The 144,179-nt window shown below is 40.6% G+C and overlaps 1 protein-coding gene across 1 annotated transcript; it reads left to right on the top strand.

Moving 5' to 3' along the window:
- Positions 1-18,164: 18,164 nt before the first annotated feature.
- On the top strand, positions 18,165-116,493 carry LOC126412514 (uncharacterized). The gene is made up of 6 exons (XM_050082143.1): positions 18,165-18,353; positions 73,177-73,282; positions 86,060-86,244; positions 87,124-87,234; positions 94,101-94,285; positions 116,218-116,493. The coding sequence occupies exons 1-6, from the start codon at positions 18,171-18,173 to the stop codon at positions 116,333-116,335; spliced, it is 888 nt and encodes a 295-aa protein (XP_049938100.1). The 5' UTR covers positions 18,165-18,170; the 3' UTR covers positions 116,336-116,493.
- Positions 116,494-144,179: the final 27,686 nt, after the last annotated feature.

Raw genomic sequence — 144,179 nt, forward strand, 5'->3', positions numbered from 1 at the left:
TTTGCATCATTATTCTGTCAGATATTATTCACAAAATCATTACCCTTCGCAAGGGTCACATACAAGAACTTCGAAAACCACGCAGTATGTTCAGCCGATTTGTTGTTTGTCTCTTCTGAATATTTCAACCCTCCTCCACAATGGAAACACACGTTTTCATATCAGTCACCGGTATAAAAGAATCGAGCTTCGCTTAGTTTGTCAGGACGTTGCTTAAAAGTTTGAAAGATTATAGCCTTGCATTGGATGTCCTGTATTTAGGGTAAGCTAATATACTCCACATGACATGTTGAACTGCATAATGATGTTGATTCACGAGATGAGTGTGGGAGTATCTACATTCTACATAGGTTACAAGTATCGTGCAAAAGAAGTAGTTTGACTTGCTACAGATACGACTTCACAAAAACAACGCTACTGCAGTGCATGTATTGTTCAGAAGTACACTGCAATGTTCCTTTGTTCATGTATAGATGTCCAAAGGAACGGGCACTGTGGCGATATAGCTGTCATGAAATACATGAAATGTATTCACAGCTGTTAATATGGAAAACTATCAGCTGCATAATGGAAAGATGACAATGAAAATTTTGTGTTGGACCAGGACTTGAACCAGGATTTCTTGCTTATCGTGAGTCGTCACCTTACCATTTTTTTTTTGTTATAATTTTGTTCGGTATTTGCCGTTTCGTTTGTTCTGGATGGATGTCATATCACATCCGTTCAAGTTGTACGTTGATTCCTTTACTCAGTTTTTTTTTATTACAGAGGACTATCGGCCCTCTGGCCGAGCACATAGAGCTACCGTGCCGGCATTGTAAGGCTATTCTAGTACGCTTCACGGGCGGACCCAAGCTCCCACATGTCGACAACCATGAGTATACAACCTGCACTCGTACATTCATTATGTACTTGCTGAAACAACATTGTGTCATAATTCTGAACGACACAGGCATTGCAATATCGTATTTATTCGCCAACATCTGGTAAGTGACTTTCAATTAAAAAATGTCCCCCCTGCGCAGGAATATACATAGTGGATGGACAAGTGGAGGTTGTAAACACACGATTGATGACATATAGAAGTTTGGGGCTGGACGTGAATGTGTTCAGATACCCTAATGATCGCACTCGCTACTTCAGTACACAACTAAAACTGAGACGACATAGAGAAGATTATAGCCGGCACGGTAGCTCAGCGTCTTTGGTCAGAAGCCTGGTTGTCCTCTGTAATAAAAAAAAAAAAACAGAGCGAAAAGAACAACGACGGATTTGAATGAGTGTCATGTGACGCTCGCCCCGTCTAAATGCAAAGAAAGAAATGGTAATAATGCGACCTCCCGCAGTAAGCAGGATATCGAGGTTCGAGTCCCAGTCCGGCACAAATTCTCATTGTTGTCATTCCATTATACAGATGATGTTGTTGTTCACATTCGTAACTGTGAATACGTTTCATGAATTTCACAGATCCCGCCCCCCCCCTCCCCCCCCGTATCCTCAGGCATTCCCTATGTTACGAAGCGACCTGCTTTCAAAGCTCTCTCTCTCTCTCTCTCTCTCTCTATATATATATATATATATATATATATATATATATATATATATATATATATATATATATATATACGAGGTTTGTCCGGAAAATACGTATAAAAGTTGAAAAATAACTTTATTTTACAATTATTCAGGTATTACAATATGGTCTCCTTCAAAGTAACCGCCCTGAGACGCGATACACTTCTGCCAACGCCGTGTCCACTGTCGATAACATTGCTGAAAGTCTTCAGTTGTGATGTTGTTCAGTTGCCGTGTCGTTTCCGCCTTGATGGCTTCTACATCTCCCAAGCGCCGCCCCCGAAGCACCATTTTGCATTTCGGGAACATGAAGAAACCACACGGGGCTAAATCGGGTGAAAAAGGCGGGTGGTCTGTCACGGTGATTGAGCTTCTGGCCAAAAACTCGCGCACAACGAGCGACGTGTGAGCGCGCGCATTGTCGTGATGAAGGATCCACCTGCCCCCTTTTGCCAACTCCGGTCGAACTCGGGCCACACGAGCTCTGAGACGTGTCAGTACTTCAACGTAAAAATTTCCGTTCACTCTCTGGCCGGGAGGGACAAATTCCTTGTGAACAATGCCCTTAGAATCAAAGAAAACAATCAACATTTTCTTCACATTGGACCTTGATTTTCGCGACTTTTTTGCTCTCGGTTCTCCTGCTAGTTTCCATTCCTTGCTTTGAGATTTGAGCTCCACATCGAATTCGTAAAACCAGGACTGGTCTTCAGTGATGACTCGGTTGAGAAAGTCGCCTCGTTCCTCTGCTTCCAACCAATCCTCAGAGCACTCAACCCTCTTTGCTTTCTGTTCTGGCGTCAAGAGCTTCGGTACGATTGTCGCACACAATTTCTTCATTTCAAGTTTTTGTGTCAGGATTTCGTAAACGATTGTTGTGGGGATTGACAGCTCGTCAGCAATCATTCTGACTGTCAATCTACGGTCTTTAAGAACACAAGCCCGAATTCGTTCAACATTTGCTTCGGAACTCGATGTCGACGGGCGTCCTGGGCGAGGGTCATCGTTCACTTCTTCTCAGCCATCCCGGAACCTTTTTAACCACTTTTTCACGGTTGGTTCCTTCAGAGAATTGTCTCCGTAAACCTGTTTCAAACATTCAAAAATCTCACAGCCATTCTTGCCTAGCTTTGCAAGAAACTTGATGTTGACGCCCTGTCCTGGATGTAGCACGTGGTGGATATACCTTTGAGTTGTATCACACACTTTCCCTGCACTAGCTCCCCCCCCCCCCCCCCCCCCCGCTCCCCTCCCCACCAGACCCCACCCACCCTGGGAAACCGATGCACCCACATACATAACAATAACGCATTTGCGCTAGGTATTTAACGTTACAAGCAAATTTAGTGTGACTCACTAAACTCAGCTGGCGGCTACACGGGTAGCGGAGGCTGTGTGGCGTGGACTGGGCGGTTTTTTAGGTTAGAAGGCCTCGGGAAAGTACAGAGTGGGCTGCAATCTCAAAGGGTGCATGGCAAATACAGGACGTGCTTGGATCAAGGAACAGTCGGAATTGTAGTTGTAAATTGTTGTAGTTGTGCTGGGAAAGTCCCTGAGCTTCAAGCGCTAATAGAAAGCACAGAAGCTGAAATCGTTATAGACACAGAAAGCTGGCTAAAGCCTGAAATAAGTTCTGCAGAAATTTTTACGAAGTCTCAGACGGTGTTCAGGAAAGATAGATTAGGCAGAATTGGTGGTGGAGTGTTTGTGTCTGTCAGTAGTGGTTTATCTTGTAGTGAAGTCGAAGTAGATACTCCGTGCGAATTGGTATGGGTGGAGGTTACACTTAACAGCCGAACTAAGTTAATAATTGGCTCCTTCTGCCGACCCCCAGACTCCGATGATATAGTTGCGGAACAGTTAAGAGAAAATTTGAATCTCGTAACAAATAAATACCCCACTCATACGGTTATAGTTGGTGGGGACTTCAACCTTCCCTCGATATGTTGGCAAAAATACTTGTTCAAAACCGATGGTAGGCAGAAAACATCTTCCGAGATTGTCCTAAATGCTTTCTCCGAAAATTATTTCGAGCAGTTAGTCCACGAACCCACGCGAATTGTAAATGGTTGCGAAAACACACTTGACCTCTTAGCCACAAACAATCCAGAGCTGATATAGAGCATCATGACTGATACAGGGATTAGTGATCACAAGGTCGTTGTAGCTAGGCTCAATACCGTTTCTTCCAAATCCACCAGAAACAAGCGCAAAATAATTTTATTTAAAAAAGCGGATAAAGTGTCACTAGAAGCCTTCCTAAGAGACAATCTCCGTTCCTTCCGAACTGACTTTGCAAATGTAGACGAGATGTGGCTCAAATTCAAAGATATAGTAGCAACAGCAATTGAGAGATTCATACCTCATAAATTGGTAAGAGATGGAACTGATCCCGCGTGGTACACAAAACAGGTCCGAACTCTGTTGCAGAGGCAACGGAAAAAGCATGCGAAGTTCAGAAGAACGCGAAATCCCGAAGATTGGCTAAAATTTACAGACGCGCGAAATTTGGCACAGACTTCAATGCGAGATGCCTTTAATAGGTTCCACAACGAAACATTGTCTCGAAATTTGGTAGAAAATCCTAAGAAATTCTGGTCGTATGTAAAGTACACAAGCGGCAAGACGCAGTGAATACCTTCGCTGCGCAGTGCCGATGGTACTGTTACCGACGACTGTGCCGCTAAAGCGGGGTTATTGAACGCAGTTTTCCGAAATTCCTTCACCAGGGAAGATGAATGGAATATTCCAGAATTTGAAACACGAACAGCTGCTAGGATGAGTTTCTTAGAAGTAGATACCTTAGGGGTTTCGAAGCAACTCAAATCGGTTGATACGGGCAAGTCTTCAGGTCCAGATTGTATACCGATTAGGTTTCTTTCAGATTACGCTGATACAATAGCTCCCTACTTAGCACTCATATACAGCCGCTCGCTCACTGATAGATCTGTACCTACAGATTGGAAAATTGCGCAGGTCGCACCAGTGTTTAAGAAGGGTAGTAGGAGTAATCCATCTAACTACAGACCTATATCATTGATGTCGGTTTGCAGTAGGGTTTTGGAGCATATACTGTATTCAAACATTATGAATCACCTCGAAGGGAACGATCTATTGATACGTAATCAGCATGGTTTCAGAAAACATTGTTCTTGTGCAACGCACGAAGTAATGGCCGCTATCGACAGGGGATCTCAAGTTGATTCCGTATTTCTAGATTTCCGGAAAGCTTTTGACACCGTTCCTCACAAGCGACTTCTAATCAAGCTGCGGGCCTATGGGGTATCGTCTCAGTTGTGCGACTGGATTCGTGATTTCCTGTCAGGAAGGTCGCAGTTCGTAGTAATAGACGGCAAATCATCGAGTAAAACTGAAGTGATATCAGATGTTCCCCAGGGAAGCATCCTGGGACCTCTGCTGTTCCTGATCTATATAAATGACCTGGGTGACAATCTGAGCAGTTTTCTTAGGTTGTTCGCAGATGATGCTGTAATTTACCGTCTAGTAAGGTCATACGAAGACCAGTATCAGTTGCAAAGCGATTTAGAAAGATTGCTGTATGGTGTGGCAGGTGGCAGTTGACGCTAAATAACGAAAAGTGTGAGGTGATCCACATGAGTTCCAAAAGAAATCCGTTGGAATTCGATTACTCGATAAATAGTACAATTCTCAAGGCTGTTAATTCAACTAAGTACCTGGGTGTTAAAATTACGAACAACTTCAGTTGGAAAGACCACATAGATAATATTGTGGGGAAGGCGAGCCAAAGGTTGCGTTTCATTGGCAGGACACTTAGAAGATGCAACAAGTCCACTAAAGAGACAGCTTACACTACACTCGTTCGTCCTCTGTTAGAATATTGCTGCGCGGTGTGGGATCCTTACCAGGTGGGATTGACGGAGTACATCGAGAGGGTGCAAAAAAGGGCAGTTCGTTTTGTATTATCACGTAGTAGGGGAGAGAGTGTGGCAGATATGATACGCGAATTGGGATGGAAGTCATTACAGCAAAGACGTTTTTCGTCGCGGCGAGATCTATTTTGTTGAGCCCAACCTACATAGGAAGGAATGATCATCAATGTAAAATAAGAGAAATCAGAGCTCGAACAGAAAGGTTTAGGTGTTCGTTTTTCCCGCGCGCTGTTCGGGAGTGGAATGGTAGAGAGATAGTATGATTGTGGTTCGACGAACCCTCTGCCAAGCACTTAAATGTGAATTGCAGAGTAGTCATGTAGATGTAGATGTAGTGTACGTGACCAGAAGTGACGTCATGGTCACATGAGCAGTATCGGCATCTTGGACCTTTAGAGTAGCCTATATATAAAGGGAGCTTTGACAGCAGGTCGCTCTGTAACATAGTGGATGTCTGAGGGTGTTGGGGAGGTGAAATTGTATCTGTGGTGGGTCGAACTGTTTCTTTTGTGCAATACTTGTAACGTGTGCAGGGTGGAGATACTCTCGTATACATCTCTTGAATCAGCGTCGTTATGCAGTTCAGCATGTGATGTGCGGGAGATTAGGTTAGCTCGCCCTAAATATAGAACTTAACGATGCGAGGCTGGCATCTTCCAAAGGTTGGCCCTTAGCTTTTAAGCCACGTCCTGGCTAACTAAGTGAGCTGAACTCTTCTGCACTGGTGACAGAGATGAAACCGTGTGTGGTCAGTTTGGAGGAGGGTTCAAACGAACAACCCATGGGTTGAACACGCTCTGTGATTTTCCAAGTTCTTGTTTGTGCTTCTTGCTAAGGGCAAGAGTGTGTGTGTAACATCTGTCAGAATACAGATGCAAAAAGTACTTCAAAGGATGCAACTAATATTAAACCTACATGAAACCTTCTGAAAGCAGCAACAGAACACCAAGCAGTGGCATCTCCTAATTTGTATCTTAAGACGTTGGAAAACAAAAAAATTCTCTATTATGCTTTACACATTAGCCCTCTTTTTGTGAAAATCAGAGGAAACTCATTTGTGAGGCCAAATGACGTTAAATGCTGGGAAGCTCCCAGTGCTATGTCGGTAAGCGCAATACTTGTTCCCGAGTCATGACTCAGCGTAGGTCACGGAAGGGAGGACATGTTTATAACTAAATTAAATGGACGCGGTGGTGTTTCGATTCTTGGAGGCATGTATAAAGAACAATGAGTTTAACTAAGAAATCCATATGTCAGGCCCTTTTAATGCCGTAATGCAGATCGTCACTGTATAATTAATAAAATAAAACAAAGAAAACGGTTTCCAGGAGAGTTGAACATACAGGATGGGCTCTATATGTATCGAGGACATACTCTCAGAACAAATAAATAAATAAAATGAAATAAATGCATAGAAACAACCAAATCCTTATAGACAACAAATTTCGCAACACTGGAACGCAAGATTATTGTTCTTAGGTCTAAACTTATGCCTACAGTAAGACTACAAAAATTAATTATGTTTGGTGGGAGACAACAATAATGTGTGGACATCGATGCTCTCTCTCTCTTTCTCTTACGATAAATAAATATTGAAAACAGTTGAACTCCCAAAAAATTATTATTTAAAAAATATAATTTTACGTAACTGAGAGAATTATTTAAATGAACTGAGGACATTGCTGTGAAGCTTTTTGGTGAATGTGAATTGTCAGCTCTACAATCAAGCCAAAATACGATATAACACATGTCAGCAGTCTTCTTAGTCAGGTGAAGGCGACGCAGCGAGGGAGGAACCTGCAGCAACTGTACCGCGGCGTGTAACGAGATGTCGACGATGAGTGTGCGAATGGGTGCTGCTAAGTGTCGTATTCTTCCTACAGCAACAGCTAAGTACACAGCTCTCAGGATTGGCTATAACGAACATCGGCTGGTCAGTTGGCGTCGCTATTGGGCCGCCCACCATCTTTTCATTGGAAGTGCCATTGTGAGCGTGTGTCCATCTCCGCAGTTGAAGTGAACGTCACCAGAATTTTATTTTGATGCTGGATACCACATCGACTACAGAATGTGTGTCACCTTGTCCAGTGGGTGTGTTGACTGCAGGGGTGGACGGACAAACCAAGGCTGTATAGTGGTGCCATGTGTGTCCCATAGCTAGCGGCATATAAAACATACACTCCTGGAAATTGAAATAAGAACACCGTGAATTCATTGTCCCAGGAAGGGGAAACTTTATTGACACATTCCTGGGGTCAGATACATCACATGATCACACTGACAGAACCACAGGCACATAGACACAGGCAACAGAGCATGCACAATGTCGGCACTAGTACAGTGTATATCCACCTTTCGCAGCAATGCAGGCTGTTATTCTCCCATGGAGACGATCGTAGAGATGCTGGATGTAGTCCTGTGGAACGGCTTGCCATGCCATTTCCACCTGGCGCCTCAGTTGGACCAGCGTTCGTGCTGGACGTGCAGACCGCGTGAGACGACGCTTCATCTAGTCCCAAACATGCTCAATGGGGGACAGATCCGGAGATCTTGCTGGCCAGGGTAGTTGACTTACACCTTCTAGAGCACGTTGGGTGGCACGGGATACATGCGGACGTGCATTGTCCTGTTGGAACAGCAAGTTCCCTTGCCGGTCTAGGAATGGTAGAACGATGGGTTCGATGACGGTTTGGATGTACCGTGCACTATTCAGTGTCCCCTCGACGATCACCAGTGGTGTACGGCCAGTGTAGGAGATCGCTCCCCACACCATGATGCCGGGTGTTGGCCCTGTGTGCCTCCGTCGTATGCAGTCCTGATTGTGGCGCTCACCTGCACGGCGCCAAACACGCATACGACCAACATTGGCACCAAGGCAGAAGCGACTCTCATCGCTGAAGACGACACGTCTCCATTCGTCCCTCCATTCACGCCTGTCGCGACACCACTGGAGGCGGGCTGCACGATGTTGGGGCGTGAGCGGAAGACGGCCTAACGGTGTGCGGGACCGTAGCCCAGCTTCATGGAGACGGTTGCGAATGGTCCTTGCCGATACCCCAGGAGCAACAGTGTCCCTAATTTGCTGGGAAGTGGCGGTGCGGTCCCCTACGGCACTGCGTAGGATCCTTCGGTCTTGGCGTGCATCCGTGCGTCGCTGCGGTCCGGTCCCAGGTCGACGGGCACGTGCACCTTCCGCCGACCACTGGCGACAACATCGATGTACTGTGGAGACCTCACGCCCCACGTGTTGAGCAATTCGGCGGTACGTCCACCCGGCCTCCCGCATGCCCACTATACGCCCTCGCTCAAAGTCCGTCAACTGCACATACGGTTCATGTCCACGCTGTCGTGGCATGCTACCAGTGTTAAAGACTGCGATGGAGCTCCGTATGCCACGGCAAACTGGCTGACACTGACGGCGGCGGTGCACAAATGCTGCGCAGCTAGCGCCATTCGACGGCCAACACCGCGGTTCCTGGTGTGTCCGCTGTGCCGTGCGTGTGATCATTGCTTGTACAGCCCTCTCGCAGTGTCCGGAGCAAGTATGGTGGGTCTGACACACCGGTGTCAATGTGTTCTTTTTTCCATTTCCAGCAGTGTATATGTGGAGGTCTTACAGTGTTCGTAATAATTTTGAAATATTATCAATGAAGAAGAATTAAACCAAAAAAGTCGATGTAATTTTAACAGCTAAAATAAATGAAGAAACCAAAAGCACTGAAGAAGTCTAAATAACGTTATTTGAGTCCGCAGCTCGTGGTCGTGTGGTAGCGTTCTCGCTTCCCGCGCCCGGGTTCCCGGGTTCGATTGCCGGCGGGGTCAGGGATTTTCTCTGCCTCGTGATGACTGGGTGTTGTGTGATGTCCTTAGGTTAGTTAGGTTTAAGTAGTTCTAAGTTCTAGGGGACTGATGACCATAGATGTTAAGTCCCGTAGTGCTCAGAGCCATTTGAACCATTTTTTTTAACATTATTTGAACTCAAAATCCATCCATCATTCCTTCTGCATAAATTTCTTAGGTGCTGCTTCACGGAAGCTGGATTTGTCCTCACATAAGTTGGCAAATAATTATTTCTCGTTGGATATAAGACTTAAGTTATTCATCCGGTTCTGCGTTTGAGAAGATTGGCAGTGGGTGTGTACCCTCTTCACTGATGAGAATGATCTCTCGACAGATGATGCTGTGGAAGGAATTGTTGGGACAATCAATACTCATTTGTATATTTCTGTAAATTCACTCATTAAATTAATCTCCAATAGATAATTTACAATCTGAATTGGTGTTTTGTCGAACTCTTCGTTAGAAACATACCATACACGAAGTTCGTTCTGGAGATTGAAAACACTGCCATAAATTTTGTTCACTTTATACAATAACTCGCTGGACAATTCTCTCTTTTTTCAATGCATTTATCCAATTAAGATACTCCAGCTTTCCAAACTCTGCAAATCTAATCTTTAATTGATTGTTGATGTTATCAATAATTTCGTAATAAATTCACCTGAAATTACAATGAAATGAACACCCTTAGCTGCTTACAGGCATTGACACACGTCAACGGGGACAGATGAAAATGTGTGCCCCAACCGGGATTCGAAGCCGGGATCTCTTGCTTACATGTCAGGCGCTCTATCCATCTGAGCCACCGAGGACACAGAGGATAGCGCGACTGCAGGAATTTATCTCTGGCACGCCTCCCGCGAAACCCACATTCTCAACGTATTGTCCCGCACTACATTCGTAGTGCCCCCGCCCATTATACTCATTACTCGCGGCGCGTTGCCGATTCCCGTGAGTGTTCGAGCACTGTTTGTGCATTCGCACAGAAGTAGAAGATGGTCAAGTGGCCGGTGAGCCTTAACTATATATATACTAAGATGGTATCTGTTCTTTCGGACATGTCCGGAAGAACAGATACCATCTTAGTATAAATTCACCTGAAATTAGCTTGCTGTGCTTCAATGTTCAGTTTTCTCTTTTTTATTTGAATCACCTCATTTTCCACAGTTAACATACGAGGAACACACTGCTTCGAAATTCTTTCTTTCCTTTTGCATTTCCTTTTGAAATTCTGTAATATCGTAGTGGCATACAAAATGTGAATGCTTTTGGATTGAAATCTACTAAACGAAACATCTGAATGAACAAGTAAGTTGGATAAAACCTATATTAGAAATATGTTCTGGAAATCCTTCAGGAAGCTACAAAATCCATTTGTGGTCATTGCAATAACATGGCCAAACTTTCTACTTTCATTAACATATTCTAAGAACATTATCAATGCTCCTCTGTTTTCGTAGACTGTATGGATAAGTCTAGAGATGGACAATGATGGTAGTCTTCGGGACATGAACGTTGAAATCTCATGTAACCTCTTAGAAGAACGAGGAAAAATGTAGGCAGTGATTAAGGACCACAAAAAATGCCTTGAGGTCCTTCGTACATTCTTATGATTTTTGAAGTACCAGGTTCATTACATGAGAATAGTAGTGCATAAACAGAGCCGCAGGATCTTTTTCCAAAACTTTACTTTGGGGTCCATCGAGGTGGCTATTCATGATAGCAGCGTCATCATAGGTTCGGGCAATTAGTTTATCCCTACAGTTATATTGTTCCATTATCGTCCACTACTTTTTTCTGTGAAACTGAAACATAACTGAACGCAATTAATAACTGTGATTTTTATTGCTTCCATCTGGTGTTTGATGAAGCATAATAGCCACAAAATCCGTATTTTTAATTTGGTTACGGATTTCATCTCTCAAAACATCAACTACTGCATTTATTAAATAATTTTGAATGCTTGTCTATGTGCCATGGAAAACCGTAGACGTTACTAAATAATCTTTGAGTGAAGGATGAAACTAAACATTTTCAAGAAGAATTTCCATGTAATTTCAAGAAATTCCACGTAATTTCCTTTGTTCGTACATTGTAAATTTTCATCATGTCCTCGAAAGGGTAGTTTCTGTTCCGCTAAATAGCAAACAACGTTAATTAATCTGTTCAGAATTACCCTGTTCTTTCTTACTTTCTCATTGTGCAGTTCTAATTCTACCCTTCGTTGAGAGGGTCAGATCTAAGAGGGGGTGCAATAAAAAAGTGGAAAGATGAAATTCCGGCTCATCACATTTTGCAGTGTTAAGATTTAAATCAGAATGCCCTTGATTATTCCAAATAGATTTCTTTGTAGCAAATAACAGACAGGTCCAATAACGAAATCCCTCGAAACTTGTCTGATAACTCGTACAACTCCTTACGAAAATGATTCGCAGATCCCTTTCCAGTGAAACAATATTTTGCCTGTACACGCGTTGATACTGTCAAGTTAGGTCATGGTCTGCCGTTGTCAATAACTTGTTTCTTCTCTGTGTAAGGTAGTAATGGAAAAGGACTGAGTAATAGGTTTTGCAGAGTTTTTCACAAGGTGTATCAAAACTACAGCAATCTACACGTACGCAAGAAACACAAGACGTACACAACACAACGTCCTGGCTGCGGAGTGGGCAACCAGTGGACGGAGCTAACGCATACGCAGGGATATAGCGGCGAAGCCGTGCTAACGTCTTAGCTCATGTTTTAGCGTGTAGCACACTGCCAGGGGCTTTGCAGGCGATGGACAGCTGAGTTGAAGTGTTATCCAGCAAAATCACAGACATAGCTCGTAGTGTTGCGGTGGCGTTCTCGCATCTCGCGCACGGCTTCTCGGGTTCGATTCCCAGCAGCGTCATGAATTTTCCCTGCCTCATGATAACTGGGTATTGTGTGTTCTTCATCATCATTGACTCGCAAGTCGATAAAGTGGCGTCAAATAAATAGGACTTGTAATACGGCGGTCGAACTTCCCGTCATGGGGCCTCCCGGCCAACAATGCTATACGATCATTTCATTTCACAGACGTAATGTACTTTATACTAGATAAGAATAATATCATAATTTCTTAAGTTTATTCAGACGTTGACGCACGAACCTCACACCTACAGGAGACGCCACGGAAGCAAATACCAGTTAATGGTACAAATGGAACAAAAGCCTTCAGTACGTCGTAAGATCAGTAATAATGGTGATCGTGGCATGTGGTCATTACGACCGTGTCAATAAAGATGTCGAGTTACAGTACCAAAGAAAACAAGTTCGCGTCCAGCTGCATGCTTTCTTTTGTCGCCTTTTGTAACATATTGTGGGACCAACAACCACATTGTATTCGTCTTTGTGCTAAGCTAACACACCATATTTGTTGAATTACGTATTACGAAAATACGCAGTTTCAGTGATACACCACATTATAGATCTCTCCAAAACGCGTCATTTTTAGTACGATTTGATCTACAAAAGTGAAGGGAAATGCACGTAAACGTGAGAGGTGTGGAGGTAGTGCACTGAGCAGTAAATTGAAGTTAGAGCTTGGCATTCGACTATTTAGTTTGACATTTTTTGCTGTCATCTCATTACAAGGAGGAAATTTGAGAGCAGCAACTGGCGACATTTACGATGTGACTGTTTTGCATTTCAGTAGCTGCTATATATGAGGTAGCGTCTGATGTCTGCAGAGACATATGCGAAGCAATTCAAAGATTTTATGAAAGTAACTTATATATCAAGAAGACAAGGTCAATAAAATATGATTAATCAAATGTGAAACAGACATACAACCCAACACATAGGTTACATGATAAAATCTGTTGTATACTTTTGTGAGGCGGCGGCCTGTTTCAGGCCTTTCTCCTCACGTTTTATCCTATTTGCATAGTGAATTTGCATAGGAGACTCTCTTGCTTCATTTACTTTCTGAGTCAGTTTTACTTGTCGACATTCCAACTGTATTGCGTGTTGTTTACATGAGTGGCTAGGAGGTAGCTTTTGGAAATGTAGGTAACCCAAGCCTCTAACATTTCGTTCTTGCAGTAGTTTCTTACATTAAATCGATGTGGTCTTGCCCAGGGAATCTCCTTTTCGCTGGGACAGAAACAGGAGAGCGGCCGGGCATTTAAAGTGCAGTTTCCCACGCTGATGTACCACATGCGCAGTCGGATGAGTCTTTGCAGGGATTATCCTTTGTCTAACAATAAGTTTCTGCGAACAATGAGTGGAGAAATGGAAGAATGGTGTCCTCAACAGCTAAACGGGAAACCAGTGGTGGAAGGGGTGAGAACCTAGTTAGTAATTTCGGCTACGGTCCTCAGATGTCCACATGCTGTTATGCTGCTGTGTGTCATCTCCAGGCACGTTTCATCAAGCAAAATATATAGTCACTAGTGTGCCTGAAATTTTCCGGACTTTTCCCTTCCCATGGGAACGGTGTGGGAGCCCAACGAATTTCCAACAAACAAGCCTGGACGTGGGAACGGAGCGACACTCATCTCCCATTTCCATATAAACGTATCTCATTGGCAGATAAATTTTAACTTCATGGTGGAAGCTAGGGAACGGACTTACACATTCCTGGTTGGAAGAGCACTTAGGCCTTTTCTGGGACTGGCTAGAAAACACCTAATAGTGCTTTCCGAAGTATGAAAGAAGGCTACCATAAACTGGGAGGCACTCATAGTCGTGTTAGGATTCGTACGGATATTCTCATTCGAAGTTCTGCTTGCTGGTGCTACCCTGGACTCTGCGCTCGTATGTGTTTTTCTTGACTTTAGCCCTCTGCCAAGTCTTCGATGTTTCACTTTGAACTTACGTGCGTCCGCGAGTGATTATGAGATACGCGATTCGCAACCTCATCGCATCGGCTCGGCCTAGCGACGGTTTGGTTAGTAGCGGTCGCAGTTTAGCGCAACCCGACCTTTGGGCAACAATCTCTCTGGCAGTCACGGTAAATAGCATTTGCAGTGCACACTCCAGACTTCGGATATCGCGATGTATTGAGGGAAGATAAGTTAATTCCTGATTTCCATTTTTTTAGCCTCCCTAACTTGATCAACGCGCTTCACAGCCCGGTGTGCAAGTTTTTATGCAATCTAATTCTAGCTGCAAAGGTAATTTTTATCGTAATCACTCACGTTTGTTTCGCTCTCGAGTTAACTCATTGAAGCTCTCCTGCCAAGTGATGTTTCTGATTCTTCCTTTGTTCATTAATGTTATATGTGTTCATTAATGTTATATGCTCTACTCGTGCTCATACCTTTTTTGGGCAATTGTAAGGTTTTTCAATCATAGTTGAAAGCATGATTCGTGTCCTTTATGCCATCATGCTGGTGGCGACCCTAACAAACATTCTTTTTTTTATCATTGTTCAATTTTAATTATGTAAGTTCATCCTCAATTTGCTTTATAACTTGGACATTTGTATCTTATGTGTAATTTTTACCTACTATTTGAATAAATATTATTTTACTAGATCAAACTCTTATCATTCAGACACCATCAAAGTAAATTATTCAACTGAAATTCCTGAGTCCTCCAACCATAAGCAATAGGCGAGGCCCCTGATGAATTCAGAAACTATCGAAATAACGCTTTCCGATGTGCGCGGCAGCTGATTTTTCAAGTAGCCTATTAGCTTCATGGGGGCTATCTACCATTTTATATGACCTGGGGTAACAGATTCAACATCAGTCTAAACTGCATACCCATGGAGCAAGAGTTCGTGCTGTGGCGATACCTGGTCATGACATCAAATAAAGTGAACATTTTTATTCGCTGAAATATTTGTGAATATACCCAAAGAGGCGTGCGTAAAAAAAAGGAACTAAAATTAATTTCAGAATATTGTCGATAAGTTCGGCATAGAAATTGTTTAACAATAAAGACACTATTTGTTCTGTGTTTTCAGAAATTTTATTTTTTAATTATTTTACACGACAAAGAATTCGCTATTATGGTTCTGTTGCTCTGAAATGCGGACAACGGTCGGCCATTGAACATTGTACGTCTGTAATAATTTAAAAGTGTTAAAATATATAACAGAAAGAGCTATTATGTTTCATTAAAGTAACAGTCCTTTATCGTGCAGGAAGTTGTAACTTTTTAAATTTTCAGTGACTGTAGCAGCGTGGGAAGATCGCGCCAATGAAAGTCATTATTGGCCGCCATTACCGGCAGTAACATCTCTTTTAATATTTTCACAGCTTCTCTCAGACATAAACGCCTGAGCGTGTAAAATAGTTTTCTTTGACAGGCTTAATGTGAATATATTAGTAACTTTAAAGCATTTGCAGTATTTATCGTAACTTGTGGACTATCAGTTCTGTGATTCACATAAGCTGCTTCACGGGATCGATTACCATTTCGCCGGCCGCGGTGGTCTAGCGGTTCTAGGCGCGCAGTCGGAAACCGCGCGGCTGCTACGGTCGCAGGTTCGAATCCTGCCTCGGGCATGGATGTGTGTGATGTCCTTAGGTTAGTTAGGTTTAAGTAGTACTAAGTTCTAGGGGACTGATGACCACAGATGTTACGTCCCATAGTGCTCAGAGCCATTTTTTGATTACCATTTCAAAAACAATATTTTTAAGTAAGAAATAATAAATAATTTAGGTTTCCTTCCGAAGAGACAACATTTCGCCACGCGACATCTACGAATAACAACATTTCCCATGCTTAAGTTTATCAAAGATATCCTGAGCGTTTAGCTTTTCGATACATCACGCAAACGTTTTATGTGTAATATTTTAAGGTGCTTCACATCCGTAACAAGGCTGTGCGCCGTTATTTAAAACAGAAGTTATTTTAATTAAAGAATCATGCAGATTTCAGTATATCGTCGCCCTTTTGTAACTGGAATTCTATCGTTTCCTGTAGAATATATTTCACTACAGTACTTTTCAGTATAATCCCCCCCCCCCCCCCCCTTAAGATAGACGCCAGAAAATCAGTACATTTTAGCACCAGTACAGTGTCCACAGCACACCAGTTTCTGACAGTTTGTAAACTACTTTTATTTCTCTTCAAAAATCTGTAACATAACAGTGACATATTAGCCCTATTATTACAGATAGCATGAACGTACGAAACAAGAATGATCAGGTCATTCGCTTTTTTTTAGTTGTAATCACCATAATAGATTCATATTCTCGGGGAAATTTGATTTGCTTTTCCTTCTTAAGAAAAGCTTGTGGTTATATACTTCGTTTCTGCCTAATGCAAGCATCTATAACGATATATATGGTCTTCCTGACATCCCCAACTGGACTAAATTGCTGCGAGCGAAATATTGAGAAGCTGTTTCTGCGATTTCCGGAGATCACTCTCGCAAGGGACAAGGTGCTCGCGGTGTCAGTGCCAAGCTTAGCTTAGGCTGCAGTCACTGTGGCACAGTGGATTCCGCCGATTACCGACATCGGCCGAAGACGGCAGATCTTTTCAAATCAGTACGCTACTACGTGCGTGGACACATTGTAGCCGATTTCATCGTCCGAACTTCGACACTTCGTTCGGACAACAATCGATGAAATTCAAATCAGTTTATTTTCTTCAGTCAAATCGACCGACGTTCTTACACAGTAAGTATGCACTGTGAGAAGCTGACAAGTTTATCACAAGAAAGAGTGAGTTTGTGGCATCCTGAGGATGAAAAATATCATAATCAGGATATAGTTCGGAATCTATGGACTGAAATCGCAGGGTTATTGGGAACCACAAATACGCAAAATCTAAGTAATTATAGCCCCAAAAATAATTCGTTCAAGTGAGAAGCGTGGCGCACCGCTCTAGTTAATGTGGTGTATCTTCTTTGGGCTGTAGTAGGTGCGCAATAGCTGTCTACAGATTATTACTTCTGCTTCTTAGCGTTTTAATACCAGTGAAGTAGTGTCTGTTATACGAAGTGATTTGCATACATGGTGTTTGTGTTTCCACATTTCAGTGCTTCAGATGTTCTGAGTATCTTATTCTAAATTTTATGCTTGTCTTCCATACGTTGTGGAATGGCAGTGAAGGTTAATTGAAGTACATCTGCACAATTTCAAATAAATACAGCAAAACCTTGCTTTTCAAAGGACATCATGAATCGTCTCGAATATGTAACGGAACTCTATGCGCTACAGTCCGGAACCGCGCGACCGCTACGGTCGCAGGTTGGAATCCTGCCTCGGGCATGGATGTGTGCGATGTCCTTAGGTTAGTTAGGTTTAAGTAGTTCTAAGTTCTAGGGGACTGATGACCTCAGCTGTTAAGTCCTATAGTGCTCAGAACCATTTGAACCATTTTTGTAATGCAACGTTTCTCCCTTAATCTCATGCATTCGAAATTCCGATAACTGAGGGCAGAGTGTACGCTACTTGTCACTTCATTTTCGAGACAGATGTAGCAAAGTAAGGTGCATTCGGTGTCTTGTTAATAGCAAAAACTCGGATGCAAAAGCAGCAATGTAGCGCTCTTCTCCAACCACAGAGGTGTCGTGGTACCCATACCACCCATGGACGCTAGACCCTAACCTAATTTTTACAGAAAATGGATTCTAACCTAATCCAACCTAATGTCCTAGATACCGCCAGAAACTGGCGTAAGGGATCGGATGTACTGTCGGCCGATGACAGCGGACGACCTCTGGTGACAGCGTCCAGCAACTGTAATCGGAGCCACTGTAAACTCAGCCGTACTCGAAATGCGCTGTTGGACACGTACACGTCATTTTGACGTCACTTCCGGGTCTCCGGAGTCTCGCAAGCTCTGAGGTCATGTCTGTTTGTTTGCTGGTGCGCCGTGGCTGATGTTCAGTAGCTCTCCGACAGTCGGCCAGTGAAGATGGTGGCAACTGAGTCCAGGGCAGCGTTCTGCGTGGCGACGGCGCTGCTATTGCTGATGCAGATGGTGGACGCGGCAGAGTTCGCCAGGCAGGGCTACAGCAGACGGCGCGGAATCAAGATACCGCGCATCGCCACCACGTCGACGACGAACACCCAGGCTCCAGAACACCCGCCAATGCAGGTATGCAAGCGCTAAAGGCCGCGCCCATCAGTATATGCGTTGACCAGTCAGAAAATTATGACCACCGACCTATTATCGATACAAACCGGTCCAGGCGATAGCAGCGTCACCTTCCGCGTAATGAGTGCCACTGAGATACACGTACGATGCATGTAATACACTACTGGCCATTAAAATTGCTACACCAAGAAGAAATGCAGATGACAAACGTATTCATTGGACAAATATATTATACTAGAACTGACATGTGACTACATTTTCACGCAATTTGGTTGCATAGATCCTGACAAATCAGTACCCAGAACAACCACCTCTGGCCGTAATAACGCCCTTGATACGTCTGGGCATTGAGTCAAACAGAGCTTGGTTGGCGTGTACAGGTACAGCTGCCCATGCAGCTTCAACACAATACCACAGTTAATCAAGAGTAGTGACTGGTGTATTGTGACGAGCCAGTTGCTCTGCCACCATTGACCAGACGTTTTCAATTGGTGAGATATCTAGAGTATGTGCTGGCCAAGGCAGCAGTCGATCATTTTCTGTATCCAGAAAGGCCCGTACATGACCTGCAACATGCGGTCGTGTATTATCCTGCTGCAATGTAGGGTTTCGCAGTGATCGAATGAAGGGTAGAGCCACGGATCGTAAAACATCTGAAATGCATCGTCCACTGTTCAAAGTGTCGTCAATGCGAACAAGAGATGACCGAGACTTGTAACCAATGGCACGGCATAATAACAAGCCGGGTGATACGCCAGTATGGCGATGACTAATACAGGCTTCCAATGTGCGTTCACCGCGATGTCGCCAAACACGGATGCGACCATCACGATGCTGTAAACAGAACCTAGATTCATCTGAAAAAATGACGTTTTGGCATTCGTGCACCCAGGTTCGTCGTTGAGTACACCACCGCAGGCGCACCTGTCTGTGATGCAGCGTCAAGGCTAACCGCAGCCATGGTCTCCGAGCTGATAGTCCATGCTACTGCAAACGTCGTCGAACTGTTCGTGCACATGGTCGTTGTCTTGCAAACGTCCCCATTTGTTGACTCGGGGATCGAGACGTGGCTGCACGATCCGTTACAGTCGTGCGGACAAAATGCCTGTCATCTCGACTGCTAGTGATACGAGGCCGTTGGGATCCAGCACGGCGTTCCGTATTACCCTCCTGAACCCAACGATTCCATATTCTGCTAACAGTCACTGGATCTCGACCAACGCGAGCAGGAATGTCGCGATACGATAAATCGCAACCGCGATAGTCTACAATCCCACCTTTATCAAAGTCGGAAACGTGATGGTACGCATTTCTCTTCCTTACACGAGGTATCACAACAACGTTTCTCCATGCAACGCCGGTCAACTGCTGTTTGTGTATGAGAAATCGGTTGGAAACTTTCCTCGTGTCAGCACGTTGTAGGTTTACAGGTGTGTCTGAACACACAGTGCACCTAACACTCCTAACGACGGGCCTGCGGCGCCGGTGACTCACGCATGTGCCTATGTTGACACCACGACATATCGGTAACTACGACTGAATGGGAACGTGGCCATCGGCACTGGATGTTGGCGCAGTGGTGGAGCGTTGCATGGTATGATTAATCCCGATACCTTCTTCGTCGTGCCACGGGACGGGGCGAATCCGTCGTCTTCTAGGGGAACAGCTGCTTGACACCTGTTCTGCGGGATGGAGACAAACCGGCGGCGTCTCCTTTATGCTCTGTGGAACCATCAAGTGGCCAGCCATGGGATCAGCGGAGCTCGTGCAAGGCACCATGACGGCCAAGGAGATCGCGCTTTGGTTGCAGACCACGTACACCCCTTCATGGCGATCATGTTTCCCGACGGTAGTGGCATTTTTCAACAAGATAGTGCTTTCTGTCACAAGGCAAGGAGTGTGATGGAGTGGTTCGAGGAACACATTGACGAGTTCCAGTTGATATGCTGCCCCCCCCCCCCCCCCACCCAGCCCCAAACTCGAGGGATCTGAGCCCGATCGAACACATTTGGGATGGAACTGAAAGTGGTGTCGGAGCTCATTGTCCCCCTTCCAGAAATGTACAGGAATTGAGTGACTTGTGTGTTCAGATGTGGTGCCGACTCCCTCCAGCGACCTACTAAGGCCTCACTGCTTCCATACCGCGACGCTGCTGTTACCGCGCCAAAGGTGGACATACCGTTGTTAGGAGTGTATTTTCTGCTCCATTTCCACTCGATTGCTGCATTCGAAAGCGGCGCTTCGACAGATGCGGTTACTGTCGTGGTTATCGTTCACGCTTTTCGGTTAGGCCTACGTCCTTCACGTTTACAGCTGTTTACATTACGCTGGCCCCCTCCCTCTAAAGTCTTAGTTGTGGTGACGGAGAGGCCTGTTAACTCAAGGTCTAGGCTAGGCTGAAATGGGACATAAAACACGAGTGGATAAAAATTCTATGTCGAGTCCGTAAATTTTCTTTACTGATTGTCTGTGTCGGCTATTGCCCTTTTCGGCTCATTACCAACCCATCTTCAGATCTAAAAGTACACAAAATTGTGCATAAAAATGTTCAATAAAAATACCTTCAGCACTCGAATTTCCATTTGCAACACATACAAATCTAAAATGTGACATTCATTACACAACCTCGTATTTTTAGAGTTATGTCGCCCTACTTAAATAAAAAATCCTATAGGCATAACGGGAAAATATTAAAACGTGACACAATAGAAATGGAAAATTATGTGGTGAGTAATATAATGTACCTTACCCAAAGTGGAAATCTTAGTTGCTTAATTAAACTGACAACGTTAATCACCAGCACATTTCTAATAAATAAATACTCAAATCACTGAAAAGTGATAATTTTGTTGATGAGTTGGCAAAGCCGACAAATGTGACTTTGAAGTGAAGATTGTGCTAGCGGATTGATCTATAGTGTAAGATGTCAAATTACGCTCTGACATTTATAGAAGGTATTTAAAATCTGTGCATACAAATACTAAAAAATTTACTTATATTTTCATACATGTTTCATTTTGCTGACTTAAAACGTTGTCAGTGGTAGAATTTTTGTCACATTTCCGCTTACTTCCGGAAGTGTCGTCTGTCTGCATATTTTCTAAGTATTTCTGCTTTTGTCAAGGCTGTTTTTGGTAAATATCACGTACGCCAGCACTACAAATTTCATGATACTCTTGTACTACAAAATATAGCGCCAATGGTGTTTACGTTCTCCTTGCTAAACGTATGTCTGTGTGTTTAGTCTTGCCAACTTAATAGCTAGTTTTTGGCCACTATAATCACGCAAATGAAGAAATCACTGTGACATGTTTACCTCAGCTGTCGCTTTAAAAACTGAACCGCAACACAAATTTAGAAAGGCTGTATTACACATACGCAAATCTCAGAGTATTTTGGTGCGTCTTATGTAGATACACCGTACGTAAACGATGAAAATTTGCAAGATTGGAGGAGAGCTATGTAGCTCCTATCTTCATAAGTTGTTTCGAGAGCGTGTGTTGAACTTGACTTGAGAAAGTAGTGACAGTTTAGGCAGATTCATTTACAAAAGCACTGTTTCATGAATCTTTCATGCGGAAACAGACAGGGTAATTTGGGAAAACTCTTGTAATCGATATAATTATATCGAAGGTTCTCGAGATATCGATTGTAAGAATCACAAATAATGTGCGGCGAAGCGAGCGGCTTTCCCAATACGAGATGAAGGTAGTATCTTGTGTTAATATCGAAAGACAATAATAATTGCGTAGGTCTGATATATTTAAAGTAGACATGGCTTTTATAATGTTCGAGTATTTTTAATTATTTTTACAAAGTATCCGAGCGGTCTAAGACGCTGCAGTCATGGACTGTGCGGTTGGTCCCGGCGGAGGTTCGAGTCCTCCCTCGGGCATGGGTGTGTGTATTTGTCTTTAGGATAATTTAGGTTAAGTAGTGTGTAAGCTTAGGGACTGATGACCTTAGCAGTTAAGTCCCATAAGATTTCACACACCTTTGAACATTTTTTTACAAAGTACGGCGGCATAATTAACTCCGGCCGGCCGGAGTTGCCGAGCGGTTCTAGGCGCTACAGTCTGGAACCGCGCGACCGCTACAGTCGCGGGTTCGAATCCTGCCTCGGGCATGGATGTGTGTGATGTCCTTAGGTTAGTTAGGTTTAAGTAGTTCTAAGTTCTAGGGACTGATGACCTCAGATGTTAAGTCCCATAGTGCTCAGAGCCATTTGAACGAACTCCGAAAGACAAGCACTTGTGCATTTGTAATAAACTTCTATACTCCATACGTACAATGAAGACCACGCGGCTCTCTATCACGCAGTCTTTATTTCCAGTGATCAATGTTTCAGATGATTCTGTAGGTGGCGGAGTGAAGGTAAGTGGGTCAGTTTTTACTGACAAAAGAAATAATACATCCGTAGGAGAAGCAATACTGTAAATATGATTACTGATCGTTTCAGTGGCAGCAATTACAGCTGTGCTATAAGGTTCCTGCCTAACCGCTTCCTCGTAAATCATGGCATACTGCTGCAACTGAAAATCATATTTACATAGTTTTGCTTCTGCTCTTAATTTGCTATTACTTTTGACTAAAACTGATCCACTTACCCTCAGTCATCCACCCACTTATCCCTATGATTTAATTTAAAAAAATAACAAAATCATCCGAAAAGTTTATCATTTGTAATGGAGATTGCTAGGAAGCTATACACAAAATCCATATCATTCATCTTTTCTCGCTGTAGTTGTCATCGCTGTGAAATCGATATCTGGCTCCGTGACAGCCGCCTCTTCGATATAATTTTTTATTCTATGTTCAAAATGTTTCAAATGGCTCTGAGCACTATGGGACTTAACTTCTGAGGTCATCAGTCCCCTAGAACTTAGAACTACTTAAACCTAACTAACTTCAGGACATCACACACATCCATGCCCGAGGTAGGATTCGAACCTGCGACCTTACCGGTCGCGCGGCAGACATCACACACATCCATGCCCGAGGCAGGATGCGAACCTGCGACCGTACCGGTCGCCCGGTTCCAGACTGTAGCGCCTAGAACTGCTCGGACACCCCGGCCGGCTGTTCTATGTTCCTTGGATATAATTATATCACTTACAAGAGTTCTTCCGAATTACCACAGATAGATTGATGGAATATTTTTTTATTTTTTTCGTGGGCGTCAAAGGCATAGCGCTCTTAGTCGAAAATTCTTGGTGTATGAATGAGTGAAAGAGTTCTCACTCCACATTGATTAGAATGAGTCGAGCATACAAAGAACACACGTAACGTCATCACTAATGGCAAGTGATTCGCTATCGCTAGCTATAAAAATGGAAACAAGTTTTACTAAATGTAGTGTGAGTACAGGTAATCGTTTAAAAAAGCTATGTACCGGGACGGGACTTGAACCAATAAAAGCTGCCTCTCCCCGAGTATTCTACTGCAAACCTACCACAGTCCGCAAAAACTAGGTTTTGAGCTGCCTGATTTGGCCCTTTTTTTTGTTGTCGCATAAAATAAGCGCTTCCTAGGAGTAAAAGGAAAGTGTCAGCATTTATTTTCAAAACTGATCAATAGATACAAATAAACATGAGTGCGTTGCAATGCATCTCTTAATATGGATGATGTGTATTTTGGTAAATAACTTGGAAAATTCATTATCACAATATTGTGTTAAATGTGCTTAGAATGTAAACGTAAGTTCTAGCCACAAATAGGTGAAATAATTTACTTTTCGCACTACTGGAGTAGTGTGCTTCACGGTGCCGGCTCCACAAGGTACACTGTCTCCCGTCACCCAACCCCCTCCCTTCGACCCACGAAAAAATATCAGTCTAACAATTCACACCTTCTGCCCAAAACAAAGCTCTAAACTCTAATATTACTCGTATACTAATCGAAAGAAAGTACAACATAATACATGATAACTTAATTCGGTGACAGGAAGTGAGATTTAATTATAAAAAAGAACAGTAAAAAAATAACTATGTTAGAACCACGAAAAGTCAAGAAACAATCATACAAGAAATTAATTAATTCGAACCGGGTACCGTGTGAAGATACAGTGGTCATTTTCTCAGAATTTTAATTTTGACTCTGTGCCACTAGTTATACTGCCGGCCTGAGTGGCCGAGCAGTTCTAGGCGCTACAGTCTGGAACCGCGCAACCGCTACGGTCGCAGGTTCGAATCCTGCCTCGCGCATGGATGGGTGTGATGTCCTTAGGTTAGTTAGGACTAAGTAGTTCTAAGTTCTAGGGGACTGATGACCTCAGAAGTTAAGTCCCATAGTGCTCAGAGCCATTTTTTGAACTAGTTATACTGTAAGTTCGGCTGCAAAATCTGAGGTTTTATGCTTTTCTGGAGACATTTTTTGTGTGGCATGGCGTGCGAGGTATTTCGAGTTCGAAGAAAAATGTATTGGTGCTAGACGTCAATTGGGCTTTAACAACTGAACTTAGATACCAGAGGCCGACACTCGGACAACTCATCCAACAGTACCAGGGGAGAAGCAGATAACAACGTAAGTTTACAAAGCAATCTGCAGTAATTTCCCCAATTTCTGCCCGAATTTCGGTGCCCTACGCGGCTGGCTAACTGCAAACTACATATAAAGCGTTCGTGTGGAATCAGTGCTCGAGTTAGGTATGTTGAATTTGCAGCTCAAATTTTTTTCTGTGTTCCACATGATTATTTTTGATTATGCTAAGTTTATTTGCAACAATACACATGGGCGAACCAGAACAGCATATTTGCCAACCTTTGTGTGCGTTTTAAGGCGGATAAATAATGTGAACTTGGGTTTCCATAAGGGTCTGATTTGACTATTTGTTTTAGCGTATCTTTTCCACTGTCAGCAACATGTTTAAGACTCGTATGACAATAACTTTTTCTATAGTGTTTTGATCTTGCAATCCAAACAGTCTCAGAATCGATGGAATCTTGTTGTCAATGATGTACACCCATCCTAAATATCAAAACGTCCTCTAGGGCCGACATTCGATTATGTGCTTCTGCAAACTGGAGATGTGATGAGAAATGTGCGCTTATCCTGTGGACAAATTCAGCTGTCGAATGTTTAAACACAAGCATCACACTCTTCTACATCGTCGAAGCACTATTAGTCTGAATTGTATGTGACAGATCGTTGGTAGCGATCGTCCTAAAGCGTTTCTTTTGTCGTAATGATTTTGTACATAGAATCTGTTACTCTGCTCCAAGCTGGCCTCAGGACAATCTTAATTCAGACAACGCTTATTTATTTAAGTTTTTAATTTCATTGGACCTAGGTCAACAACACATGAGGATCAAACGTCATTACACGTCCAGAATTTTAAAATTGAATGACCAGAACAATAAAACGATGGAGAACCTCTTGTCGAAACGAAAATAGCATTGTACTAACAAACACAACAGCAACGATAATGTTTGAAATGATTAGGGAAAATCTCAGTTCAGGGTGAGTGGATCAAGTAAGCAATTTTTAATTCGCTTTGCCTTTTTCCCTCTGCTTTTCAATTTCTATTCAGCATAACGCAATCAGATAGACGTAAGGTGCCTACATCGTTTGTGACCTAAACCGTACATCCCTATAAATATTGATATTTTATCACACGTTATCAACATTACACTTTCAACATCATCGTGGGCTACGGCGAATACGTGATTTCTACGCTCCTCCTACAGCAATGAACTCTTTGTCACCAATGAAGTAACGTTTTATTTCTCAGTTTTTGTTCTGTCTCCGCAGAATAGAAGGAGGAATGTAAAAGTTAATGTAAGAATGGGTAGCCATTATACAGTCTTCTTGAAATGCGGTCTCGGAATGCACTATTATCTGCTTCCGTTGCAACATTGGGACCTTCATGGAAATATTTATCCGATCTGTATCGTATACAGTGATCGGCTCTTACTCGTCACGCCGGGCGCCTGAAATCTGGTCCTCAACTGTTTGTAGTCCCTATCTTCTGTCGATATTTGCTGTGTCTGAGTCATTCCTCTGAACTGGGGCGACAAGGGCTAAGCAGCACCGGTTTACTGACCTCGTGGTGTACTCCACTCAAATTTAAACCTAAATTGCAGCCTTTGATAATGAGTTACAGTTACGAAAACAAATAAATGCGTTTTTGCGGAAACAGGCGAAATACACCAATTTTCACCTAGCGGTCGACCCCCAACGTTCGCTGGAAGGAAAAATCCTAAATAGTGAAATTTGTAGGAAATTTTATGAACTTTCAGTTTGAATAGGGAGTTTTTTATGACAAGCTGATCGATTTCGAGTTGTAAACAGAAAAAAGATAAAAATGGCAATATTAGTAGGGACGACCCTCATTATAATTCCAAGATCATTCGACGAAAATTCTACGTAAGCAGTCTCTTGTCCTTATCAAACTGAAAGAAGCAAGGAAAGCTAAACTCACTGCCGTAAGGAAATCATTAAAAACGTAGCACATGCTCGGATTGAGACAAGCTTGGGGCAGGAAAATCGATTATTGTCTTCATAAATCAACCATCTCCTTAGTCGCCCCAAGTGATCCAAAGGAAACGTGGAAATCCTTAATGTGTCCGGCCAGACGGATATCTGGAACTCGTTCCTGTGCCGACTGCCACTCCAGAGATTTTTTTTTCTTTTTTTGTTTTTATTCATTGACACATCTTTCTTGTTTCGAGGTCACATTTGTGTGTGATCATTGTCAGCTCAAGTGAGACAACACAATTCCTTCTGTTTGCCGAGAGAGTCGTGAGGAATATGCGATATAAGAAAACCACGAAATGAAGGTAGCCGTAAGTGGATTTTAATCATGTTTGTCCAGAAAAAAAGGTTGTTTTACCAAACCCGAGGAAACATTTTGTGTAAGGACCTTCCAAGAGGATAAAACACACACACACACACACACACACACACACACACACACACACACAGACTTAATCACTATGAGAGCCAAAATGGCACAGACGATTATCTGCCTCAAGCACACATTCAAAGCTGTTGCGAAGTTTTCGTCTCGTTCCGAAAAGAGACGACGTCGGGGTCTGCTATCAGCAGATCATTAGCGTCCCTGCTAGCGGCGCTACATGCAGACGGTGCCAGCAGCCGGGGTGAACACGAATATCAGTTTGCCCCGGGACAGAAGGTATTTGGCTCTCGCCCGTAGCTGCCTAATCTCGACTGCAGCTGACCAACCCTTTCAACAAAAGACACAGAACGCCGTGAGCCGGACTCTTTTCAAATCTGCATTACTGACCTTTGGTAAAAATGGAAATGAGCGTATGGCATCGTTGGCCGGGAGGCCCCATCCGGGAAAGTTCGGCCGCCGTGTGCAAGTCTTATTTCAGTCGACGCCACATGAGCGACTTGCGCGTCGGTGATGAGAATGAAATGATGATGAGGACAACACAACAGCCAGTCCTCGAGCGGAGAAAATCTCCAACCCGGCCGGGAATCGCACCCGGACCCGCTTGCATGGGAAGCGAGCACGTTACTACCCAGCTAAGCAGGCGGATACTGACAGTCGGTGGGAGGAGCGAATGTAGTGACTCTGTCAGGCCATCCTGCTTTTCCGACATCACCACAGCGTGGATTCATAAACAGCATATTGCCGCTTTGTTTCCTCTGTCTTTATGATACGAAAGTTGACGAGATGTAAAATTCTAGCGTTCCTGGCATTTCCATTTCATAACATCGTATGAAATATTCCGGAGGACTATATGAAGGTATAAGAGGTGGTATCAAAATGTTCCCGAAATGTACTAGTTGAAATTAGCAAGTCTTACGTAGCCGTTATCCTGCACTATCATTTTCAAATATAGTTCCCTTGGGAGTGGATACACCATTCGCTACTTTTCTGTCACTTTTGAAGTGCAACATGGAAGTATTTCTTTGTTAGTTTGCTTAGTACCCTCTGCATCTCCACTTCTCCTCTGTATTAAATCTCCGCCCCTTTCACCTACTGTTCATCTTGGGAAAAGGAAAGAAGTCACACAGAACACAGACTGGTGAATACAGTAGTTGTCTAGTAATTACTATCTTGTTTTCATCAAAAATTCCTGAATACTCTAGATCGTATTAATCATGCATCGTTATGAAGTACCGGTACCCAATAGTTTGTACGTCACTTCTGTCAATATATATATATACTCCCGGAAATGGAAAAAAGAACACATTGACACCGGTGTGTCAGACCCACCATACTTGCTCCGGACACTGCGAGAGTGCTGTACAAGCAATGATCACACGCACGGCACAGCGGACACACCAGGAACCGCTGTGTTGGCCGTCGAATGGCGCTAGCTGCGCAGCATTTGTGCACCGCCGCCGTCAGTGTCAGCCAGTTTGCCGTGGCATACGGAGCTCCATCGCAGTCTTTAACACTGGTAGCATGCCGCGACAGCGTGGACGTGAACCGTATGTGCAGTTGACGGACTTTGAGCGAGGGCGTATAGTGGGCATGCGGGAGGCCGGGTGGACGTACCGCCGAATTGCTCAACACGTGGGGCGTGAGGTCTCCACAGTACATCGATGTTGTCGCCAGTGGTCGGCGGAAGGTGCACGTGCCCGTCGACCTGGGACCGGACCGCAGCGACGCACGGATGCACGCCAAGACCGTAGGATCCTACGCAGTGCCGTAGGGGACCGCACCGCCACTTCCCAGCAAATTAGGGACACTGTTGCTCCTGGGGTATCGGCGAGGACCATTCGCAACCGTCTCCATGAAGCTGGGCTACGGTCCCGCACACCGTTAGGCCGTCTTCCGCTCACGCCCCAACATCGTGCAGCCCGCCTCCAGTGGTGTCGCGACAGGCGTGAATGGAGGGACGAATGGAGACGTGTCGTCTTCAGCGATGAGAGTCGCTTCTGCCTTGGTGCCAATGATGGTCGTATGCGTGTTTGGCGCCGTGCAGGTGAGCGCCACAATCAGGACTGCATACGACCGAGGCACACAGGGCCAACACCCGGCATCATGGTGTGGGGAGCGATCTCCTACACTGGCCGTACACCACTGGTGATCGTCGAGGGGACACTGAATAGTGCACGGTACATCCAAACCGTCATCGAACCCATCGTTCTACCATTCCTAGACCGGCAAGGGAACTTGCTGTTCCAACAGACAATGCACGTCCGCATGTATCCCGTGCCACCCAACGTGCTCTAGAAGGTGTAAGTCAACTACCCTGGCCAGCAAGATCTCCGGATCTGTCCCCCATTGAGCATGTTTGGGACTCTGAGGCGCCAGGTGGAAATGGCATGGCAAGCCGTTCCACAGGACTACATCCAGCATCTCTACGATCGTCTCCATGGGAGAATAGCAGCCTGCATTGCTGCGAAAGGTGGAGATACACTGTACTAGTGCCGACATTGTGCATGCTCTGTTGCCTATGTCTATGTGCCTGTGGTTCTGTCAGTGTGATCATGTGATGTATCTGACGCCAGGAATGTGTCAATAAAGTTTCCCCTTGCTGGGACAATGAATTCACGGTGTTCTTATTTCAATTTCCAGGAGTATATATATATATATATATGTGTGTGTGTGTGTGTGTGTGTGAGAGAGAGAGAGGTCAACACCGTCCACCGGACTTAACGCTATTCTTGGATCGCGTTGAGAGAGTCCTCCAGTGCGACGATTGTTGCGTGTGGTTCAATGGTAAAGCGGTAGACCAAATATGAAAAGTTGTTGAGTTCATCCCGAATAAAAAAACCTAGGATTTTTGTCCCTCATTCATCACTTATATCTCACCTAACAACATATCTTAGCCTGAAAAATTCCGAGTTGCCCTGTGGTTCGGATATATGTTAAACTGTATGTCGCACTGTAACTGGAGCAAGAAGGCAACAGCATGCCACCTCCAAAAGGGACTTGCCAAGTAAACTACCGTAATTTTCAAACCAACCTTCGTATCGATGACACGATTACCTTTAGCCATAAACAGAATTTTCGTAGTGATAGCCTTTGGAAGAAAGCCTGGATCGCCTTGAAGCAGTTGTTTAAGTTGGCTGCAGTGTTCCACACCACCTTATTTCTGTTCATTCTGAAGCAATCATGCCACAGACATCGCCGCAGTCTTTACCGCGTTAAATTCTTCTGAGAGAATACATTCACGTGTACGTTAACTTGTTCCCAAGGTCTAACCTAAAGCGTTGTCTCCAAGAGCTTCCTTCAACATTTCACGCAGCGGTTTTTGCAAGTTTAAAATGAAAACTTATGAGAAACGCTGTTCTTTCAGGTAGCCATCGGAAAACCGTAGAGTCGCAAAACATGACAACAGGAATAAGTTCACCATCTAACCAAACCACTCGACCTGCAGGTGATTGGATACGCAGGTGCAAGATGGATATGCCTATTTCGGTGTATTTGTTAACCATTTACTTTGAAATTTCAAAATTGGTAAGGTTTTGGATACCACGTCGAATGTAGAAATGAGGCTTCGGCAGTAAGTCCAGCCTGCATAGCTGTAATCTGTCCTATAGTGACATGTTCCCCCTTGAACGCGAAAGCTAGCTGATCCGGTTGGCATAACTGCATCTGTGCTTTTCGGCATTCAGTAACAGGTCAAGTGATTGGCGAAAGCTGCGTATGGTGGTTTTTACCGATCTGGCGTCCTCCTTTGCCAAAATTACCTTAAAATATGTTCTAACAATTCTGAATTCTAACTTAAGCATCATCAAGTTTAAGAAGTACAGTATACTGCATACAGGATTTTTGAACCGTTGGTAATCGATGCAAGAAAAAGACAAGTCTGCTAAATTCGCTTCGGTGAAAGCACGAGGTGGGATTACCAGTGATGAAGTTGTGGACGTCTTTCGAAAGAGCAGAGGACGTAACTTGGACTGAAATAACAAGTAAGGTTGTATGAAAGCGTAGCTTTTCGGCAATATATACTGATTAAATTCTCTCAGGCTTCATCCATTTCAGGTGGTTTAAAATCCGCAAGCTTTCGACCGAGTACTTCTCGGCCATTGTCTAGTGGTGACTTCATACCACTTGACTATGGTCAAGGAATATTCAATCGAAAGCTCGTGGATTTTAAAGCACTTGATGCGTCCGGAAGCCCGAAAGAATTTTATCAACAAGTAAGCATTGTATTATATGCATATAGGCAACCGACAACTTACAAATGGAACAACTATCCAACACGTCACACGACTGACCCCGTCCGTAAAATACCTTCCACGTTCAGGCTCTTAGATGCCTAGCCTTTTTAATGCCTAAACTGTGACACTTTTCTGTTCTTCAAGACACAAATCACCTTTTTTCTTGACTCTGCCAAAAGACAAAGAATTATGGCAGTTCCTACATAACATCATGAAGCTTGATCACCAGCTGCCAGTCTGTGTGAACAGCTCTCCCATAGCAACGAAAGGTCACAGGATTTACGAAGGGCTCCTCAGATACACTCTGTTGCTGCCGACATCCACGACTAATATTGACTTATTGCAGCCAACAGTCTGGGAAAAAAGGTTTAATAATATTTTAGTCTGCCTTCCAGGGAGCCCTCACTGTAGCGAGCGAGGTGGCGCTTCTTAAGCCCCTGTACTCATATTCGAGAGGTCGAGAGGGTGGAGGTTCAAATCCACCATCCGAATCATCAGTGGTTTTCGTAAACCGCTTAGGGCGAACGCTAGGATGGTGCTTTTGGAAGATAACGACGAATTTTCTTCCCCAATCCGAGCTTTAGCTCTGTCTGCACTGACCTCATCGTCGACAGAAAATTAGACCTAGTCTTCTAATTAACCTCTGATTGTATTTCTTGGTTAGTCCAGACACGTACGCCTGTGTAACTGCTCGAGAACGTGCGTGCGTGCGCGTGTACTATACCACTAATGAAAGAACTTCAAATTTAGCGAGAAATCGTGATCCAGGAGCGACTTCGAATATTAGGTAGATGACAAAGCACCTGGGAAAGATACTTTTGAAGTGCTAACCGAACACAAGGCAAACTGATCTACCGATACACAATAAAATTCTTTAAATTGATTTTAAGTGCCACTCAAGGGTTTCAAAAACTATGGTAATACCACCTAGTTCACCTCACCACATATTCTTTTTCACACTGATTGTTCTCAGTGTAACTGATCACTAAAGTATTTTTGTGTTTCACGTAGATCTTTTCATGAGATACAAAAATGTAGTTTACTCCTTATAGAAGCAATAGTATTTAGTTAAAAAGTTGATAATGATAGTGATGATAATGCCAGTACTGCTGATATCAATCTCCTTTTACTGAGGTAACGCGCTTGCCTTTATAAAAGGGTAAATGCATACTGATAAACACTGACCACACCTTTTATCTGCGTTCTAAACAACGTTTGCTTGCCTTCACTAACAATGGGACCACGCATACTCGCTATCACCGATTTCGTCCAAATTTATGCTATTTGCAGGGCTTGGCCAGAAATGAAAGGCACAGAAGTGGGAGCTCCAGACGGCTAACTGTTTAGAAAACACAGCATTTTTGGCGCGTGTCAGACGATGCATGAGCCGTTTACGCTAGCGTGGTTTCCAGGAGGAAGTTGGCTCAGTGGAAACAGTACAGAACGGTATTTCCAGGGTTGCGGGGTCGAGTCTCTATGCGGAAAAATTTCATGTTTTCAAATTTTACGTTAGTTACATTGCAATGAAACCGGAATAATGCTCAGTATATTTGTTTAATTAATAATTTCTTAACACTCACTAAAAATAAAGGCAAAGAAAAATTTGGAATTGCAGAGCGTATGTACGCCCCTACTCCGCCCCCTCATCTGTTGCATCTGTCGTGCCTGAGGAAGATATAGCCATCTAGGTTTACGGAAGTCGTAGGAATACTTGGTTTGAGCCAAGTCTCTGGCAAAAGTATTACGTGTATATCAGTAGTTTGAAATATATGTTTGAACTCGTCGAAGTGAGCTGGCAAAGACTGGACATTTGTATGTGCAATATGCAGCTAGGTGCGCTCGGGTGTTGATTGCCCGAGGAGGCTGCCGAGTGCCGACAGATATTTGCGGGTCGTGGTTAGCGGTGACAAGAGGGTCTGGCATGAGGAATGCGGAAGGCGTGTGAAGGAGGGTGAGGGGGTGGGGGGGGGGAGGGAGTGTCCTCCCAGTTCTGTGCAGTGAAAGCGGCCGGTAGGGGGAGGGGGTGGGTCCCTGGGGAGGCAACGGGATCTGTGGCAAGGTCAGCGAGGTCTGCAACGGTTCTGGAAGTAGCCGTGGGCTGGCAGGGAAAGGAATTTCGCTAAACACAACGGGAGTAATTTGCACGTTACGGTGGAGTGTGGTATTAATTGCACGTATGAGGATAACAAGTAAAGTATGATGGTGGGTTGCTAATTAAGGATGGAAGTGAGACTACCTTATGTAATAATTAACAAAAGTACATGAGACAAGCAATTTTGAAGATGAAAATAGTTATGTGGAGAAACGAAAAGTTGATAACTCAAATAATAACAAAACTACAAGAGAAAATAATTAGAGATAAAAAATAGTTATGTAGAGAAACGAACAATTTGATAATACATTAGTTAAGTTACGGTTGACAGTGTAAACAATATAAACATACATGTTAGTGGCAGCAAGATCAGACATGATAACGCTTTTAAAGCACAGGCTTTCGAGTTCATTAACACTGCAAATTGTTCTCTTTCCGTTTTCGGTCTTAACCATTATCCTGCCGTCATTTGTCCATACGTTCTGTAGCCCAAATTTCGAAATCGCTCTCTTCAAAATGTTTAGTCTTTCAGAGGTCAGATCCTCGCGTACTGTCAGACCCGACTTCGCGAGATTCTTCTTTGCTCTGAAGATTTCAGATCTTTTCCTATATGACACAAATTTCACTATTATCGGTCTTGGTTTTGTAGAACCTGGCGACCTACAACCCACTCTATGACTTCTGCCAATGTCACTCAGAGTCACCTGCACGCCTAGCTTTTCTTGGACAAGGTTTATCACTAGTTCATCTGTGTTCTCTCTGCTGCTCTCTGGAATGCCGAACAGTCTGAGATTATTGCGTCTCTGATATTGTTCGAGCTCGTCCGACTTCTCGATCAATTTCTGTTCGAGCAGTCGTGCTTTCTCCTCACTTGCTTTTAACGATGTGTCCAGTGCACGGATCTCGCTCGCATTCGCCTCCAGAGTCTTCTGTATTTTTTCCGTCACTGCTGCAGTGACAGTATCAGTGATGGTTTGAACAACGAGCCCGAGCGGCACTACCATAGCAAGACGTCTTTAGTTATTAGACTGCTAAAACGTGATATTTCCAGTATTAACGCACACGTGATTTTGAACACTAATGACTTCTCACATAATTTTATTCCCCAAATCAAACACCTGAACTACATTGAATTCTCAGTCTTTCTTCCAATTACTTTTTAGATATCATAGGAAGGAATCATGTCACACCCATATTGTTCACGCTTTCTCTTCCTTAATCGAACAAAACTAGAAAGACAACAACAAAAATAATAATATAGTACATAATAAAGTAAACCGTATGAAATACTTTAGATAGGAGCCCTTTTCTTATCAGGCAGAGCATTTTATCTGTTCTAGGTGTAACTGAAGCAGCAATGAAATTTTTAAGCGAATTACACTGTTTTATAATTTTTTATTTTGAAATTATCTTTCATTCCGTGTCAGATGGAGGGCGAAGTCCTTTTCTGCCAATTGTTTTTGATACTTTTAGCGCTTTTTATTTTGGAGAAGGGAAAGTTATAATGTTTGTCACGCTGTCCAACATTTATGATGTCTGAAGAGTAACATGTTACTTTGTTTAATTAAGAAAAGTGTGCTCAGAAAATTTCATCTAATTCTTAAACTGTGGTAATATGTAGGCCTCCACATGTATACTACTGTAGATTTTATAATTTTAAATTGGAAGAGTTTACTAGATTTAAAATACAATCTTTTTCTACACAATTATTAAATATTTGGTTTTGTACTTGTTTCAAAGTCTCTTTTATGATCCTAGAAAAAAGTATGTCGGTTGCAAATATGAGAATTTTACACAGTTCATTACTTCCTTCGATGCTGTTGGTTTACTGTCATTACCCTCTCCAGAGATACAGTGCAACTCCAATGCAGTTTGGTGTTCTTCCTTCCGCTCCTCTCTGAAGGTGTCCACTGTCTTATATCGTCTAGCATCGGTCATACTTAGCTTATCCATTGTTTCCTCTTGCATACCGAACCACCCCACAATGTGTTTGGGAGCCAGGCTGACGGTATCCCATATGTTGACGGAATGTCGCTTTCTTTTGGCCCTTCGTACTAGGTATAGGCTTGCGGATTCCTTGTCATCAACATTAGTAGACGATTGACGGATGGTTGAACTGGTCCTCTGTTTCCTACGTGAAAGTGGTTTTTATTTTCAGTTATAAGGTTTTGCTTTACTTCTAGAGCAGGGGCAGGGTCGTTGTAGTTGGGGCCTCTCTTGTTTTCTAGGTCTGCGATCCATGAACACTCCCCCGTGCAAAGACGGCTTTTTTATCCTTCTGTTTTTCCAGTTTTTTAGATTCAGCATACCCTTTTATTTATGCCTCTACTGTGTGTGTTTTAACTTCCTCGCTTTCACAGTTACACCCCTCCGCACTATCTTACGCAAGTAACTTTTGAATCGCGCAACTGATGACCTCGCCGTTTAGTCCCCTCTGATGCCCGCCCCCCTCTGACAAAATATGAAAGGAAAAATAATTATCGCTTACGTTAATTTTAGCCTCATGTATGACGTTTTCATTTTTATACTTCTTTACTACTAACTGCATTTGCTATCGCAACACACTTTGCATAAAGTGTTCACATATACCACTGAATGTACCTGAAAATTATATCGTAGTGCGACACGTACTTTAGGATATATCAGGTGATTAACACTGAGATGCGTGAAAAACTGTTGCATCATATTTATTATTTATTTTTACGAACCCGCTGAACTGATTTACCTTGAATTTGGTAACGAGATAGCTTGAATTCTGTGTTTCCTAATCTCTTCTGTCATACTTTCCCTTCTATAATCTACATTCAATTAGTTTATGTTTTCATGTTGTGTCTATATACAGGGTGAGTCACCTAACGTTACCGCTGGATGTATTTCGTAAACCACATCAAATACTGACGAACCGATTCCACAGACCGAACGTGAGGAGAGGGGCTAGTGTAAATGTTTAATACAAACCATACAAAAATGCACGGAAGTATATTTTTTAACACAAACCTACGTTTTTTAAATGGAACCACGTTAGTTTTGTTAGTACATCTGAACATATAAACAAATACGTAATCAGTGCCGTTTGTTGCATTGTAAAATGTTAATTACATCCGGAGATATTGTAACCTAAAGTTGACGCTTGAAACCTCCGAAGTTCAGTTGCGTGTTGTAACAAACACGGGCCACGGTCGGCGAGCAGCATCTGCAGGGACATGTTTACGATGACGACCGTGTTTACGAGTGTGGCTGTAGTGCACTGTTGTGGTTTGGTCTAGCTGTCGCAGTGTCCGCATGAGGAATCGTTAGCGCTAGGATTTCACCCGGAACAAGTCCCGCCCACTCACCCCCGGTTTTCCCGGTCTTTGTTCGGCGCCTGGGCATCGTTTCAGTTGACCCACGTGGCTTACCGCGTTCGGCTGCACTTGGAGTGAATAGCTTTGTATGAGCAGTTGCCAGCGGGCTCGTGCGCATGCGCAGAGCCGAATTCGTGTACGAGCAGTGCCTTCCTCCCGCTTCTGGCTACTTGGAGCGTGGCTGTTTGGTGTATGAGCAGTAGCAGCAAGTAGCCAGAAGCTACCTGGAAAAATTTTCCTGGCGCGCCCAAGCTGCCAGATTCGCGCATGCGCAGAGCAAGCTGAGTTATAGTGGGGGGGTCCTTCCCCACGTGACCCGTAGCCATGTATGTGTTTCGTCTCTTCGTTTACAGCTCCCACGTCAAATGAAAACAAAACAGATTTCTTTGGCCGGTAGCCATCAAGTGAATTAATATACTTTCTCATAACCATGAAAGACCAAAATAAGTTAGTAGTTTCAATTTTCTGATTTTATATTATTTCCACATTATTAGCAATCAACCATTAATGTCTTAATGAAGCTATTTCTGTCTGTTTTATAGAGAAATTTGCTTCAGTTAATTTTTTTCCGCTGAGGCAGTTAGTTTATTTGAAACGAAGCGTTTCATTCCGCACTATTGGCTACTTTCAACCTCGTTCAGTTTAAAGTGCAAATTTTCATTTTCTGGGACGAATGACGTTATACCATAATAAAGAACCAAACATGAGAATACTGTACGGGATCTCCAAGAAAATTGGTATCACGAGAACCACATGAAAAGCTGAATATCAGGTACTTCAGAGTCCATCTGGATATAGAAATGTGCAATTAGAGCGGAATGAAGCATTTTAGAATGGTTTATGAAATTCCGATGCTGCTGGAGTAGTCTCTGATGTCCTGTTCCTTTTATGACACTGTAAGATGTCTTAATGCTATATACGTACGAACATACGTAAACATTGACTTGAAGCTAAGTAGGCAAATTTGGTCAGTAGTTTTGAACTAAATATTTTGTTTCAAATATAATGACAGCTGTAGCAGAATTTTATAGATCTGCCTTCTGTGAAAGTGTTTTTCGATCACAAGGCACTTGTCTAGTACTTTCTCTGGGCCTGAAGTTATTTCTTAATTTGTGTTTACGTCTTAAATTTATAGAATGCCATTCTATGCTAAATTTTAGTGGCAGCATACCATGTTTTATCGTTCTAACTCCCCACATGGCTTCATATTTATTCCTAGGGTAGAATATAAACTGTCAGTTGTAGAGTTTTTTTGCCTCGCAGACAACCATGTTAATTTTTTCACATTTTGAAATAGTCATGAAATTTCTTGTCCTTTATTCCGGTATAAGCTACACAAGAAACTGTCTCTTTTTTTGTTGCAAGTAACTTGTATTCCATACCAGTAGCTTTTTGCAGTGCTGTGTAGATGTAAACCTGTTGGAAATGCTGCATAACAATATTGGAGAGGACGAATTAAAAAAAAAAAAAAATCTGTCAGTCACCCCTTAGCAAAATTTTATGGTACTTCGAGCTGGTGAGTCTAATTTTGAAATGATATTTTGCCAAGAACTGCTTCCTTATTTGCATCCTTTATCTGTGTGGTATATGATAAAACAATTGCTCAAAGTACAACTCAGTTGTCCTCTCAACAACATGCCACACGGGCGGCACGGCGACACATGGTCACGTGATGCCCCACCAGAAATACGACGAAAAGCGTATGAGCAGAGCAAGCACCAAGCACGGGCTGCCTACGTCATCGTAGCTGCGCATGCGCAGTACAGCCTGTTGTCTGGCGCTTTCTGGTAACTGCTCAAACGAACCTAATGTTACATTAATATCTTGCTAGGTCTTAAATTTTCCCAGGTAGTTAAAAGACACATTACAAGAAACGTGCACAATTGGCCTCAGCTGTGCCAGGTACTTCCACAGCAAACATAACAGAAAACAATGTAGCACTGAATTCTTTAAATACGAGAACTCAGTATCCAGATGAATAGCCTATGAAGAAACATACTTCTATGTGAGGAAAAGCTCCCAAAGTTAAAACAGGATAAACCTACCCTCAAAGAATAATTTGTTTGGAGAAAGAGGAACCACAGTATACTTGACACTTGTTTCAGAACTCAGACGGTATATGTGAAACAAGCACCAATGTTCACTATACTTCCAGAGGGCATAAAAATTACTTTGTTGTTGCTAGATCGATCCGAGCTGATTTCGCTTGCTATTCACTGAATAGTTTTGCTGAAAAATTTTAGGGGTGAAAGAGGAACTAGCACAGCATGAAGGAAGTCTTACAGCCATGAAACACCTCAGCATATATTTCCTCCATAACTGCTCTGTGACAAACATAAACATCACATTATTATTTTTTTAAAATGGTTTGAATAGCATTTACGAAATTAATAAATCTTTTGGTTAAAAACAGACAGGACAAAGAATAACGACACATTATTTTCCTGAGACGTTTGCAACAGCATATAGGTCACTAATCACACAGAAACAGCTACAATTCTTTGTAACCTCGTTTATAATGCGCAGGTATGGTATTGGAAGAATTTACAAGTTAAAATTTACCCATTACCCATGCAAATACTAACGAAATATGTCATACATGCAAATATCTTACTGCTTTCATTAGGCATTTCTACTTTATGACATTCTTATATTCTTTAATTTTCGTGAGCTACTATGAGGGCCTACATGAACAAAACAACCTTCACTTATTTCTATATTTTAGACAACAGAGTTATTCGAGTGCATCCGTGGCTTTACTGCCGACATAACAGATTCAAGACCATTGTTTTCGCATTGTATGTTTGCTCTGCTGTTTCCCTCAAATAAACGTATTATAGTAAGTGAATTAGTTAATGAAAATTTCTTCTTATTGTCCTTAAATAACATCACGTTATTTTTTGTTTTCTATTGCTGGCGATGCTTTCAATTCTCTATAAATATTTTTATTTCTTTAATAATGCAGATTCATATTACATTACTATCCAGAAAAGCTTAAATTTCTTATCGTTACTGAATTTCATCACAGTATAACACGTGTTGGACTGCGACGATGACAACTTTGTTGTAGCTTCCAGTTTGCGGAACTGGCGGCCGTTTAGGGGAGGGCCTTACACTATGGATAGGCGTGGAGGGGGGTGAATGGGCGGGACTTGTTCCGGGTGAAATCCTAGCGCTAAGGGCACGTGTCCGCATGTAGCGCTTGCTGCTATTGTTATTCTGCATTCAGCATTCGTCTCCGCACGCAGACCAACTGTAGTATACCGTGTTACCAGACGTCTGTGATAGCGTAGTGTTGTAGGAACTGTGACCATGGTGTATTCGAACTCTGAAAAGGCGGAGATGATACTCATCTATGGCGAGTGTCGACGAAATGGAGCTGAAGCCTGCAGGGTGTATGCAGAACCGTACCCGGACAGAGAGCATCCAACGTGCCGCACATTGCAAAACATCTACCGCCAACTGTATGCAACAGGTATGGTCGTAGCACGCAAACGGGTCCGTAACAGGCCCGTCACAGGAGAAGCGGGCGCAGTTGGTGTGTTAGCTGCTGTTGCCATGAACCCACACATGAGTACACGGGACATTGCGAGAGCCGGTGGACTGTGTCAAAGTAGTGTCATGCGCATACTGCATCGTCACCGCTTTCACCCGTTTCATGTGTCACTACATCAGCAATTACATGGTGATGACTTTAATCATCGAGTGCAATTCTGTCAATGGGCATTAACAGAGAATGCGTTGCAGTTCTACCTGTTTACCGATGAAGCGGGTTTCACAAACCACGGGGCAGTGAATCTACGGAACATGCATTACTGGTCCGTGGACACTCCTCGCTGGCTCAGACAGGTAGAGCGACAGCGACCGTGGACTGTAAATGTATGGTGCGGAATCATTGGCGACCACCTCATTGGTCCTCACTTCATTGCAGGGGCCCAAACAGCTGCAACATACATCGCGTTTCTACAGAATGATCTGCCAACGTTGCTCGAAAATGTCCCACTGGAAACGCGTCGACGTATGTGGTATCAGCATGATGGTGCACCTGCGCATTCCACAATTAACACTAGGCTGACCCTTGACAGGATGTTCGACGGGCGTTTTCCAGGACGTGGTGGACGCATAAATTGGCCAGCCTGTTCTCCTGATCTTACACCTCTGGACTTCTTTATGTGGGGTACGTTAAAGGAGAATGTGTACCGTGATGTGCCTACAACCCCAGAGGATATGAAACAACGTATTGTGGCAGCCTGCGGCGACATTACACCAGATGTACTGCGGCGTGTACGACATTCATTACGCCAGAGATTGCAATTGTGTACAGCAAATGATGGCCACCACATTGAACATCTATTGGCCTGACATGTCGGGACGCACTCTATTCCACTCCGTAATTGAAAACGGAAACCACGTGTGTACGTGTACCTCACCCCTCATGGTAATGTACATGTGCGTCAGTGAAAAAGACCAATAAAAAGGTGCTAGCATGTGGACGTGATGTGCTGTTCCAGTATCTTCTGTAGCTAAGGTCCATCACCGTTCCCTTTGGATCCCTACGTAATTCGGTGCTCTCCGATACACACGATCGAACAGCGGAGGAGTGGTACTCAAGCGTCAACTTTAGGTTACAATATCTCCGGATGTAATTAACATTTTACAATGCAACAAACGGCACTGATTACGTATTTGTTTATATGTTCAGATGTGCTAACAAAACTAACGGGGTTCCATTTAAAAAAAACGTAGGTTTATGTTAAAAAAACATACTTCCGTGCATTTTTTTTGGTTTGTACTAACCAATTACACTAGCCCTCTCCTCACGTTCGGTCTGTGGAATCGGTTCGTCAGTATTTGATGTGGTTTACGAAATATATCCAGCGGTAATATTACGCGACTCACCCTGTATATCTGCCGAGTGAGGTGGCGTAGTGTTCAGCACACTGGACTCGCATTCGCGAGGACGACGGTTTAGTCCCGTGTACGGCCATCCTGATTTACGTTTTCAGTGATTTCCCTAAATCGCTTCAGGCAAATGCCGGGATGGGTCCTTTAACAGGGCACTACCGGCATCCTTTCCTAATCCGATGAGACCGATTATCTCGCTGTTTGTCCTATATACACTACTGGCCATTGAAATCGCTACACCACGAAGATGATGGGCTACAGACACAAAATTTAAACGACAGGAAGAAGACGCTGTGATATGCAAATGATTAGCTTTTCAGAGCATTCACATAATTGGCGCCGGTGGCGACACCTACAACGTGCTGACATGAGGAAAGTTTCCAACCGATTTCTCATACACAGAGAGCAGTTAACCGGCGTTGCCTGGTGAAACGTTGTTCTGATGCTTGGTGTAAGGAGGAGAAATGCGTACCATCACGTTTCCGACTTTGATAAAGGTCGGATTGTAACCTATCGCGATTGCGGTTTATCGTATCACGACATTGGTGCTCACGTTGGTCGAGGTTCAATGACTGTTAGCAAAATATGGAATCGGTGGGTTCGGGAGGGTAATACGGAACGCTGTGTTGGATCCCAACGGCTTAGTATCACTAGCAGTCGAGATGACAGGCATCTTATCCGCATGGCTGTAACGGATTGCGCAGCCACGTCTCGACCCCTGAGTCAACAGATAGGGACGTTTGCAAGACAACAACCATCTGCACGAACAGTTCGACGACGTTTGCAGCAACATGGACTCTCAGCTCGGAGACCATGGCTGCGGTTACCCTTGACGCTGCATCACAGACAGGAGCGCTTGCGATGGTGTACTCAACGACGAACCTGGGTGCACGAAGGGCAAAACGTTATTTTTTCAGATGAATCCAGGTTCTGTTTACAGCATCGTGATGGTCGCTTCCGTGTTTGGCGATATCGCGGTGAACGCACATTGGAAGCGTGTATTCGTCATCTCCATATTGGCGTATCACCCGGCTTGATGGTATGGGGTGCCATTGGTTACACGTCTCGGTCACCTCCTGTTCGCATTGACGGCACTTTGAACAGTGCACGTTACATTTCAGATATGTTACGAGCCGTGGCTCTACCCTTCATTCGATCCCTGCGAAACCCTACATTTCAGCAGGATAATGCACGATCGCATGTTGCAGGTCCTGTACAGGCCTTTCTGGATACCGAAAATGTTCGACTGCTGCCCTGGCCAGCACATTCTCACCAATTGGAAACGTCTGGTCATTGGTGGTCGAGCAACTCGCTCGTCACAATACGCCAGTCACTACTCTTAATGAACTGTGGTATCGTGTTGAAGCTGCATGGGCAGCTGTACCTGTATACGCCATCCAAGCTCTGTTTGACTCAATGCCCAGGCGTATCAAGGGCGTTATTACGGCCAGAGGTGGTTGTTCTGGGTACTGATTTGTCAGGATCTATGCACCCAAATTGCGTGAAAATGTAATCACATGTCAGTTCTAGTATAATATATTTGTCCAATGAATGCCCGTTTAACATCTGCATTTCTTCTTGGTGTAGCAATTTTAATGGCCAGTTGTGCATAATAACCGTGACAGCTCTCATATGTCGGATGACAGTTGACAAACCCCAAACTGGGATACAGATATAATAACAGTATACCCCAGAGTGGGGTTTGTCATCTTTCATCCGATATGTGAGAGCTGTCACGGTTGTTGTACATATATGGAAACATAAGCTAACTGAATGTAGTATACAGAAGGGAAAATATGACAGAAAAGAGGTTAGAAAGCAATTTAATAACGTTAAACAAACTGCTTAAAGTGCTTTGTTACAAGAGTTGGAAGATTTTTTACAATCACAGCACTTGAATACTATTGATTGTAGCACTTTATATAATTACAAAGATGTATTTAGAGCTGCAGTTTTTTTAAGCAGCTCAGCCTGTAGTTTAACGAGACCAGAATGATAACACTGACGTTTTCAGTGTCACCCCAAAAATCCACAGCTCTTGGGTTCGATCACCAGTCTGTCATTTATCACCACTAGGAGCAATCTGCTAATGTGAAAACAGAACCACACCTAGTAAAGTACTATGTTTTCAAAAAAAACTTCAGGTTGGTGACAGCTTTACCACTGATCGTTGTCCTCTTCCTGTTTTAAGCTGGCGAATAGTTTACAGATGATGTCACTTTCTGGTGTGCTGGTGCAACCACAGTACGGGGTTGCTTCAGTTAGTGTGCTGAGGATGAGTCACGAAACCACTGGACTAATGACCTCAGAACTTGAGTCCCATAGTGCTCAGAGCCATAGTGCTCAGAGCCAGCCACGAAACCACTATTGTCAGATCTCGCACGGTAGATAACCGATACCAGACGTTTGAGATGTCGCACATAGTCAAAGTCTGAGTGAGATAATAATGGACCGCATGTTGGCATACAAACTGTCTGTGACTAGCTTAAGAGACGTCGTACCACTGACATCGGTGGTAGACATTCCGATTAACAAGGCGACACGTTACATAAGCTGAAAGTCCTCCGTCGATTAGTGTTTAAGTTTTTGTGACTTCTTAAGATCGATTTTCTGTGTAATCCCACAGCACTTCTGACGGCAGACTTCGGATTTCACACATACTTCCTTTGCAAATCATACTGTACGCTTTCAACATACACCAGTGGCGGCAACACGGTAAACATCCAACGATTCTTACCTTTTCCGTGATACTCGTCCCCGGTCAAAAATGGTTCAAATGGCTCTGAGCACTATGTGACTTAACATCTATGGTCATCAGTCCCCTATAACTTAGAACTACTTAAACCTAACTGACTTAAGGACATCACACACGTCCATGCCGGAGGCAGGATTCGAACCTGCGACCATAGCAGTCGCGCGGCTCCGGACTGAGCGCCTAGAACCGGTAGACTACCGCGGCCGGCCGGCCCCAGTCCTCAGGCAATAACTCACCCTCAAACATCCGCCAACGGTTCATATGCTTTTCTAGTCCTTCACACATAGAGTCGAATTCATTTGTCACATACATCTACAGCATCAAAAGATCACTGTCGAAGTATCGCCAAGGACGTCACAGTACAAAAGATGGTAGACTGCGTGATCGACGAACGGTGAGAATTCAGCCGTAACTAAACTTTATGTTCTGCTAATATTCCGCCAGTAAACAAACGGTTCAGCCATTTTTGTAGCTAGCCGTAAAGACTAACAGTAAAGCATTCAAATGGCTCTGAGCACTGTGGGACTTAACATCTATGGTCATCAGTCCCCTAGAACTTAGAACTACTTAAACCTAACTAACCTAAGGACATCACACAACACCCAGTCATCACGAGGCAGAGAAAATCCAGTAAAGCATTCCCGTCCACCTTAGATATCGACAGGGTGAGCAAATAGCGCAGGCGTACACGGCAGATGTATGTGTTACCGTGATGCCCTCTGTTAATAATGTTACAAATTCTGGTCGCGACGGAACAGTAGGCCTACCGCTGTCCATGAGCGTCGAACTATTGTCAGTTGCTGATCCCACATTTTATCAAGGTTGAAACCATCATCACGATTGATTAATTGATACAACGGCATCCCATGAAACCGAATCCAAGAAGGATGATATCGATGTTAAAAACTGGACGTCAAAATGTCTCTGAGCACTATGCGACTTAACTTCTGAGGTCATCACTCCCCTAAAACTTAGAACTACTTAAACCAAACTAACTTAAGGACATCACACACATCCATGCCTGAGGCAGGATTCGAACCTGCGACCGTAGTGGTCGCGCGGTTCCTGACTGTAGCGCCTAGAACCGCGCGGCCACTCCGGCCGGCAACTGGACGTCCTTATAGTTCATAGCGTGACCTGCCTGAATACAGTGATCGGCCATTGCAGATCTATTAGCTTATAGCAGCGCCGATGTTCCACGCAGCGTTCTTGAACTGTGCATAAGATGCATCCGAAATATGTCACACCACATTGACGTGAAATTTTATACACGCCTGCCTTCCATAAAATCAAGTAATCCATCGTAGAGATGGCTTTGGCAGAAAAATAATCTTGGCTTTGTATTTAGAGAGGACGATTAACCCGTACCCTGAGTGTTTAAATAACTGAACACCTCATATGCAAATACTTTTGACGACATATCTCTTGTTCAATTGTGTGTAGGAAAATGATATAATTTAGGAGGTACATTCTGTGGTTTCTGTGGGTACTGTCTGCAAAAAGAGACTCGAATAGTTAGAAGTAATGAAGTAATAATTTAAAACATCATGCCTGATGCTGAAGTTTAACTGCACGAACAGAAAAAAAGTAGCAAACGATAAACGTTTTTTCCTTTCATTTTTTAATTTGATGTGTCAGCGAGAAAGTTGCGAGAAGTTTTGAAATTATGTGTAAAATTTGTTGGTAGTCGCTAAGTGCTCTCATTCCCAAATATGGGATGACGTAGTCTGGGTGATTTGAGCGCCGTGACTTACGCTGCATCAAAGTGTTATTAACTTAAATACTTGACTTAATGTGTTAAACCGTTAGCGAAAGATTTTATCTTTTGGAGTAGCTTACGACAGCTTTTAAAATTTTTAAATTCGGTCAATAACTGAATGAAATGCTGAAAACCATTCTTGTTTCCCTGGAAGCTGTTAGATAGGCAACATGCAACTGGGAACGAGTTCACATTTTAGCCGTTTAGTAATACAGAAATGACCTATTTTAGGAGACAGGTTCACTACGAATGGTAGGAAGTCTATGGACTTGAACCTTACCTTTCCAGCTTCTTCGAGATGGGACACTCAATTTCAGTTTGAACTGCGTAGTCTTACTGATCTTCTGTGGTGTATAGCCGTTAGCTCCGAAAACCTTTTTGAGGTGTCAGAGTCCTTCCCACAGATAGTCGTTATCAGAGATCGTTTTTGCCCTATGTACAAGTGTTAATGACACCACCAGTCTGCTCGGGATGGTGGTAGAGGTCCACTAGCAGGTACAGATCCGCATGTGTCGGCTCGCGAAAAACACCATATTCCAGGGTGCCATCGGTTTCTCCGGTGAATGGAGGCATCCAAGAAAGGGAGGCATCTGTCCTTTTCCAGCTCCATGGCAAATAGGATTTTCCCATGAATGGAATTCAGATGGTCCAAGAATTAATGAAGTTTGTCCTCGCCATGGAGCCGTAGTGCAGTTGTGTCAGTCACGTGCCTCCAAAAGATGATGTTTAAAAATTGTAGATTATAACACCTCCACCTCAAAATCCGCAAAAAACAGGAATCTGGCAGTGCCGTAGTTAGGTCTCCTATGCAACGGTACTGTTCCCCTGTCGACTGGAAGTAGAGCAAATCCTTTACACAGGGCGTCACATTAGCGTATACCTGTCGTCCTTGTGGTACTGCGTTCACTATTATCTTGCGTGTTGTGGATGACCGTCAGTGAGTTCGGTATTTAGTGAGTAAGTATAACTCTGTAGCATTACTTCTTCTTGTTTGAGGACATGTGTAGCCATTTTGCCTGCCGGTGTGGCCGAGCGGTTCTAGGCGCTACAGTCTGGAAGCGCGCGACCGCTGCGGTCGCAGGTTCGAATCCTGCCTCGGGCATGCCTGTGTGTGATGTCCTTAGGTTAGTTAGGTTTAAGTAGTTCTAAGTTCTAGGGGACTGATGACCTCAGAAGTTAAGTCCCATAGTGCTCAGAGCCATTTTTGTAGCCATTTTACTACATTCGTTCCTACTAATTTTCGTACGGGCGCTGCCAATCTTGCCGCTGAGCGCCCGTAAGCTACAAACACGCACACGCACAATCACGCGCATGCGCACTGGTTCGCACTACCGATGTACGAAGTGGACGGCTGCGCTTTAACCTTCGGTCTGAAAACCCAAATGTAGAGGCTTCTCTTTAGCCCCGCCATCTCATTCATCTGTTAGGTACACGTTATCCCGACGCTTGAGATAAGACCTTTCTCCACACTCAGACATCTAGGCGCTAACAGATTGCAGACAACAGTCGGACATCATACGGAAACAAAACATAGAAGTTAATCATTAAGCCGTTCTGGAAGCCAGACGGGCATAGCCCTGTGGTGCTTTCACGATATAAAACTAGACACAGAGGCGTTACCGTCAGTCTTTACTGCTCACTCCGAGACGGCTGAATTGTCAACAGCCGAAATATTAGCAGGGGACAAAGTCTGATTGGGGCTGAATTCCAGCAGTTTTATGGATCAACTAATACGCCGCGAGACTATGAAGATTCAAATTTAGACAACGGTATTAATCACCAGTCGACCACGAGGTCATTACAGACAGAGCATGGGCTGCGATTGAACAAGTAAGGGGAAGGAGTTGGCAGTGACACCTCAAAAAGGTTTTCGAAGCTAACGGCTATCCACCACAGATCAGTAAGACTATGCAGTTCAAATTGAAATTGAGTGTCCCATCTCGAAGAAGCTGGAGAGGTAAGGTTCAAGTCCATAGACTTCCTACCATTCGTAGTGAACCTGTCTCCTAAAATAGGTCGTATCTGTATTCCTTTGCAGAGGAACCATCCCTGCATTCACCTTAAGCGGCTTACGGAAACCGTGGGAAACCCACATCTGGGTAGACAGATCGGGATTTGTACCTCACCTACACGCGAATGAGAGCTTAGCCTATAAACGAATGCACCAATTCGATCGGTGCCTGTCACAATATTATCGCTGCCCAGTGTGAGAATACTGTTTCACCTATCTTCCACGCTCATAAATCATCGTTTTAAAGTATTGTTTTGCCATCGCCTTGCTCTCATTGGCATCCGAAGCACATTCTTATAATAGAAATGCTTCTGTCTACGTAACTCGATGACATAGTGCTATTTTTCTGTATTCAGTTGCACAGTGACGCGCTGCAAAAGCTAAGCAATAGTCGGACATCATACGAGCGGTGAAAACGGTATAGTCAAATGATAGGTGAAAAGAGCGAAAATGAAAAACGTTTGTTGCCTTGTTCCTTTGGTTCAGCAAAATAGATATCACGGGCTCCCTATAATGGTGTAAAATAAATTTCATAGTGGATATGTTCTACTCTTCAACAAACCGATTTCGGGTGTTTGATGGCGTTCCCATGTTGTTTTCCAGTCCAACATTTCGGCACCTGTTGCAGGATGACGCGCCTCTTATCCAATTTTTACTTTGTACTGACGATTACGACAGCTGTGGAGGCCTATACATGTATATACGAGTATTGTCCTCTGTCGAGATCTCGTCAGCAGATAACTAGACAGAAGAAAGGTGTCAGCTGTAATGCATGGCGGAGTGCTGTAGTGAAGATCAGCATTCAATGAAACTGCGATTTGCATTGTGTTGTGTATTGCTGTCGTTAGCAACTTCGGAAAGGACATTAAACTTGTACGATCATACATTATACTCGCAAGAGTTAAGATGACATACTCTGAGATCTCTCATGCATCGTTGAAATAGAGTTTATCACTGTTCCAGTATCTGGCTCTCATCTGTTTCGTCTCATAGGTTCAACACACTGAAGAGAGTGGCAAATTCTGTTGCATTTCGTCATCACGGATGTAGCAGCAAACATCACATGCGTAGAGAGGCAACACAGAGCCGCAAGAACAATGGCTTCATACGATGTGTTTCGTTTTCACCTAAAGCATGGTAATTATCCTTCCTGGAGACTTCACAAAAACCGTCTGCACTCACTATAACACTGAATGTGGTCCATTGTAATCGCATCCTTTTATTGAATGAGCAGGTTAATTTTATAATGGAGACATAAATAAAAAAAGTGTTTAGTTATGGTTCACACTGCAATGGGGAAATAGAACGGAGGTTGAATGAGTTTTTCATCATGTAGCTTTCTGTCCACCGAAGTGGGATTGGGTTGTTTGGGGGAGAAGACCAGACAGCGAGGTCATCAGACTCATCGGATTAGGGAAGGATGGGGAAGGAAGTCGGCTGTGCCCTTTCAAGGGAACCATCCCGGCATTTGCCTGGAGTGATTTAGGGAAATCACGGAAAACCTAAATTAGGATGGCTGAACGCGGGATTGAACCGTCGTCCTCCCGAATGCGAGTCCAGTGTGCTACCCACTGTGCCATCTCACTCGGTCAACCCAAGTGCAATGGAGAGTTTGTGGGACAAACGTTTTGATGTGAAATATGCCAGTTCAACAAACACGGGGGACATTTTTAAAAATGAAAAACTACTTGCCTACATTCCTGCCAATTAAGTTATTTTTTTTATAAATGACTAATTGTACCATACACAGAAGAATGGGAAAGAAAATTGAGAATGTGTTTAATGACAATCAGTTTGACTTTAGGAAAGGTAAAGGCACCAGAGAGACATTTCTGATGTTGCAGTTGATAATGGAAGGAAGACTAAAGAAAAATCAAGACACATTTGTTGGCCTGGAAAAAATGTTCGACAATTTCAAATGGTGCAAGATGTTTGGAATTCTGAGAAAAGTGGGGGTAAACTATAGGGAAAGACAGGTAATATACCACATGTAAAAGAGCCAAGAGGGAACAATAAGAGTGGAAGACCAAGAGATAAGATTAAAAATAATGTAAGACATTGATATTTAATTTATCTTCTATCTATATTCTGAGGAAGCAATGACAGAAATATAAGATAGGTGGAAGAGTGGAATTCAGGATGCAAGAATATAATGATAAGATTCACTGACGACATTGACATCCCCAGCGAGAGTGAAGAAGAATTACATGATCTGTTGAAAGGAACGAACAGTGTAATGAGCAAAGAATATGGATTAGATTAGATTAGATTAGATTTACTTTCATTCCAATTGATCCGTAGTGAGGAGGTCCTCCAGGATGTGGAACATGTCAGAAAAACAACAATACATGACAAATATTTAAACTAAAACAAATAAGCTAATGTACCATTCCACAGGTCCCAAGTGGAATGATCGTCATTTTTTAATGAACACTAAGAGTCATTTTACAAATACTATTGCACTGAATTTAAAATAAAAAAGTTTTATATTTATTTATAAGGTAAGAAACATGTAATACAACTACTGTAATACTTATTTACAATGAACACATTACTGCACTGAAATGGTGCAGAAGTTAGATTATACTTACACACACACACACACACACACACACACACACACAAATTTTCAGTGAACACATTACTGCACTGAAATTGTGCAGAAGTTATGTTGTACTTATATACAAATCAGTTGGTTTTCCTCAGAAATTCATCAATGGAGTAGAAGGAGTTGGCCACCAATAAATCCTTTAGGCTTCTCTTAAACTGAATTTCATTGGTTGTTAAGCTTTTTATGGCTGCTGGCAAGTTATTGAAAATGTGTGTTCCTGAATAATGCACACCTTTCTGTACAAGACTAAGTGACTTTAAATCCTTGTGAAGATTATTCTTATTTCTAGTATTGATTCCATGAATTGAGCTGTTGGTTTGAAAAAGTGATATATTTTTAATGACAAATTTCATTAAGGAATAAATATATTGGGAAGCTGTAGTTAGTATCCCTAGTTCCCTAAACAGGCTTCTGCAGGATGTTCTTGAGTTCACACCACATATAATTCTTACTGCACGTTTTTGTGCCCGGAAAACTTTAGCTTGGCTTGATGAATTACCCCAGAAAATAATCCCATATGACATTATGGAATGAAAGTAAGCATAGTATGCCAGCTTTTTCATTTTTATATCCCCTATGTCTGACAAAATTCGCATTGCAAACAGAGATTTGTTAAGACGCTTCAGCAGTTCTGTGGTGTGCTCCTCCCAGTTGAATTTATTATCAAGCTGTAATCCCAAGAATTTAACACCGTCCACTTCTTCTATCTTCTTGTCATCATATGTTAGACATATACTCTTGGGACACCCCTTACAAGTTCTGAACTGCATGTAGTGTGTTTTTTCAAAGTTTAGTGACAAAGAATTGGCTAGGAACCAGTGATTAATGTCTACAAATATTTTATTGGCTGATCTTTCTAAGACTACACTTGATTTGCTATTTATTGCAATGTTTGTATCATCAGCAAACAAAACAAACTTGGCATCTGGTAATGTTACTGATGAAAGGTCATTGATATACACAAGAAAAAGTAAGGGCCCCAAAATGGAACCTTGTGGGACCCCACATGTAATTAGTTCCCAGTTGGATGATGCCTGATAGCTTGATACATGTCTCTTTCCTAATAACACCCTTTGTTTCCTGCCAGAGATATAAGATTTGAACCATTTTGCAGCATTTCCTGTTACACTATAATATTCTAGTTTACTTAAAAGGATATTGTGATTTACACAGTCAAATGCCTTTGACAGACCACAAAATATACCAGTTGCCTGCAATTTTTTGTCTAATGAATTAAGTACATTTTCACTGTAAGTGTAGATAGCCTTCTCAATATCAGAACGTTTTAGAAATCCAAACTGTGACTTTGACAGTATGTTATTTGAGATAAGATGGTTATAAAGACGACTGTACATTACTTTTTCGAAAATTTTTGAGAATGCTGGCAACAGTGAAATTGGACGGAAATTTGATGCTATTTCTTTATCTCCCTTCTTAAACAGTGGCTTAACTTCAGCATATTTCAGCCATTCGGGAAATATTCCACTGATAAACGACTGGTTACACAGATAGCTTAATATGTTACTTAGCTCAGAATCACATTCTTTAATTAACTTTGTTGATATTTCATCATACCCACTAGATGTTTTTGATTTTAAAGATTTTATGATGGACATTATTTCTGTTGGGGTAGTGAGGGTCAAATTCATATTATGGAAGTTACTTGAAATGTCTGGTCTAAGGTAATCCATAGCAGCATCTACCGAACCTGACAACCCCATCTTTTCAGTAACAGTTATAAAATGTTTGTTAAAAAGTTCTGCAACACTATACACATCTGTCACCAATGCATCATTTACTCTTAATGCTATTTGTTCCTCTTCATGTCTGGTTCTACCGGTCTCCTCCTTCACTATATCCCATATTGTCTTTATTTTGTTATCTGATATGACTATCTTTTCCTTGTAATATATTTGCTTTGACATCCGTATTACAGTCTTTAATATTTTGCAGTATTTCTTATAATGTGCTATAGCATCAACATTGGAAATGTTTCGGATTGACAGATACAGTTTTCTTTTTGTTTTACAAGATACCCCTATTCCTCGAGTAATCCATGGCTTCTTTGTAGACTTTGCTCTAACCTTGGTAAGTTTTGGGGGAAAGCAGTGTTCAAATAAGGTAAGCACTTTATTAGCAAAAATGTTATATTTTTCATTCATGCCATGAGCACTGTAAACATCAGTCCAGTGAATGTCTCTGAGGAGTGTCCTAAAATAATCAATTTTTGGCTTACTGATTACCCTCTTGAGCTCAGATTTAACAGATTTTATATCCTGTTCAGTATTAACATTTAACAGAAGGAACTGCATGTCATGGTCTGAGAGGCCATTGACTATTGGTTTTGTAATATAATTTTGTTCATTTGACTTTTCTATAAAGATATTATCAATGGCTGTTTGTGAGCAAGTGGTTATCCTAGTGGGGAACTTTACTGTGGGAATTAAGTTGAATGATAGTGTTACTAACTCAAATAGGTTCTTATTGGGAGAGTCTTTAAGGAAATCTACATTGAAATCACCAGCAACCACTATTTCTTTGTTTTTGGTTGTTAAATGGGCCAGTACAGCTTCAAGGTGGTTTACAAACAGATTAAAGTTACCCGCAGGTGCTCGATATACACTTAATATTATGAAAGATTTTTTGTGAAAATCTAATTCTGTTGCACATGCTTCCATATGCTGTTCTAGGCAAAATTTATGAATGTCTATGTTCTTAAATTTATGACAGTTCCTGATGAATGTGGCAACTCCTCCTTTCTCCATTTCTGATCTACAATAGTGAGATGCTAACCTAAACCCTGTAACACTTAAAAGTTCTATACCAGTGGTCACATGATGTTCAGAGAGGCAGATTATGTCAGCTGGGTTTGAAGACTCTAATTCATCTATGCAGATAGTTAATTCATTAATTTTATTTTTATTTCTATTTTATTGAGAGTAAATCGAAGAAAGACGAAAGTAATGAGAAGTAGCAGAAATGGCAACAGTGAGAAACTAAACATCAGGGTTGATCATCATGAAGTAGATGAAGTTTAGGGATTCTGCTATCTAGGCAGCAAAATAATGCATGATGGGTGGAACAAGGAGGACATCAAAAGCAGACTAGCACTGGCAAAAATGGCATTCCTGGCCAAGAGAAGTCTACTAATATCAAATACCGGCCTTAATTTGAGGAAGAGATTTCTGAGGATGTACGTCTGGAGTACAGCATTGTATGGTAGTGAAACATGGACTGTGGGAAAAATGGAACAGAACGAATCAAAGCATTTGAGATGTGGTGCTACAGAAGAATGCCAAAAATTAGGTGGACTGATGAGCTAAGGAATGAGGACATTTTCTGGAGAGTTGGCAAGGAAAAGAATATGTGGAAAATGCTGACAAGAAGAAGGGACAATATGGTAGCACATCTGTTAAGGCATAAGGGAACAGCTTCCATGGTACTAGAGAGAGCTTTAGAGGATAAAAACTGTAGAGGAAGACAGAGACTGGAATACATCCAGCAAATAATTGAGGATGTAGGTTGAAAGTTCTACTCTGAAATGAAGAGGTTGGCACAGTAGAGGAATTTGTGATGGGCCACATCAAACTCAAAAAAATTCAATCCAAATTTGCTGTTATTAGTTGATGATCACTGTTTGTAATGTATCTGTTCAGCACAGAAACATCTTTAACACTTTGAGGCCTGTTGGGAAGAATGAATTCTGTTTCATTTTCACTTTAAAGTTAGGATCTCTCCAAGCTCATTAGTGACTAGGAAGCTTCTTGAAGAACATATTTGTAACAGGTGTTTTCATGCATTCTAGAAACTGAACCAATCTCTCACCTCTGTCGTTTCTTTCATCTGTTAAATGTCTGCCAGTAACTGAATTGACATCCTTGTACATTCCAACTTTGGAATGAAAGTCACCAATTATAAATTTATAAAAACAGTCTCTTCCTTTTTCGCAGGTCTCTTTCAGGCACTCACAGAAGAAAAAACTATTTTGATTTTATGCCTTTCTGACATTTTAAGGTCCAAGCATGCAATTCTGTTTGACGTTCCTTCTAATACTGCTGTCTTGCCTGCTATGGTTTTATTTACTAAAATCCTGAGTCCATTTAGTTTTTCATCTGGTTCACCACAGTAATAGAAGAGAGTTCCTGAATTTGGTCTAGAGCGCCATAGCAGTATTCAATTGGATGATTTACTTAACTTAGGCCAACAATGCTCCAATCACTTTTTTTTTCTGTCAATCTGTCATCTCCCACTAGCAAATGGCAATTAAAATTGCGTAAGTGAAAGCATTACTTCTTTCATTTTGTAGGCTTAGGATTTTGTTACACTGATAGAGCTCCCATCTGGAGATCGAAATGTGGGGCTAGGGAGGGATCAACCAATTGCAGCTCTTATTCATTCCCTACACTGCAATTTTACTCTCTATATCTTTCCTCTGACCTATTCTCTAGGACAGATTCCTTGCTGACAACTAGTTTGCTTGTAGGATGAAGATTCTGGCATTTCCCACTTCATTTCTTAATATTTCAGCACATACTTCAGGTAATCTATGTTCAGACCTCTCATCTAGTTTTGACCTCCAGATTTTTGAAATTTTATACACATTGAGTAGGCCATGTATGGAAAATCATCCACTACCAAAAATGGTAGCCAGCCCATGCTGGGTGTGGGGAAGGAGGGGGGTTACCAGGTAGCCCTGTGACTACACGAAGATCACACTGTTGATGTCTGATCTTTCACCTGCACTGCATGTCAAGAAGTAGGTGCCTGTCCATTTGGGGCACTGGAACTCTGGACACATGCTATCACACCAGATGGCCTTTGCGTTGGCTGGGCGGTGACGAAGGGGAAGCCCTCGTTCGGAGTAGGTGGCATCATGGCAGATATTTGATGCCATGAAACTACCAAAGTTATTGGCTGGTGGCTACAAGTTTCCAGCAGTCTCCATATATGGGCCACAGTTTAGTGCTGATTCTTGCAACAATAACAACTTTTCCTCTTTGGTTATGCCATGGATAGAAAACAAAACCACGTGATTTGTGGACAGTTACTCCCCACAGTTCCAGGTTTACACTTTAGGATCTTTTCTCTACTAGGCAATTGGTTTTTTAGGAGTATATTGAAAACATGTTTAGTGAACTCTCTTCCCTCAGAAAATTGCAAAGTTGATCCAGCTTAATGAATACAGCAAGCCTTACACAGTCTTGGATGTTACTCTCTTGTGAATAAGTTGATATTCCTATTGCCATCACACCCCATAACAATCTCAACATGTACAGTGATTAATTTTTTACCAGGAGTTAATCCTGCAGACAGACAATGAACTACATGAACATTTTGTATTTCATATACACTGAGGACAGACAAAGATTGAGGTAGCCACCAATACATTCATACGCAGGTCTGAATGGGCTTCACTTCCAGAGAGGGTCACAATCATATCACTGCTGAGAGGTTAAGCCATATTTCCCACCCAATTGCAGCGTTTTCAATGCCAACATTTTGAGCATAGGTCTTCACTGTGTACATGCAACCATATTTGTGGAGTTGTGGCCAGTCATTTCATGAAAATTCATGATGGAGACTACAACCTGTCAATGTCAAGTATGGGAATGACTATCCTCCCAAAGTGTAAAACACAAAATCTAAGAACTGAAAGTCATAAGACCACATATTTTGAACCTTGAAAAAGAAAAATCTCAATCATTAATACCCAGTCTCTGCAATATCAACTTCTGGTAGTACTACAGCCAGGTCAGTTGCAGGACCTGGTGTATTTACTGCCTAAAGATTGACCTCTGTTAGTTATGCAGATAAACTTCACCATGGAGGTGACAGGCTCTACCATTGTTGGGAACCACATTCCTCATCTGCCTGGAGAAGTTGCTTCTTCCTCTCACTTCTACTGGTGGCAGGGCTCTCTCTCAGTAAATATTTCCCAGAAATCCTCAGATCAGAGGCCAGGTATCAGCTAGCCACAGACTGTGGGTCCCAAGCCTACCCACTATTATTCATTCCTACACCCACAGTGGATAAGCCCTTACAAGAACCTTGATCACCAAATGCTGTGAAAGAGATAAAGTTATCTTAGGAGAAGGCTACTCCGGTGACCTTGGAGGTGCCGCCCCCCCCACCCCCCCCCCCCCCTCCCCACTCGAGCCATTAGACTGTAAACCAATGTTTATTGATGTTGTTCCAATGCCACTAATGACAATGATTCTGGGGCTTGACCTATCCTCCTGGGTCTTCAGCACCTATCCAGGATACCTTCAACATGATGATCCAATGGAACTGCAATGGGCATTACTGTCACCTGCTGGAACTATGACAGCTAATTTCCTCTTGTTTTATGATGTGTTATTCTCCAACAAACACATTTCACTAATGACCACTCCTCACCTATTGGAGGTTACCGTGCATTCTCTCAGAACTCTGCCAGCACCAAGACAGAATCTGGAAGGATCTATACATTGGTTTGCACATCATTAGTGACTGCAGTCCCCTCCATACCACATTGGAGGCAAAAGCAGTGAGAATGCAGATTATCCCAGCAATCACTCTTCACAATATTTACCTCCAGGCAGGGAACTTTCAAACCTTGAGATGACCACATTGACCACATTAATCCAAAAACTCTCCCCCTTCCCCGTTTTTTGCTACTTGAGGATTTCAGTGCACACCATGTGTTGTGCGGAAATACCACTCTATCTGGCAGGAGCTTTCTGATTTACCAGTTTACTTCCAGTCTCTGTCTCTCCTCAATGATGGCAGCCCTTCCCACAAGAGTGCCCCCCCCCCACCCCCACCCCACCCTCTGTCACTTTCTCAGGTAGCAATCTTCTACCCCCAGTCTTATAGTTTAGTTACAAACTTTGCTAAACAATGATCTTTGTGATGATTAGCTCTTTCCAGTGATCCCGTCACTTCCTTGTCACTGCCTCATAGATGAATTGCTGCATTTGCCTCTTCAAAGAGCCAACTGGCATTGTGTGCCTTTGCTGTCACTGTCAGACAACATCAATGAGGTTTTGGGACATGTTTCTGATGAGGTCATCTGCATCAACTATTGCCCTGCCTACAGACCCCCTCCAGAATTGGCCAGTGCCATGGTAGACCAAAGACAATGACAATCCTACATTCTTCACAGATCACCCTCTTCTCTTTTAAGAGGCATTGTGATAGACCCCCTCCAGAATTGGCCAGTGCCATGGTAGACTAAAGACAATGACAATCCTACATTGTTTACAGATCACCCTCTTCTCTTTTAAGTGGGATTGTGATAAGGCTCACTATCTAATTCAACACATTAATAACAAATGCTAGGAGCGTCAAGTCTAATCCTTAAGAACATTTGTGTCCTCATACCAGGTGTGGGCCAAGCTCGGTAGCCTTCTGGATCACCAAAGATAACTGTTTCAAGTCTCTTCCTGTAGGGTGGTATTTGTACCAATGCATGTGTTCTTGTGACCCAGTTTATGGCAGTGTCTTACTTGGCTACCTTTAAAATGAATAAGACAAATTGAAGACAGTCCTCTTTCATTCTCTGCTCACTTCACCAAATTATACAATGAACCTTTCACTGACTGGTAACTGCTTCAGGCTCTTGACTCATCACACAATACAGGTCGAGGCCCATATTCAATTCATAATCAGATTATACAAAATTAGAATGTTAACCAAAGACTCAATCTACTATGGGTCTTCAACTATATTTGGCTAGAAGGTGTTTTCCCTCTGCAGTGGTTAGATAGTATCATCAAACCAATCCTTAAACCAGGTGAAAACCCAATGTCCATCAACACTTACCAATCAGTCTTCTCATCAATGACCTCTATCAAGTACTTGAAAGGATGACAGCCCAATTATTATGCTGGCTTCTCAAATCATGGGGCCAGTCTGGCTTCAGGAAAGGATTCACAACTGACCATCTGATTAGTTCGGAAACACCAATCCCTTAAGCTTTTTCTAAATGTCAACACTTCATTGCAGTCTTTCTTTTTATCTGTATAAGCCATACATTGCAGCTTGATGCTATTACATTTTACTTGCTTTCAAGGCTCCCTATCCACATTAGTTAGCCAGTTTTTATCCCAACAGTTGTTTCAGGTTGGAGATGGTACATCATGCAGCTCACAGGGCTCCATGCTGATTGTTCCCCTCTTCCTCATTACCATCGATGGACTAATGGCCTCTGCAGGACCATTGGTCACCAACCACACTGTGTCAGCAAGTTGCATTTACTATAGCTCACAATTTGCAGCTTCGGCAGAATGCCACCTGAAGGGTCTCCACTTGGACTCTTTTCCACAGCTTGCAATTATCTTTCATGAAACCATGAGACATGCATTTCTGTCACTTTCTATGATCCGGCCTGACCCAGATCTCTACTTGGGTACCCAGCACTTGGACATTGTGAATGTTTAACACTCTCTGCCTCCTTGTCTGCATCTCTTTGTGTGTAGATCACACTATTCTCCGCCACACCCTAGTTTCTTCCCAATGGGGCTATGGTAGGCAAGTTTACAGGTCATTGGTACCACCACCTTAGAAATTTTTGCAACCCAGTCCATCATTTTGGAGTAGGACTAACCAGTGGTGTCTTCTGGAATAAACCACAGACAGCATCATTGGCAAATTATTCAGTTTTGGCAGTACCAACTCTTGCTCATTTATGCAGTCACCAACCAACAACTTCCTAGTCATCCAACATACCAATTTGTCTTACATATGCAGGAGAGTAACACCCAATGCCTAGCCTGGGTTGGACTACCAGTTGAATGGGCCTCAAGGCACTTTGCTGGAACATCAGCCTAATCTCTTTATTTATATTCTTCCCATGTTTAGCCACACCCACCCATCTTTATCAGTACCCAGACCACTTATTATGACCTGTTTGTTTCAAGGGCGTAGTTTCAGTGGACTTCCAGTGTCTTTCCTCTCAGTTCTTCAGAGATACTACCATCATTTACACTAATAGCTCCAAAACCAAAGATAGGACAGGATATGCTTTTCCACCTCCAGCCGGTCAGAAACATTTGTTGCCAGGAATGTACAGTATTGCTTTTTCTTTTTTATGTGATGTGTTGGTTTTTCCAAATATGTCCAGAAGAACAGATACCATTCAAGCTCCTGCAATCATGTATACAAGGAGAAAGAGAAATTCCAACACAGCTGCAACTGGCCACCGAAATAAATGCAATGGTGACAAGTGAAAATTTAAGCCAGACCAGAACTCAAACTCAGATTTCCTGATTATCTAAAGTGGTCATTGCCCTATCCACTTCAGCTATCTGAGCATACTTTCTGTCTAGATTAACCCATTGTTTTATTTTCTATAATAAGCCACTGCCATATTATGGATGTGGAACCTTACAGGTGGTAGCTCATACCCTGGTGGAATGTTCTTTCCTTCTGACTCTCCATGCTAAACATGATCTACTAGATTCTTTGCCTCTAACATTAGTTGACAACTCACAGACAGTTGAACTAGCTCTCTGTTTCCTTGTGAAAGTTCTTCTTACATAACACTTTAAACTTTTGTCAAGGCAGGGTGGGTTGGTTGGGATGTCTTCAAGCCTTGATCCTACCTCATTTGCTAGTTGCCTCAGTGATCTCTCTTTTGCTGTTCTAATTGCTTTTAGATAAAGTTAATCCCCTTGCCTGCTGTATACTATTTTCCATTTTATGGGTAGCACTTCAATGAATTGTGGATGCTGTTCCCCTCTTTAAAGCATGAATTATGGCACATTCAAATACCCATCCAATTGCTAGGAGTGTTGAATCATATGTGGCACTGCATTTACCTAGAGGGCTGGTTGATGTGAGATAGCTTGGGCTGGTGGGAGGAGAATCTGACCATTACACCAGCTGGATGAGCCTTGGATTGACCTGCAGGTGAACCAAGCAAAGTATTTGAGTCTTGGATAGTTAGTGTCAGCACGTCGTGCACTTCATTCTGGAGACCAAATGGGATGGCAGCCTTGAGCTGTTGTACAGGCAGCAGGAGCTGTTCCTGGTGCTGTAAGCAGGGCCGTCCATGCAGTCTGGAGTTTGCTTGGAAAGCAGCTGGAGGAAGGACATCTGTTGGTGGAGAGCCAGCGAGGAAGAAAGAAAGTTGGGAAACCAATGTAGGTGCTTGGGCAGTACAGATGAAGCTGCAAGTTGAGTGCCTAGCAGAGGGGCAGCCCAGTGTGGAGGCCAGGTCTGAGCTAGTGTCAGCTTATTATCAACACAATGACATTGGTTTCTGTCCTGAACGGGCAAACAGTGCCCAGCCTTCCTGTGAAGGCTGGACTGATTGTGGACAAGTGAATTCAACCCATGGTGTGCATCCGTGTGCATCCCTGCATAGTGGCACATTGAGGTGTCCCAGTGGTGTTAGACAGGGACATCAGCTGTGCACTTAGGCTGCGGTCTTCTTTAATTTTGTCTCATCCAGTGCTTCTGTGTATGATTGGCTTAGGGGCAATTCCTTTGCAAGTTCAAGGAGGGCTGTCTTGAAATACACCTCTGTCCTAGAGTGTGCTATGTTAAGCAAACACTGCTAAGCTTGAGTTCGGTGGCTGGATTTCATACATTTAGTCTGTGATCCAGTGTTCCTGCAACTACTGAACCTTTTTGTTATCTCCATATTCCAGCAACATATAGGCCTTCTCTGCACTGCTTAACATTTATTGTTCCTACACTACATTTAGGCTGCATAATTATTTAAGCTTTTGGGAATTTCTGTGTGTGTGCTGCTTTAGTTTTGAAATAGTTTTCCTGAGCTTGGACATAGCAGCCTTTCTTTATCATTGTCTTTTACAGTTGTACATTAATCAGTCATAGGTCTGCTGATTAACTGTGTTTCTCATGTTAATGCAAGGCAACATCTATTGTTTGTAAAGTTCTCAGCAAGAAGGCTGTCTCTTTTTTGTAAATCAATGCTAGGTTTATGATTTTCTCAAATGATGGCTGCAAAATTTGGATGCAGCTCATTTTCTCTGTTGCTGATGAGATGCTGTGATTAATGGTTGTGTCATTAGTAGATTATAATAAGGTCCATAATTATTTACACCCTCACAACCCCCAGACACTTATTATTCCCAACAATTCCTGTGCCAAAAACATATTGGGGGTGATGAGATGGTTGCATGAATGATGGTCCCCATCACATGCAGAGCCACAGTAACTGCCTCTGGCTCCTGCTGACCTCATTATTTCTCTCCCTTTGAGTTTTATTGTTGATGGTCCAACAAATGTCCATTAAGTTTTTAGTATCCTTACTTTTACTATTGTGACTCTCCTAGTTAAAAGCATTCTTCATTCTGTCACAGTCTACACCCTTCTTAACTGGGTTGGTGTGAAGTCAGATGTGGTAGTGTTTTTCTTGCCACAGATGAGCCCTGAGAGACCCCTTGTCTACACTAACCTACATAATTTTACTTCCCTTTAAGTTACTTCTCAGCTCTGCTATCAATCTACATCTACATCTACATCCATACTCTGCAAGCCACCTGACGGTGTGTGGCGGAGAGTACCTTTAGTACCTCTATTGGTTCTCCCTTCTATTCCAGCATTTCAGTACAATTTTCCATTGTTACAACCTCTCAGTATACTACAGCATCATCTGCAAAAAGCCTCAGCGAACTTTGGATGTTATGTATATTGTGAATAGCAACGGTCCTATGACACTCCCCTGCAGCACACCTGAAATCACCCTTACTTGGGAATGCCATGCTGCATTCTGTTATCTAGGAACTCTTCAATCCAATCACACAATTGGTCTGATAGTCCATATGCTCTTACTTTGTTCATTAAACGCCTGTAGAGAACTGTATCAAACGCCTTGCGGAAGTCAAGAAACATGGCATCTACCTGGGAATCCGTGTCTATGGCCCTCTGAGTCTCGAGGACGAATAGCGCGAGCTGGGTTTCACACAATTGTCTTTTTCGAAACCCTTGCTGATTCCTACAGAGTAGATTTCTAGTTTCCAGAAAAGTCATTATACTCGAACATAATACGTGTTCCAAAATTCTACAACTGATCAACATTGGAGATATAGGTCTATAGTTCTGCACATCTGTTCGACATCCCTTCTTGAAAATGGGTATGACCTGTGCCCTTTTCTGATCCTTTGGAATGCTACGCTCTTCTAGAGACCTATGGTACACCACTGCAAGAAGGGGGGAAAGTTCCTTCGCGTACTCTGTGTAAAATCGAACTGGTGAAGGTCCAGCGGCCTTTCCCCTTTTGAGCGATTTTAATTGTTTCTCTATCCCTCTGTTGTCTATTTCAATATCTATCATTTTGTCATCTGTGCGACAATCTAGAGAAGGAACTACAGTGCCGTCTTCCTCTGTAAAACAGCTTTGGAAAAAGGCATTTAGTATTTCAGCCTTTAGTTTGTTATCCTCTGTTTCAGTACCCCATTGAACGCCTCTTGCATGGCCCTCCTCACATTACATTTCGCTTCACGTAATTTTTGTTTGTCTGCAAGGTGTTGGCTATGTTTATGTTTGCTGTGAAGTTCTCTTTGCTTCCGCAGCAGTTTTCTAACTTGTTTGTTGTACCACGGTGGATCTTTTCCTTGGCACATACTCATTTAATGCATATTGTACGATGGTTTTGAACTTTGTCCACTGATCCTCAACACTATCTGTACTTAAAACAAAACTTTTGTGTTGAGCCATCAGGTACTCTGAAATCTGCTTTTTGTCACTTTTACTAAACAGAAAAATCTTCCTACCTTTTTTAATATTTCTATTTATGGATGAAATCATCAATGCAGTAACCGATTTATGATCACTGATTCCCTGTTCTGCGTTAACTGTTTTAAATAGTTCGGGTCTGTTTGTCTCCAGAAGGTCTAACATGTTATCGCCATGAGTCGGTTCTCTGTTTAACTGCTCAAGGTAGTTTTCAGATAAAGCACTTAAAAACATTTCACTGGATTCTTTGTCCCTGCCACATGTTATGAACGTTTGAGTCTCCCAGTCTATATCTGGCAAATTAAAATCTCCACCCAGAACTATAACATGGTGGGGAAATCTACTCGAAATATTTTCCAAATTATCCTTCAGGTGCTCAGCCACAACAGCTTCTGAGCCAGGGGGCCTATAGAGACATCCAATTACCATGTCTGAGCCTGCTTTAACCATGACCTTCACCCAAATTATTTCACATTTCGGATCTCCGTCAATTTCCTTCAATACTATTGCACTTCTTATCACTATAAACATGCCTCCCCCCTCACAGTCCAGCCTGTCTCTGCGGTATTCATTCCAATCTGAGTTTAGAATTTCATTACTGTTTACATCTGGTTTCAACCAACTTTATGCCCCTAGTACTATGTGGGCATTGTGACCGTTTATTAACGAGAGCAGTTCTGGGACCTTTCTATAGACGCTCCTGCAGTTTACTATTACCACATTAATATTGTTATTCCATGTTGCATTTTGCCTACTCCTACCTTGCTGCGTCTCAGGAGGCAATGTAATCAGTGCAATTTTGACTCTTACATGCTTTCATAATCTGATCTACTTTGTGGTGGACACCACTAAATGCAAACGAATGCTGTTGACCAAGGGGCTGGTGACTTCACTGATTAGGTTCTCAACCACCAACAACCAATTTCAATACCAGTTACAACCATGACAGGAACCTTAAAAAATGTTACATTGTATGCAATTATACAAAAGCATTAACTGACACATCAATATTCCTCACATGCACTGTCTCATGGACTCTTCTAAATATGGATTTCTAGAACATGAGAACAGTAAGGTGAAGAAAGATATTGCCAGTATTAAACTTTATGCAACAGAGTACACTGAAATGTAGAGGCACTTAATTTCAAAACATTTACTTTGTAACTCAAACAACACTACTCGTTTCAAGGTACTACACAAATGTTACATTACAGACTTCATCAGCACAACCTGTGCCTTAAATGCACCAGATTTACAAAGTATCAGACATACCAAGCTTCAATATTGCTGCACATCTCACCCTTAAATCTTGTGCTTAAATCAGCTGACTCCTGAACTCCAGAAGACAACTCATTCTATGCCAGTATATAACATAAATAATGTTGTCTTACAACAAGGGCAAGCATGTCTCACACTTCACAGTTAGTCAACTTTTGAGCACTGATGGCCAATAAAACAGTAAAATCACTGACATTTACACAAAATACCTTTAAGGCACAAGTTGCCCTGATGAAGTTTGTAGTGTAACATTTCTGCAGTGTCTTGAAACTTGCAGATTTGTTCATGACACAATGTACCTGTTTCGAAATTTCACTTTGAATAGCTGGCCAGCAGTGCATATTTAAAAGAGTCCATGAAACAGTGCTCATGTGAGGAATGTTGATGTTTCAAACAGCTCTTTTGAAAAGAATCTAGATCAAAGATGTTTGAATGATCTTGTCAGGGTTGTGATTGGCATCAAAATTAATTTAGATTGATAGATCAGTTTTAGTGTGATTATACATAATGCTAAAATATTCTTCAGTGGGAAATTCCATGTGGAAAAAGTCACATCCTACCTATGTGTACCTTGTAGCAGAGATGGAGCTATTCCTATTGGTTGGAGCTGTTTATCATGTTATGGGATGTCTCCAATACAAGGTGTCCCAAAATGAATGACCCAATTTTAAATATAATTATTTACGAGGAAGAAAGGCTTAACACCAACGAATTGCATACTAAATTACTCAGAAAAGTTATAACACCCCAATTACAGAAACTCTAATAAACAACCCTTTGTTGTAAAAGAAGTAGGAAAATTAGTCATCCTGACAGTGACAGCAGCTACTGATGACAAAATTTACACTTGTGATAATTTGATCAACAGGAATGTCATGTGAATTAATAATATGTATCATGATATAGAGACTGAATGAAAGAATATGATAGGATACACAACAAAAACATCAAAGAAAGAACTGCAAAATAATTAATAGCGAAGTTTAAAGTCCATATGGTAAATTGGCCAAAGATAGTATTTACCACAGAAGAGAGTTATAGCTGCATTGAATAGGAAGTTAAATGTGAGTACAATGTAACACGAAAATGGAAATGTTAGCTTCAATTGCTATCTAGTTGCTCTCTAGTACTATTGCAATAGCAGCACGCATGTAACTGCTACTAGATTGTTTTAAGCTAATCGGAAGTTTGAAAGTTTTGCATTATTGACTGAGTATTCAGAAGTCATACTAAAGCAAAGTCATCTTTACCGTTAGCAAGATAATGGGATATGGAAACTTGCAAGGAAATTAAATCATGTGAGATTTGTGATGGGACTTGGCCTTTGTGATACTGAATAAGCGAGAATATTCAAGGATATTGAAAAAGAAAGATCACCGACAGAAAAACAATTATTAGTCAGGAGTAGGTAACAAACGCAAACACGAAGAATGTACAATTGCACCGAGTTGTCAGAAGTTGTTGTCAATGACAGGATTACTGATGCAAATGGAAGCAATTCCCTGAGTGAGAAATTGGTGTGCGTGCTCAGCATAGGGCAATTAATTACAAGGAACAATAAAATTGGATTCAAAATTTAATTCTTCATGTTGCCTACATAATTGAATAGACATTTCATGTGTATTAGTGAAAATTAATTCACTATTAGATTATTATCAAGTGAAAAGTGAATTCATGCTTATTTAACAGTGAACAGTCATTGATTTGTCCCAAGATTACGACACATTCTGAACATTGCTTAAGTATATGTTATCTCTAGAATTACATCATGTAGTTATTGAACACATGATGTAGCGATGTCTTGATGACAGAATAACAATTTATTAGCTTAACATCCTCACAATATCATAATGTGGCCACGACTTGGGTGATGGATTGAAGATTCAAGACTTTATATTATTAATATTTAACATCCATTGCCTAACTGGGTATAATAAAAAGAAGAACTACAATTAGCCTGTTTGCACAAGTTGAGAGTCTGTCGCGGACTCACAACAAAAGAAAACTGGTGATCATCATTTCAGGTCAAGGGAGTCATCGCGACATCGAGTGGTGCAATTGCCACATTTATCAGTGAAGCAGCAAGAGCAGCTAGCACATTCTGATGCACTGCTCTTTCAAAATATTGACATTAATCATAAAAGACAGTATCTGAAATGTGACCAAACCACACGTGGAGTTTGTGTTTTCTTGCTAGCTACAGGGTGCCGTTGTTGTGAGCGACAGATGCTGTTCCACGTCATACTGACTGGGACAACCATCACCACTGAGTCGTGTCAACTCTAAGGAGATGCTGACTCCACAAAGTTTATAACAATCCATCGTATATGTTCAATATGTCCCCCATTGGCTGCATGGACAACATCTAGCCAGTAGCTGAGTTCATCCCAGACTTAGCGTAAGGTGTCTTCTGTCACTGAAGCTACAGCATCTGATATTCTGGTTTTTAATTCATCAATGTCACGAGATAAGGGAGGAATGCAAACACATTGTTTAACATATCCCCACAGGAAGAAATCACATGGTGTTAAGTTAGGGGACATAGGAGGCCAAGAGTGTAAAGCCTGGTCTCATAGTCCTGTACCCCTATCCAATGTTGAGGCAAGTCAGCATTGAGGAAATTGCATACGTTGTTGTGCCAGTGTGGTGGTGCTCCATCTTGCTGATAGAGGAAATTGTCAGAGTCAAGTTGTGGGAATAACCAGTTTCGCAGCATTGCAAGATATGATTGTCCTGTTATGGTTTCTTCCTCAAAAAAGTAGGGTCCATAAACCTTGCTTTGCGAAAAAGCAAAAAAACATTAATTTTTGGTGAATCACGTTCATGTTCAATTGTTTCATGAGGGTTTTTGAGCCCCCATATACGCATGTGAAAAGCGATCACTGATTGAGTACAAATAAATTCAGTAACACAATATGCCTTCTGTTGCGCAGATGCCATATTGCGCGAGACTGGGTGCATGCTACAGGTCAGCGCTCATAGTGACATCTAGTGGATTTTTGCTGAAACTCTAGACCATGACGATCACATCTAGTGCTGTTTCAGTTACCTAGTGACATTTGTCTCAATATTATTACAAGTTAAAATCGGTTATTCTTTTTGGGGCACCCTATATAATAAAATAATATACAGGTCACTTTTCCAAACATGAGTGGTTCCTAATGTAACATGAACAACTTAAACTATGAGTATTGTTTTACTGGTCAGTTGCTGAAGAGAATGTTTCACATTTAAATTAACTGCATACATAAACATATACATTTTTGAGCTATTCAGTTACATGCATACGTAATTATAAACATTTTTAAGATATACTGTTATATAAATTAGACATCGTTCATAGATAGGCATCACTCTTGTAATATATTCACATACAGTCATCGGATAAAGATTACAGAGAATAATACCTGTAAACAATATTTACATTATGTTATCATATGTGCAGATAAGACATAACAAGGAACCAACAGTTACATCTGTTAAGTGAGGCAAATACGTCAAGTGAAAGTGAAATGGTAACACACATATTAAAGTACAACACACAAATTATTTTAGCTTAGTATTCATAAATTCATCTCCAGAACAGAAGCAGTGTATCTTTATCATTGATTTTATTTTGAATCTGAATCTTTTCTGCTGAGACTTTACATTTTTTGGTATCTCCTTGTGCAGAAGAACTTCCTTGTGCCTTGCACTACTGTGCCCTTTATGTAGCCATTGATCAACTATTAATATGCAATTGGATTGCTGAGCATTGTGGTGGTAAACATCTTTATTCTTTGTAAACATATGGAAATTTTCATGGATGAAACACACTGTTTCATGGATACAGATACAAGGTACTGGCAAGATATTGAGCTCCTTAAAGAAATGTCTAGTGGTGAAGGATAGGGGCACTTGTTGTATTGCCTTAATTATTCGTTTCTGCATAATGAATATCTTCTTGTGTGAGGAGCTCCAAAAAGGAAAGCAGTGTGTAATTATTGAGTGCAACAATGCGAAGTAGGCATATTTTAGTGTTTCCATGTCACAGACATTACTTAGAATACTAAAAGTATAACAGAGACTGCTCATCCTGTTCAATAATTTATCTTCATGTGTATCCAACTGTAGTGTGTCATCTGTCCTCACTACAAAGCATTTTGGGTTATTTCTCTATCCTGATATCATCTATCAGAGATGATATCTTTTGTGTTCAGTGATATATTTATTTAGGATAAGTTTGGTTTTGTTTACCCATTTTACCAGATTACAGTTTTTGGTGTTGAGTTGATGAGGACATTGATTATAAACCAGTATGTTGGCGTCATCAGCAAATATTACTGTGGGACATTCCTGAATGCTTTGGAGCAGATCATTGATAAATATGAGAAATAAAAGGGGACCAAGTGTGGAACCTTGGGGAATGACTCATCTTACTGCTTGCTCCACTGGTTGAGCACTTTCAACATTTATGAGGTGATCACTAATTTCTGTACTCTGTCTGAAAGATGGACCTAAAGCAGTCAATTTCATAATGTAGTAGTTTCTCCAACAGTAATTCATGGCTGACTAAATCAAAAGCTTTTGTCAGATCAAGGAACACATGTGTTATGTATGTATGTGTGTGTGTGTGTGTGTGTGTGTGTGTGTGTGTGTGTGTGTGTCTTTTTCATTTAGTGCACTGTAGATTTCATTTAAAATGAATATTGTGCTCCATTTATTGGTCTCCCTTTCTGAAAGTCAACCTTGTGGAGACTCAGCATGCAATTACTATCCAAGAAATTAATAGCACAGTCATGTACTAATTTCTCAAGGACTTTTGATATGCTTGAAAAGATGGAGACAGGTGTGTAGTTGTTTACATCACTCCTTTCACCTTTTTTAAACAGAGGAACAACTTCTGCTGTTTTAAAAATTCTAAAAAATTGACCTGACAATAAGGATTATTTTATTCTATTTGACAGTGGGTCACAAACAGGATGTTAGATTTGTTTTAAATGGGAATAAAATACACCAGGAATGTTTCTGTGGTTTCTGCTTTATAATATTACATATTTCACTTGGTGTGACTGGACCAAGAAAAAATGATTGTAGGAGCATCACTGACATTGAGTGACAAATAAATGCAGGTATCTTGATTAAAGAAAAGAGTTTGTTGCCAATGTTAATGAAGTGAGTATTGAATATTTCACATAACTGTTTATTGTCAGTGATAACACCATCTTCATTTTTAATGCATGTTAATGAGTGTCATGCCTTTTTTGCTAACTGTTTTGTTAATCAGTTTCCACATATCTTTTGATTTATTACAAGTTAATGATGAACTGCCAATTATACATTTTCTTTGCTTCATGAATTGCCTTGTTTAGAACAATTTTATACTGTTTGAAATAGTTATGGAATAATTTGCTGTCTGCAGTTTTACTGTAGGCATATAGCAATCTCTTATTTCAGAAAGAGGTTTATATTCCTGATTTAGCCATTTATTATTAGACATTCTGCATGTCTATTGTTGAGCTACAACTTTGATGTGGAATGCCACTTCATAGCAGTGTTGCAAAACACTCATAAATTCTTGAATCTTACTGTCAATATTGCTATCACAATAGACATCCTTCCAGTCAACTTTATGGAGGAGATGTGTGAGATATGCTACATTGTTTTTGTTGCCAGTTGGTCTTTCATATGTGTGTTGGAAAGCTTCTGTCTGCTTATTTTTATCTTGTGTGGTCATACTCAGTAGAAAGAAATAGTGATCTGATTTACCATTAGTGATATTGTCTTCTAGTATGTGAGCACATCACCTGTCAGCAGTAAATTAGTTGTTGTTGTAGGTTTGTTGTTTATATTTATTATGTTATAGCATTGCAAACATTTTGACTATTTTTTGGGAAGCAGTGGGTTGTATTAAGAATCCATATTAAAATCTCCACAGAAAATAATATTGTGGTATTTTGAACTTTAGTGTTGTAGTAGCATGTTGAGTTTGGAGGTGAAAATTGTTATGTTACCATCAGGTGGTCTGTAGAAGCATGTAACTAAAATCTTAAGAGATTTAATATCTACAGTGACATGTTCAAAATACTTTTCACTATTCATACACTTGGTTTTAAGTAATGGAATACATTCTACATTATCTCTAGAAAGTATTAGACAGCCACCTCACATTTTGTTAGTTCTACAAAATTGATTAACCACCTGAAAGCCTGTAAAGTAAAAATAGGCAGCTTTACCATCTTTAACCCAATGCTCAGAAATACAAAGCAAATCTATAATTCCTGTGAGGCTTTCTAAAATATTTGTAGTTCTAAACTTCTGTTCCTTAAGCTTTGCATATTCTGAAATAAAATACAAAATTTTGATCTTTTGAATGAATGCACTGGTTTTGGTTGATGATTTTTCTGCTTGCAATTACTTGCCATGTTGTTTTCATATGCTTGGCTGGCCAGTGGAGTTTCCATCCTGAAAAGTTTTTGTCATCAGAGTATTTTTGGTAGCCTAACATTGTCTTAGTTGTAATAGGATATAAGATGGATCTTTTTAGTTTCTTAAAGTACTTACTGCGACACAAGCTGCTTTCCAAGACCATTCCAATGGAGTGTATAGTGTGGAATCTGGGACACATCCACACTGATGTCTACAGTTCTGACATTTTTAAAATGTTTACATGCACTTGGCTAATGTTCATTAGCATAATTAATTCCTTGTTTATGCAGGACTAGCATGGTAGGTCATTATGGAGTGGAATGTTCACAAACAGAACGTTTGTATGAGTCAGATGACCCAGCCACTTCTTTAATTCCTAGTACGCTATGAGTGTTTCATTTTTATGTATATACCATTAGAGGCACCAACCAGGGCTACGAATTGTTTGATGACAACTTAGCAGTTTCTTCTGAGTGTATATGCGTACTTATTTCTGAGAGGGAGGCCCCAGCCTTAATAAAACTCATGGATCTCACAGTTGATGCTTCATTAATATGTGAGGCCATTCCATGTCCATAGCTATCAGCAAAACTCATGTGCCCATAAACAATGAGAACTCTTCGCTGTGGCATACGGTATCTGTTTAACTTTATTTAGATGTGTCTTCAAGCAATATGATTTTTCAGAGACTCATTGACACTTGTGAGCATTTTGTACTGCAGCATTTCTTGGTGATGTCCCTTCATTAGATTTTGGAGAAGTACTTTTATCACTGGCAAAATAAGCACCTAATTTTGGTTTCTTGAAGGAATATTAGGCCTGTTGCTTGATATATTTCTATGTGTATCACATTTCCATTCCATCACAAAGTTTCTGTCGACTCTCAGTGATGAATCTACCTTTCCACATCGAAAGAGCAACTTTGCTTCACACTTGATACGGGTCATGCTGCTTTTTGTTGTTTTCTTGCACTTTCCACAAATACTGCTGATAAAGCTTTTATTTTCGTGACTCCAGGTGTCCATTAGAATCTGTGATATACTGTCCACTTACTTCCTTTGTTCACTTGTTTTGTTACACAAAGCATACAGTTTTACACCACTATCATTTCGTTGCTTAAATAATATTCTTTTTTGTTTTAAATAGATGATGTCATCAATTAAAACATGCAATCTATGTTTGTTAATTATTGATATAAGTCATCACATTTGGCACATACCTGGTTTTCTGTTTGGGGTCAGTGCTTACACCACTACTGTGGTACCCTGTCTTGCATTTGAACCACGTAATACCCTTCATCACACTTTTTTTTTTTTTTTTTTACATGAACAAAAGTTTTCTCATGTTTCTTGCATGTATTCATAGTAAGAAGGACAAGCTCTGCTTCCCACGTTATTGATGGGTCTTACAGTTTTCTCCTTGCATTTTTCAGTCACTTTTGACACACAGCATGTAAGACACCCATTATCTCAGTAAATGATACAATTATTTGCAAACATAACACTTTTTATCAGTACTATTCATAATATTTAGTGAACTCCTGAACTTGCGATTGGCAAACAGCACCACCTTGGCTTGACATGTTACACCAAGATTACATGGCCTTCATAGGACTCAGTTTTCCATTTCACCCCACAGTTAGCAACAGTATCTGGCCCTGCATGACTGATACAAGTAATCTGATTTTGCTCCATCAAAATAAACTTGCTCTGAATAAGAAAAAATGATGAACTTGCTACTTTACTATAAACATATGAGTAGATGGAAAATAAATGGTTCCCTGATTATAGGATCATCTCCCCCCCCCCTCCCCCACCCCCTATCCATTTCATATTGCTGAAACTGAATAGATATAACACCAATTTTATGTTTGTTTTCTTACAGACGCTTTTCGGCTTCAGGAGGAGGATGAGTGAAATTGAAAATGTCACAGAGCTCCCCAAGCCTTTGGTTGAGAGAAAATCAATTTCAGAAGATGACAAAGTTGCAAGTGAGTAAAATGCAAAATGTTTCAAAAAGTGATAGATTTTTTTATTACAGTGTTATTAACACTTTTTCTGTGAGGTAAAAGATGCATGACAATACCACCTTCTTAAACTTTTTTTCACCACAGCTGAACGTTGAATGCTGCTTTCTCTTCTCTCCTTAGATCCTTGTAACTTCTGTTATTGTCATATATTTCATGCAAATTGCCTCATTGTTGTGCATTTAAGCTGGTCATCAAGTACATGATCTGGTCGTGTTTATTACATGATTACAAACAACATTAGACCCTACTAGAGTGTCTTTCTGGATGTTAATATATAAAAGTCTTAGAATCAATAGTCCAGCTAATAATCAGAATCATGCAGTAACATTTTCCTCCATTTAGAATTGTTGCACAATGTTACATTAATCTCAGTGGACAAGGAAAGTTACTTGGTACTGCCCAAGATAAAATAAATCTGAAGCACCAAAATGAAAACGTTTTAACATTCATTTCACTATGTGACAAAGCAAGCTGGGATATTTTTTCTTCCCCTCTTGTTTTCCTGTCTGCCTCCTAAAAATTCATTTTTTCACTTTAAACTAGTTACCATTAACATACTTGAGTATAATCTGCATTTTGATAAAAGAGAAAGGTTGGCCCTCAGTTTTAAAGAATATAACACCAGATCTAATTTTGTGCTTGGTGTTAGGTATGTAATTGATTTTTGTTATAACGTCAAGTTTAACACATATATTTCAGAACGACACAACACATATAAGTCACAGAGTAAGTTGACAAGCAAGACATGTGTACACGTTAGCATTCGAATGAGCACTGAGTCCCAGTCTAGCGGCTGCTGCTCGGCTGGCTGCTTAGGTGGCGCAGCTGCTGCATGGCTGGCAGACAGCGCCGCACATAGAGGACGTGCGTAATTGCGCGGCGGCGCTTTGAGTGATCGTCGAGCCACAACACTTTTCCCCCCTTTGAAATTGGTGCACTGGTCTTGATAGAGGTGTCCTGGAGATGGCTAATGTCCATAGGCATTGTTTGACTCGCCGTAAAGTCTCGAGGAGCAGGCTTCCTGTACGGACGGAAGTGTCCCCGATGATAACGGGTCGAGATGACAGGAGATGTAGGGGTCAAATCTGCTGGGGCCCCATGCACCAATCTGCCCGTTGCGGCAAGTCCAGTTGATATGACAGGAGATATGGGCGATGTGTCGGCGTATGTTGGAGGAGGAGGCGAGTAGATTTGCTCTGACAGAGGATGGTCATCCGGTTCCTGCATGGGCACTTCTCCTGGTGGCGTACGTTCTTGTGCTGGCATCGCGATGATGGTGAGAGGGCTGCATCTACATCATCTACATCTATACTCCGCTAGCCACCTTACGGTGTGTGGCGGAGGGTACTTATTGTACCACTATCTGATCCCCCCTTCCCTGTTCCATTCACGAATTGTGCGTAGGAAGAACGACTGCTTGTAAGTCTCCGTATTTGCTCTAATTTCTCGGATCTTTTCGTTGTGATCATTACGCGAGATATATGAGGGCGGTAGTAATATGTTGCCCATCTCTTCCCGGAATGTGCTCTCTCGTAATTTCGATAATAAACCTCTCCGTATTGCGTAACGCCTTTCTTGAAGTGTCCGCCACTGGAGCTTGTTCAGCATCTCCGTAACGCTCTCGCGCTGACTAAATGTCCCCATGACGAATCGCGCTGCTTTTCGCTGGATCATGTCTATCTCTTCTATTAATCCAACCTGGTGAGGGTCCCATACTGATGAGCAATACTCAAGAATCTGACGAACAAGCGTTTTGTAAGCTACTTCTTTCGTCGATGAGTCACATTTTCTTAGAATTCTTCCTATGAATCTCAACCTGGCGCCTGCTTTTCCCACTATTTGTTTTATGTGATCATTCCACTTCAGATCGCTCCGGATAGTAACTCCTAAGTATTTTACGGTCGTTACCGCTTCCAATGATTTACCACCTATGGCATAATCGTACTGGAATGGATTTCTGCCCCTATGTATGCGCATTATATTACATTTATCTACGTTTAGGGAAAGCTGCCAGCTGTCGCACCATGCATTAATCCTCTGCAGGTCCACCTGGAGTACGTACGAGTCTTCTGATGTTGCTACTTTCTTGTAGACAACCGTGTCATCTGCAAATAGCCTCACGGAGCTACCGATGTTGTCAACTAAGTCATTTATGTATATTGTAAACAATAAAGGTCCTATCACGCTTCCCTGCAGTACTCCCGAAATTACCTCTACATCTGCAGATTTTGAACCGTTAAGAATGACATGTTGTGTTCTTTCTTCTAGGAAATCCTGAATCCAATCACAAACCTGGTCCGATATTCCGTAAGCTCGTATTTTTTTCACTAAACGTAAGTGCGGAACCGTATCAAATGCCTTCCTGAAGTCCAGGAATACGGCATCAATCTGCTCGCCAGTGTCTACGGCACTGTGAATTTCTTGGGCAAATAGGGCGAGCTGAGTTTCACATGATCTCTGTTTGCGGAATCCATGTTGGTTATGATGAAGGAGATTTGTATTATCTAAGAATGTCATAATACGAGAACACAAAACATGTTCCATTATTCTACAACAGATTGACGTAAGCGAAATAGGCCTATAATTATTCGCATCTGATTTATGACCCTTCTTGAAAATGGGAACGACCTGCGCTTTCTTCCAGTCGCTAGGTACTTTACGTTCTTCCAGTGATCTACGATAAATTGCTGATAGAAAGGGGGCAAGTTCTTTAGCATAATCAGTGTAGAATCTTAAGGGTATCTCGTCTGGTCCGGATGCTTTTCCGCTACTAAGTGATAGCAGTTGTTTTTCAATTCCGATATCGTTTATTTCAATATTTTCCATTTTGGCGTCCGTGCGACGGCTGAAGTCAGGGACCGTGTTACGATTTTCCGCAGTGAAACAGTTTCGGAACACTGAATTCAGTATTTCTGCCTTTCTTCGGTCGTCCTCTGTTTCGGTGCCATCGTGGTCAACGAGTGACTGAATAGGGGATTTAGATCCGCTTACCGATTTTACATATGACCAAAACTTTTTAGGGTTCTTGTTTAGATTGTTTGCCAATGTTTTATGTTCGAATTCGTTGAATGCTTCTCTCATTTCTCTCTTTACGCTCTTTTTTGCTTCGTTCAGCTTTTCCTTATCAGCTATGATTCGACTACTCTTAAACCTATGATGAAGCTTTCTTTGTTTCCGTAGTACCTTTCGTACATGATTGTTATACCACGGTGGATCTTTCCCCTCGCTTTGGACCTTAGTCGGTACGAACTTATCTAAGGCGTACTGGACGATGTTTCTGAATTTTTTCCATTTTTGTTCCACATCCTCTTCCTCAGAAATGAACGTTTGATGGTGGTCACTCAGATATTCTGCGATTTGTGCCTTATCACTCTTGTTAAGCAAATATATTTTCCTTCCTTTCTTGGCATTTCTTATTACACTTGTAGTCATTGATGCAACCACTGACTTATGATCACTGATACCCTCTTCTACATTCACGGAGTCGAAAAGTTCTGGTCTATTTGTTGCTATGAGGTCTAAAACGTTAGCTTCACGAGTTGGTTCTCTAACTATCTGCTCGAAGTAATTCTCGGACAAGGGAGTCAGGATAATGTCACAAGAGTCTCTGTCCCTGGCTCCAGTTCTGATTGTGTGACTATCCCATTCTATACCTGGTAGATTGAAGTGTCCCCCTATTACAATAGTATGATCACGAAACTTCTTCACGACGTTCTGCAGGTTCTCTCTGAGGCGCTCAACTACTACGGTTGCTGATGCAGGTGGTCTATAGAAGCATCCGACTATCATATCTGACCCACCTTTGATACTTAACTTAACCCAGATTATTTCACATTCGCATTCGCTAATAACTTCACTGGATATTATTGAATTCTTTACTGCTATAAATACTCCTCCACCATTGGCGTTTATCCTATCCTTGCGGTATATATTCCATTCTGTGTCTAGGATTTCGTTACTGTTCACTTCCGGTTTTAACCAACTTTCCGTTCCTAATACTATATGTGCACTATTTCCTTCAATAAGAGATACTAATTCAGGAACCTTGCCCTGGATACTCCTGCAGTTTACCAATATTACGTTAACTTTTCCTGTTTTTGGTCTCTGAGGACGGACGTTCTTTATCAACGATGATAATGTCCTCTCTGGTGAGCCGTCAGGTATTTTATCGTTTCGCCCAAGGGGGGGTCCCTCTAACCTAAAAAAGCTCCGTGTGCACGCCACACGTACTCTGCTACCCTAGTAGCTGCTTCCGGTGTGTAGTGCACGCCTGACCTGTCTAGATGGGCCCTACAGTTCTCCACCCAATAACGGAGGTCGATGAATTTGCAACCATTATAGTCGCAGAGTCGTCTGAGCCTCTGGTTTAGACCCTCCACACGGCTCCAAACCAGAGGACCGCGATCGACTCTGGGCACTATGCTGCAGATATTAAGCTCAGCTTGCACTCCGCGTGCGATGCTGGTTGTCTTCACCAAATCAGCCGGCCGCCGGAAGGAACCAAGGATGGCCTCAGAACCCAAGCGGCAGGCGTCATTCGTTCCGACATGTGCTACTATCTGCAGCCGGTCACACCCAGTGTGTTCAATAGCTGCCGGAAGGGCCTCCTCCACATTACGGACGAGACCCCCCGGCAAGCACACCGAGTGCACACTGGCATTCTTCCCCGACCTACCCGCTATTTTCCTGAGGGGCTCCATAACCCGCCTAACGTTGGAGCTCCCTATAACTAATAGGCCCGCCCTCTGTGACTGTCGGGACCTTGCCGGAGAATCGGCCACTGGCCCAACAGGCGAGGCATCCTGTGGTGGCTCGGAAACGATGTCATCACCACTAGGAAGCACCCCGTACCTGTTGGAAAGGGGTAAGGCAGCTGCCACGCGGCCAGATCCCACCTTCGCCTTTCGGCCAGGCACGCGCGAGCCCACCACTGTCCGCCATTCACCCTGGAGTGATGGCTGACCGGTAAGATGCTCACTGCTGGAAGACGCAGCGACATCAGGGGTTCCATGTGATTCCAAGGCCACCGAAGTAGGCATAGGTCTCACCACAGTTGCCCCAACGCCACTACGAGCCGACGCCTGCGCCTCGAGCTCGATGAGCCTAACAGACAAAGCCTCCACCTGCCCCCGAAGAGTGGCCAATTCTCCTTGCGTCCGCTCACAACAACCACAGTCCCTACACATGACTATGTTTACCCTACTCTATACGGTGACAAATTCCCAAGATAATCTTCTGATGAGCTACTCTGATAATCAAGAAACACTCACTGAAATACGAGACGCGAAAACTACGCTAGGTTTTCCCAGAAAAACTATTTAAAAGCTAAGCGCAGCAAATAAGTACAAAAACGCTTTATACAAACAGTACTCGCTGCTGCTGGTGCTGTCGCTCTGGCTGTCACAAGACAACTGCTGATTCAAGTGACTAGTGGCTAACGGCCGCGAAACAAACAAAAGACGGTTTTAGGGCGCTTTCTGTTCTAAACGATCAAGAAAACACTAAGAAATCTAACACGAAAACTACGTAAAGTTTTATCAAGAACTGTTAGTTACTATGCAGAGCAGATAAACACAAATAGAATCCCTTCCTTAGTGGAAGGTCGTAAACAAAATGCAAAATAAACGCTTTATACAAACAGTACTCGCTGCTGCTGGTGCTCTCGCTCTGGCTGTCACAAGACAAGCATTGTGAGTATTGAGAGATGCCAAGATCCTGAGCATCAGGTAGAGCCAAAGGTGGTGTAGCGGCATTCAGAACAGGCGTTGCCGGCACACGAGGCCAAAGCTGGTCCGAATGACGCACTGCAACACCCGTGTCCGTCTGGATTTCATACAGGCGTCAGCCACGGTGTCGTGAGATGTGGCCCGGGCTCTAATTCGGCCGCCTCCCATATCCCTGTACCCAGACAAGGTTGTCGGCAGTGAACCGGCCAAGTGGAGGCACCCGTGGCTGTGAGGTGGAAGGCCACCGAAGATGAAGTAGCGTGCGGGGCTGTCGGCCATGTAAGAGCTCAGCCAGGCTGTGGTCGCCCATGGGGGTGAAACGGTAAGACGCCAGAAACTGGAGAAGTGCATCATCAGCAGCAAAAGAAGTCAGAAGTTTCCGCATCTGAGCCTTAAATGTGCGGACCAGTCGTTCAGCCTCACCGTTGGATTGTGGATGGAACGGCGGGGCCGTGACATGCATAACGCTGTGACGAGCAGAAAAATCTGCAAATTCGGAAGAGGCTAATTGCGGACCATTATCAGTAACAAGAGTAGAGGGGAGGCCTTCCAAAGAAAAAATGCGGGCGAGAGCACTGGTGGTTGCCGCAGTGGTAGGCGACGTGCAACTGACAATGAAAGGAAAGTTACAGTAGGCGTCAATTACAAGGAGCCAATTGCGACAACAACCGATACATTTGAGGTGAGATCCAGGAAAGGAACAGAGACTTATAAGGTTGTTCGTCCATGACATGAAATGCCAAGAAGTGCTGTCGAAGACGTTTTTCATAATCAGACCAGTCTTCCGCCGCCTCGTCGTAAGGAGGAAAAGGAGGTATAGCCAACGGCAAGAAACACCCCGCATTTGACGCCGCAATGAAATTGCGAATCGCCGCTGTTAGAAGCATTTGCTGTTGAAGGAGATTTTGCAATAGTTGCTCGACAGTAGCCATGGAAACCTGTGGGTCAACGGTGAAAAGGAAAAATCCCATCCTCGTCGCCAATTGTTATAATGTCAAGTTTAACACATATATTTCAGAACCACACAACACATATAAGTCACAGAGTAAGTTGACAAGCAAGACATGTGTACACGTTAGCATTCAAATGAGCACTGAGTCCCAGTCTAGCGGCCGCTGCTCAGCTGGCCGCTTAGGTGGTGCAGCTGCTGCATGGCTGGCAGACAGCGCCGCACGTAGAGGACGCACGTAATTGCGCGGCGGCGCTTTGAATGATTGGCGAGTCACAACAATTTTCTAATTTATTTTGACTATTCCTGGTTAGTATCTTTCACTATAGGGCAAAATCAGTAATTGTTTTGTAACTTAAATTCTATTGTTGACTTATAAACAAATATAAATTATAAACGTTTGAAAGATGAAACACTATCATTCTTAAGTGTTTATTTGGCTCTATTCGAAAACATGTTAGCAAAGCCAGCCCTTAATGAATTCCAAAGTAATTAACAGTTTTGTCAAAAGTATTGTTTGTGTAACTATAGCTGTTAACTTCACCATTTAAACAAATAATTTGGCTTAACCCTTGTAGTAGAAGAAACTGTTAAAAAGATGGAATCTTTTGATGTATTCAGTTAATTTAATGAGTTAAGTTTTAATTGTAATTTCTGTAAATTTAACTTCAAACAATGCGTAGGTTCAGTACCTATTATTGTGAGGATATATAACGGCCCAATTTTTCGTCCTGAGACAGTCAGTCCATGGCCGAGTTTCAGACGAGGGACCTGTATTGGTTAGATCAACAACAATGCATCCGTGAAATAAGTGTAACACAATTAGGCCATGTGTTAAAACAATGACAGTGTCTGCCCCATACATACCTTTCTATTCTTCAAGAATTGTGAACTTTGTGGTTAGGTTTTTACTGCTCGTAGATGTTCAATAGTAAACTATTGCAGCAGTATGTGGAGCTTTGCCTGCAAACTATTAATGAGTCTTATGGAAAGTTAAAACAATAGTGGACTGGCCACATATTACTGTGTATTACTGGGGGGCTTGTGAACAGTGAAAGTAAAGTACTGTGAAATGCAAATGTGCACCTGTTGGCTACATCATTTAAAGTAGTCAGTGTTGTACTTCCACAATCCATTTTTCAGTCAGTGTAGCAACACTGTATGTTGACACCGAGGACAACAAACAAAGAATTAAAGAAGGCAAACCATCGCAAGTAGTACAAATTGTGTTGTCACTGCTCTGACAGTAAGTAATTGCAGCAGATTGCATGGGCTATAAACTTTATAATTATTAACAATATTTCTTTTCAGATTATTTCATCAGTTTGTATAGGAACTACTCTATGCTTCAAGTTTTATTTCAGTCACAGTGTTTAAAATATTTGTAGGTAATTCTTTCTGTTGTTAGCCTATAGTGTGAGCATGCATAATCAAACAGCATGCAATGGAAATGCCTCCACTGCAAGCATAGAGAGATCGCCACACAACCTGAACAGACAGCACAGCAAGTGCTGTGCCATTGACACAACAACCCAATATAATCCCATTGTGTTGGAACCTGTGCAACACTTATATTGACTTTCTTACAGTATGTTCACCCAGGAGGCTGTATATTAATGTGTTCTATAACTAGTGTTCTATACTTCAGTGTTATTGTGAATCTCTCCTTGTGGAAGCAGAATAAAACTTGGTTGGTTTTTAGCTCTGACACTGTGGCTGCACAATGTTACAACATACAGTACTTGGTGATGGGTGCGGTATTGTACTCCAAGTGTTCTGTTCCTTTGATATTAATAATAATAATTTTATTGTTATTTGGCCGTTACTGCCATTGCTCTCTTCTGGATTTTGAATGTGCTCAGGGCAGTTGGAGAATTTGCTCAGAATATCACACCATATTTTAGGTGGGCTTGTATGTAAGCACAGTATGTGCTGGTTACTGTTTTCAGGCTAGCACATGATTTCAGTACACTCAATGCATAACAGCCAGTACTGGCATTTACCTTTCCTGTATGTGTATTCCATTTCAGGTTATCTTGAACCCACACACCCAGGAATTTAAAAACAGTGTCGGTATCTATTGGCTGGTTATTTACAGTGACAAGTGGCTGAGAGGAATTTGCATTTTGTGTTGTGTGAAAGTTCATGGAAGCTGTCTTTCTGTTCCCAGCTTTTTGCACAGCCTCTGTGTTCTCTCCTTTGAGGAATACAGTTGTGTCATCAGCAAATATTATTATTTTGTGTGCATCTACATTCAGGCTCAAGTCATTAATATACAGGAGAAAAAGTAGAGGTCCCAATACTGAGCCCTGTGATACACATTGCTTTACAGTTTTATTATTGTACACAGCAGTAATGGCTTTCTGCAAAGAAAATCAGTTATACTTGTCTCCAGTTTCGGCTTTAGGTCTAGCATAATAGGTTTAGAAGCCATGATACTGAACTGCTACAAAAGACACAATTTCAAACAGGTATTGCATTATTTAAGATTATAATTAACTAACAACATTTTTGCACATGAGAATTCATTACTGCAAGCGTCATTTCTGCTTGAGGGACTAGAGGCTTGCGCCATATTACAGATAGACCGGACTGCTGAGGTCCAGATTAGCAAGAATGTAGCATAGTTCTCTATGTCTCCTTGCCTCTTTCATACCTACTAAGAGGCACTCACTGGGTACTTTTTATAAGTTTCTTTGCATTCTTGTACACATACTGTGGGGAATTTCTTACCTGTATGGTAAAATGGAAGCTTAGGCTCACTTTCTGAAAGCTTATCCTCTACTTTAGAGAATCCAACTTTGAGTCTTGTTTCTTTAAGACCATGTAAACATTGTTTTCTCAGCTTTCAAATTTCTGGCCTTCTCTGAATTTTAACATAACAATCTGGTTCAACTGATATCCATTTGAAATGATAATTAAATCAAGACCCTAAGCTGTTGACAGGCATTGATATACATCAACAGGGGCAGTTGAAAATGTGTGCCCCAACTGGGACTTGAACCTAGGATAGGGTGACTGCAGAGATTTATCCCTTGTATGCTCTCTGTGAGACTTACATTCGCAACTTAATGTCCACACACTACATTCGTAGTGCCCCTGCCCACTACACTCTTTACTTGAGGCAGACAATCTTACCGAGTCCCATAAGAGTTCGGGCAATGCGTATGCATCCAGCACAGAAGAAGAAGGTCAATGGCCAGTTAGCCTTAACTATATGAAGATGAACAGATACCATCTCCTTATAGGTACCAATTTGTGTTCATATGAGTCTCTTGCTGAAAAAAAATCAGTAGCAATGTTTCTTCAAAACTAGTACAGTATTACATCATCTGATAGATGGCACATTCGAGGCTCATGACGATTATCAGGGAGATCACAATAATTATTAAGAATAGAATATTGGTTAATGCGCAAAATGGTTTCCGTAAAAATAAATCAACTGAAACAGCTATCTTCAATTTTTTGCAACTTGTTCTAAATTCCATAAACAGAAAGGAATTAAATTGTGGATTGTTTTTAGACTTATCAAAGACCTTTGATGTCATCGACCATAAGTTACTGCTATGCCTATGGGATACGTGGAGTTGCCCACAAATGGTTTGAATCATATGTCAGACAGGTATCAGAAGGTGGAGATAAACCAGGCAGATAGGACATATTCATCAAGATTCGAGAGAGTTTTGTATGGAGTACCCCAGGGATCTGTATTAGGGCCATTACTGTTTTTAATATTTATCAATGACCTACCAAGTCATCTATCTGAAGCAGAGGCAGTAATGTTTGCTGATGATACAAGTTTGTTTGTTAAAGCAAATAGTGAAGCTGACTTACAGGAAAAAGTCACATTAGCAACAGACAAAGCAGACAGATGGTTTAATGAAAACAGACTCATTGTGAATGCCAAAAAAACAACGTGGATCAACTTCAGACATATTACAAATAAAATAAAAACTAACCTTACAGTAGAACTGGTTAAGTGTAAGATTGAACAAGCATCATACACTAAATTCTTGGGAGTATGGTTTGATGAACACATAAGATGGGAAAAGCATGTAATATCATTGAACAAAAAATTAAGTCAAACATGTTATATACTTAGAATGCTTAAAAGCTCATGTAATATTAAAACAGTGTTATGTGTTTATTTCTCATTCATGCACAGTTTATTAAGATACGGCGTACAGTTTTGGGGGAACATCAGTCTAACAAAACACTCATTTAGACTACGAAAGAAGGCAGTCAGAATAATAAAAGGTATAGGATATAGAGACTCTTGTAGGCAAGCTTTCAAAGAATTAAAAATCATGACACTACCATCTTTATACATATATGAAAACATATGTTTCTTAAAAGAACACGAGGAATTTTCTACATTAAACAGAGAATTTCACAACTACAAAACAAGGAATAGGAATGATTTCCACAGAGAAATTCATAAAACAGCTATGTATCACAAAAGTGTACTATACCAACCCAAAATCCTCTACAGTGCTCTCCCCAAAGAACTAAAAATAATACCAAAACTGTACATATTTAAAAGAGAATTAAAAAACATGTTATTGAGCAATAGTTTTTACAGTATTGAAGAGTTTGTGAATCGTTGACAATAAAAGCGCAGTTAATATTTCCCTGACATACTAAATATGTGTAATTGCTCACATTTAAATACTTGCTGTTTCTATGAAAGTGTGAAACTGTTAATGTAAGAATGTAAATAATCTTTGATGTGAGAATCACTTTTTTTTTTTTTGTACATTGTTATCCTACTTGTGTATTTTTATGTTAATGTTCTAAAAGTTCTATTAAAATTGTAATGTCTAAGTGACATGTAAATTCAATTACAAATTTTCATGTATATGTATTTTAAATTGTAATGTTTGTTGACAAGTCCTATATCATTTCGATGATGTACTACAAGGACGCTAATAAATTGAACTGAATTGAATTAATTATAATAAATAATTAATAATAAACATCTGCATACTGTTTGATTTTTAAAATTAGACTAGAATTATGTATTGGTGATACATAATGAAGTGACAGTTGTCTATATAAATCAGGCGACAGTGTAGTTCAGCGCCCCATCCGCGACCGTGTGTCGCTAGTGTCGCCATAGGAGAGGAGAGAGAGAGAGAGAGAGAGAGAGAGAGAGAGAGAGAGAGAGAGAGAGAGACCGAGACTGAGACTGAGACCGCACAGCACTGCTCTGCGCTGGACTGTCCCATGATCAGATCTAACGTAAACAAAATATTCTATTTTAGAATTAATTTTATGTAAGGGATATAGAGTCTCATTCTTACTGTTAGTAGTTACAAGTAAGTATTTTTTGTTTTACTTCATGCTACAATTTTTTGTATCCCTTTTCAGAGTTTAGAAATCGGATCCTTAGTTTACTGTTTTTTACATAATAATTTTAACTGACAAAGTTTGAAAACTTATTAAAATAGAATTAAGGTTATAAAGTTCTTTTATTCTTTCAGTCAACATTGTTAAAGAAGACAATTAACATTTTACACATTTTTCTTTTTCAAGGAAACGATTTTGTCTAGGCTTGGTACAATATTCCGTGAGACTGCTAACTTTAGGAATTGGTCAAATTTTTATCGCCAAGGAATGAACGGTTCTTAGCTTTAGGAAGTTACACATAAGAAAGCGGCCCTTCAGGTGGATATGGCATTGTAGGTCGATCAGCTGTAGCTGAAGCATTTGTGAGACGTCCTCTGCCCAAAGGGAAAAAGGGGAAACAAGTATATCTATCGGCTGGTGTTTGGGCGGTCTGCACGGCCAGCTAAGTGGCACGGCTCGGCCACTGCAGCAACATACAAATTCGCTGGGGCACTGGCCACGGGCGCTAGCGCCCCAGGGGCACAGTTCAGATGAGCCTGATATAAATATTAAAAATATTGATTTCTTAATAAAATCATGTAAATTTAGGGAGTACAAATATAATAAGTGATTTATGTTTAATTACTGTAGTATTAAGGCTATCTCTCTCTCATTATGCAAGTTTTCTATTTTTGGAATTTAATTCATGCTAAGGAATAAATTTTCTTTTTACAGAGGCAATACACCATGCTAAACTAGCAGTGTGTGAACCTGAGCTCCAGATAGTGCAGCTCTACCAGAATAACAATCCATTTGAGGTCGTTCACACATCATGTACGCGGATTGAAAGATGTGGAGGGTGTTGCAGACACAGCTTGCTCAGCTGCCAACCAACAGACAGTGGAATAGTAAATTTTCAGGTGAAAAAAAGTTAACTGAATTATAATTGTCAATAATGAGATAGTGGTGAGTAAATAAGACCAAAATTGACACTGGTGCATCAGATATTGTTATGTACACAAAGAAGTAATACATGTGATGGAAGACATTTAACATAAACTATAAATTCCTGTTAGATGTCACAAAAATGTAGAAAAGGAAAATACGTGGCCCAGAATGTAAAATTTTGAATGCATTGTGTTTTCAAGTGACTTGACCTGCTTTTTAACTGAGACAATTAATAACACAAAAGACTTTTAATGAAAAATTCACAAATAGCTATAAGCTCCTGGAGGGTAATGAAATGGGACCTGCTTAATATTCAGCCTTTGTCAACAAGTACAAATTAAGTGACCAGAGGTTTGTGATCTCCACCCATCTCACTTAGAATAAAACTGAAAGAATTTAGTATGGGACATTGGCAGAACTTGTTCAAAATTTGCAAAAAATTAAAAAGAATGTCAAGACTTAAGATTATAACTTATCTATGCAAGTTGATATATAATAATCCACAAGTGAAATGAAAAGTACATAAAAAACAAAGGTGTGATACAACCTACAGCAAATGAAAGCTTAGACTGAATCTTACTTGCTTACAGTTTGTACCAAAAAAATCGTATCGCAACTGAAGTTGCCAAGTAATTAACAACAAATTCTGAAATGAAGTATTGCTCCACTGCAACATACAGAATACTTGTTTGATTTTTTCTGAAATTTAATCACAAACAAGTGGCAAAGAAATAAAACAATTGTTGTATTCTGAGCCTGCTGCATAGCTCTTGTCCCACAAAGAGTTTGTTTTACAGCAAATATGTAATGACTGACAAATAAAAATCTATATAAATATTCTATCATTACAGGTCTACATTACAGAATTCAGAGGTGGAAAATTTTTACAGCAGCACCGTAAAGAAGTTGTTGCTGTGGAACGGCACCTTAAATGCAAGTGCAGCTGTATAATTAAAGAGAAGGTATGAATAAAATCAAATCCAATTCATACTGTTATTTGAAATCTGTAAAATAAGTGACTTTAAGGGACTGTTATCTGTCTTGATATAAATATACACTGAAGTGCCAAAGAAACTGGTATAGGCAAGCGCATTCAAATACAGATAAACAGGCAGAATATGGTGCTGTGGTTGGCACCACCTATATCTGACAACAAGTGTCTGGTGTAGTTGTTAGACCATTTACTGTTGTTACAATGGCAGGTTATCAAGATTTAAGGGAGTTTGAACATGCTTTTATAGTCAGCATGTGAGTGATGGGACACAGTATCTCCGAGGTAGCGCTGAAGTGGGGATTTTTAAGTGTATCATGAATATCAGGAATCTGGTAAAACATCAAATCTCAAACATCGCAGCATCCAGAAAAAAAATCCTGCAAGAACAGACCAACGATGACTGAAGGGAATCATTCAGCATGACAGAAGTGCAACTCTTCTGCAAATTGCTGCACATTTCAATGCTGGGCCATCAGAAAGTGGCAGTAAGTTAACCATTCAACAATATATCATCAATATGGGCTTTCAGAGCTGAAGGCCCACTCATGTACCCTTGATGACTGCATGACACAAAGCTTTGCATCTTGCCTGGGCCTGTCAACACTGACATAGAAGTGTTGATGACTGGAAACATGTTGTCTGCTCATAGGAGCCTCACTTCAAGTTGTGTTGAGTAGCTGGACGTGTATGGGTATGGAGACAACCACATGAATGCATGTCAGCAAGGGACTGTTCAAGCTGGTGGAGGCTCTGTAACGGTGTGGGGCGTGTGCAGTTGGAGTGATATGGGACCTCTCATATGTCTAGATATGACTCTGACAGGTGACATGTATGTAAGCATATTGTCTGATCACCTGCATCCATTCATGTTCATTGTGCATTCTGATGGCCTTGAGCAATTCCAGCAGGACAATGCTCACACATCTAGAATTGCTACAGAGTGGCTCCAGGGATGCGCTTCTGAGTTTAAACATTTCCGCTGGCCTCCAAACACAGGAGACATGAACATTATTGAGCATATCTCGGATGCCTTGCAATGTGCTGTTCACAAGAGATTCCATCCCCTTGCACTCTTCTGGTTTTATGGACAGCCCTGCATGATTCATGGCATCTATTTTCTCCAGCACTACTTCAGACATTACTTGAGTCCATGCCACATTGTGTTGCAGCAGTTCTGCATGCTTACTGGGGCCTACATGATATTAGGCCCTTCAGTGTAGCTCCAGCATGGGATAAAAAGAAAAAAGGGGAGATAATTAGGTAGAGAGAGAGAAAGATAGAGAGAGAGAAAGATAGAGAGAGAGAGAGAGAGGGGGGGGGGGAGGGAGGGAAAAAAAAATATATATCTAAAAACAAAGATGATGTGACTTACCGAACGAAAGCGCTGGCAGGTCGATAGACACACAAACAAACAAACACAAACATACACACAAAATTCAAGCATTCGCAACAAACTGTTGCCTCATCAGGAAAGAGGGAAGGAGAGGGAAAGACGAAAGGATGTGGGTTTTAAGGGAGAGGGTAAGGAGTCATTCCAATCCCGGGAGCAGAAAGACTTACCTTAGGGGGGAAAAAAGGATGGGTATACACTCGCACACACACACACATATACAGACACAAGCAGACATTTGTGTCTGTATATGTGTGGATGGATATGTGTGTGTGTACGAGTGTATACCCGTCCTTTTTTCCCCCTAAGGTAAGTCTTTCCGCTCCCTGAATTGGAATGACTCCTTACCCTCTCCCTTAAAACCCACATCCTTTCATCTTTCCCTCTCCTTCCCTCTTTCCTGATGAGGCAACAGTTTGTTGCAAAAGCTTGAATTTTGTGTGTATGTTTGTGTGTCTATCGACCTGCCAGCGCTTTCGTTCGGTAAGTCACATCATCTTTGTTTTTAGATACATTTTTACCACGTGGAATGTTTCCCTCTATTTTATGCGAAAGCGCTGGCAGGTCGATAGAAACACAAACAGACACATACATACACACAAAATTCAAGCTTTCGCAACAAACTGTTGCCTCATCAGGAAAGAGGGAAGGAGAGGGAAAGACGAAAGGAAGTGGGTTTTAAGGGAGAGGGTAAGGAGTCATTCCAATCCCGGGAGCAGAAAGACTTACCTTAGGGGGAAAAAAGGACAGGTATACACTCACACACACACACACACACACACACACATATCCATCCACACATATACAGACACAAGTAGACATATTTAAAGACAAAGAGTTTGGGCAGAGATGTCAGTCGACGCGGAAGTGCAGAGGCAAAGATGATGTTGAATGACAGGTGAGGTATGAGTGGCGGCAACTTGAAATTAGCGGAGATTGAGGCCTGGTGGGTAACGGGAAGAGAGGATATATTGAAGAGCAAGTTCCCATCTCCGGAGTTCGGATAGGTTGGTGTTGGTGGCAAGTATCCAGATAACCTGGACGGTGTAACACTGTGCCAAGATGTGCTGGCCGTGCACCAAGGCATGTTTAGCCACAGGGTGATCCTCATTACCAACAAACACTGTCTGTCTGTGTCCATTCATGCGAATGGACAGTTTGTTGCTGGTCATTCCCACATAGAATGCATCACAGTGTAGGCAGGTCAGTTGGTAAATCACGTGGGTGCTTTCACACGTGGCTCTGCCTTTGATCGTGTACACCTTCCGAGTTACAGGACTGGAGTAGGTGGTGGTGGGAGGGTGCATGGGACAGGTTTTACACTGGGGGCGGTTACAGGGATAGGAGCCAGAGGGTAGGGAAGGTGGTTTGGGGATTTCATAGGGATGAACTAACATGTTACGAAGGTTAGGTGGACGGCGGAGAGACACTCTCGGTGGAGTGGGGAGGATTTCATGAAGGATGGATCTCATTTCAGGGCAGGATTTGTGGAAGTCATATCCCTGCTGGAGAGCCACATTCAGAGTCTGGTCCAGTCCCGGAAAGTATCCTGTCACAAGTGGGGCACTTTTGTGGTTCTTCTGTGAGAGGTTCTGGGTTTGAGGGGATGAGGAAGTGGCTCTGGTTATTTGCTTCTGTACCAGGTCGGGAGGGTAGTTACGGGATGCGAAAGCTGTTGTCAGGTTGTTGGTGTAATGGTTCAGGGATTCCGGACTGGAGCAGATTTGTTTGCCATGAAGACCTAGGCTGTAGGGAAGGGACCGTTTGATGTGGAATGGGTGGCAGCTGTCATAATGGAGGTACTGTTGCTTGTTGGTGGGTTTGATGTGCACGGACATGTGAAGCTGGCCATTGGACAGGTGGAGGTCAATGTCAAGGAAAGTGGCGTGGGATTTGGAGTAGGACCAGGTGAATCTGATGGAACCAAAGGAGTTGAGGTTGGAGAGGAAATTCTGGAGTTCTTCTTCACTGTGAGTCCAGATCATGAAGATGTCATCAATAAATCTGTACCAAACTTTGGGTTGGCAGGCCTGGGTAACCAAGGAGGCTTCCTCTAGGCGACCCATGAATAGGTTGGCGTACGAGGGGGCCATCCTAGTACCCATGGCTGTTCCTTTTAATTGTTGGTATGTCTGGCCTTCAAAAGTGAATAAGTTGTGGGTCAGGATTCCAGGCGTTCGAGAAAGTGGTTGGTGTCTTTGATGAAGGATGGGAGACTGCATGTAATGGGTTGAAGGTGTTGATCTACGTAGGCAGAGATACGTTCTGTGGGGGCTTGGTAACCAGCTACAATGGGGCGGCCGGGATGATTGGGTTTGTGAATTTTAGGAAGAAGGTAGAAGGTAGGGGTGCGGAGTGTCGGTGGGGTCAGGAGGTTGATGCAGTCAGGTGAAAGGTTTTGCAGGGGGCCTAAGGTTCTGAGGATTCCTTGAAGCTCCGCCTGGACATCGGGAATGGGATTACCTTGGCAAACTTTGTATGTGGTGTTGTCTGAAAGTTGACGCAGTCCCTCAGCCACATACTCCCGATGATCAAGTACCACGGTTGTAGAACCCTTGTCCGCCGGAAGAATGACGATGGATCGGTCAGCCTTCAGATCATGGATAGCCTGGGCTTCAGCAGTGGTGATGTTGGGAGTAGGATTAAGGTTTTTTAAGAAGGATTAAGATGCAAGGCTGGAAGTCAGAAATTCCTGGAAGGTTTGGAGAGGGTGATTTTGAGGAAGAGGAGGTGGGTCCCGCTGCGACGGAGGACGGAACTGTTCCAGGCAGGGTTCAATTTGGATAGTGTCCTGGGGAGTTGGATCATTAGGAGTACGATTAGGATCATTTTTCTTCATGGCAAAGTGATATTTCCAGCAGAGAGTACGAGAGTAGGACAGTAAATCTTTGACGAGGGCTGTTTGGTTGAATCTGGGAGTGGGGCTGAAGGCGAGGCCTTTGGATAGGACAGAGGTTTCCGTATGGGAGAGAGGTTTGGAGGAAAGGTTAACTACTGAATTAGGGTGTTGTGGTTCCAGATTGTGTTGATCGGAATTTTGAGGTTTTGGAGGGAGTCGAGCTGGAAGTGGGAGATTGAGTAGATGGGAGAGACTGGGTTTGTGTGCAATGAGAGGAGGTTGAGGTTTGCTGGAAAGGTTGTGAAGGGTGAGTGAGTTGCCTTTCCGGAGGTGGGAAACCAGGAGATTGGATAGTTTTTTGAGGTGGAGGGTGGCATGCTGTTCTAATTTATGGTTGGCCTGTAGGAGGATGCTCTGAACAGCCGGTGTGGATGTGGGAGAGGAAAGATTAAGGACTTTTATTAAGGATAGGAGTTGACGGGTGTGTTCATTGGCTGAGTTGATGTGTAGGTGAAGGATTAGGTGGGTGAGGGCAATGGATTGTTCAGTTTGGAACTGGTATAGGGACTGATGAAAAGAAGGGTTGCAGCCAGAGATGGGAACTTTAAGTGTGAGGCCTTTGGGGGTAATGCCAAATGTTAGACAAGCCTGAGAAAATAGAATATGGGAGCGTAATCTGGCTAGGGCGAAGGCATGTTTGCGGAGGGAATGTAAATAAAACTTAATGGGGTCGTTGTGGGGATGTTGTGAGGGTGACATGGTATCAGAAGGTGGAAAGTGTAACATGAGGCTGAAATGAAAATGAAAATAAAAATATATGGGGAGAGATAAAGGTGAACAAAACCACTACTTTCAGTACATTACACACAGTTTTTTCGAAATTTTCCCGAATTTCTCCGTCCTTTAACGTGTTTTGGCGGCAACACAACCACCTAACCTTTGTGCACATCATTGTCTACCAACCCAAGACCAACATAGCCCAGCTGTAACCAACACCTTTTCGCCTTTTTCACACCAGATCTCCAGTTACTTTCCAGTTCACCTGTTAGTTCATCCCTATGAAATCCCCAAACCACCTTCCCTACCCTCTGGCTCCTATCCTTGTAACCGCCCCCAGTGTAAAACCTGTCCCATGCACCCTCCCACCACCACCTACTCCAGTCCTGTAACCCGGAAGGTGTACACGATCAAAGGCAGAGCCACGTGTGAAAGCACCCACGTGATTTACCAACTGACCTGCCTACACTGTGATGCATTCTATGTGGGAATGACCAGCAACAAACTGTCCATTCGCATGAATGGACACAGGCATACAGTGTTTGTTGGTAATGAGGATCACCCTGTGGCTAAACATGCCTTGGTGCACGGCCAGCACATCTTGGCACAGTGTTACACCGTCCGGGTTATCTGGATACTTCCCACCAACACCAACCTATTCGAACTCCGGAGATGGGAACTTGCTCTTCAATATATCCTCTCTTCCCGTTACCCACCAGGCCTCAATCTCCGCTAATTTCAAGTTGCCGCCACTCATACCTCACCTGTCATTCAACAACATCTTTGCCTCTGCACTTCCGCATCGACTGACATCTCTGCCCAAACTCTTTGTCTTTAAATATGTCTGCTTGTGTCTGTATATGTGTGGATGGATATGTGAGTGTGTGCGCGAGTGTATACCCGTCCTTTTTTCCCCCCTAAGGTAAGTCTTTCCGCTCCCAGGATTGGAATGATTCCTTACCCTCTCCCTTAAAACCCACATCCTTTCGTCTTTCCCTCTCCTTCCCTCTTTCCTGATGAGCAACAGTTTGTTGCGAAAGCTTGAATTTCGTGTGTATGTTTGTGTTTGTCTGTGTGTCTATCAACCTGCCAGCACTTTCGTTCGGTAAGTCACATCATCTGTGTTTTTATATATATATATATATATAAAAACAAAGATGAGGTGACTTACCGAACAAAAGCGCTGGCAGGTCGATATATATATATGTTGGCAGAACAACAGTCATGAATCTGCTCAAGTTTTGCTTTAAGTTACATAAATAGAAACAAAGTTATTCAAAGGTACTCTCCTAATTTCATTATAATATTTTAACTTTTGCAGAAAGAAAATATTTGGAAACCATTTTCAACTGTAGCATTAATTGTAACAATTGTGTATAAAATAACAAATTCCACATTTAATGTTCATTATAGTTATTTTGTGAAGAGCAAGTTGTGGTCTTTCCTGGCAGAACACAACTACTGCCATACAGGAGGATTAAGAATCATTATCTGGTAGGACAGGGGTCATTTATGTGAATTCTATTCATGGGTGTTTTTTCCACTTGTTATGTCAGTTAATAATTCAGTATAGTGTTAATGTCTTTAGTGGAAAATAAAAATTACCTAGGCATGTCGGCATGTCTGCATGTGTGTTGGCATACTTTTAAACCTTGTGAAACTGTCTGTACGTGTTCCTTGTGACATGGTGTGGTTGAGAGAGTTGAGACTTAACTGCTCACTCTTCACTTTCAAACAGACTATATTACCTTGGCATGTTTGTAATGGCCTGTCTTTTGTTAACTAAAGTTGATGTAACAAATATTCATTGTATTTTCTATGCTTCTAGGACTGCAACAAATTACAGAAATATGTACCCAATGAATGTGCCTGTGTATGCCAAAATACAGATGAGGAAAACAAATGTAAGAGTCAGCAGAATATCAAAGCATGGGATTCACATGAATGCTCATGCAAATGTAGAAATACTAGAGAATGTTCCACAGGATTATTCTTTGACCCTGACTTCTGCAGGTAATGCACCACTTCTTTATACAACAATTACACTAAGGTCAGCTTTTATTGGAAGTGTGACTGCAGGGTGGACAGAGAAACTTCAGCCTCGGTGAATTTGTTTCACAGTCCCTACCTTCCTTTTCAGAAAATTTAATATGCCTTTAATTTCAGCTCTGGATTAAGATTTAAATGGAATAAAATATTCTCTTTTATTCTGATTGTCTCTGATCACATGTTCGATGTAGACAACAAATAACAAACACACAATTACAAAGAAAGGAAATAAAATGTACATGATAGAAAAGGGAAGTGCAATGTGTTCTAAGTATATACTCTGGAATTTCAACATTTTGAATCCCAAAGCTGTTAAAAAAAATTCTTCAACATCCTTGTGTGCAGTGAGACAGTTACATCTTTTGATCAAATCTACCATTCACACAAGTAATACATGCACATTACAAGTAACTCATTGTCATCTTTACCAGGGCATATAATGTCTCATTCAAGTTTGAGGATGGATAGCAGTGAAACAGATTGCTAGTCACCTCGTAGAAATTGAGTCTCATAGGTATTCTGTGGCTGACGGGAGATTTTAAAGTATTCAAAAGTAGACCAAACTATTGGATAAAGTACTTCCTCATACTTAGGAAGACACATAAACACTGTCATCTGTGGGCTTAATCGAGTTGGGCTACAGAACACAACTGCTTAGGCTACTTGGGAATGTACTTTAAATGTGTCCATCTGCCATTCAATGCCTCCTACGTGGTGAGTAATAGTCTGTTCTTTTTAATGGGATAGGACGTCAAAAATTAAAAAAAAATTGATTTTCCAAAACTATGCCTGAATAGTTTGATGTATAAAACATACATATTTGAGAGATTATAAGGCATGTTATTTGGTCTTCAGTGTACCAAGATGTAGTGCCACACCCCTTTGCACAGCATTCCTCTGTCATGTGTAAGAGTATTTCACTCTGTAGAATTTGAATGTTTATGTGTGTGCCAGAGATTGTAATGTGTGAAACAAAGGACTGTTGATATTGATACTTTCCCTGCTGCTATTAATTTGCATTGTTTTGATCACTGTTTTTGTTTCTTCTCTGTTTTGAAAGGCCTGCAGTGTGGTGTTGTGAATTTCGAAATGATTTTCATTTGTCTGTATTGTTTTGTGTTCTTTTGTGGCATATTATTACACAAGATGCCTAGAATTTGTTGCTTCAACCATAAACAATGTCACCAGGGCATCAGATACACAGTAAAGGGTGCTACAACAAATGTTACACCAGTGGCTCAAGACTGCAACCTCTTAGAGCCAGTAAACAAACCACCGCTGAGTGCTTCAAGAAGGAAATGTCTTTTTTGGTGGTAATGAAAATGGAGACTGTGAATCTGAAGGTTCATGTAATATTATTGCTGATGTCAACACACTGTCACAATTAATATTGGACAAAGTTTTTTGCAAGCATTGCTTTGGTGTGCAGTGTGTTTCTGTGGTGGAAGATGAGAGTGCTAGGAAAGGCTATGAACTTATATGTGATATGCAGCAAATGCAATGTTGGTGTGTCTTGCATGACGTCTAAAAACAAAGGTTATGATGTGAATTTGAGGGTGGCATATAGCATGCGCTGTATTGGTAGGGGACAGGAGGCAGTAAAAATGCTTTGTCCAATGAAGAATCTTCCACCGCCTCCAGCAAAATTTGAGAGATGTTATGGCTTACTGAGTGTAACTATAGCTGTTAACTTCACCATTTAAACAAATAATTCAGCCTAACTGTTGCAGTAGAAGAAAATGATAAAAAGAACCAATTTTTTGATGTATTTAGTTAATTTAATGAGTTAAGTTTTAATTGTAATTTCTGTAAATTAAACTTCAAACATTGTGTACTTTCAGTGCCTATCATTGTGAGGACATGTAGGCCTGATTTTTGGTCCCGTGACAGTCAGTCCATGGCTGAGATTCAGACTAGAACCTGTGTTGGTTAGAACAACAACAATGCATCAAATTAACTGTGAAATAAGTGTAACACAGTTAGGTCGTGTGCTAAAACAATGACGGTGTCTGTTCAATTCATACCGCAATATTCTGCAAGACTTGTGAACTGTGTTGTTAGGTTTTTACTGCTCGTAGATGTACAACAGTAAACTATTGAAGCAGTTTGTGGATGTTCGCTTGCAACCTATTTATGAGACTTAACAAAAGTTAAACAGTAGTGCACTGGCCATGTAACTGTATTATTAGGGGTTGTGAACAATGAAAGTAAACATCTGTGAAACACAAATGTGCACCTGTCAGGTACATCATTTAAAGTAGTCTGTGTTTGACTTCCACCCCCCAATTTTTCAGCCAGTATAGCAACACAGTACATTGACACTGAGGACAACAAACAAAGAAATAAAGTGGGTGGACTGTCACAAAATGATGAGCAAATTTTGTCATAGTTGTGTGAAAGGGGTTCCAGATCATGAATGTAACATGAACTACAAAGCCTCAATTGGTGGTATGGAAGAGCAGGGAGTTTTCAGCAAAACAACAAACATACAAAAAGATACAAAACAGAATTCATTAAATATATAAAAAATTTCTACATAACTGCATATAGTTAATACAAAGTTTAGAGGGAAAACAGATATTGTACATATAACAGCAGATTTCTTTGAGTGTTAATACAAAATTTCATGTTTTAATTTGGAGAAAAATTGCAAGCACATTTCTTTGTTAACAAGATGGATAATTCTATCTAAATGCTATTTCCCTTTTTGCATCATAAAACTCTTCTAATGTATAAACAGACATATTTAACAAATATTCCTTTAGTTTTGCTTTAAAAAGAGATTCATTTTCTCTTAAACATTTCATCTGGTCAGGGAGATGGTTAAAAATTTTTGTTCCTGACCATTTGACACCACTTCATAGTGGTTAAATCTCCAATGGAAGACATCATTCTGATAGCATACATAGCCGAGTTCAATTTTTTTAGGGTCTGTTGTATATGGAAGGACCAGTTCATTTTGCTATCAATATGTACTCCAAGAAATTTAGACACTTCCATTCTTTCTATTGGTTGTAGCAACAAGCAGCCAAGGTAACATGTAGTTGCTTGTTGCTACTGCTGATACAGCTAACAGCCAGGAGGAGGAGAAGGTGCCACTCATACACGACTCAACTGTGCATGCACATGAGCCCACTGGCAGGAGCTCAAACGAATGTAATGTAACGAGTTATAATGTCACACTCATCGGATTCAGTTTGTTACTATGAAGTATTGCAGTTGTCGTCCGAAAGTCTTTGACATATTTTGCTGTTGGCTGACACTTGTTATACACTGTGTTTTGTTGCTGTAAATGGTGCATTTCCTTTGCAACTTAAGTTTTCTTTTCTTTTTTCTCTCATTTATGTTTTATTGCTGCAGTATTACTCCACAGTAGTGGGATACAGTATAATTGTTTGTTATAGTACCAGTTCTTACCAGTCAAAAGTGCAAAAATTTAACTGAAAACTAAAACACTGAAAAATTCATATAATTCTACAAAATTAATGTGTTTTTCCCAGTTTTCTTCCAAATGAAAAGATTCCTGGGTTTTTCCCAGATTTCCCAGGGCATATGCACTCTGAATTGAGTATCAAAAGAGAGGATTGCCACATTCACATGATTTAATTTGGCTTAAAGAGAAAATCCATCCAAATCAAATTCATAATGCTATCAGAATTGAATTCCCAAATTCATCTGAGGATCCTGTACTGTATGAAATCAATCAGTATCAACTACTGACAGAAAACTAAAACCCGAGTGAGGCAAGTTATTATTAGCTAGTGTAAAATTATTGTAAGTAATATATAAAAGCAAACAGAATCAGTACTAAGCGTGACAATAATGATAGCAAAGTAAGACAGTTCTTTCATTGAAAAAAAGATATTTTCATACGTAATAAAAACAAAAAATCAGTTTATTAGTAGAAGTGATAGTTCTGATCATTTATGTACATTGCCTCTTTGTTAGTCAAAGTAAATTCATTAATTCTGTTCCATATTTGAGTAAAACTTTTATGGATATATTAATTTTTTTGGGTTATATGTAATGAAACTTGCCTCCACTGATGAGGTATTTAAATAGTAAATAGGCATAATGATAATTATAGTAATTTTTGTGAACTAGCCTCTGCCATGGAGGACTTTGAAAATACTATGAAATATTCAAAAATTAACAAAATACACTATGAATGTGGCCATGAACCTGCCTCTTTTGATAAGGACTTTAAGCAATGTTGATATATATACTGTCATGAGTGAAACATAATTTATGATCTTGCCTCTGTTGTAGAGGACTTTAAAGCGATCATGACACACTGAAAAAGATAAAATATAGTACAAACATGACATACAAAATTAGCCTCTTTTGATGAAGACTTTAAGTAATGCTAATATATATTGAACTGAATGGAATATAATTTAAACATGACATATGAAATCAGCCCCTTTTGAAGAGGACTTTAAATGATAAAGCTGTAAGTGAAAAATATAAGTGGTACTAATGGTTTTCAAAGATAAAGCTGACACCAAAGGAACTGCAAAAGGATGTCTGAAGAGAGTGTAGGATTAGAACTAGGGTATCAAGGCACGAATGTCACTCAGTCAAGAGGGAGTAGAGTCAGTGTATGTGAAACATATTGTAACAGAGCTATTAAAGATTACTGATTGATCTGTAATTGTAATACTTTTATCAAGAACAAAGGAATGACATAAAAAATTAATTAGATTCCTATTACTAACTTTGCAAATGTTCTTTTTGGTTGGATGCGGTGCCCCAAATCTGGAGGATATAATCCTTGCCAGATATCACAAGGGACCAAGTCAGAATGTGTGTGTGTGAAGAAATCTGTAACTATAAATAGTTTTAAAGGGTAGATATAGATGAGTGGATCAGAAAAGGATAAATGATATCACTCAGGTAAGGAGGCACTTATTGCCAGTTGGTGTATTCACTAAAGAGTACTGATTCTTCTACCTTTTTTATTTATTTATTTATTTACATTTTCTTCGCGTAGAGCCATCGTAATGATGGCTTTTGCAAACATCAGACTTAATACTATGGTTATATTTATACTTATAAAATACACTATATTCTGTAGATGTTGCTTCTTATGTCTATTTTTTACATTTATCACATTACAACTGGTATGCTAATGCGTCGTGTTACAATCACTATCTTAAAATTCATTGAAAGAATATAAACATTTTTCTATTAGAAAAGATTTTAATTTTGGTTGAAAAACATTTCCCGTGTACATTCTTAGAGAGTTTGGTAGCTTGTTATACCAAATAAAACCACTGATATATGGACTTCTATCAGTTATTTTTAACATTGCTCTGTTACGGAAATAGTTACACTTTGTTCTAGTGTTGTGATCGTGTACATCACTACCCTTGATAGCTTCTGTTCGTTGACTTATAAAAATACAACTATTTTGAAGATGTACAGAGAATATATTGTCAGATATTCATGCTGCACAAACACTTCACAACATGAATCTCTATGTCACATCCCATGTATAAGTCTTATTGCTCTTTTCTGTAGTAGTAGTATTCTTTTTAAATGTACATCAGCTGCACAGCCCCATAGTTCAGTTCTGTAATTGAGAAAGGGATAAAGTGCTCCATAATATACTAATTTCAGTGCTTGACTAGGAACTATCTTTGTGAGCTGGCTGAGGAGATATATGGCACTACTGACTTTTCCGCATACGAAATTAATGTGGTACGTCCACCGCAAATTTTCATCAACATATACACCCAGGAATTTACAGTTACCATTTTCTGTTGCAGAGGTATTACACACACTATTCATATTGTTGTGATGAAAACTGCCTGTTTTAAATGTCAGTAGTTGAGATTTGGTGACATTCACCTTGAGTCCCTGATCATTGAAGTATTTTGTTACTTCTGTTACACCACTAGTAGCAAGAGATTCTAGCTCTTTAGATTCACTCCCATAGAATAAGATTGACATGTCATCTGCATAGCTTACAATATGGGAGTTAATGGGTTGTACGATGTCGTTAATATATATAAGGAAGAGAAAGGGTCCAAGGATTGAGCCCTGTGGTACACCTTGTAATACAGGTTCACTGGTGGACTGGGAGTTCATGACTTTATTATCTAGTTTGTATGACAATTTAGTGCTTTGCTTACGATTCAACAGGTACATGGTTAGAAGATTCATGGCTTGATCCCCAATACAATAAGATTTTAGCTTTTTAAGAAGTACTACCCTATGGTTTACCGTATCAAATGCTCTTGTCAGGTCCAAAAATATACCTTCAGTCTGCGTCTTCTGGTCCAACAGACAGTAAACTTCATGGATGAACTGTGTAACTGCTGTGGTTGTACTTAGCTCTTTTCTGAAGCCATGCTGCGAATCTACAAGCAGTTTATGTTTTGTGAAAAAGGCACTTAGCTGAGAAAGGATAATGCTTTCGAATATCTTACTAAAAGTGTGAATTAATGATATTGGTCTATAGTTGGAGACTTCTTCCTTACTTCCCTTTTTATACACTGGTTTCAGTACACTCATTTTTAGAACCGTTGGATACTTGTTTTCTCTAATGCTGCAATTAATCAGGTGAGTAAGAGGTTTAGAAATTTATTTTAAGCATGCTTTAGTAATAGCACTGGATACACCATCCCATCCAGATGAAAATTTTTTCTTTAGCATGTATATTGCCCTGCAAACCTCCTGCTCATTCACTTCCACAAATTCAGATTCGGTACACTGGGTGAGATGGCACCGGATCTCTATCAGTGAATCTGTAATATGCAGTGATTGTTCACCAGAAATATAGTAGTTATTAAAAATATTACATGTAGTATCTGGGTTTTTTATAATGTTACCATCATGTCTTATACTGAGTGGTTCCATGTTCATCTTGTTGGGACCTTTTCGGTATTTGTCAATCAGCTTCCAAGATGCTTTGCTTATGTTGTCAGACTGTTCTATTGTTTTGCCGTTAATCTACTTCCTTAGATTGACAATTTCAGTTTTAAAAGTTTGCTTGGCCCTATTGTATGTTTCCTTGAAAACCTGCACAGTAGTAGCTTTATGAAGCTGCTTTAGATCATGTAGTTGCTGCCTGAGCCTAATCAGATTTGTTGGGAGTTTTAGTCTAGGATTACTTCCATTTTGACAGTGTATAACTGCCTTCTGGATTTCTCTGACTGGACAACTATATTCATAGTGATGCAATAGGGTTGAGTAGAATTCATTCCATTTCTTATCCGACCCTTTTACCTGGTACACAGAATCCCATTTCTCATTCACTAGTTTGTCTTTAAGAGCATTAATATTTAAGGTATTCAGCATTCGTTTCTGTAGCACAATTTTTATTATTTTAGGCACAACAGAATTTTTGTATTCTATCAACTGACAGAAGTGGTCAGAATAAAGAAAATCTAAGTTACTGTAATTTACGTTATCTATAACATCTTTGTTGATTATAGCATAATCTATACTTGTGGAACATGTGTCCATCACAGTGGTATCAGAGTTCACTATATTTACAAGGTTGTATGAAGTCAGTACATCACTGAGTTTCAAGTTTACTATACTATTTGAGTTTGCATCTATATTAAAGTCACCTAACATAGAAAGGTCATTAGAACCAGCCTGACCAGCAACACTACTAAGTTTATCCATAAACAGCATTACATCAGCCTTTGGTGGCCTATAGACTCCAATCACTTTATGCTTTGGTAACTTAAGATCATTACTATGGAGTACAATACCTGTCATTTCAATCTATCCTTCTTTGGTGTGGTGTTCAAGAAAGGAAATTTTTTTTAGCTTCTACATCCTTATTAACATAAATTGCCACACCACCACCTTTATGGTTTTGCCTACAATAATTACTTGCTAGTAAGTAACCTTCTAATCTATAGTATATTATTTCACTGCATTTTAGCCCATGTTCCATTGTTACTAGTACATGTGGCAAGTGTTCCTCTATGAATATTTGTAGAATGTCTAGTTTGTTTCTGAGATATTGCACATTTAAGTGCATTAATTTTAAGGGTGTTATCCCTTCTTGTTTATTTACCATTTTGCACAAATCAAAATTGTTTGAGTTACACTTTTTATGACGTTTTACAAACACTGGTTTTTTGGAACTGACCTGCAATGACTGAGCCCTTACTTCACAGACTGGCTTGCCTGGCTTTTCTTTGCACGCACGGGACTCAGTCATATCCAAAATACATCCCTGAAAACTATTATTATGGTCCATTATTCTAAAAAAGTCTCACTGTTGTAGCCCAGAGCAATTGGAGCTTTCTCCACACCGTCTTTCTCACACAGTTTGCTTATGTGGGAAACTAGCTTGGCCTTCCCTTTCCTGTTTAAGTGGAATCCGTGTTTTGTATGTTCATCATGACTCATCTTACTTAAATCTATCAAATGTACATGGCTAAATTTATCACACAGTTTCTTTAGCTTGGATGACATTATGACTCTTTAGTAATTCTTCTATTCTATGAGTAAAATTAATGTCTCGAATCTTATTGAGTTCAATTTTGGTTAATTCTTTTAGTATTATATGTCCTACAGGAATCACATAAGGTTTTAAATCAATTTAATTTTCAGTCCAAACAACTTACCTGATTTCACATCATTTTTAATCATTATTATGAGACACTCTGATGACTTTAAAGGGACTATGTACACATGTAAGAACTTTGTAATTTTATCATTCACTTTGCTTAATTTTTCTTTTGTTTTTACCATTACTCAATCATGAGATTTGTAACTAACAGGTTTTACAGTATTGTAAAGTCTCATTTTTCTTTCTGCTGCTTTCTTTTTCATCATTTATTTATCTGTCTTTGTTGTTTCATCTTGTGATATTTACTTAACAGCAGAGAATCAGTTTCTTCCTAAATTATATTAGAAGGTTTTTTCCCCAAACATTAATTTGCATGGTGCAAAACCACAAATTATTAATGATGTCCCAAACTGACAGCCCAAGCAGAGTATTTCTTACTACGATAGGTGTGACACAGTTTGTTGATTTCCTTCATTACTCTTGCTCATATTGCCTTGAGTGAGGCATGTAGGTATTTTTATATGTTTAGTTTTGTATTGGACTGTGAATTGCAAAAATCTTTCTGAAGTAAAGTGAGGTCTGTTATTTCAAAGCAACACAGTTGGAATACCTACTTTTGAAAAATAATCAGTTTCAAATTTTTCAGTAATACTGATGGTGTTGGCACTTTTGATAGGATAAAATTTCACATTTGGCAAAAATATCCAAAACTACAAATATATATTTGCACTCCCCTGTAGAAGTAGGTAAAGGTCCTAGAAAATTGACTGCTATTAATTCTGTTGGTTCATAAGGTAACACTGAATGCCTTAAACCTTTTAATGGAATATTACTATTTTTTACCTTTTGACATGTATCACATATGGCTAATCTTCTTTTTACTCACCTCCATGTATCACCAAAAGCTTTGTTTCTTGTATTTTAGTAATCAGTTTTCTTGTTCCATAATGACTATAAATTTTATGGAAGCAATCAATCAAAATATCCACATGCTACTCTGGGAAACATATTTTACATTCCTGATTATCTACAGACTTCTAAAATGGAACCCTTGGTGAATCAGATAATATTGTATTATTTTTGGAAAATTATCATAATTGTAATATTTTTAATGAGTTTTATCTAGGGGTCTTCATTTTGGTCATTTGCAAATTTTTCTAATAGATGTTACTTCCCTTAACCCTTGCTTATAGAATATTTTGATGATTCTGAATGTTACCCATTCTTCTTTCTGATAAATGGGACAATGCTTCAGCAATAATATTATCCTTTCCTTTTATTTATATCACCTCTATGTCAAATTGTTGCAAATACATGGCCCACAAAGTCAACCTGTTCTGGTTCAGCCTACTCTCTTGCAATTAACTCAAAGCAATGTTATCAATATAAACAGTTGTTTTCTATCCCCAAAATTTCTGAAAACCAAATATAATAGATAATGCTTCTAGTTGTGAAACCCCTTAATTTTTCCCATGAGAATGCAATGTTCACCTGGCAAAGGCTATGGTTCTATGTTCAATTCCATTTTCTCTTTCGATGATTTGAAAATTTCTACCCCCAGCCTACAATAATTACCATCAGTACTCACACAGAATGGCAAAGAAAAGTCTGAATGATACAATATTTTACTGTTAACCAATTCATCTCTTAATTTTTGAAAAGCTTCTACACATTCATCCATCTAGTTCCAAACTACATTTTCTTTAATAAATTTAGACTGATCACTTGCAAACTTCTGGCAGAAACTGAACAAGCCCAACATGGCTTTCAATTCCTTTTCATTCCCAGGAGCTGGAAAATCTTCTATAGTCTTTAATTTCTTGGGGTCTGGATAGATTTCCTTTTCATTTACTATATGTCCCAAAAATGCAATTTCCTCTTTACCCAACTCTGATTTGGTGACATTTGATTTCGTGCCCCCTTTGTAAATAGCCTGTAAAATTTCATTCATTAAGCTACAACACTCAAACCAGCTTGAAATTGCAACAAGTTAAATTAATATTGTAATACCCACATGTGACATCAGAAGGAGTTAAAAGTTTAACACTATGGAATCTTTGTAGAATTTCATCTACATAAGCAGGCCTGTCATTTTGCTCTTAACACTATTTCATTTAGTCTTCTGGCATCCAATAGTAATCTGACATGCCCATTCTTTTTGCCAACTACTGCTACCGCTACTCTACTGGTTCATTTTCATACTGAATTAGCACTTACTTTGGTTCTTCCACTTTCCTTTCTGATATACAAGGTACTTTCTTTTGATATCTATATTTTTGAGGGTATATATTGTGTTTATCTTTATAAAAATGTACAATTCCACTACCTTTTGGTAAATAACCAGTATTGCATTTGGAATTGTACGGCTCTTTGCAACCTTGTGTTCAAGTTCAAGCCTCAACTGGTCCAAATCTTAGTTTGTCTGATCCTGATTTGTATAACCATTTCTCCTTTCATTCCAGTTTCCTGAGCTTCTATCTTCATCCCTACCTCTTCTGTTACTATTACTTCTCCAACTATCCCTGTGATTATTTCAGTTATCTGATCTGCCAATCCTATTCATTTAGTAATTATTCCTACTCCCATTTTGCAATGGTGAAGTGGGTTCCTGTTCCCCAAAATTAGGTTTAAGTCTTTCTACTCTTCCCAAATACATTAAAAATCATTTAAATTTCCTCTGGGGACAGTAAACAGTAATTCTTTCAGATTAAAACTGTGTGCTGGGACAAGACTTGAACTTGGGACCTTTGCCTTTCACGGGCAAGTGCTCTACCAACTGAGCAGAGGAGCAGAAGAGCTTCTGTTAAGTTTGGATTGTAGGAGACGAGGCACTGGCAGAAGTAAGGCTGTGAGGACATGGCAGGAGTCATGCTTGGGTAGCTCAGTTGGTAGAGCACTTGCCCGTGAAAGGCAAAGGTCCCGAGTTCGAGTCTTGGCCCGGCACACAGTTTTAATCTGCCAGGAAGTTTCATATCAGCGCACACTCCGCTGCAGAGTGAAAATCTCATTCTAGTAATTCTTTCACTCTTTGAGACAGTTTGTTTTCTGACCACAAGATAATTGTTTCACTACCCAAATCCTGAGCAGGATATTTGAGTTTGTTTATCCAATAATGACAAAATTGTTTTTTTGTGCCTCTCTTATGGTCATATATTTCTCCCCTCAAAAACTCACTCAAGATGTTCTGTTATTCTACTTTGGACCATGTAATCTAACCCTCCCACACATCACCAGTAGTTTTTCAGTCTCTTCAAAAAGATTAACTGCTTTGTTTCAAATGCTTCAAGAGGAGTAAGATGTACAAATAATTTTTTTGCTTATCTTCATTTTCTCATTGTTGGGTGCTGTTCATAGTGTATAGGGGTACATTCTTGAGGCTGAGATTGTTTAACTTTGTGGGTTCCAGTTGACATCATAACTGATTAAGAAATTTCTGTTTCTATGACTTTTTCATTTTATCCCATTCTTTTGTGTCACACTGTCTTTACAATCTCCACTTTAAAACACAAATTCACATTGTTATTGCCAAACATAAAAACATGTCCAATTCCATCACAGCCATGCCCACTACTCTAACTCATTCTGCGGTACTAACAATATTCTGAAGAGTTTACATAACAAAGAGTTTATGAACTTTCTTGACAAAATAAGAATCTTCACCAGGTTACATTATTATTTTGTAAATGAATCCAGAAATAAATTTAATAATTATTCTCAGATTGCCTAATTAATAATAGGAAATGTAAGTATGCCAAATATTTTGTAATTTCAATTATTACTAAAAGGAGAGTAATTTTAACTGTACATACAGAGTTATTACATATCGATTGTAATGAATTAATTTCTTTTTATACGTTTTAGCCTGAAATATAATACATTGTATACAAAATCTAATGAATGCTTTTAGAGAAACAGCTGAGATAATTTTAACCTGTACAAGATTCAAAAATATTTCTGATGTTCACTATTTCTATAAAGAAAGATAATGTTAGAGACAGGAGTCCCATTACAATATACCACTCACAAAATTTGGAAACAATGTGTTTACAATATTTTGTGATAGACTATAAGATTTGCCAATCGGTATAGAAAATGATGCCGAAAGATAGTTTATAGATGTATAGAAGTATCTGATACATAACATATTACAGGAAACTTAAAAAAATATCTACTATACAAGTGATAATCTATACTTACATCAGAACATTCTGATTTTCTGATCTATGGAGCATACTGTCATAAGACAAATAATACAAAGTCTACAACACTGCAACACGAAACTATAGAAATAATTACAGAGACAATGTATGTTACTAGAATTACAAATTGTGAGCTTACATCCATAAAATCACTCATTCAAAATCTTCAAAAGAGAAGAGAAAAATTTCCAAGCCTAAGTGTACGATGAGTGAATCAACTCGAAAAACTCACAAGGAAGGGCACAAACCAGAAGAATATACTCAGTCATGAGTAGGAATCAATCAGCCACGTAGACCATATTATTTAAGGATATGTCTAAAAACAAAGATGATGTAACTTACCAAACAAAAGCGATGGCATGTTGATAGAGACACTAACAAACACAAACACACACACAAAATTCAAGCTTTCGCAACCCACGGTTGCTTCATCAGGAAAGAGGGAAGGAGAGGGAAAGATGAAAGGAGTTAAATGCAATGAAAAAAAAAAATCAATTAAAAAGGTGATACACACAGATATACTAAGACACTATTCCTAATTTTTACAGTACAAATTATGAACATTGTCCCATTTCAAACTTATAAAAAGATCTACTAATTTAGTCTCATGGCATATATGTATCTAATTCTAAAGCACAAATCTATTACAGAACATAATTATATAGTGTATCATAGATTTTAACTCAGTCAATAGATAAGACAAAACTCTAGAAATCACATCGTCTTACATACTACATTCCTGACCAACGAAACAGAATTGTATAGTCTTATGAGTCTGTAAATAGATTTAATCTCAGTCAATGGATAAGATAGAACTTGAAAAATTACATGATCTTACATACTACATTCATGACACGCAAAACATAATTATATAATCTTATAAATCTACAGATATAGTGAATATTTTCTTTTAGACTAGGCGTCATTGAGCATGCATGTTCATAGGTCTTGTCCTCTATACTAAATGTTAACAGTACTTGACATTTTACATACTTATTTTGCATACCAGTAGCTCCTCTTATCTTTAGAAGTGCAATGGACATTTCCAAAAAATTGTTACCATACTTAATCCTGTCTGTGAATTGTTCATATATACCGCAAACTGGGCTAACTGTATCAATCAAACAATTCTCTTCCCACTGAACAATCTTAATCTTAATGTAAGGACATCCGAAATCCAAATCATCATCACTTCATGTAAAAGATCACATTTGATTACGTAAAATGCTACATCCACACTCCACACTGTCTTCACAGGGTTTTACCAACTTTACTGGTATCATAGCATTACTTTAGTTTCTCATGTTGTCAAGTAAAGATTGAACAAACTGAATGGGTTCCATAGCACAACTAACATAACTTATTACAAAATAAACACATCAAAACAAGTTTTGCATCACCTCGGTTAGAAGAGTTCTGGAACTTGTACAGAAAATTGGAATAGAGATCAACATAAACATCATTTCCATCCTTTTTATTGCTCATGAAAAACACACATTGCATGTTGTACCACCATACAGTGAGACCCTCAGAGGTGGTGGTCCAGATTGCTGTACACACTGGTACCTCTAATGCCCAGTAGCATGTCCTCTTGCATTGTAAATGTAAATGTCTCGTGACTAGGGCCTCCTGTCGGGTAGACAGTTCGCCAGGTGCAAGTCTTTCGATTTGACACCACTTTGGCCACTTGTGCATCAATGGGGATGAAATGATGATGATTAGGACAACAAAACACCCAGTCCCTGAGTGCAGAAAATCTCTGACCCAGCCGGGTATTGAACCCGGGCCCTTAGGATTGACATTCTGTTCTGCTGACAACTCAGCTATGGCAGGCAGACATCTTGCATTGATGCAAGGCTGTATTTGCTGTGGCATACTATCCATAAGTTCATCAAGGCACTGCTGGTACAGATTGTGCCACTCCTCAATGGCGATTCAGTGTAGATCCCTCAGATTGGCTGGTGGGTCAAGTCGTCCATAAACAGCCTGTTTCAATCTATCACAGGCATGTTTGATAGGGCTCATGTCTGGAGAATATGCTGGCCACTCTAGTCAAGTGATGTCGTTATCCTGAAGGAAGTCACTCACAAGATGCGCATGATGGGGGCATCAAATGTCGTCAATAAAGACGCATACCTCGCAAATATGCTGCAGATATGGTTGCACTATCAGTTGGAGGATGGCATTCATGTATCGTACAGCCATTGCAGCACTTTCCACGACCACCAGTGGCATACATCGGCCCCACATAATGCCACCCCAAAGCAGCAGGGAACCTCCACCTCACTGCACTCAATGGACAGTGTGTCTAAGGCATTCAGCCTGACTGGGTTGCCTCCAAACACATCTCTGACAATTGTCTTATTGAAGGCATATGCCTTCACATTCATCGATGAAGAGAATGTGATGCCAATCCTAAGCAGTCCATTGGGCATGTTGTTGGACCCATATGTACCGTGCTGCATGGTGTCGTGGTTGCAAAGATGGACCTCGCAATGGATGTGGGGAGTGAAGTTCCACATCATGCAGCCTATTGCACAGTTTGAGTCATAACACGACATCCTGTGGCTGCACGAATAGTGTTATTCGATACGGTGTCATTGCTGTCTGGGTTCCTCCAAACCATAATCCATATGTAGCAGTCGTTCACTGCAGTAGCAGCTGCTGGGCAACTTGAGCAAGGCATGTCATCGACAGTTCCTGTCTCTCTGTATCTCCTCCATGTCTGAACAACATTGCTTTGTTTCACTCCAACGTGCCTGGACACTTGCCTTGCTTCCTGGCACAAAGTAACAATGTGGATGTGATCAAACCAGGTATTGACCATCTGGGTATGGCTGAACTACAGACAACACGAGCCGTGTACCTCCTTCCTGGTGGAACGACTGGAAGTGATTGGCTGTTGGAGCCCCTCCTACTAATAGGCGCTGCTCATACATGGTTGTTTACTTTGTGGGCAGGTTTAGTGACATCTCTGAACAGTCAAAGGGACTGTGCTTGTGATGTAATATCCACAGTCAACAACTGTCTTCTGGAGTTCTGGGAACCAGAGTGATGCAAAACTTTTTTTGATGTGCGTATATTACTGTCAAAATTACACTTCCTGCTTTGATTCTCTTTCACTTCATTCCACAAACTGGGGCACAAATTCTGACTAACCACAGCTAACTTATTCCAGAATGAACCTTTATCTAAGTTATCATCAATCTTGTCCCAAACAAACTTCAAAAAGTTTTCACCTTTATTCTCCAGGCTCACAGATACCTCACCTTCACTATCTGGATCATTACTCTGCATGAGATTAATGAAAAACTGTTTTGAGTGGACTGTATTGTCAACATCATTTACAAATAACTCTGAAACTTCAGTATTCTTAAACTCCGCAAATACTTCAAACTCATCACCACATATTCCTCCAAAATTACTTCATCAACATCACTGGCATATAAGTCTCATATCCATAAAAGTCACTTATCTTACTCACCTTTATTTTCAGTAAGCCTCAGACTTAGCAACCTCTGTTACCTCACAGGTCTCATTAACATCTACATAAAAAACATCAACTAGTCCAGATCCTATACAGTCATCACCTGATTTACATACATCAACAATACTGTTTTTCACCCATGAGAAGAAATCATTAGTACATACTACACCAAAATTCTCACTACTGTCACATTCTGGTTTGTGATTAGCACTTAAATCACCATAATTAAACATAGTGTCCCAAAACTTTTCATCAAAATATAAATGAGAAATCTGATATTCCTTCTGTTCAATTTCAGATAAGTGTGCCACATCACAAACGCTGTTATTGCTGTCTAATAGCAAGTATAACTTATGGGTCCTGTGCTTGTTATGTTTCCTCATCCCAAAACTGTGGACCTTCATTGAGGCAAAGTGCCATTTCCCGAGTAGTTACTTCTATGATTGTTTCTTCTGTTAAAATGCCAGTGGTTATTGCCATTATTCCTTTCCTGTTGCTGTTCAGAATTCTCCCTCTATTGACACTTTGATCCTGATGAAAGTTACCATTCCCTCTGTTTCTGTGATTACTCCCATTGTGATTTCTATCATTTCTATTATTATGGTACATAATTCTTTCTACTGCCCTATCCAGCTTGTCAACATATTGTAAAAATTGTTCAAGACAATTGTGTGGTCCCTGTACTAAATCCCACTGCAATCTTCCTGGTAATCTCCTTTCAAGTGCATCAATCACAGTCAGTTTGTCAAATGGTTTGTCAAGATGTGCTAATTTTTTAAGGTGGTTATTAAAAAACTCTTTCAAAGTGTCATCCCTATTCCTATAAATAGCACCATTCAAAAATTCACTTTTGATTCTCCCCTGTTTTGCTTCCAACCAAAATTTGTTTAAAAAACTTTTCTCAAAACTCTGATATGTTTCCCACTGACTTAAATTTAAATTTACCTATGACAGAGCTTTGACCTCAAGAAATCTTTTAATAAATTTAATTTTTTGATTGTCTTTCATGCCTGACACAAAGCTGTCTCTGCAGTGGTGCAGAAAATCCACTGGATGTAAATTATCTGATGGAAAACATTAGATAGGAGTGTTGGGTTATGTAATACCATTGTTTGCACTCAGCTTTTGGTTAATACAAACTTCCTAAACTGCTGAAATTGTTGACCTAAAACAGTTACATTAGTTTGAACATTGTTTTCTACATTTAAAATTTTTTTGTCTAAACTGGTGACATTTTGTTGGGTTGCAGCTCTTGAGTCACACAGTTTTTCCGCAACAGCCTTCTGTTCAACTCTGATTTCGTCAACATTCTCTGAGTGTTTCACTGACTCAACAATAAACTCATTTTCTGAAACAATAAATTAAGTTTCTAAAACATCAACTTTTCTTTATTCACACTTTTTAACCCCTCTGACAACCCATTTTTTTTTAAACTCTGAAACTTGATTACTAAGTTGACATATCTGATCTTATACTCTGTCCATTTTGCTATTGCTTTCAATTCTTATTTCAGTTAACTAATCATTAACTGCATTAATTTGCAATTGTTATCTGTCTTGATTTCCTATACTTTTGCCAAAATTAACTGCAAAATATCAGTCTTTCCTGTTTCTTTGCTGACTACGATTTCACTCAGCTCAAACATTTCCTGATTGGATCCTGCAGCTTTCATTTCTACCTCACTTTTGCTTTCATCACTAGTCATTTTGTTAACAACCATATGAGTCAACAAACAAATTAATTTCAAAGATAGTTTATACTTATCTTTCCTTTTTGATGTCTCAGGTTGTAATTATAAAGTCCTCTTCACTTTCATTCAGTCCAGTCCATCATTATTGGTAGTACATTATCACTGTTGGTATAAAGATCCTTTCTTAGACAGCCTTCAGTCTTGCTCCATGTGATTGAAAATTGATTCATCCATACAGTTTAAAAACCAACAAAATAAAACAATATCTGCAACCGACAAAACCTCATTATTAGTCAATTAACCACAGATGATGCCCTCACTTGTAATCTCCCCCCTCCCTCCATTTTTGCAGCTATTGTCCACATTAAACTAAGTATTTTATGAATATTTGAGAGGAGCAAAGATTACAATATACTTTATAGTTTACTTAGCTTGTCATGTTGACTTGGCTCCAGTTCTCCTTGTCTAGGGGTCTGATTCTTGGAGCTGAAATTCTCACATTTTGGGTCCTCACAGTTGAACTGAACTAAATAAATTAGAAGATTGTTGTTGCAGAATTTTTGTTTTTACATAAATATATTTTGTCACTTTTTAGTATGCCAGTCTTGTGATTTTCCCTGTTAACAAAGCCGAAATTAAATTGTTCACACAAAAATACAAAGAAATACATCTGATCACATCAGAGGCATACTTATGACTCTTACACTCTGTGGAAATAGCAATACTCTGAAGGGTTTACAGTTTTTCTTGACAAGTGAATTTCTACTAGTTTCTGTTACATTATTACTTTTGATTATTATTTCATAAGCAAATCCAGAAATTAACATAGTAAACAGTACAGTATTGTGTAATTAATAATAGAAATTTTAAGTGTGTCAAAAAAATAATTTTAATTGTACATTCAGAACTAGTACTTACCGATTAAAACATCAAGACTACAAAATTTTACATAAATTTTAGCTCAAACTATAACATACAGTGTATAAAATTATGTGAAAGTTTTCAAAAAAGCAACCAAGATTATACTGACCTTTTCAAAAACTTCAAAAATAATATTGGTATCGACAACTACTACTAGAGGAGGATGTCCTGTTAGACTTATTAGCTTTAAAATGATTGGCTTCTTCCTCCAATTTAGAATCTATTCCTACACAAGCCTCTCTCAATTGGCTCTCACAATTACTTTCTACTTCAGCAACCCTTTGGTTATATTTTGTTAAATTTTCACTCACAAACCTCAGCTCTTTCTTCATACTACCAATACTCCCTTTTATTTCACCTAATTTTAAATTTAATTCTCCTTTCTGTTCATCCATATTTGTAATTACTAAGCAAAGCTATTACTATTTCTGTGGTATTATCCATACCACTATTTTGTTCTGTTTTAACTTTACCAAACGGCAAGAGGCCATTGACAGGTTCTTGCTTGACATTAGAAGGTTGTATCAATTCATAGTAACTTTCAACATTACTTACATTTTTACCATTAGTGGCTGAAGCATTTGCAATTTATTTCTAAATATTACTATTTGTTTGACTGTCTTCAGAACTTATTTCATTACCTACCTCAGTATCGTTTAAAATTTCTGACTTAATGAGAAAACTAGGTACAACCACTATACTATTGTACCAGTTTCCTTTATCATGAACAACAATTTGCTTATCACTAACACTTTTTTCCTTATCAGACATTTTTATAGAGTTAAATTGAACACCAAATTAAACAAGTTACTGAAATAGTTTTTAAATACATTTACCTGATGAGTTCAGTGATGCCACCACTAGATTCTTTTGATACTGTCTGGTATCGTCTGTTATGCCACCTGTTACAGCACACCAAACACAGGATTGGTCCAGTTTTCAAGATGGTTGCCCTCTCAGCCGCTCCAATATTCAACATTCCTTCTTCTGTAGACCGTTCTGGTTATTCATAATTTCCATGGTCCTCATCTGTTGTTCTACCTCACAATCCAGTTGCACTTATCTTCCAAAACTGTCGTGTAGTTCCAGCCACTGTTCATTTTACTCAGTCACATTCTTGTTCTCCACATGAGTGTACACTCCACTAACACTCACTTGAATGTTTCATAAGTTCCCATCTAAAGTGCCTTAGCAAAGTGTTTCTTACACAATAAGTCATCAATGTAAACTTACACTAATATTCCACTTTGTTACATTATGTTTTCAGCACTCGCTTGTTCATAAACACTATTTCAGTTTTTGTATTACTCCTTACTCATCTAAAGAAACATATGTAAATACCACTAGTGTCACTTTCCATTAAAACTCACCTCTGCACACTGTTCGTAGTACTTGCGAGTCCACAAACAAATGCTGTATCAAGTCTGATATTGTTCCTCAAACAGATCACCAGATGTAAGGATACAAGGGGGACCTACCTGTAGATTAATGTTGCTTCTTGGTAGCTGTGACACTGGTCTTTTAGATAAAAACATTTGTGACAGGATTGTATCTCTTAATAAATAAAAAGTCCAGTAGTGCTTTTAAATGTTCACACAGAATTGTTTCACATATTTATTTATGGTATTTGATTCCTATCAACCAGGCCCCATTACAGGTCAAAAATGTTTATACAGGCCTCTTTGTTCTCGTATATGATGTATAATTTTAAATTATATTCCACCAAAAGAATGAGAATAATGAATTAATAGGTGCAAAAAGTAATTTTTCCTGTAGCAGATCAAGAAATTGTCTACAAGCACACGGAATGATGATAATAGTTCATTAAGGTACAGTGGCATGCTTACAAATGTTACTTAAGAAGTCTATCGCTGATTGTAATAGTCATTGCTCATGTTGTTGAATAAGCCTGAGGCCTGTTCAGACAACAACAGTGGAACACACAGTGTAGAGAATACTGAAATCCTGGAGCAAGTTACATACTGACCAAGAATTAACTCCAAGAAGAACTAGAAGCATAATGGTAGAATTGCATGCATTTGGTCCTTATACTGTTGCGTGCTAGAATATTATGTGATTTTGGTTATTTGATTATTATTTGAAATTTCCCTAGGTCAAATTATTCCTTTTTAAATAGATGTAATAATTACTGCCAGACTTTGTTTATCAGATTATCTATATGAGCAATAGCTATTAAAATATACAGAACCAAGCTATGCTTATACTATGAGAGTTACTGACTATTAGGTATGGCATTGATAGTGATTATTAAAATTTGAATATTAAATGTCATGCAGTTCTTAATTATGGCAATTACGTATTTGTTATTGATGTCACTGGGTTCAGAAAATTTAGCCCATCATCATTGTGTTAACATATTCCAGAAATTTATAGTGGTTTTGCCACAATACAAGATGAAAGTTTGGGCTAGTTGAAATCTTTAGTAATTACATCTCCTGAATTAATTAGCTTTGAGCTAAAATAAACATATCTTTGAACTGAGCAAAACTTGGTCTACAGTTCAGAGGTAATCAACTTTTCTGAATCTATTTATAAGCTCACTAGATTTCTATGGATGCTGTCTAGAACAAAAACTTTTGAAACATATATTTTCCAGCAAAACTTTTTAATACAAAATGTTCATTAATACAAAATGTTCACAACAGTGAACTGCATAATCTGAACTAATAGGTTCCACAGGGGAAATTAATTTACATTAGTTTGTAAATTCATATAATGTGTACTCAGATAATGGATTCTGTCATCAAAATTTTTTGGAAGAATAACAACAAGAAAAGAAAAATAACTAGTATTGATCCCAGCTATAATTAGGACTATAAAAGACAAGGTAGGATGGTGGGGGCCAAACTGCTTTGTCACATGGTGAACAGCATTCCTCTCAACAAAACAATCACTCCAACAATCTCAAGACAAGACAGCTAATAAAAAACAAGTTGGTCAGAAATGTTAGTGTTCCAGAGAAAGTGACATTTAATGCCTATATCAATGTACTGCAGCCACTTATTTGGATTTTTAATCAATTTTTTTTAATTTTTGCAGCTGCCAACTATCAATGCAAACATCTGGAGACAAGTTTCCTGTTTCAAGTGTTGTAACCAAAAATCATTCCAGTGTAATTAAAAGGCGTATGGGAACTGTTGCAATAGGCACAAATTAACGGGACCAAAGAGACAAATCCTCATTTACAGCTCAGACTGCTCATATGAAATAGTTTTCTTCTGATTTGAATGAATAATATGGGTGATAAACTTAGAATACAGTTACTGAAGAGGAAAATGTTGAATTGACATTAATAAATTGTAATTTACATACTGAAACGTCAAATTTAACCACTTTTTAAATTGAAATTCATTTGAACTTAATGTATAATTATGTAAGATGTGAATTATTCACAAAAACATGTAAAGCAATCCCATGTGTACTTATTTTATAAATACTTGTTAATATATTAAATTGGTGAGTATTAAAACATTGAAATAAAAAAAATTTTCCATGTGTAGGTGATGACTGTGGAATAAAGTTTTAATACACCTTTGTCCTACATAATACTAATACTCAATATAAAATTCCTTCATCCCACTGTAACTTTGCATGTTCTGCCTAGAATCTGCAATGGCAAGTCAAAACTTCTTTGCAAGCACTGTCACTGTTTATTCACTGAAAATTTAAATGCAAAACATCTAAAAGTTGATGATAATAATACAACAAGTTATTTGATAGTTGTACTTTTGCATGCATATTGATTTCTTGTCAATGCATAAGAACAAATATCAATTTTTAAAAATTCCAAATTATTGGGAAATCACTTGGATTAAAAACAGCTGTGGAGGTAACTGGGGGTAGCTGTTACATAGGGCATCCTGTTATGTGTAAAGTTTGAATTAACCACTTGTAGCAGCAGTCTTTGATTTCACTAGATGGTAGCACCTCATAGTACAGTTCTCACACTGACTGTTGAAGGGAAAGGTGTCAGTATTAAAGACAGTGAGAGGAACTGTTGTTTCTATGTTTTTAATTTTTTCTTCTCCGAATATTCTTTTACGCTTATTGTGAACCAGAAAGAGATGTTAAGTGAAATGCATGTTACTATCAAAAGGGTAATGCATGGAACCTTTAGTACTTAGACGGCCTATTGAAAGGTCTCTCACAAAACCCAAAGCAAGTTCAGTTATCTTTAATGAAGTAATATCTGAAAAAATTGCGCAGATTCCCCATCAGAGCTTGGGAAGATTACAGACACGTGCAACTTGTTTTAAATGTACTCTATGAATACAGTATTAATGACCTGTGGTTAATAATTTGTCAGGGTGTGAAATGGGGTGATCATATAGCTTGAGTTGTAGGTAAGGCAGGTGGAAGACATCAGTTCATTGGTAAGGTAATAGGAAATTGCAGGCAGTCTACAAAGGAAACTGCCTGTAAAATACTTGTACAACCCATGCTAGAATGTGGTTCAACATGGGATATTCAACATATACAAAGAATGGGAGCACAGGTGGTCACAGGTTTATTTTACTCTCAGAAATGCTGGTAGACACTTTAGGACAAACCATGTCCTTCACCAGGGCATTGACTATCATCATACCCAAAAACGAGCGACATCCTGGCCCACAACTCGTAAAGTAGTATTCTACCACCCACTCAACCTATATCTACACATATATCTATATCTTGCAAACGACCATGAAGTGCTTGGGAGGGAGTATGTCGCATTGTACCAGTTATTAGGATATCTTCCTGTTCCACCGACGTATGGAGTGCAGAAAGAGTGATTGTTTGAATGCCTTTGTGGATGCTGTAATTATTCTAATCTTGTCCACATGATCCCTATGGAACAATACATATGGGTTTGCAGTATATTCCTAGGGTCATAATTTAAAACTGGTTCTTGATACTCTGTAAGCAAGCTTTTCAGTATGTCTTCAAGAGTCTGTCAGTTCAATTTCTTCAACTTGTCTGTAACACTTTCCCATGGGTCAAACAAGCCTGTGACTATTAATGCTGCTCTTCTTTGTAAACATTCAATATATCCCCATTAGTCCTATTTGGTGAGGGTCCCACACACTGGAGCAATATTCTAGAAGACATCCCATGAGTGATTTGTAAGCAATCTCTTTTTTATACTGATTGCATTTCCCCAGTATTCTACCAATAAACCGAAGTCTACCACCTGGTTTACCCATGACTGAGCCTTTGTGATCAATGTGAATTGTGGTTTATTTAATGAATTCTTCTCGGGTTATCAGCCGAGAGGTGGCGTCATTTTGTCGCAATGTTTCAATTAGTTTTGTACTCATCATCCTCTGGCGACGTGTCAGGATGCTGTGTTCTGCATATCTGTTAAGCTGCTTGGCAGTCGTCGGCTACTGTAGGCCAGTTAATCACATTCATCCAGAAAGGGATACTGGGTAGGTAGTGGTGGGGGGGGGGGGGGGGGGGGGTGGGGGGGGGGGGGGGTGGGGAGGGGGGGAGAAGGCTGTGGTGCAGACTGGTGTTGAGACCCGGTGGCCATCCAATCTGTCTGCAGACGCCACTGCCTTCAGACTGGAGTGTTCCTGATGTATTTTGTCAATTGTGGAATTCTACGCTGCACTGAAATGAAAACCACTATCCCTGTTTACTAAATTGTTGTGCAGACGTATCTCCACTTCCTCTTTGAAGATCGAGTTGCAGAAACTGTTGTTGGTGCACAGCTTCTTCGTTTTTTTTTTTAATTTGAAGGTGTGTCCCTCGATAATGCTATGTTCTGCTACCACGGATTTGTTTGTCTGTCCTAGTCATATGTTTCTGATGTGTTCAGTACAGCACTGGGAGATACATCGTTGTGTCTCCCCTATATATTCCATCCCACATTCACGCTCAATACTGTAAATGCCTGATGTCTGCAGCCCCAGTTGGTCTTTGGTTGAGCCAAGTAAATCTTTGACTTTTTTTGGTGCACGAAAGATGGTCGTTATTTCGTGCTTCTTTAATATTCTTGCGATCTTGGCTGTTGGCAATCCAGCAAACAGCAGATACACCATACGTTTTGCTTCATCTTCTTCTGGTTTCTCCTCCTGCCTCTTGTCTACACACAAGGCATGTGTCATTTGTGTCTTGGTGTAGCCATTCTTATGGAAGGTTTCCCGCAGATGTGCTAACTCACATGGCAAACTCTCGCTGTCACAGACGAATCTGGCTCTTTGTGCTAAGGTGTTCAGTACTGAGCTATGTTGTGCTGGATGGTGGCAGCTCCAAGCATTGAGATATAAGTCCATGTGCGTCTTCTTCCTGTAGACCGAGTGTCCCAACGTACCATACAGATTTTTCTTGATCAAAATATCCAAGAAGGGAAGGCAGCCATTCTCTTCTGCCTCCATGGTGAATTTGATGCTGTAATGTATGCCATTGATATGGCATGGGAACTCCTGTAGATTTTCCTTGCCATGGGGTCACACTACAAAAGCGTCATCTACATATCTGTAGAACACCTTTGGTTTATGGTGGGTGGTGTTCAGTGCCACATCTTCAAAATGTTCCATGTACAAGCTGGCAATACTTGGGGTCAGGGAGGAACTCATGGAAACACCATCTGTTTGTTCATAGAATTTCCCACCACATTTGAAGTATGTTGTGGTTAACATGAGAAAAAAGAGTCTGAGTGTGTCCTCATTGAAGTGATCTACAAGTAGAGCTAAGGAATCATCCAGTGGCACCTGGGTAAAAAGAGAAGTGACATCAAAGCTGACTAGTAGATCCTTCTTGTCCAGGCATAACCCTTGGAGTACCTTAACAAATTTTGTGAAGTTCTTGACATGGTGAAGGCAGTGACCCACAAGTGGTTTTAACAGCTGCACTAGGTGCTTCGCTACACCATACGTCAGAGAATTTATGGTCTTCAATATAGGACATAGTGGGACATCCTCCTTATGGATTTTCGGGAGGCCATACAGTCACGGTGGAGCTGGTGCCCGAGGGTAAAGCTTCCTGATGGTGTTTCTGTCAAGTACTGAGCTGTTGAGAAGATTGATGGTCTTGTGCATAACAGAAGCAGTTGCGTCTTTCCCCACTTCTTTGTATGCTGGATCTGGTAGTAAGAAGTCGATCTTCTGCCAGTAATCTTCTGACTTCAGTAGGACAGTCACATTCCCTTTGTCTGCTGCTAAGACCACTATACCCTTGTCACTGTGAAGGTTCAACTGTGCCTTGTGCTCTTCTGCCATAATGTTGTTCTTTGGCATTGTTGTTTTTTCAAGTACCCTGCTGGTCTCCCCCCTGGCTTCCTCAGCTGCTCTCAGTGGGAGTATACGTATGGCTTGTTCTACATTGCTGATGGTGTCACGTTTTGGTAACATTCTTGGAGTCAGAGCAAAATTCAGGCCTTTCGACAGCACGGAGATTGTTGGCTCATCCAGTGCTCTCTCTGTCAGGTTGATGATGGTCTTAATATTGCTGGTTTCTCCTCCTGTTGACATCTGCCTGGAAGTCTGAGGAACTTCTGGCACTGTCTGTTGGTGGCTTTCTTCTTGTGGAGCTCACTGCTGGTGTGCATGTTGCCGTCCAGCCACGCCCAGGTGTGTGCTGGGAGAGTGGAAGCCAGGTACAGGTGGTGAGTGGGCAAAGCCTTCGAGTATTTGTTGAGTTCCATTCTGGTAACACGTATGTGTTCCCATACTAAGACTGAACCAGCCTGTCATAATATGCATTTTGCCCTCGCCGTGTTGACAAGATGCCGCAAGTTCGCAAACTGCGGCATCACTTCCTTATCCCGACATATTAGCAAGATGGCTAGTCTGCTGAGCAGCTTTCCCTTCTTGATTTGTAGATTCTGCAGCATCTTGCAGCTGCGCTGGAGGTAGAGGTGTGATGTATGCAATTGCAGTCTTTCTCAGCATATTCCACTGATGAATTCTTCTCAGGTTATCAGCTGAGTGGTGGTGTCATTTTGTCGCAGGCAAAATGTTGGGATGCTGTGTTCTGCATATCTATATAGGTGCTTGGCCGTCGTCCGCTACTCTAGGCTGGCCTCTGGAAGGGGGTACTGCATTGGTAGTGGTATGGGGGGGGGGGGGGCATGCACATTGGCGTCAAGACCTGGTGGCTATCCAATTGGTCTGCGGACCCCACTGCCTTCAGATCAGAGCAATCCTGACGCATTTTGTGAGTTGTGGGATTTCATGCTGCACTGAGCTGAAAACCACTATCCCTGTTTACTAAATTGTTGTGTAGACGTATCTCCACTTCCTCTTTGAAGATCGAGTCCCAGAAACTGTTGTCGCTGCACAGCTTCTTCGTTTCTTTTTTTTTTTTTTTTTAATTTGAAGGTGTGTCCCTCGATAATGCTATGTTCTGCTGCTGCGGACTTGTTTGTCTGTCCTAGTCGTACATTCCTGATGTGTTCAGTACAGTCCTGGGAAATACATAATTGTGTCTGCCTGATATATTCCATCCCACATTCACACTCAATACTGTAAATGCCCAGCGTCTGCAGCCCCAGTTGGTCTTTGGTTGAGCCAAGTATATCTTTGAATTTTTTTGGTGCCCGATAGATGGTCATTATTTCATGCTACTAGTGAACTTACACCAAAGAGTTGCTCCAGTGTGCAAAACAGACTAAGTCTCTTGCTGCCACTTCCTACTCCACCTCTTACAATGTGAGGGAATTTCAGGAAGTCCAATGAGTGAAGCCATACTAGTGACTGTTGCACACCATTTTGTAACATGAGGGTGGCCATTCATAAGACTACTGAGGGTGAATTACTGATGAAAGTTAAATATTTTTAAAGGAGTAAAGATTTTTCAGGCACAGCTGCTTTTATGTGTGTTCAATTGTACCCTCCAGATATACTGGTGCTGTTTGATAGTTTGGATGTATATTATTATTACTATTATTAAAGTTATCTTCATGGTCCATCAATCATAATTGTGACCTCTTGCTATGATATGAAGTGAGTCAGTTTTATAATAGTACATCTTCCCAGTGAAAAATATGGATGGGAACAAGCTGAACAGTTACATGATTTTTAAGTGCTCTCCCTCTCTCTCTATAACCCCCCTCCTCCCTAGTTTCTAAAAAATGGCTCATCTCAAGGTGTGTGGTACCACTGGACAAAGCAGGTTTTGGAATACATCAGATGTTACTAAATTTGAAGAACTAGGGACGTTGCTGCTTTCAATGCACGATCATGTAGTGTTGACATGCTGAAGGTCCTGTAATTGTACATTTCTTAAATGTGCTGTCACAACTTTATCAGGTGTAGAAGTATGAAACTGGAATTTGGTTGCAATAAACACACATATGCTGCTTGCAACTGATAAACGATAATTTATTCAAAATAATCTCCATTTCTATTTATACATTTCTTCCACCTCTCCAGCGGTCTATGAATGCCACTCCAAAAAAACCTTCTTTTGAAGCGAACCAGTCAGCGATTCATTTTAGTACATTTTCGTATGAATTGAAGTGTTTTTCAGTGAGAGAATGTCCCACTGATGCAAATAGATGGTAATTGGACAGATCCACCCTGGAGAATAAGCCGCATGCCCTAGTATTTCCCAACAGAATGCCTCTATTGCTTCAGTGACCAGTTTTTCTGTGTATGATGGGCTGTTATCTTGGAGCAATATGACTTTGTGTTAACTTTTTCCTTATTCCAGTCATTTTTCATATAATGCTTGATTTAAATCAATCATTTGCTATTGGTAGTGATCAGCATTAACAGTTTCACCAGGTTTTAGCAGCTCATAATAGATGACATCCTTCTGGACCCACCAAACACAGAGCAATGTCTTCTTTCCAAAGTGATTTGGTCTTGCAGTGGATATCAATAGTTTTCTTAGATTCACCCATGATTTACAATGCTTGGATTCTCAGAATATATTCAGTTTTCATCACCTTTCACTATTTGGTGGAGAAATGACTTTCTTTTCTGTCTGGTGAGCAGTATTTCACAAGAGGTCTTTCTATTTGCTTTCATTTACTTCATGTGGGACCAATTTTCCCACTTTCTGAACTTTTTCCATAGCTTTCAACCAAAGAGAAACGGCTTTCTTCATCACATTCAATTATTCCATGAGGTCCCGTTGAGTTTGAGTATCATCTTCATCCAATACGGCCTGCAATTCAATGTCTTTGAACTTTTTTGGTGGTTTCCCATGCTCTTTGCTTCTCACATCAAAATCACCACTTTTAAATTTTGTGAACCACTCAAAACACTATTTTTTCTTAAGAGCATGTTCACTGAAAGCTTCAACAAGCATTTGATGTGATTCTGCAGCCGTTTTCTTCAAAAGATAACAGAAAACCAATGCTGTCCACAAATCGTAGTTCGTAGGTGCAAAAACTGACATGTCTATGAGTTTGAAACAGATACCAATGTGTGGAACTTGGGTTACTGCATTTTGACATTTGTTGTCAGCCATTACAGGAACCAGGTGGTGCTGCACATGGAATCTCATGGGCCCTACACTGATGGCTATCACCATCTATAGGGAAATTCCAGTTTCATACTTCTACACCTGGTATCAAAATCATTACCAACTGAAAGAGCACTTATATGTGAAAGGAAATCAACTACAACAATGTCAGCACCATGCAAATGTTGGACATCAGTTGTGCACTGTACAATTAAGTTCAAATTGCAGAAGCACCGAGGACAACTATATTTTCCCTGATTTCAGATATAATCCACTGGGAAGTACTGATCCATATAAACTGTTAATGGTATGCCCTCAATGTCATCTTGAAAGTACCGTATTGTTTTGTACACCACCGACAGTTCTCTATTGTAGGCTGACCACTTACGCTTTGAGTGTGTCAGCTTTCAGGAAAAGAAACACAGTGGTTGTTGTGCACCTGCTATTGACTATTGGAAGACAGCACCAATCACAAAATCACTCACATCTGTGGTGAAAGTGAGTTGGTAAGTATGTCGTGTGGTAGCCATGGTTACACCCTGTGAAAGCCAGTCTTTGAATTTTGTCAAATGTTTGTTGCATCTGTGGCGTTCAGTGCACAGTCTTTTTGCCTGAGGTGTGCTTGCCTTTTAACATGTCTGTAAGAGGTGCCTGTGTGGTAGCTGGATTAGGCACATTTCTACAGTAGACATTTATCATGCTGAGAAATCGGTGAAAGTCATAAAAGGTTTGTGGTTACAGCAGGCGCTGTATCAATTTGACATGTTGAGGTGTGGACCACGTACCACTGCCAGAAACCAAATGACCTAGGACAGTAACTTGAGATTGTCTCTACTGACGTTTACCATACTTTATGATGACTCAAGTTGCCAGGTTTGTGCTACATTTTTAAGTCCATATGGTGTATAAAGAAATTCATACAGTCTGAAAGGGATGATGACAGCTGTCTTTTGAATGTCGCCAGGGTTCATAGGGATCTGGTAAAAATGCTTTCTGACAATATAATACATTAAAACTGAGGCACCTGCCAAATACTGTGCAAATTATTTGGGACAGATGTATTGTGTGGTACTTGAGTGCCCAATGGTCACCACACAGTCTAAAAATCCCGTCCTCCTTTGGTGTGAGCTGCATGGGTGAGGCCCAAGGACTATTGGAGTGTCTAACAATCCCACCTTGCCATAACTCCAATATTATCAACTTAGCCATGTGGAGTCTGTCAGGAGTCAGCCTGCATGTTTTGTGCCAGACTTGAGGAACTGGTGTGGTGTTCATTATATGAACTGCACCATTACTGATAGCTTTCTGATGGAACTTCACATGGGGATTATATGAGGCAGAAAAAACACAGGTCAGTCAAGTGCATTCCTCTTCTGGTGCTTGTGTACTTGCTGAGCTGATGAAGCTGTTGCAGGCTGCTCCAGTGGTATGTGAATGTCTATGTCTGCTGTCATCTGCCCCCCCCCCTCTCACTGACTTATTCGTGAAGAGAGAAGTAGGATGGTGAGGCCACACCTCACTGAGCTGTTTCAGGTATCTATGCACAGTAGCAAGCTTGTCTGTTGATGAGCAAATTTTGTCACATATTGTGATGTTTTATTCACAAAAGCAAAGCGTTTCCTGTCATATGTCGAACTATCGCTGGATAGTACATTGTAATTTCAGTGTCAATGAGAGGCAGTATTGAAGTCTCTGTCAATAGTGTTTGCATGTGTCAAATGAATTGACTATCTGCAAGCTGAGGTCCACAGTCATTAGTTGCATGCTGGATGTAGGGGAGCAGATAAATCCATTGAAAAAACATCTGTTGCTGTGTTGAAAAAGAGTTCAAAGAGATAAATTAGGACAGAAGTGGAAACATCTTAGAAAGTCAGCCCCTAATATTGGTTTGTTGACATCAGTGATGAAAAATTTCCAAACAACTTGTCTTCTAAACCAAAGGCTAAGGTTTGATGTGTGGTTCCATATCCTACAACATGTCAATAATTTGCCATGTGGAGTTGGAAGGCAAATAAAATTTTTCGTGCCAATGATAGATCAACTGAAATAACATTCACCTCAGACCTCATGACAGTGAGAAAATATTGATAGGATGTGCAGTCCAGCACTATGAAGATAAGATGGACTCACATGTTGAGGCAACAGGCAACTTGAATTGGTGGGATGATTGTTCTTCCTGTTTGGATAATCATAGGATGTCATACAGTTGTGAGCTTTATTGCCAAAACGTGTGTGAAACCGAGAGTGGTGTGGTCATGTTGTTTTTTAAGCAGGTGGAATGTTGTTGCCAACCAGCTGTCTATTTGTTTTGGCCAAGTGAAGGTGTTTGTCCATGCAGATGGGAATGACAACATTTCCAGAGCTGTATGCAAGTGCTCAGTGCCATTTGGCTGTTAGCTGCTGTGAGTCATGGTCTGTACCTTGGATAAGGCATAGCAGATTACTGTTTTCCATTGAATTAATGCATTGTCAATGCTGCAATACTGTGAGCAGTCAGTCTGCCAAAATTAATCTTCTATCCAATGCTACGGTATGTTGATGATTTTTCACTTATGGACCGTCTGACAGCAACTGAATAAAACACAATTTTAGTGCCATACGCGTTTCGCCTTTATTTTCTGCAAGGCATCATCAGTGGCATATTACGCTCCTGTTGCATTTTTGGTCTTGTTCTTCATCCGATGAGCGCCAATTTGCTGTTTTTTCTGCATTCCACAGCACTATGCACTGAACGCTTTTTTTTAACGCTTTTTTTTTAAAAAAAAGCGTTCAGTGCATAGTGCTGTGGAATGCAGAAAAAACAGCAAATTGGCGCTCATCGGATGAAGAACAAGACCAAAAATGCAACAGGAGCGTAATATGCCACTGATGATGCCTTGCAGAAAATAAAGGCGAAACGCGTATGGCACTAAAATTGTGTTTTATTCAGTTGCTGTCAGACGGTCCATAAGTGAAAATCATCAACATACCGTAGTATTACGCGCAACTGAGGAGGACAGGACCAAAAAATTGAAGATTCTATCCAATGGTTCATGCTCATGTAAGCTCACTGCTATTGTAACTGAGAAGATAATTTCATAATCCATAGAGTGCACAATGTGTGATCTGATATGTGTGTCACATCAGTTAATTGTCATCATCTTCAGAGTTGACAAGGCTCTTTTGTGTGTAAACATTCACCACAGACAGCTTGATGCAGTTGTTGTCCTTCCACACTAAGGCTGAGTGATGAATAGTGTCAATGATTCCTCTTTCTAGTATTATACTTATGAGCATTACTGTTGTTTTCAAAGTGTGATTGAGTTATTATTGTTATTATTATTATTATTATTATTATTTTCTTCTTCTTCTTCTACTCCTACTTTTACAGCTTTTTTCTTTTTTTAAATGCAGGTTCTAGTTATTCTTCTCTCTACTTTTAAGATTTTGTTGATTCTCTTTTTCTGAGTGACTGAAAACAGTTTCACTTCCTTATGTCGCCTCTGGTTGAGCCGCTGCCTAGTAATGTATTAATTCAGTTTTAAATGACAGATTTTTTATTGTATGTAGACCATGTTAATTTTTGAGCTTTTATCATTTTGTTAGTTCTTTCTTGCCATGCAGTTTTGTCATCCAAGTTGTATTTTATAATTTCTCCTAGGTATCTAATATGTTTCACTATTTTTACTTTCGTGTTACTTCCTGTCTTGTGGTTGATTACTAGTGGATCTGCTACCATTATCTCAGTCTTTCTGAATGATATCTGGGTTCTATTTCTTGTGCTATATTTTGTAGACCTGTTATTGATTTCTGTCTTCTTAAATTTTGTTAGCTAGTAACACTAAGTCATCTGTGAATCCCAAGCAATTTAAGTTTAATTGGTCTTTCTTGGTTCCAATTCTTATGTTTTTAGGATTTTCCTATACCATTCCCTCATCATGTACTTCAGACCACAGGTGAAAAATAGCAGTAATAGACCATCTTCCTGTCTTGAGTCTATTTTTGTCATAAATGGCTCAGACACTTCCTCTCTGGACTTTGCTTTAGATTTGCTGTTCATTAGAATTAAGTTGCAATTTTTATTAATTTGGAATGGAGACAAAAATACCTTAGTATCTTCATCATTGAAGATCTGTGGATACAATCATAAGCTTTTTTGAAGTCTACAAATGTTACAAATTGTTTTTCTCTTCTTTTTTAGTAATCCATTACCAATTTGAAAGTGATTATCTGTTCTGGGGCACCTTCTGCAAGGTCTAAATTCTCATTGGTATTCTCCTAATTCCACTTCAAGTTGATCTTTACAATGCTTGTATAGAATTCTTGACATGTGGTACCGAAAAGGGAATTTCCCCTATAGTTGTCTGGATTTGATTTACGCCCTTTTTAGTGCAATGGATGGAGTATAGCTGTAGCTCAATGTTAAGACAGTTATTCTTTGTTCCAGATTTTTCACTGTATGTAGGTGTAATGATATCTTCACTGCTTTGGCTGCATATTTCCAAAGTTTCACAAATTTTTGATCTACTCCATGTGCCTTGTGGTTTTTGAGCTCTGTCAGAACTTTGTAGACTTGATTATGGGTGGGTTTACATTTTCTGCTGGTGTTTTAATAGCGGCATCTGTGTTTATTTGAAGGAGTTACAGGGGATCTTTGCAATTTACTACATGTTTCTGCTAAAATTTCTGTATTTTTTGTGCTGCTATGGACCATCTTCCTATTTTTATCCTTTAACATCAAAGTTGTAGTAATCCTTTGTGTTTGTTCTCTCACTATTTGTTTCTATCTTTAGATATATGTCTTTTTGATTCAGGCATTTAACCCTTCTTATTATTGTTTGAGTTATCTTCTTTTTTTCTGTGAGTTCCCCGTGTGATTCTTCTGTTTTATGACTCTGATGTCTTAACTAGGCTTGGTGTCTATTTACCACTTTTTATCACCTCATTGTTCCACCACTGGTATTTTTTCCTTGGATTTATTAGGCTACCAGTTCAACTATTTGTTTCAACTGGGGAACTAGATTATCTGCTATTTTTACATTCTTTGTTTGTTCTTCACATTACTCATTACTTATCAGTGTATTAAGGTCACTGGTTCTCTTCTTTTTGGGGTGGGATTTTTTTCTTTGTCGATGGGGTGAATTTAATTTTTATTTTTATCGTGTAATTATCTGATGCAGTATCTGTCCCTCTCAGGACTTTCACATTGCAGATTTCCCTGTGGTTATTTGTATCCATACAGTCATGGTCCATTTGCCATTCTCCTTTTTTACAGTCTGGATGTTTCCAAGTTTTGAGCTTGTTTGGTCTTCTCCTGAAATATGTTGACTTTTAGATCAAGTCATTGTTTCTGCTGAATTCCTCCAGTCTCATGCCATTCCTGTTTGTATTTCTTTGTGCTGGCCATTTCCCTATTACATCTCTATATCTTTTTTCTATTCATAACTGGGTGTTAAAATCTCCAATTAAAATTTTGGTATGATATCTATTTATGTTTGTTGTTGTCTGATCTAAAAGCTCCCACAATTCATCCACATCTTCTCTTTGTTCTTTCTTACAATTTTTATCATTAGCTGGGGCATGGACATTTATTATTGTATATATTTATTTGCTGCTTTTATAGTTAAATTCTGTTATGGATTCAGTTACTCTGAGGCTGACCACAAATCCTATTCCGAATTGTGGACATTGCTTCATTACTCTTTTTCCTGACATTCCCATATAAATTCTATATCATTTTGATTCTATTGGTACCTGATCAGTGCTTCTCGTTTCTAGTAATCCAGTTATTAGAATCCCTTTGCAGTCTATTTTATCTGTCAAAATTTCGAGTTTCGCTGGTTGTACGATGGTGTTTATGTTGCGTGTTGCAACGTAATCTATCATGTCTTGAGCCTAAATTTTGATCTTCTGTCACTGTTGGGTATTTTCAGCTGCTCTGACACATATAAGTAATCTTTCAAGTGACTGTCCACCTTATCTGAGTGTGGTCTTCACTGTCCATTGCAAAACGATGCATTTTACCGTAAAAAAATTTCCTTCCATGTATGACTTTCAAAGGTGGTCAGCCTTGTCTGGGGCAAGCTCTGAGTTATAGCTACAGTTGTTAACTATAGAGGTTGTTGTGTGTTTGGCCTGTGAGAGCCATTTCATTTCGTTCAAGACCACCAGGTAGTTGGTGATGGCCCCCCTATCTGCCACCTGGGACGTGCCACATTGGAGTATCACATTTCTTCCTGCTACAACAGCGTAGTGGGTTCACAGAATTATGTTATTACTTTTATTATTATTATTGTTATTATTATTAATATTATTATCAGACCGTAAAATGATAAAAAATTGTCAACCTATTCAAACTGACACATGTGAAATGTTAATGTAAGGGATCTTAGGGTGGCAGCACACTTCCTAAATGTCCTGTGCTAATTAAATAGTAGAGTGACTGAATAAGAAAAATGTGTGTAATATATGCACAGTCCTCAAAGAAATATTCATTTTCAGTATGGGGGAAGTAAAATAAAAAAAAAATTCCACAGTATTATAAAAAGCACTGGCATTGAACTACACCTTTGCGAATGTCATTACACATATTGTTGAAGGATGTAGAAAAGAGAGCCAGTGAGAATGTATGAATGGTAGAATGGTATTTTAGAGAAAATAATTTATTGATCAACAAGATGGAAACAATGTGTACAAAATGTGAAACAAGCAGATCTAATATCTAAGAGGACTTTATTCTGAGTACTGGGGATGCAGATTTAGAAGATATGCGTAGTAATAGGTTTCTTGGAATAGAGGTGGACAAATTTCTGACATAGGAAAACTACATTGATAAGATCTTATAATGTTCTGCTCGCATCATTACATTTAACATGACTTCCTATTGCCTTGAGTTCATTTGATGAAAGAATATAACAGTTTCTAACTTCACAAAATTTATTGACATCTGAACTGCATACTCATCATGTTAACAAAAACACTGACTGACATACTGCACAGATCTCTTTGACAGAGTTAATTAGAAATGTAATTCAAAGGATATTAATTACAGAGGAGGACATAAAAATAGATAACAAATGAAGATACATCACTTGGTAATAACTTTTAAGCAGGTTCTCAAGATAATGATGTTCACTGTGCCAACCCACCAATCAACTGCAATTAAGGTAATTAGAGGTGTCAACCACTTATGCCAACACTTCCACAGCCTCTTAATATTTGCCACCAGATATTTAACACTTCAATTTCTTGATTAAACATCTAACTCAGCACCTGTACATAAATTTGTTAATGACAACAATCCCCTGCCAATCATGTTAATATAAGTCCTTCCAGAACATTCTACATGCTTTCACAAGTCTTTTAGCAAACTGGACAGAATGATATTTATAAAGATACACATACAAGCCCCTAGGAAGCACTGACTCGTCCGACAGCCACCCGGATGCACACAAAAAAAGTGGTATAAGTCTCTTCATTAGAGTCTTGGGGAAGGCTGTATCGTTATAATCTGTCAAAAAATAATTGAAATACATTCTTAATGAAAAATTTGTGCTATATAATGGACACAGAACCCTTGCTAAAATGTACTATGGACTTATCTATGCACGCATATTGTACTGTACACCAATATGGGGAGGAGCAGATTACAGATTAAAAGAATTTTAAGACTTCAAAAGAAAGCTTCAAATGCTTAGCAAAACTAATGCCACAGGAACCATGTAAAAATAAATTCAAAAAATTTTAGATATTAACTGTACTAAGTTTGCACATTTTGAGCCAATACTCCTTTTTATGATAAATATGACCCAATGAAGTAAATGATACAGCTTCTCTAAACAGAGATCTTCATGACTGCAATACAAGAACTAGAGAAAATTACCACATCTACAGCAAGAGATTGAAAATGACTGATACAGACCTTACAGATGCAGACAGCTTATTTTATAACATACTGCCAGTTAGCATAACGGAACTGAGCACCTTCAAATAAAAACTGAAGGAATATTTCATCTCTGGATGTTGGTTTAAGGTGAAGCAGTACTTGTAGGCAAATCAATAGAAAAATGTAAATATAAAGTTGGAAATGGAGTAAAAGACTTCCTTTTCCATGTGGAAACAAATTACCTGAAAGAAGGAAAACAAATCAAACTGTGATGCTGGAACTACAGTAGAGAACATATAGATTAAGTACATTAGTGCAAACATGGTTTAAATGAGTTTCCAGTATGTATAAATGTCTAAATATTATCTGCGGTATGGCTGAGATACGTGACCTAAACATTAGTTTTTAGTTTGTAAAAACAGTATTAGTATTGTCAGTAATAGTAGCTTTATTCATCTGTAGATCTCTTTTTACAAGGATATAGGACATGCCAAAGTATTTACAAGTTTAGACCAATTTAAAATAAGCTAATTCATATACACATATATTTACAGACTTCTAGTTAGAGACAATTATTAGATTTTACTCCTGGTATACAATACTTTTTTTTACAAATAACTTATTAAATAATGTAATGCCACACTGTTCAATCATAACAGTTCACTCACTACACACACACACACACACACACACACACACACACACACACACACATACACTGGTGATCCCTGAGCCATTTTCTGTACCGCAACTTCCCATATGCTATCCTGAAAAACTGAGTGAGCATCCCTTCATAATGAGTAAGATGTCGAGCTCAGAAAGGGGAAGAGGTGTTAGTATTGTGCTATGCATAGCTTGAGGGGAGAGTGTTTCTAGAAAGGAAAAAAGAAGGAAAAAAAAAAACACAAAGTGAAGGTGTTATGTGGAATGTTGGATGTATTACAATCATTATTATTATTATTTATTTGTGCAACATTTTTTTTCAACCCCCTACTCTGTTTTATCTAAGTAACCCTTCGATGTATAAAATGTATTGCATAACACATACTTTTTAGCTGCCTTTTTAAATAAGTGTAATTTTTAAATTTCTTTAATCTCTTTTGGTAATTTATTGTACAGTTTTATTCCTTGGTAGAAAATGCTGTTTTGAGTTTTATGTTTATTTTTTCTTGGTAAATGTAAGTTGAGTCTGTCTCTTGTTGCATGGTCATGGACAGAGCTGTTTGTGCAGTAATTACCAATGTTATTTTTGATTTGGAAAATGGTAAATGTATTCACATGGAGCAGTTTAAATCCCCAGTGTTTTGAACAGATCTGTACAATGTACTCAACTAGTATTTTTGGTTATTATTCTTATGGCTCTTTTCTGGAGTTTGAAAATTGTGTTCCTATTTTGTGCATTTGTTCCCTAAAAAAGAATGCCATAGCTAAGAAATGAGTGTACATATGAATAATATGTAACTAAAAGACACTGAATGTTGCACACTGATGATAGGATTCTGAGGGCATAACATGCTGATGGCATTTTCTTTGCAAGGACCTTTGTGTGTTCACACCACTTCAACTGAGATTCAATACCCATTCCTAGAAATTTTACATTTGTTACACAGTCTATAGAGGTGCCATCTACATTTAATTTAACATTGTCATTTTTCCTCTTCAAACTGAAATTCATGGCATTAGTTTTCTTTATGTTCAATGTCACTTTTTTGCTTATTGACCAATCGTAAACTTCCTTGAGAGTTTCATTTGGTTTCTCAGCAAGGAGTTCTCTTGTTTTCTGAGTGGCTATAATATTACTGTCATCAACAAAGAGAATTTTTCCACCATGAGTAACACTACTGGGAAAGTCATTGATGTATATCGGGAATAGTATTGGTCCTAATATGGTACTTTACAGAACCGCTATATTAATGTATTTTGGGTCTGATAAGTGTTTAACTAAATGTTTACATCTATTTGAAGTATGTGTTATCTCTGCTCTTTGTAGCCTATCTGCTAGGTATGATCAAAACCAGTCATTAGCTACTCCTCTTATTCCTAATGCTTCTAATTTATTTAATAGAATCTCGTGGTTGACTGTATCAAATGCCTTAGAAAGATCCAAAAATATGCCTGTAACACACTCTTCTTTATCAAGAGCATCAGGTACAACTTTTGTGAATTCTACTATGGCTAATTCTGTATATTTGACACTTTGGAAACCAAACTGTGATTCACTTAAAAGATTGTATTTATTCAGGTAATTCATTAATCTGTCTTTCATAATTGCTTCTATTATTTTTGAGAATGCTGACAGCAGGGAAATGGGCTGGTAATTTTCTATGTCTTCTGCATTACCCTTCTTAAGCAAAGGTACAACTCTTGCCTGTTTTAGCTGCTCTGGAAATGTCCCTGATGTGAAGGATTCATTTATTATATTTGTTAAGGGGCCTCATTTAATTCATATGCATTGTTTCAATAGAAGGTGTCTCCTGGAACTGCAGAGTATGCAGTAGGAACATTCTGATTGGGAACAGGAAAGGAAAATCTATGCCCTTCAGGCACAGTTGAAGGAAGCAAGGAAGGAACTGATAAGGATCAAGGGAAATAGGGGGGAGGAAGGGGGTTGGGAACTGGCAGCTGGTAGGAGGGTAGGAAGAAAGAGCGCACGATCTGACAGTTTTATCATCAACACCAAAAACAGGTATCTACCACTGCCAGAGTTAAGTGGAGAAGAGCCTCAGGTAGAACAAGGAGCAGGAAATGTGCAGCACACTTCAACCAAGCCCAGGAAGCCTAGGAATGTACAGCGTGTTAGGAAGAAGAAAGTGATGCTTCTAGGTTTTAGCCATGGGCAATGTGTAGGCCCTCAGTTACAGGAAAGTTTAGTGGCAGTGTACCAGGCCACCAGTATCTTCAAGCCAAATGCAGGGCTAAGTCATGTAATAGAAGACCTAGGCTCTTCATGTAAGGACCATGTAGTGATAGTGGGTGGGATGGGAAACAGTTTGGACAGCGATGGGGCATATGACATAGGTGGTGACCTGGACAAGATAGCTTCCCTGACTCATGGCACCAACGTACACTTTGTTGAGCTGTTCTGGCATCATGATTGACCATACCTTGATGTAGCTGTGAGGCGAATCAGTGTGGGGTTGGGGATGGCTCTGAGGACAGCCAACTTTGCTCATGTTTCTCTGGTGTCCATCAGGCATGGGTTTCACTAGGCATGGTCAACACATAAACAGGACTGATAAGGGAAGATTGGTACAGCTGATTCATGAAAGTATAGGGGGTGGATCTCGGGCCACACATGGTCAAATACCTGTTGTCATAGGTAGGAAAAGTAGGTCTTTTTTAGGATAAATCCAGACAATTGGTTCTCCTGCCTAAAGAGTATCTCCAACAGCTGAAGAAATACTGAAACAATCATCACTAGACAGATTTTAACACTTCAAATATCACACATACCAGATGTCACAAGGAAGAACAAACCATTGGAAAGAGTAACATGGGGCATTTCACAGACTTAAAAATCTTCCATAAAAACATGCAATCAATAAAAAATAAAATAAAACTATTAGAAGTTGAGCTCCAATCTTTGAACTGCACAGCAGTTTGTATTACTGAGCACTGGTTTAGAGAGACAGAAATCCAACATGTAGTACTATCATTGTATGAAAGGGCAAACTCTTACTGCAGAACTACTTCAAGGAATGGAGGATCATGCATTTATATCAGACAAGGAACACCGTTCAAATCAAGACATGACCTCAGTACAATAAGTGAAGACAAACACTTTGAAATATGAGCTATTGAATTAACAGGACTTGATATCATCAAGAAATTAATCATTTCGTGTGTGTATAGATCTCCCAGTGGTAGTGTGGGCACTTTTTTCAATAAATTGACAGAAGTTGTTGATAAAGTCCCAAGTACAAAGGTCAATGTAATTCTGTGTGGGGACATTAACATCAACACTAATACCATAAATGAATCCAGCAGCACCTTCATAAACATCCTTCAAAGTTTAGCATGTCCCTATTGGTTAATAGTGCAACAAGAGTTACCACAATGACTGCATTAGTAATTGACCATGTGGCCACAAATATGCACAGCGAAAAATGTGATATAGCTGTAAAAGATCTTGGACTATCAGACCATCTCTGTCAAATAACAACAGTAAAATCAGGCTTTGAATCATACCCTAAACTACATGCCTACAAACAACATCTATCAGAAATCAAAATAAAAGATTTTTCAAAAGAACTAGAAAACAAAGCTGGGATGACGTGTATAAGGAAACCAATGTGAAGATGAAATTCTCTAAATTCTCCACATTGTTTAAACTGAACTTTGAAAAGGTATTCCTGTCTGTATCAACATCTCACAAAAACAGGTAGATAACATCAGGTATTAAGAAGTCCTCCCAAACACTTAAACACCTTAGATCCATGAAAAAGATTTGCAATGATCCAGAATTCTTAAATTTCTAACATAGATACAAAAAGATCTATAGGAAGGTGCTGACTGATGCAAAAAAGTCATTTAATGACAAAATAATATATAATGCAGAGAACAAAAGCAAAGCAGTCTTGGATGTTATAAAAAAGGAAACAGGGAGAGGCAAACAAATGCAGAATAACATACTGCTAAGGGAGGGGGATAAGGTAATAAATGATCCACAACACTTAGCAAACTATGTAAATGAGCATTTTTCAAGTATTGCACAGAAGTTACAGCAAAAATTCCCCCAAACAAATATAACACCTGTAAATAATGTTGCACAAAATACAATAATGTTACTTCCAACCATGGAGAATGAAGTCAATAAAACTGTTCAAAAACTAAAAAATAAAAAGTCAGTAGGCTTAGATGAAGTACCAGTAGCATGGCAAAAACACCTAACGTTGTAGACATTCTATATCTACATCTACATTTATACTCTGCAAGCCACCCAATGGTGTGTGGCAGAGGGCACTTTATGTGCCACTGTCATTACCTACCTTTCCTGTTCCAGTCGCGTATGGTTCGCGGGAAGAATGGCTGCTGGAAAGCCTCCGTGCGAGCTCGAATCTCTCTAATTTTACATTTGTGATCTCCTCAGGAGGTATAAGTAGGGGGAAGCAATATATTCAATACCTCATCCAGAAACGCACCCTCCTGAAACCTGGACAGCAAGCTACACCACGATGCAGAGCGCCTCTCTTGCAGAGTCTGCCACTTGAGTTTGCTAAACATCTCCGTAATGCTATCGTACTTACCAAATAACCCTGTGATGAAACGCGCCACTCTTCTTTGGATCTTCTCTATCTCCTCTGTCAACCCGACCTGGTACGGATCCCACACTGATGAGCAATACTTGAGTACAGGTCAAACGAGTGTTTTGTAAGCCACCTCCTTTGTTGATGGACTACATTTTTAAGGACTCTCCCAATGAATCTCAACCTGTTTATCCTTATGTTTGTAAGACTGTTGCATAATTTAATGCAAACTATTAATGTGTGCACGTAACTGTCTATTATTATTGATTATTGGTTAGCATTATTATTACAAAACAACTATTTTATGTATCAATGACAAATTTCTAAAAACATTGCTTATTCTGTATAAAACTGGCAACATGACACGTCTAATGTTGTTGTTGTATGGAGATTGGCTTGATGCAAGTCTCCATGCTACTCTATCTCGTGCAATCCTCTCCATCTCCAAATGACTACTGCAACTTACATCCTTCTGAATCAGTTTACTGTATTCATGTCTTGGTCTTCCTCTACAATTTTTACCCTCTGCACTTCCCTCCAATATTAAATTGGTGATCCGTTGATGTCTCACAATGTGTCCTCTCAACCCATCTTCTTCTAGTCAGACTGGTAAAACTGTAGTGTACCACAAATTTCTTTTCTCCTCAGTTCTGTTCAGTACCCCCTCATTATTTATCTCGTCTACTCATCTAATCTTCAGCATTCTTCTGTAGCATCATATTTCAAAAGCTTCTATTCTCTCCCTGTACATACTGTTTCTCATCCATGTTTCATTTCCATACATGACTACACTCCATAAAAATACTTTCAGAAAAGATTTCCTAACACTTATATTTATATTTGATGTTAGAAAATGTCTCTTCTTCAGTAGTACTTTTTTTCCATTCCCAGTCTACATTTTATGTCCTCTCTACTTTGGTCATTCTCAGTTATGTTGCTGCCCAAATAACAAAACTCTACTACTTTCAGTATCTCATTTCCTACCTAATTTCCTCAGCATTATTTGATTTAATTTGACTAAATTCCATTATCCTTGTTTTGCTTTTGTTGCTGTCCATCTTTTAACCTCTTTTCTGGACTCTGTCCATTCCATTCAACTGCCATTCTGAGTCCTTTGCTGCCTCTGACAGAATTACAGTGCCATCAACAAACCCCAGAGTTTTTTATTTCTTCTCCCTGAAGTTTAATTCCTACTCCAGATTTTGCTTTGGTTTCATTTACTGCTTGCTCAATGCACAGATTGAATAACATTAGTGACAGGCTACAAATCTGTCTCACTTCCTTCTTCACCACTGCTTCCCTTTCACGGCTCTCAACTCTTATAACTTTGACCTGGTTTATTTACAACTTGTAAATAGCCTTTTGCTCACTGTATGTTACTGTGGTATAGTCAATGCCCACACCATGGTGCCTGCAGCTGTGTGGCCACAGTCTTTATGTCATACAGCCAATGGCCAGCATGCTCTGCTTATGCACAGCTCTGCACAGCTGTACAGTGCAGGCGCGGGCCTCACACACTGAGTGCCTCCACACTGTCATGGCAACCTTGGCCGGTGTCCTCCCGAGAGATAGTTACGAGAGGCCGCGCCACCAGTCATAACAGGATACAAAAAGTGGACTCGGTTACGGCGGGCATATTCCTCCACCACTTGCCCTATATAGCCGCATATGCCACCACACCTGGCAGTCTTGTGTTGGGCTACCTACGTGCTATGTCGACGTCTCACCCAGGAATGACGCTACACTGTACTACGACTGTTTACCAGCCCAGTCACTGCTCTTGATCAAGCACCAAGTTGTGTTAGTATTGTGGAACTGTTGGCAATAAACAGAATTTGGAACTCATGCCAATTGTTATTTGTTGTTTCTCCAATTACGGATACAACAAATTAGTGGCGACAGAGGCTGGTTCTGATTTTACTTCAGTAGCCGCATCCTGCGGCACCATTGTCTTTCAATCTACACTGCCGGTACGGCAGTGTCACGTATCTCAGTGCACCTCTGTATCTCATCACCTCCTTTGAGGGGTATTGTCTCTTCTCTGATTTTAGGAGCGGACAGTGATAACTTTGTGGTTTGGGAGTTCCTCTTTTGTTGTTTTTTGTGTACCTTGGTGCTCCTTTGGTTTTGCCATGTCTACCTCACAGACAGAGGAACCAGTATCATTACATGATATTTTTAAGTTTCAGGTGCTGCAGTTTCCACAACTGATGGAGACAGTGAAACAGCTGTTGGAGGATCGTCACATACTGCAGCAGGCCTTGATTCAGCAAGCCACTAAGGCAGCAGACAGCAGCTACCAGCAGTGATCAGCACCTCCCTTCCACAAGTTCAATGCTACCACAGAGGAATGGATTGAGTACAAGTTGCAGCTGTTTCAACATTTTGCAGCCTACAACATCTCAGGTGATATCCACAAATCATATTTTTTTTCGTGGGTTGGCGTAGATATTTTGCGCATCTGTATCAAGTTGTTCCCCCACACACAGCCTGAATTAGTCCCCTTCCCAGAAGTTATTGCTGCGTTAGACAAGTATTTCGACTCACAGGTCCTGATGGCGGCTGCGCAATATAAGTTCTTTCGAACAAAGTGCCAACCCAGTCAGTCATATAGGCAATGGCTCATGGAACTTCACATGACTCGTGCCTGCTGGTTTGAATGCACCTTTGGCGAGTCCTATGCGGACGCCTTGTTGTGTGATGCCATAGTCCAGAATGTTGCGGATTCCAGACTTTGGGCAGAAGTTCTCAAATTGTCTGATCCCTCGCTCAAGGATGTCATTTGAGTAATTGAGGCACAGGAGTTGTTTGACACTGCAGAGATGTAAATGTCGCCACCTGTGGTGGCCACCATTACCAATCGCCACTCTACTTTGCACCGGGCTACTGGTCCCACTGGGCATTGTAAGCAGCAGACAGTATGCTCGCAGCAGCAACGTAGTAGTTGGAAATTGCAGTCCTGTGCTAAGTGTTACATCTCCCATGATCGAGACGACTGTCAGTTTCACAGAACGAAATGGTTATTTTGTAAAAAGATTGGTCATATACAGTCTGTGTGTTCCAAGAAACTACGGGGCCAACCCACAAACATGGCTAACAGCTGTTCTGAACCAATGGATGTCAGTCAGGTCGATTTCGACGATGCCGTGCTCCTACACCAGTCAGTTTCTGATGAGCCTGTAACAGTTCAAACCTGTTATAGCATTTCTGCCATCAACAAGCCCTCACAGCCCATCAGGTGCCCCAGCGGCCCTCTAAACTTGTATGTGAGCCAAAGAAACTTTTCATTCAGCTTAAAGTTGCGGACCAGACTGTGAAATTCCAGCTGGACACTGGGGCCTCTGTTACCTTGATCAATAGGCACACCTTCGAGACACTTGGCTCCCACAACTTCAACCTCCGACACAGGCCCTCAGTACCTACAATGGGGATCGCATCGCCATCTTGGGCACATGCCTTCTACAGATGCAGTACCAATCTACGACCAAGGCAATACCTGTCACAGTCCTGCAAACTTATGACAGCCCCAAAATTTTTGGTCTCAATGCCTTCGATATTTTCGACCTCCAGATCTCCAATGATGTGTCAATAATCACTTCCCATGTTCTGCAGGAGAGCATCAGGAAACTATGTGACAAATATCACCATCTTTTTGAGGACATCTTAGGCAAAGCCGACGATTTTTTTGCACACATCACCCTGAAAGAGAATGAACGGCCAAGATTCATAAAAGCACAAGATGTTCCTCATGCAATTCGGGATGAGGTTGCCGCCGAACTAAGACGTATGCAGGAACTGGGTGTCATTGAGCCCATAGCTGCCAGTCAGTGGGCATCACATCTCATCACGGTCAGGAAACCCAATGGGAAGTTATGTCTTAGCGCTGATTTTAAATCCACAGTTAACGCACAGTGTGTCGTGGACTCGTGCCCACTCCCTCAGCCAGAACGGTTAATGGACAAGTTGCAAGGGGGTGTTTTCTTCTCAAAGAGAGATCTTAAGGATGCCTATCTACAACTTCCCTTAGATGATGCTACAAAATCCTTCATTGTCATCAATACTCATATCGGGCTGTTCCAATATCAGCAATTGCCTTTCGGCAGCACTTCAGTACCAGCCATCCTCCAGAGGTTTTTAGAGCAACTCATGTCCAAGGTCCCCTCTTGCACCAACTATCTGGATGACATCATCATATCGGGCAGCTCCTTTGAGGAGCACCTCCACAACCTGGAATGCCTCTTCCAAACCCTCACTGACGCTGGACTCAAATGCAACAGCAAAAAATGCAAATTCTTCTGTCATCAGATAGAGTACCTGGGTCATGTCATCAACTCCAGTGGTGTTTGACCATCTTCCAAGCACTTGGATGCTATCCGGAAGTTACCTGCTCCCAGGAACCTCACTGAACTGCAAGCTGTCCTTGGCAAGATTTCATATTATCTATGGTTCCTACCAAATGCGGCTCAGATTGCAGTGCCATTACATTTTCTTTGATGGAAACATGTTCCATTTCGGTGGTCAGACCAGCAAGAAACAGCATTCCAGACATTAAAAAAATGTCCTGCTGAGTGCCAGATGTCTCATCCACTTTGATCCAGTGAAATCTGTGGTCCTCACAGTAGATGCTTCCTTATATGGCATTGGCACAGTTCTGTCTCAAAATGTTGGTTCCACAGACAGGCCAATTGCGTTCACATCGACGTTGCTCAACAAGGCTCAAGTAAACCACAGCCAATTGGAAAGAGAGGTGTTAGCTATCATTTATGGCATTTCCAAGTTCCACCAGTACATGTATGGAAGAAAATTTTTTCTACTAACGGACCACAGGCCTCTCACCAGCCTATTCCATCCACCCAACCAGTACCCACCCAAACTGCTCAAAAGCTCCAATGATGGGCACTTATCCTGGCCAGTTATAATTACGAGATCATCTACCACCCCACGACTCATCATGCCAATGCTGATACTCTATCAGATCTCCCTGTCGGACTGGACACGACTTTTGACTCTTCCGAGGATGCCTGCTTCCATATTGGCCAGAGGGATGAGGCATCACTATCTTCCTTCCCAATTGATCATCATCGCATCACCACCACCACAGGGCAAGTTGACATCCTGCTACCCCTTTGCCGGGTTATTTTAATAGGCTGGTCTGAAGATAAGATGCAACTTCCCAATGAGTCTCTACGACGTTGGTACCCACTGCGAGATGCCTTTACTGTCCAAATTGGAGTGGTGCTCTTACATACACCCAATGATCAAACTCAGGTTGTGATTCCTATGCCTCTGCAGAAGCAAGGGCTCAAATTACTTCATAGAGGACATTGGGGCATTGTCCAGATGAAGCAGTTGGTCAGGTGCCATTGCACTTGGCTTGGGATGGACAAGGATATAGAACAAATGGTCACACATTGCAAGGAATGTGCAGAACACCAACCTGCCCCTCATCAACAGTTTTTCAGTTGGCCTCAACCAGCGGCTACTTGGCAAAGTCTTCATATCGACTTTGCAGGGCCGTTCTGGGGTTCAAGGTGGCTGATCGTTGTGGACGCTTTTTCCAAATTTCCTTTTGTCCTTATATGACTTCCACAACTTCAGCCAATACAATCGGGGCTCTGGAAACAATCTTTAACCGAGAAGGGTTGCCAACCACCATAGTGTCTGATAATGGTCCACAATTAACGTCATCAGAATTTGCTTCCTTCTGTAAGGCCAAATGCATCACACACATGTCGGCGCCATTCTCCCCCCAATCAAATGGAGAAGCTGAACGGTTTGTGCGTGCTTTCAAGGCACAGATGACAAAGCTGCAACAGTCTCACTCTAAAGAGAATGCTCTCCTCCTGTTCTTATCAACATACCGCACAACACCCCAAGGCGACATGTCACCGGCTGAACTTCTACGTGCTAGGTCTCACCGGACAACATTGCATCTTCTTCATCCTCAGCAATCTCCAGCTGCTTCTGCACCTTCAACCAAATTCTCTGCACATGCCAAAGTGTATTTCAGGATCTTCAATAAGAATCATGCTTTGGAACCTGGAATTGTCATCAATCCTTTGGGCAGGGCGAACTATATCATTCGGGACAGATCAGGGCACACCCACCACAGACACCAGAATCAGCTATGCTCCCGTGCAATTCCTGATCCTGCCATGGACCTTTTGGTTCCAGGGGCTGTTCCTGCAGAGGGCATCCCAACCAGCAGTCCACAGTGGCGGGATATGTGCCAGCTCTCAGGCGCCTCCTGCAGTGCACCCACGTTCCAGCCACGGCCTCCACAGCCTCGGGTGGTACAATCTTCCCCATCACGGTCCAGGTCGCCACCGCCACCAGAGATGCCTCGGATGCTGCAGATCCTGTTGCCACAGCCACAGCCGCTGCCTTCATCACTATCAGCTACACCCATGAAATTGGACACCCTGACTCCAGCAGCAGATTATTCGGAGTATGCTGGGCAGGAGGCACATTTGACCTCCGGCTGTTCTTCCAGTCTCACTGGGACACCCTCCACAGCACCTGCGGGAATGCGGCTTAACACTGTTTGGACCAAGTTTCTGAATGGCCCCTGTCACCCAGACTCCGGCCTCGACCTCCCCATCGTCACTGTGGCCCATCTCAATCCACCACCACGGTGAGGCATTTGGGGGGGGGCGGGGGGGGGGGGGGAAGAGTGTGGTATAGTCAATGCCCACACCGTGGTGCCTGCAGCTGTGTGGCCATGGCCTTTACGTCATACAGCCAATGGCCGGCACGCCCCGCTTATGCACAGCACAGGCGTGGGCCTCACACACTGAGTGCCTCCACACTGTCATGGCAACCTTGTTCAGCGACCTCCCAAGAGATAGTTACGAGAGGCTGACACCGCCATGCCTGGCAGTCTTGTGTTGGGCTACCTATGTGCTACGTCAACATTGCACCCAGGAATGACGCTACACTGTGCTATGACTGTTTACCATACCGGACTTGGACTCTGCAGCCCAGTCACTGCTCTTGATCAAGCACCAAGTTGTGGAAGTATTGTGGAACTGTTGGCAATAAACAGAATTTGGAACTCACGCCAATCGTTATTTGTTGTTTCTCCAATTACGGATACAACAGTTACCTTTACTACCTTTAGGATTTCAGAGAGAGAATTCCAGTCAACATTGTTGAAAGCTTTCTGTATGTACAAATGATGTAAACTTAGGATTGACTTTCCTTAATCTATTTTCTAAGATAAGTCATAGGGTCAGTACTGGCTTGCATGTTTCTGCATTTCTCCAGAATCCAAACTGATTTTCCTGAGGTCTGCTTCTACCAGCTTTTCCATTCCTCTGTAAAGAAATCATGTTAGTATTTTGCAATTATGACATATTAAACTAATAGTTCAGTAATATTGACACCTATCAGCAGCGGCTTTCTTAGGAATTGGAATTATTACATTGTTTTTTATGGTGTTTCACCTGCCGCATACATCTTGCTCACCTGATGGAAGAGTTTTGTTGTGGTGGGCT

The sequence above is a fragment of the Schistocerca serialis genome, chromosome 7 (assembly GCF_023864345.2).
Source record: "Schistocerca serialis cubense isolate TAMUIC-IGC-003099 chromosome 7, iqSchSeri2.2, whole genome shotgun sequence".
NCBI lineage: Eukaryota > Metazoa > Arthropoda > Insecta > Orthoptera > Acrididae > Schistocerca > Schistocerca serialis.

What these genes read in the sequence shown, in the direction of transcription:
- LOC126412514 (XM_050082143.1), top strand. Translation starts at nt 18,171, where the DNA reads ATGGTGGCAACTGAGTCCAGGGCAGCGTTCTGCGTGGCGACGGCGCTG. An exon ending in CAGAACACCCGCCAATGCAG is followed by an intron (nt 18,354 to 73,176) that starts GTATGCAAGCGC and finishes GTTTTCTTACAG; the next exon opens with ACGCTTTTCGGCTTCAGGAG. An exon ending in TTTGACCCTGACTTCTGCAG is followed by an intron (nt 94,286 to 116,217) that starts GTAATGCACCAC and finishes TAATTTTTGCAG; the next exon opens with CTGCCAACTATCAATGCAAA.